Source organism: Coregonus lavaretus (genome assembly GCF_964263955.1).
Source record: "Coregonus lavaretus genome assembly, chromosome: 6".
NCBI classification, from domain to species: domain Eukaryota; kingdom Metazoa; phylum Chordata; class Actinopteri; order Salmoniformes; family Salmonidae; genus Coregonus; species Coregonus lavaretus.
Window position 1 is genome coordinate 7,754,384 of NC_139993.1, and position 116,116 is coordinate 7,870,499.

General features: G+C 43.3%; 7 protein-coding genes across 8 annotated transcripts; 4 read left to right on the plus strand and 3 right to left on the minus strand.

The window, feature by feature from the left end:
- Positions 1-27,310: 27,310 nt before the first annotated feature.
- Positions 27,311-36,715, minus strand: LOC311130597 (uncharacterized protein). Its single transcript, XM_084163379.1, has 5 exons — positions 36,636-36,715; positions 30,551-30,744; positions 29,251-30,042; positions 28,574-28,634; positions 27,311-28,038 (listed from the first exon to the last, which is right to left on the minus strand). The coding sequence occupies exons 2-5, from the start codon at positions 30,726-30,728 to the stop codon at positions 27,930-27,932; spliced, it is 1,140 nt and encodes a 379-aa protein (XP_084019505.1). The 5' UTR covers positions 30,729-30,744; positions 36,636-36,715; the 3' UTR covers positions 27,311-27,929.
- Positions 36,716-40,929: 4,214 nt separating this feature from the next.
- LOC311130754 (protein SPMIP3-like) lies at positions 40,930-47,284 on the minus strand. Its single transcript, XM_084163548.1, has 4 exons — positions 47,137-47,284; positions 46,472-46,555; positions 43,493-43,677; positions 40,930-41,017 (listed from the first exon to the last, which is right to left on the minus strand). Exons 1-4 carry the CDS (start codon positions 47,262-47,264, stop codon positions 40,947-40,949), a joined length of 468 nt encoding a protein of 155 aa, XP_084019674.1. The 5' UTR covers positions 47,265-47,284; the 3' UTR covers positions 40,930-40,946.
- Positions 47,285-49,386: 2,102 nt separating this feature from the next.
- On the plus strand, positions 49,387-72,603 carry akt3b (v-akt murine thymoma viral oncogene homolog 3b). 2 transcript variants are annotated; one of them, XM_084162959.1, is made up of 14 exons: positions 49,387-49,597; positions 51,960-52,390; positions 54,505-54,630; positions 55,221-55,332; positions 55,682-55,829; positions 55,978-56,109; positions 56,430-56,495; positions 57,185-57,253; positions 57,662-57,784; positions 58,004-58,132; positions 68,896-69,110; positions 69,751-69,838; positions 70,217-70,319; positions 70,676-72,603. In XM_084162959.1, exons 2-14 carry the CDS (start codon positions 52,345-52,347, stop codon positions 70,759-70,761), a joined length of 1,443 nt encoding a protein of 480 aa, XP_084019085.1. In that variant the 5' UTR covers positions 49,387-49,597; positions 51,960-52,344; the 3' UTR covers positions 70,762-72,603. The 2 variants fall into 2 exon arrangements, with proteins under 2 accessions (XP_084019085.1, XP_084019086.1); XM_084162960.1 differs by lacking the exon at positions 49,387-49,597 and adding an exon at positions 51,797-51,848.
- Positions 72,604-73,516: 913 nt separating this feature from the next.
- Positions 73,517-85,080, minus strand: pus10 (pseudouridine synthase 10). The gene is made up of 18 exons (XM_084162923.1): positions 84,943-85,080; positions 84,369-84,501; positions 83,658-83,924; positions 83,193-83,279; positions 82,692-82,726; positions 81,683-81,797; positions 81,197-81,273; positions 80,911-80,956; positions 80,640-80,704; positions 80,438-80,523; positions 79,996-80,121; positions 79,287-79,343; positions 79,115-79,191; positions 78,941-78,996; positions 75,104-75,221; positions 74,758-74,900; positions 74,479-74,578; positions 73,517-74,177 (listed from the first exon to the last, which is right to left on the minus strand). The coding sequence occupies exons 2-18, from the start codon at positions 84,492-84,494 to the stop codon at positions 74,139-74,141; spliced, it is 1,620 nt and encodes a 539-aa protein (XP_084019049.1). The 5' UTR covers positions 84,495-84,501; positions 84,943-85,080; the 3' UTR covers positions 73,517-74,138.
- Positions 85,081-85,334: 254 nt separating this feature from the next.
- Positions 85,335-92,014, plus strand: cct4 (chaperonin containing TCP1, subunit 4 (delta)). The gene is made up of 13 exons (XM_084163925.1): positions 85,335-85,673; positions 86,650-86,702; positions 86,809-86,898; positions 87,012-87,120; positions 87,311-87,575; positions 88,318-88,450; positions 88,657-88,796; positions 89,056-89,152; positions 89,254-89,364; positions 89,742-89,872; positions 90,843-91,077; positions 91,517-91,630; positions 91,825-92,014. Exons 1-13 carry the CDS (start codon positions 85,550-85,552, stop codon positions 91,837-91,839), a joined length of 1,617 nt encoding a protein of 538 aa, XP_084020051.1. The 5' UTR covers positions 85,335-85,549; the 3' UTR covers positions 91,840-92,014.
- A 1,600-nt stretch (positions 92,015-93,614) lies between these two features.
- Positions 93,615-100,066, plus strand: LOC311130357 (protein FAM161A-like; the record flags this gene model as incomplete). Its single annotated transcript, XM_084163082.1, has 7 exons — positions 93,615-93,773; positions 95,312-95,580; positions 95,746-96,984; positions 97,305-97,472; positions 97,964-98,063; positions 98,261-98,418; positions 99,613-100,066. The coding sequence occupies 7 exons, from the start codon at positions 93,615-93,617 to the stop codon at positions 100,064-100,066; spliced, it is 2,547 nt and encodes an 848-aa protein (XP_084019208.1).
- Positions 100,067-100,844: 778 nt separating this feature from the next.
- LOC311131624 (exportin-1-like) lies at positions 100,845-114,824 on the plus strand. The gene is made up of 25 exons (XM_084164700.1): positions 100,845-101,450; positions 102,364-102,495; positions 103,039-103,140; positions 103,416-103,488; positions 103,696-103,757; positions 103,861-103,905; positions 104,021-104,202; positions 104,498-104,546; positions 104,660-104,779; positions 106,498-106,626; positions 107,228-107,386; positions 107,741-107,938; positions 108,271-108,409; positions 108,675-108,856; positions 109,356-109,512; positions 109,839-110,002; positions 110,243-110,377; positions 110,733-110,916; positions 111,433-111,539; positions 112,262-112,456; positions 112,921-113,089; positions 113,421-113,555; positions 113,821-113,977; positions 114,313-114,409; positions 114,583-114,824. Exons 2-25 carry the CDS (start codon positions 102,370-102,372, stop codon positions 114,727-114,729), a joined length of 3,213 nt encoding a protein of 1,070 aa, XP_084020826.1. The 5' UTR covers positions 100,845-101,450; positions 102,364-102,369; the 3' UTR covers positions 114,730-114,824.
- Positions 114,825-116,116: the final 1,292 nt, after the last annotated feature.

A 116,116-nucleotide genomic window follows, 5' to 3' on the forward strand; every position in this document is an offset into this window, starting at 1 on the left:
TGAATTAACATGTTATGTGGAAATCCCCTCTGGGCAACTCACTTTGCGTGAGCGCAGCCTATCCAAGCGCTAGGCTTAATCCAGTCGGGTGGACAGTTTCGGGTATGCACCAAAAGGCCAACGATAAGGCAATTTGAGGCCAACTCAGTGAAAAAGAGCGGCTCTACTGACGATATCAAAGCATAACTCAGTTTATGTATGCTTGGTTAAAATGAAAAGTCACAGTCATGTTTGGTGGCCCAATTTATGTCACAATAAAGGCTTATTTTTTGCGTGCAAATTTGAGCATGGGAAGGGGGCTGCCTACGGTTTTATGACCTGACTTCCCTGTCTCTGTCTGGGACAAACTTTCCTAATGCTGTTTCTCATTGAAATTCTGTAATGTTGTGGTCTTGTTTGTCTCATGCACTTCTAAAAGCAGCCACTAGATAGAGTCATAAACCATTTTATGTCAAGAAAATGTCTGAGAGAAAAAGTGCCACTGACAATATAAAGTAAAGTAGACCGGTAGTTCTTGTATCTCCAAACACTTCTTGCTCTGCCAGGAGTAAACCCCTTATGTGCAAGTTCAACCAATGTGTGCAAATTCAACCAATCATTTGGCATATGTTCTTATGAGTCTTCTCTTCTGACAGATAGGACTTTTAAATGCCAGTAATCAATGTGTGTTATCCCATAAAATAGCAATCCTGTGTGCCATGTGCTGAGTGTTTGATGGGTACATGCATGTGTGTTTATCCAAAGATGATCTATTATATTGATAAGATAGTCAAGCGACTATTCTAACAATGGAAATGCATGTACTCAAAGATGGAAGGCAACTCTGATACTCTTTTTTAGTGCATTTGTAACAACCTAACCATTAAGAAACTTGTATTGTTCACCCCACACCTGGATTGTGCTATGTTAGCCATTATTCTTTTCAGAATTCTTCAAGCTCTGTCAAGGTGTTGGGAGTCATGGCTACACACCAATTTTCATGTCTTGCCATAGATTTTCAAGCAGATTTAAGTCAAAACTGTAACTCGGCCACTCAGGAACATTCACTGTCTTCTTGGTAAGCAACTCCAGTGTAGATTTGGCCTTGTGTTGTAGGTCATTGTTGAAGTAATTATTGAAGTTTTGTAGTAATTCCTATGTTGATGTAAATCATATTTGTTGGTCTGTGGTGTGTAATGAGGAGCAACCAGACACTGGTTGCTCCTCTGTAGGAGCAACCAGTCCTCTGTAGCTCAGCTGGTAGAGCACGGCGCTTGTAACGCCAAGGTAGTGGGTTCGATCCCCGGGACCACCCATACACAAAAAAAAAATGTATGCACGCATGACTGTAAGTCGCTTTGGATAAAAGCGTCTGCTAAATGGCATATTATTATTATTATTTATGAAACTGCTTATTCCAGTTACTAATAAGCATGCACCCATTTAAGAAAATTACTGTAAAAACTGTGGATTGGTGAGGAATTGAAAAATTGTATGGCTGAGAGGGATGAGGCAAAAGGAATGGCAAATAAGTCTGGCTGCACAACCGATTGGCAAACGTACCTCAAATTGAGAAATCATGTGACTAAACGGAATAAAAGAAGAAACCCCACTATGAAACAAATGACATAAAGAATGATAGTAAAAAGCTTTGGAGCACCTTAAATGACATTTTGGGCAAAAAGGCAATCTCAGCTCCATCATTCATTGAGTCAGATGGCTCATTCATCACAAAACCCACTGATATTGCCAATTACTTTAATTATTTTTTTCATTGACAAGATTAGCAAATTTAGGCATGACATGCCAGCAACAAACGCTGACACTACACATCCAAGTTTAACTGATCAAATTATGAAAGACAAGCATTGTAATTTTGAATTCCGTAAAGTGAGTGTGGAAGAAGTTACAAAATTATTGTTGTTTATCAACAATGACAAGCCACCAGGGTCTGACAACTTAGATGGAAAATTACTGAAGATAAAAGCGGACGACATTGCCACTCCTATTTGCAATATATATATTATATCAAAGCCTACTAGAAAGTGTGTGCCCTCAGGCCTGGAGGGAAGCAAAAGTAATTCCGCTACCCAAGAATAGTAAAGCCCCCTTTACTGGCTCAAATACCTGACATATCAGCCTGTTACCAACCCTTAGTAAACTTTTGGAAAAAATTGTGTTTGCGCAAATACAATGCTATTTTACTGTAAACAAATTGACAGCAGACCTTCAGCACGCTTATAGGAAAGGACATTCAATAAGCACAGCACTTAGACAAATTACTGATGATTGGCTGAGAAAAATTGATGATAAAAAGATTGTGGGAGCTGTTTTGTTAGATTTCAGTGTGGCTTTTGACATTATCGATCGTAGTCTGCTGATGGAAAAACGTATGTGTTATGGCTTTACACCCCCTGCTATATTGTGGATGAAGAGTTACATGTCTAACAGAACACAGAGGGTGTTCTTTAATGGAAGCCTCTCCAACATGATCCAGGTAGAATCAGGAATTCCATCTTTACTAAAGACATGCCACTGGCCTTGAGTAAAGCCAGTGTGGCTATGTATGCGGATGATTCAACACTATACACGTCAGCTACTACAGCGAGTGAAATCACTGCAACACTTAACAAAGAGCTGCAGTTTCGGAATGGGTAGCAAGGAATAAATTAGTCATAAATATTTCCGCAAATAAAAGCATTGTATTTGGGACAAATCATTCACTAAACCATAAACCTCAACTAATAAATCATGTGGAAATTGAGCATGTTGAGGTGACTAAACTGCTTGGAGTAACCCTGGATTGTAAATTGTCATGGTCAAAGCATGTTGATACAACAGTAGCTAAAATGGGGAGAAGTCCATCCATTATAAAGCGCTGCTCTGCCTTTTTAACAACACTATCAACAAGGCAGGTCCAACAGGCTCTAGTTTTGTCGCACCTGGACTACTGTTCAGTCGTGTGGTCAGGTGCCACAAAGAGGGACCTCGGAAAATTACAATTGGCTCCGAACAGGGCAGCACGGCTGGCCTTAAATGTACACGGAGAGCTAACATTATTAATATGCATGTAATTCTCTCATGGCTCGAAGTGGAGGAGAGATTGACTTCATCATTACTTGTTTTTGTAAGAAGTGTTGACATGCTGAATGCACCGAGGTGTCTGTTTTAAACTACTAGCACAGCTTGGACACCCATGTATACCCCACAAGACATGCCACCAAATGTCTTTCTTCACAATCCCAAAGTCAAGAACAGACTATGGGAGGCGCACAGTAATACATAAAGTGAGGGAAAAAAGTATTTGATCCCCTGCTGATTTTGTACGTTTGCCCATTGACAAAGAAATTATCAGTCTATAATTTTAATGGTAGGTTTATTTCAACAGTGAGAGACAGAATAACAACAAAAAAATCCAGAAAAACGCATGTCAAAAATGTTATAAATTGATTTGCATTTTAGTGAGGGAAATAAGTATTTGACCCCCTCTCAATCAGAAAGATTTCTGGCTCCCAGGTGTCTTTTACATAGGTAACGAGCTGAGATTAGGAGCACACTCTTAAAGGGAGTGCTCCTAATCTCAGCTTGTTACCTGTATAAAAGACACCTGTCCACAGAAGCAATCAATCAATCAGATTCCAAACTCTCCACCATGGCCAAGACCAAAGAGCTCTCCAAGGATGTCAGGGACAAGATTGTAGACCTACACAAGGCTGGAATGGGCTACAAATCACCAAGCAGCTTGGTGAGAAGTTGACAACAGTTGGTGCGATTATTCGCAAATGGAAGAAACACAAAATAACTGTCAATCTCCCTCGGCCTGGGGCTCCATGTAAGATCTCACCTCGTGGAGTTGCAATGATCATGAGAATGGTGAGGAATCAGCCCAGAACTACACGGGAGGATCTTGTCAATGATCTCAAGGCAGCTGGGACCATAGTCACCAAGAAAACAATTGGTAACACACTACGCCGTGAAGGACTGAAATCCTGCAGCGCCCGCAAGGTCCCCCTGCTCAAGAAAGCACATATACATGCCCGTCTGAAGTTTGCCAATTAACATCTGAATGATTCAGAGGAGAACTGGGTGAAAGTGTTGTGGTCAGATGAGACCAAAATGGAACTCTTTGGCATCAACTCAACTCGCCGTGTTTGGAGGAGGAGGAATGCTGCCTATGACCCCAAGAACACCATCCACACCGTCAAACATGGAGGTGGAAACATTATACTTTGGGGGTGTTTTTCTGCTAAGGGGACAGGACAACTTCACTGCATCAAAGGGACAATGGATGGAGCCATGTACTGTCAAATCTTGGGTGAGAACCTCCTTCCCTCAGCCAGGGCATTGAAAATGGGTCGTGGATGGGTATTCCAGCATGACAATGTCCCAAAACACACAGCCAAGGCAACAAAGGAGTGGCTCAAGAAGAAGCACATTAAGGTCCTGGAGTGGCCTAGCCAGTCTCCAGACCTTAATCCCATATAAAATCTGTGGAGGGAGCTGAAGGTTCGAGTTGCCAAACGGGGTCAAAATCCCTCCTGAGATGTGTGCAAACCTGGTGGCCAACTACAAGAAACGTCTGACCTCTGTGATTGCCAACAAGGGTTTTGCCACCAAGTACTAAGTAATGTTTTGCAGAGGGGTCAAATACTTATTTCCCTCATCAAAATGCGAATCAATTTATAATATTTTTGACCTGCGTTTTCTGGATTTTGTTGTTGTTATTCTGTCTCTCACTGTTCAAATAAACCTACCATTAAAATTATAGAGTGATAATTTCTTTGTCAGTGGGAAAACGTACAAAATCAGCAGGGGATCAAATACTTTTTTCCCTCACTGTAGAGCCATGGCTACACTCTATTCCACATCAGGTAACTGATGCAAGCAGTAGAATCAGTAGAAAATACACCTTATGGAACAGTAGGGACTGTGAAGAGACACACACAGGCACAGACACACATACACATGATACGACACACACATACACATGGATGTTGTATTGTAAATATGTGATAGTGGAGTAGTGGCCTGAGGGAGCACACTAAATGTATTGGGTAAAGTGTCATGAAATGTAATGTCATGTAATTTTTCTAACTGTATATAACTGTCTTAATGTTTCTGGACCCCAGGAAGAATGGGGATCCTTAATAAATACAAATACAAATATTGTCCTGCTGAAAGGTGAATTTGTCTTCCTGTGTCTAGTAGAAGATGACTGAAGCAGGTTTTCCTCTAGGATTTTGTGTGTGCTTAGCTCCATCCCACTTCTTTTTATCCTGAAAAGCTCCCCAGTCTTTGCCGATGTCGAGCATACCCATAACACGATGCAACCACCACCATGCTTGAAAATAAGGAGGCAGTTGCTCAATGATGTGTTGGATTTGCCTCAAACATAAGGCTTTTGCATTTAAGCCAAAAAGTTTCTTCCTTTGCCGTGTTTTCTTGCAGTTTAACTTTAGTGCCTTGTTGCATACAGGATGCATGTTTTGGAATATGTATTCTGTATATTTGTATACTTTTCACTCTGTCATTTAGATATGTATTGTGGAGTCACTACAATGTTGTTGATCCATCCTCAGTTTTCTCTCATCACAGCCATTGAACTCTGTAGCTGTTTTAAAATCACCAATGGCCTCATGGTAACATCCCTAGCAGTTTCCTTTCTGTCTTGCAGCTCAGTTCAGAAGGAAGACTGTATCTTTGTTGTGTCTGGGTGGTTTAATACATGATCCACAGCATAATTATTAACTTGACCATGCTTAAAGAGATATTCAATGTCTGATTTGTTATTGTTATCCATCTACCAATATTTATGAGGCTTTCGAAAATCTCCCTCGTCTTTGTAGTTTATTCTGTGCTTGAAATTCAATACTTGACGTAGGGACTTTACAGATGTTGAATGTATGGGGGACAGAGGAAGGGTTGGTCATTCAGAAATCATGTCAACCCCTATTATTTCCATGTAACTTATTATGTGATTTGTTAAGCCAAATTTTACTTCTGAACTAATTTTCCTAAACAAAGGGGGTGAATAGTTTTGCAACGACTATATTATAGTTATTACATTTTCATTAATTTGTAAACTGTAGAATTTTCTTTTCACTTTGACATTATGGAGTATTTTGTTTAGATCAATGACAAAACAAATCACAATTAAATCCATTTCAATCCCACTTTGTAATGCCACACAATTAGAAAAGAAATCAAAGTGGGATGAATACTTATGATATCCACTGTAAGACTCACGTAGCAAATTAGCAATTCAATTTTGTTGTTGATCAAATTTGACACTCATTGAGCTCCATACAAACTTCCTCACATCGTGGTCTTATTTTCGTCAACAGATTTTGGGTGGCGTAAACCCTCTTCCTGTTTAGTTTATCCCAGTGTTTAATCCAAGGTATGCCTTGCTTTAATCTGCTATATATTTATCCCAATTGCATTTAAAAGATTGTACTTTGTTATGTAGGTGCAGGTGTCAACAACAACATAATAATGTTAAACTTTATTCATTCTACATACATTCTTTTTTGGTGTACTTTGTGAAAATGAGGCTGATGAGAACTAATTGCTACACGCTATGGCTGCATTTACACAGGAAGCCCAATTATGATATTTTGCCATTGGTCTTTTTTTGCAATCAGTTAATTGGGCGAAATTCACCCTATGTAACTCAAAGTAATGTTTATAGAGTGAAAGATTAGTGTGCAAAGGACACTTTGGGGGGGTCGTCATCATACATGGCTTCTCATTCAACACTCGGTGAAGTAGCTAGAGGCAACCGTCATGACACATTCCTTCTCTAAGAGCAGCTTAAACCTATAAGGATCATTGAAACAATTTTAATAATTACATCAGAAAGCGTTTACATTTCCATGTTCAGTTACACCCCTAGAGGTGCTGGCAAAAATTCACTAAAGGACATCCTAAAGTGACATTCTATTAGAATTGTTCACACATTTAAACATTGAATGCCAACCAATTTCAATTCAATATGATGGAAATAAAATAGATTTATGTTTAAAATGTAAAACACACATTTTGCATTTGCGTACTTACATTCTCATTAGAGCCATTTTATGTTCATCAGGGCCACTTTCCCTGTTAAAATGAAAAAAGGACAATCTAAAAGTTAGTAAGAATTGCTGCACTTGCACACAGTATATTAACACAATAAGAAAATTGAGAAAAAACATCCACCTCAAAACCAAACACTTACACTGTCTGTTTGATCGTCTCCACACAGTCCAAGTCATCACTAATGTCATCGTCAATCAAAGCTTGAGAGAAAAAAAAGCACAACAGAGATACACCCCTGACACTGTCATACAAGCCATTTTAATAAAACCAAACTTGGTCAAGATCAACTCTAACATCCAACTACTCTATTAATGATCTTGTTGTGTATTTGTCATATGTCTTAAGCTTGCACCTTGAGCACGTTGAAGATACGTATTTAGTTTCGCTAGGTCTAATATATTGAACTCACCACTGCAGTTCATCTGGCAAAGGTTCAGAGACGGAGTGGAGCCGTTGGCACAGATCACATGATCGCTCAGCTGGAACAAGCCGTAGAGGGTCCACATGGTCTCTTCTTCGCTGGAGTCTTCTTCGCTGGAGTCTTCTTTGCTGGAGTCTTCTTTGCTGGAGTCTTCTTCGCTGGAGTCTGCTTTTGATGACCTGAACTGATGACTTTCAGCGCTGGATGAATCCCCGTGAGAATGCCCAGCGTGTCTCTTACCCCTCCTAGGAGGGTGCTTAGGGTGGGTAAGAAGGGTAGGACGAGTAGGGCGGTTAACATTCTTTGCAGGGCGGGTAGGGCTGTCATCAGGGCCGTCATCATCCCTCCAAGAAGTCACAAAACTGGTGTTGAAACCTGTGGCCTTCTCTACGTGGCAGACGACTGGAAGAGGCAATGACAATTGAGTGTTACTTTACAATCGGACTCCTGGGGGCCGATTTCCCATACACAGACTTAGCCTAGTCTTGGAATAAGAAGACATTTCAATTGAGAATCTCGAGTGAAAATGTTTCTTAGTCCAGGACTAGGCTTAATCTGTGTACCGTGAAACTAGCCCATAGTATTTAAGAAATTGTTCCGATTGTTGAATGAAAAAAATTGGTTAATGTAATTTACTTTTAGCCACAAAGTCCTCGTTTGTCAGGTTCCTCTCTCTGGCTTTCTCAGTCAGGTTGAATTTGAAGGCCGGCTCCTCCAATAAGCTCTTCAGCTCACATTTTGAGAGGATCCGTCCCTCAGACAGACTGGGAACCACCAAGACTGCTACAGCTAACACCACCAGCATCTGCATCTTCATGTTGTCTCTGTCTGGTCTTTACTCGATTGTGAGGGGAAGACGAGAGTTGCACAGTAGATATACTCTTGGCGTTCTAGCCCCTTGAGAGTGACCTGTGACTAAGACTCATTCTTGTCTTTTTTTTATTTTTAATCCAAGGTAAGGCAATAAAGCTGGCTCTCTGAAATGTGTCAAAGGACTACCTAAATGTACCACAGCTCCACCCAGTGTTGTGTTTCACCACTCGATTCAGGCCTCTATGAAAATTATTCAAAATGTTATATTCGATGGTATCACAAAGGGTTTTCCTTTGTTAAATATGTTACACTTTGATTCTCTGAGAAGGAAGTTAGTTGGGAATTAATTAGATCGACACACGATAACAATTCTCATGGGTATCTCATGACCACATGACTGGGAATTAAAGATTAGCGTCCACTCATTTTCATGTTCTGACGGATCACATGACACCAGCCCAAGAGTAATGCGAGACCCATGAATGCAATGCATTTTTTATGCATTGTTTTCACGTGTACTGTTCATGTAAGGGATACTGTGTTTGCAGACAGATAACTTGTCTGTAATAAACAATAAAAGCTTACAAAGACAATAACATAACTACTAACATTCAAATTGAACTATGCGGGTGTACAAAAGATAATGGAAAGAAGTAGGACATGTTACAAATACAGCTCCAGCGAACAACAAAGGCAGCAAAATGGTATCTGTTGGTTTCAGCTTCCTTACTCCTGGTAGTTGCAGGAAAGGATATTGTCTATTGGTCCGTGCTAACCCATTGAAGTTGAAACGTAAAGTGGGTAGGGTGAGGGTTAGGTAAGGGTTATGGTTAAGGTTAGGGTTTAGGGTAGGGACGTCCCAAGGATCCCAGATAGCACTGACCGTTGTCTATTGAAGGCCTTTTTGTCAACTTTGTTCTAGCATCAGGCATACAGGGCTAACATCCTCCATAGCACTCCATCTAGGCGATGGACAGAATATATTTGCTAAGTGGAACTGAATGTAGAAGGTGGAAAATGCCCTGTTGAATGTTGGTTGCTCATTCACACTCAAAGTTCTCTGAGGAACGCGCTTTGGCAAATTTCCCTGGAAGGTGCAGAGCCTTCCTGTAATACACACCTAAAAATGATTATTGTTTTGTATTGATATGATCAAGTAGCTAGGTAGGATAGAAAGATGGGAAACTTTCATAGAAAAACAACTTTAACTTGCTTGACATGTCACATTTGAGTTTGTATACTAATCTAACACGTAAAAATTACATTACAAGTTTTTAAACAAATGTATTACATCACATACAATTTTACCTGCCTTTAATTACAAGTAAATAGCGATATTTAATATAAAGTGTTACCTCAAAGGAGATGATATGAGGACCAAATCACCCCAGTCACAAGTCTTCATAAAACAGGCGATGTCATCACATGCTTCGTAAACAACAGGTGTATACTAGCAGTGAAATGCTTACTTATGGGTCCTTTTCCAACAATGCAGAGTTAAAGATAAAATAAAAAATTTTTAAAATGGTGACACGTGGAATAAATACACAGTGAATAACAATATTGAGTCAAAATAACATGGCTATACACAGGGAGTACCAGTACTGAGTCGATGTGCTGGGGTACGAGGTAATTGAGGTAGGTATGTACATATAGGTAGGGATAAAGTGACTAGGCAACAGGATAGATAATAGACAGTAGCAGCAGCGTATGTGGTGAATGTTTGTCTGTGTGTGAATGTGTGGCGTCAGTATGCATTTGTGCACATGTTATGTGTGTGTGTGGGCGTATGTAGTGTGTGTGTCTGTGTGTGTGTGTTGGGGTGTCAGTGTAAGTATGTGTGAGTGTGTGGGTGGAGTCCAGCGTGTGTGCAAGAGAGTTAGTGCAAAAAATTGTCATTGCAGGTCCGGGAAGCCATTTGATTAGCTATTTAGCAGTATAGTTTAGCAGTCTTATGGCTTCGGGGTAGAAGCTGTTCAGGGTCCTGTTGGTTCCAGACTTGGTGCACTGGTACCACTTTCCGTGCGGTAGCAGAGAGAAAAATCTATGGCTTGGGTAGCTGGAGTCTGACAATTATTTGGGCCTTCCTCTGACATCGCCTGGTATAGAGGTCCTGGAGGCAGGGAGCTCGGCCTCAGTGATGTACTGGGCCGTACTCAATACCTTCTGTAGCGTTTTGCGGTCGGGTGCCTTGCAGTTGCCGTTCCAAGCGGTGATGCAACCAGTCAAGATGTTCTCAATGGTGCATCTGTATAACTTTTTGAGGATCTGAGGGCCCATGCCAATTCTTTTCAGCCTCCTGAGGGGGGAGAGACGCTGTCGTGCCCTCTTCACAACTGTGTGGGTGTGTGTGGACCATGTTAATTTCTTAGTGATGTGGACATTGAAGAACTTGAAGATCTCGACCCGCTCCACTACAGCCCAATCGATGTGGATGGGGGCGTGCAGTATCTGGAGCATCAGCAATTGTGGGTTCGATTACAGGCTCAAAATGGCCAGAAACAAATAACTTTCTTCTGAAACTCGTCAGTCTATTCTTGTTCTGAGAAATGAAGGCTAATCCATGCGAGAAATTGCCAATAAACTGAAGATCTCGTACAATGCTGTGTACTACTCCCTTCACAGAATAGCGCAAACTGGCTCTAACCAGAATAGAAAGAGGAGTGGGAGGCCACGGTACACAACTGAGCAAGAGGACAAATACATTAGAGTGTCTAGTTTGAGAAACAGGCGCCTCACAGGTCCTCAACTGGCAGTTTAATTAAATAGTACCCGCAAAACACCAGTCTTAACGTCAACAGTGAAGAGGCGACTCTGGGATTCTGACCTTCTAGGCAGAGTTGCAAAGAAAAAGCCATATCTCAGACTGCCCATCTTAATCTTTTCTTTTTATTGGCCAGTCTGAGATATGGCTTTTTCTTTGCAACTCTCCCTAGAAGGTCAGCATCTCGCATGGAATAGCCTTAATTTCTCAGAACAAGAATAGACTGACGTGTTTCAGAAGAAAGTTATTTGTTTCTGGACATTTTGAGCCTGTAATCGAACCCACAATTGCTGATGCTCCAGATACTCAACTAGTCTAAAAAATGCCTGTTTTATTGCTTCTTTAATCAGCACAACAGTTTTCAGCTGTGCTAATATAATTGCAAAAGGGTTTTCTAATGATCAATTAGCCTTTTAAAATGATAAACTTGGATTAGCAAACACAACATGCCATTGGAACACAGGACTGATGGTTGCTGATAATGGGCCTCTGTACGCCTATGTAGATATTCCATTAAAGATCAGCTGTTTCCAGCTACAATAGCCATTTACAACATTAACAATGTCTACACTGTATTTCTGATCAATGTGATGTTATTTTAAATGGACAAAAAAATTGCATTTCTTTCGAAAACAAGGACATTTCTAAGTGAACCCAAACTTTTGAACGGTAGTGCAGGTATTTATTTTGTCCAGGTGGGTGAAGGCAGTATGGAGTGCAATAAAGATTGCGTCATCTTTGGATCTGTTGGGGCGGTATGCGAATTGGAGTGGATCCAGGGTGTCTGGGATGATGGTGTTGATGTGAACCATGACCAGCCATACAAAGCATTTCATGGCTCAGATGTGAGTGCTACGTCGCGATTGTCATTTAGGCAGGTTACCTTGGCGTTGGTATTGCAGACCGGGTCAGGGATAGGTTGAAAATGTCAGTGAAGACCAAGGTTATTATAGTTTTGTGATTTTATATTAGTTTAAATTTTTATTCGTTTTCGATTTTTATTTGAAATTCTGTTTAGTTTCAGTTCGTTTTCGATTTTGATTTGAAATTCAGTTTAGTTTCAGTTCGTTTTCAGATTTGATTTGCTATTTTGATTTAGTTTCACTTTTAGTTTTCATTTTAGGAACCAAAAGTAGCCTATGCTTGGGAGGCTAGGAGCCATTTATGTGTTTTAGGCCTATAGTTTGTGTTTTTGGGGGATTTCACTTCATGCCACTGGAGGACAGAAATAAGCTGATGGTCATAAGGTTTGGTTTGATTTAAATTATAAATACATTTTAGGCAGCGTTCCAGAGCTTAGACGTTGCTGACGCCTGAGAGATCTTACAATGCCTGGATAGGTATTTTAAGTGTCAGCTAACCACATCATATGTTATAGCAATTTGTCAGTTGATTACATTTAGCAGACGCTCTTATCCAGAGCGACTTACAGTTAGTGAGTGCATACATTTTTATTTATTTTTCATACTGGAATCGAACCCACAACCCTGGCGTTGCAAATGCCATGCTCTACCAACTGAGCTACATCCCTGCCGGCCATTCCCTCCCCTACCCTGGACGACGCTGGGCCAATTTTGCGCCGCCCCCCCATGGGTCTCCCGGTCGCGACAGAGCCTGGATTCGAACCAGGATCTCTAGTGGCACAGCTAGCACTGCGATGCAGTGCCTTAGACCACTGCGCCACACAGTCGATGACATGGCATGCAACCATTGGTTGTTGCGTCGCCTCACCTTAGTTGTGGGACATGCCCTATTTGTGACTTGGGGCGCATTCCTCTGCTCAGCCGTTGCTGACACCTGACAGATCTTACAAAGCCTGGACAGATATTTTTCGTATCAGCTAACCACATCATATGTTATAGCAATCTGTCAGTCAATGACACGGTCGATGACGTGGCACGCAACCATTGGTTGCAACATCTGAGCAGGGGAATGCAACCATTGTCTGCTTATTGCCCCCACCCTGCAGAGGGGTTGCCCCAGACTGAATTCATCTCACTGGCAAATTTTTCTGGTCTGCTTATTGCCCCCGCCCCAACCAGAAAAAAATTGCCAGTGAGATGTTTTGCTTTGGGGCGCCCCCTCCATGCAAAAATATCTGCTTATCTTGCAGGGACGGATTTTGGGTGGAGGTAATCCTCTCGCTTCGCCTCTTCCTCTCTGGTAATAGCTAGTGATGGTGATGTACAAGCTAGGGCTATTTTAAACATTACCATCTACTGGCAGCCTTTAGCCGCCAAAATCAGAAGCTCGAAAACCCCATTACAAAAAATGCTTGAAAACCCCATTTGATTTTGCCCCCTCAAAATAATAAAAAACACAACTGAACATAATAAAATGATGGTTTCTATTTTATTTTAGTTAGTTTTGCAGTCAAATATAATAGTTTCAGTATAGTTTTAGTTTTTCTAATGTTTTTCTGAATTATGTTATTCAGGTTTACGAAATAGTTATTCCAATTTTAGTTTTAGTTTACTATAACAACCTTGGTGAAGACACTTGCCTGCTGGTCAGCGCATGCTCTGAGTACATGTCCTGGGATTCCTTGCGATTGTTATCTGTCTTTTTCACATTGGCTATGGAGAGCGAGAACACAGTCATCTAGAACAGCTGGTGCTCTCATGCATGGTTCAGTGTTGCTTGCCTCGAAGCTAGCATAGAAGGCATTTAGCTCGTCTGGTAGGCTCACGTCGCTGGGCAGCTCACGGCTGGGATTCCGTTTGTAATCTGTGATTAGATTTTAGTCCTGTATTGATTCTTTGTCTGTTGGTTGGCTGGTCAGAGGTTGTAGCGGGATTTCTTATAAGTGTACGGATTAGTGTCCCGCTCCTTGAAAGTGGCAGCTCTAGCCTTTAGCTCAGTGCGGTTGTTGCCTGTAATCCATGGCTTCTGGTTGGGGTATGTACCTACGGTCATTGTGGGGACGACTTCATCGATGCACTTATTAATTAAGCCAGTGACTTCCAGTCTGTGCTAGCGAAACAGTCCTGTAGCTTAGCATCCACTTCATTGGACCTCTTCCGTATTGAGCACGTCACTGGTACTTTCTTTTTGCTTGTAAGCAGGAAGCAGGAATATAGAGTTATGGTCTGATTTTACAAAAGGAGAGCAATTGAGGGCCTTGTATGCATTTCTGTGTGTGTGGATTAAAGGTGATCCAGTGTTTTGTCGCCTCTAGTTGAACAGGTGACATGCTGGTAAAAATATGGAAAAACAGATTTCAGTTTCCCTACATTATAATCACTAGCCACGAGAAACGCCGTCTCTGAATGTGCATTTTCTTGTTTGCTTATGGCCCTATACAGCTCATTGAGTGCGGTCCTAGTGCCAGCATCGGTTTGTGGTGGTAGATACACAGTTACGAAAAATATAGATTACAACTATTTTGGTAAATAGTATGGTCTAAAGCTTATCATTAGGTATTCTAACTCAGGCGAGACTTAAGACATAAGATTTGAGACTTCCTTAACATTAGAGATTGCGCAACAGTTGTTGTTAACAAAGAGACGCAAACACTGTCATGATCCCAGGACAGTATGTGCATTGTGGGGGGGAAAAATCCTTAAACTCTGAACTGGCATTAGCCAATCGATTGAGATGAGTGTTCGTGGATTAGGCTAATAGAACAGAAGCAAACTATAATCAAGTACATTCATTATGTCAATGTACAATATATGAATACACAATCATACATTATATGTTAACATTCTGCTTAATAGGTTGATGGCAGAAGGATGTCTTTTGCACACTGCAGAGATTGAGAGATCGAGTAGTCGAAGCACAGGCAATCTGAACGCTCAACTGGAATAGATCATAATATGGTAATTTAGCAGATGCTCTTATCTGGAGGGATTTACACAAGCAATTAGGGTTAGTGCCTTGCGCAAGGGCACATAAACAGATTTTCACCTAGTCAGCTCAGGGATTCGAACCAGCAACCTTTTGGTTACTGACCCAAAGCTCCCAACCGCTAAACTACCTGCCGCCCAAACATAGAGACTCATGGATTTGGCCATTTGTAGTTAGTCCTGTTATCTCCCAGGGTTGTGGATAGCTCTCTTTTTCCGATCAACCCCTCCTTCTTCTGACTCATCGTTGCTTGCATCTTCCTCACAACATTCACTTTCTGGCTTATCGACATCTGACCCTTCCTTCCTTATCACTATTCCTTTCCTTTTCTTTGCTCTGACTTTTCGTTGCATTGCGACTTTTCTTTGCTATCTGAGTTTCTTTGTCACTATCGCTCGGCCTTTTCTTCATCGCTATTGCTCTCATCGTCACTTTCCTTCGACTTTGAGTCTCTCTTTGGCCTGTTAAACCAGTCTTTGAATGGCCTCCTGAACAATGGACGTCTGCCTTTCACTGAAGATTTCACTCTGAGCTCGTTGTTGCCATCTGCATCTCTCGCCGTTGGTATCTATCTCTCTGTCAGAGGTTGGCTTGACCTCTCTCAGATCCGTGGCCTCTCTCTGACTCATGGCTACCATCTAGGAAGGCCACCAAAAATTCAGACATTTCCATTCCAAACTACAACATTTTCCGTCTAGATTGAACTGCCAAAGGGGGCGGAGTTGCAATCTACTGTAGAGATAGCCTGCAGAGCTCTATCATACTATCCAGGTCTGTACCCAAACAGTTTGAGCTTCTACTTCTAAAAATCCACCTTTCCAGAAATTAGTCTATCACTGTTGCCGCTTGCTACAGACCCCCCTCAGCCCCCAGTTGTGCCCTGGACACCATATGTGAATTGCTTGCCCCCCATCTATCTTCAGAGTTCGTACTGCTTGGTGACCTAAACTGGGATATGCTTAACACCCCGGCCGTCCTACAATCTAAACTAGATGCCTTCAATCTCACACAAATTATCAAGGAACCTACCAGGTACAACCCTAAATCCGTAAACATGGGCACCCTCATAGATATCATCCTGACTAATTTACCCTCTAAATACACCTCTGCTGTCTCAGCGATCACTGCCTCATTGCCTGCGTCCGTAATGGGTCCGCGGTCAAACGACCACCCCTCATCACTGTCAAACGCTCCCTAAAACACTTCAGAAAGCAGGCCTTTCTAATTGACCTGGCCTGGGTATCCTGGATGGATATTGACCTCATTGCGTCAGTAGAGGATGCCTGGATGTTCTTCAAAAGTGCTTTCCTCTCCATCTTAAATAAGCATGCCCCATTCAAAATAGCTTCCAACACTCTACTCAGCAAATTGGATGTAGTCTATCACAGTGCCATCCGTTTTGTCACCAAAGCCCCATATACTACCCACCATTGTGACCTGTACGCTCTCGTTGGCTGGTCCTCACTACATATTCGTCGCCAAACCCACTGGCTCCAGGTCATCTATAAATCACTTCTAGGCAAATCCCCGCCTTATCTTAGATCATTGGTCACCATAGCAACACCCACCCGTAGTATGCGTTCCAGCAGGTACAGTGGGGAAAAAAAGTATTTAGTCAGCCACCAATTGTGCAAGTTCTCCCACTTAAAAAGATGAGAGAGGCCTGTAATTTTGTCATGTGAATTTCTATCTCTAATTCAACCTAAGCTTGAATCATTACCAGAGGTTGTAAAGCTCTGGTTTTAATCATCAATGATTCAAGGTCCACAATCCACAAGTAATTATCGGTAAATTTTATTCAAGGAGAGCTCTGCTCAAAAACACAAACATACTGTTTTTATACCCCTTGACAAACAAAGGCACTATGCTCCTCCCACCTTTAGGTGGCTTTCTTAAACAGTTCCCGCCTTCCCCCTTGAATGGTTAGTAACGCCCCCTCTGTTAGTGGGTTGACACTACATGATCATTCTAACATTTATACTGTGTTTGGGGTGAAATTCTTTAGTCATTATTCTTAAAATCCAAATTAATCTAACAAATTTTCATCATAGGTACACGTCAACTATGACAGACAAAATGAGAAAAAAAAATCCAGAAAATCACATTGTAGGATTTTTAATGAATTGATTTGCAAATTATGGTGGAAAATAAGTATTTGGTCAATAACAAAAGTTTCTCAATACTTTGTTATATACCCTTTGTTGGCAATGACACAGGTCAAACGTTTTCTGTAAGTCTTCACAAGGTTTTCACACACTGTTGCTGGTATTTTGGCCCATTCCTCCATGCAGATCTCCTCTAGAGCAGTGATGTTTTGGGGCTGTCACTGGGCAACACGGACTTTCAACTCCCTCCAAAGATTTTCTATGGGGTTGAGATCTGGAGACTGGCTAGGCCACTCCAGGACCTTGAAATGCTTCTTACGAAGCCACTCCTTCGTTGCCCGGGCGGTGTGTTTGGGATCATTGTCATGCTGAAAGACCCACCCACGTTTCATCGTCAATGCCCTTGCTGATGGAAGGAGGTTTTCACTCAAAATCTCACGATACATGGCCCCATTCATTCTTTCCTTTACACGGATCAGTCATCCTGGTCCCTTTGCAGAAAAACAGCCCCAAAGCATGACGTTTCCACCCCCATGCTTCACAGTAGGTATGGTGTTCTTTGGATGCAACTCAGCATTCTTTGTCCTCCAAACACGACGAGTTGAGTTTTTACCAAAAAGTTATATTTTGGTTTCATCTGACCATATGACATTCTCCCAATCCTCTTCTGGATCATCCAAATGCACTCTAGCAAACTTCAGACGGGCTTGGACATGTACTGGCTTAAGCAGGGGGACACGTCTGGCACTGCAGGATTTGAGTCCCTGGCGGCGTAGTGTGTTACTGATGGTAGGCTTTGTTACTTTGGTCCCAGCTCTCTGCAGGTCATTCACTAGGTCCCCCCGTGTGGTTCTGGGATTTTTGCTCACCGTTCTTGTGATCATTTTGACCCCACGGGGTGAGATCTTGCGTGGGGTATAATGTCTTCCATTTCCTAATAATTGCTCCCACAGTTGATTTCTTCAAACCAAGCTGCTTACCTATTGCAGATTCAGTCTTCCCAGCCTGGTGCAGGTCTACAATTTTGTTTCTGGTGTCCTTTGACAGCTCTTTGGTCTTGGCCATAGTGGAGTTTGGAGTGTGACTGTTTGAGGTTGTGGACAGGTGTCTTTTATACTGATAACAAGTTCAAACAGGTGCCATTAATACAGGTAACGAGTGGAGGACAGAGGAGCCTCTTAAAGAAGAAGTTACAGGTCTGTGAGAGCCAGAAATCTTGCTTGTTTGTAGGTGACCAAATCCTTATTTTCCACCATAATTTGCAAATAAATTCATTAAAAATCCTACAATGTGATTTTCTGGATTTTTTTTTTTTCAATTTGTCTGTCATAGTTGACGTTTACCTACAATGAAAATTACAGGCCTCTCTCATCTTTTTAAGTGGGAGAACTTGCACAATTGGTGGCTGACTAAATACTTTTTTCCCCCACTGTATATCTCACTGGTCATCCCCAAAGCCAACACCTCCTTTGGCCGCCATTCCTTCCAGTTCTCTGCTGCAAATGACTGGAACAAACTGCTAAAAATCTCTGAAGCTGGAGACACTTATCTCCCTCACTAACTTTAAGCATCAGTTGTCAGAGCAGCTTACCGATCACTGCACCTGTACACAGCCCATCTGTAATTAGCCCACCCAACTACCTCATCCCCATATTGTTATTTACATTGTCATTTATTTTGCTCATTTGCACCCCAGTATCTCTATTTGCACATCATCTTCTGCACATCTATCACTCCAGTGTTAATACTAAATTGTAATTATTTTGCACTATGGCCTATTTATTGCCTGACCTCCATAACATACTACATTTGCACACACTGTATATAGATTTTCTATTGTGTTATTGACTGTACGTTTTGTTTATTCTATATGTAACTCTGTGTTGTTGTTGTTTTTATCGCACTGCTTTGCTTTATCTTGGCCAGGTCGCAGTTGTAAATGAGAACTTGTTCTCAACTGGCTTACCTGGTTAAATAAAGGTGGGAAAAAGAAGAAAAAAACATATTCTTCCTTGTTTTCGGGTCCTTGTGGCCTCCAGCTAAACGGTGGGCGTCTGGCCCTCATGGCAGGTCTCGCTCTTTGGCCAGGATGCCTCTTCATCTCCGGGATCTCGTCTTTCACCTCAGGGTTATGTCGCAGAATAAGGTTGGTCACAAGGCTGGTATTCAAGATAACTGGAACAACCACGTCATGGTATGAGCAGAAAGGAAACATAGAAAGAAAGACAGAGACCATTAGAGCACCAACTGTTCCGGACGACTGTGTGATCACACTCACCGTAGCCGATGTGAGTAAGACTTTTAAACAGGTCAGCACCCCTGAGGGGCCCCCATGTTGAGGATCAGCATGGCAGATGTGTTGTTGCCTACCCTTACCACCTTGGTGTACTCCGAGCATGCGCTGACCAACTGGCAAGTGTCTTCACTGACATTTTCAACCTGTCCCTGGCCGAGTCTGTAATACCTTCATGTTTCAAGCAGACCACCATAGTCCCTGTGCCCAAGAACACCAAGGTAACCTGCCTAAATGACTACCGACCCGTAGCACTCACGTCTGTAGCCATGAAGTGCTTTGAAACGCTGGTCATGGCTCACATCAACACCATCATCCCAGACACCCTAGACCCACTCCAATTTGCATACCGCCCCAACAGATCCACAGATGACGCAATCTATATTGCACTCAACACTGCCCTTTCCCACCTGGACAAAAGGAACTTCTACGTGAGAATGCTGTTCATTGACTAAAGCTCAGCGTTCAACACCATAGTGAGAACTTCCAAACTTTGCAAAAATGCAATACATGTTTTATAACCCACCTTTGGTCAAGATGTTATCCATTGATGCCCTTTCCCTGGATTTTCTTCGTCTGACTTTGAGGGCCGCTTCCTCCAGTTTGGTCTTCAGCTCACATTGAGAAAGCAGCCGCCCCTCAGACAGCCTGGGAAATACCAAGGCTGCTACAGCAAACACCACCAGCAGCTACAGCTTCATGTTGTCTCTGGGTGATCTGTTCACAGAACAGTGTTAAACGCTGTGAACCAAGTATATAGTATCCTATAATGAAGCTATAATGCAGTCATCTGCACTTTGGGCACAGCGGAAATGTACACTGGAACAATAACATTCAACAGCAATTGGAAGTACATAAGTGAGTAATATTCTGTACAATCATCATATTACGGCTTTAAATACCTCCCAGGGTTCCAGTTCATGAAATAACTTTATCGTTGTAGACAAATACAATAATGAAACCTGAGCAAATCAGTAAATGGGTTGTCAACAAACACTCACATACCTCCTTGTTTATAGATGTATTGTCAAATGTGCTTGAAAATACCCCCCACAAACAATATATTAGAAGCCATAGTTGGGAGGGGAATTTTATTTCTAGTGACTCTGCAGTCTGGTGATCTTAAAGGGCCACTGCTTATTTCGAAAAATAACCAAACAGCAGCCCTACCAATTGGTTTTCTGTAGCGCTAAGGCATGCAAGGACTGACAGTCCATGAGGTCAATATGATAGTGTTATCCATATTTTGCACGGCCAACGTTTGTTATGGAGCGTTCAGAACAAACAGAAATGTCAATTGTGGACTAGCAACACGTTTAACTGGTTCCCAGCCAACCGGGAACATTTCCAGGATATTAGCTAACATTCCCATTAAGTTCTAGTTAGGGTTTTATCTAACATTAGGATGATATTTTTTTAATGAAATATCCTTGGAATGTTCTAACATTCACTCAAATGTTGTGCACAACATCTTTAACAACCACCACAGAACATTCCCCTAATGTTCTTATTAGGTTTCCAGGTAATGTAATAACCTTAAAAAATTCTGGGAATGTTCAAAGAACCAATTTAACTGTCATTTTTGTCATATTATTGCGGTTGCTCCAGTTCTCCAGCAGCCCAGCCCAACACTCAGTGGCTTTCTTCCGTGTGTTTCTAAGGAGGCTGTGCTGTAGTCAGTGGGATTTATAAGTAATCAGAGGCAGAATGGCCATAGCGAAATTCTGGCAAATGAGAGATGGGCTGTCCCATCTTTAGCCCAGTGGGACCTGTCTAAATTGGGGGTTTTGTGCAAAATGACCATTATTTGGCTAATATTGGGCCGATTTCTGCTCCCAGTTAGTTATCAATTAATGAATAATGAAGTTATGCAATGTGTACAGATTATTTTGTTAATCAAGTTTTCAAAATGACAATTGTTAGAGGAACCACAATATATTATTTTAATCAGTGCACAGAGTATTTTGGGGCTATATTTGTGTATACGAAGTTTGCTATATTTGGTATATTTGTCATTTTTGTTATCCCCATTTTTTCATTTAAAAGCTCCAAACATCCACTGACCCAAGGCCCATGACATGTTCTGTTAATACCCACCGAGCACACACACTGGTTGAATCAATGTTGTTTCCACATCATTTCAATTAAATTACGTTGAACCAACGTGGCATTGACGTTGAATCAGGGGTTGAAAGTACTTAAGTAAAAATACTTTAAAGTACTACTTAAGTAGCTTTTTCGTTGTATCTGTACTTTACTATTTATATTTTTTACAACTTTTTACGCCATACATTTTCTGACACCTAAAAGTACTCGTTACATGTTCAACGCTTAGCAAGATAGGAAAATGGTCCTATTCATACACTTATCAAGAGAACATCCCTGGTCATCCTGATTGCCTCTGATCTGGCGGACTCACTAAACACACGTCTGAATGTTGGTGTGCCCCTGGCTACCTGTAAATAAATTTAAAAAACTAGAAAATGGTGCCTTCTGGTTTGCTTAATATAAGGAATTTGAAATGATTTATACGCTTACTTTTAATAGTTAAGTATATTTTAGCAACTACATTTACTGTTGATAAAGTATATTTAAAACCAAATACTTTTAGACTTTTACTCAAGTAGTATTTTACTGGTGTCACGGTTTCGGCCGAGGCTGCTCCTCCTCCTTGCTCGGGCAGGCTTCGGCGGTCGTCGTCCCCGGAGTACTAGCTATCACCGTTTTATGTTTTCGATGTTTGATTGGTTTTGTCTTGTGTGCACACCTGTTTCCTTTTTTGGTTGATTATGTCTCCTATACGTTTCTCGTTTTGTTAGTCATGTGTTGTGTGTGATTGTTCGCCAGTCATCAGGTGCGGCTTGTCTTTTGTATTTTGTATTTCCTTTCGTTGCACTGTACTGTTTTCGTGCGCTTTGGATTACTTGTGTTTTGCGCATTGTTGCGCATAGTCGGCCTCCTATTTTGTTTTGAGGCCAGTGTCGAGATTCATTGTGTTCAGTAAAGTCGGTTGGACTTAGCTTCTGTGTCCTGCGTGTGACTCCTCCACCACATCCACATCAGCCACTGTGACAGAATCACACAACCATACCATGGAGTCAGCAGGAGCAGCAGCAGCTCCCGAAACGTTGGAGGAACGCGTCCGAGGGCAGGACGATCGGATCCTTCAACTCTGGAGCGCCCTGCAGGACGTGAGTAACACTCTGCACCGATGGGAGACCAGAGGGGTACCCACGCCTCCGCCTACCCTACCATCACCATCGGTCAGTCCTCCCATCGGTGTTCCGGAACCCAGTGGTATTCGGCTCTCGCTCCCAAGGGCTTATGATGGCACCGCTGCCGGGTGTCAGGGGTTCCTCCTGCAGGTGGAACTATACCTGGCCACCGTACACCCGGTACCCTCGGGACACGAGAGCGTCTCCGCCCTCATCTCCTGTCTCACCGGCAAGGCGTTGGAGTGGGCCAACGCCGAATGGAGGAGGATAGACGCTGCTACCATCACCTACGCAGAGTTCTCTCGCCGCTTCAGGGCCGTGTTCGACCATCCACCGGAGGGGAAAGCGGCGGGGGAGCGTCTATTCTACCTCCGACAGGGGAGGAGGAGCGCACAGGAGTTCGCCCTGGAGTTCCGGACTCTAGCGGCGGATGCAGGGTGGAATGAGCGGGCCCTCATCGACCACTACAGGTGTAGTCTACAGGAGGACGTCCGTCGAGAGCTGGCCTGCAGGGATGCCCAACTCACCTTCGACCAGCTGGTGGACATGTCCATCCGGCTGGACACCCTGCTGGCTACCCGCGGACGTTCCGAGTGGGGGTCATCCATTCTACCCTCCAGCACCTCCGAGCCGAGCCCTATGGAGCTCGGAGGTGCTGGCGCTAGAGAGAGTAGGAGGAGGAGCCCGAGGGGGGCTGTCCCCTGCACCAACTGTGGCCGTGGAGGGCACACTGCGGCTAGGTGCTGGGGAGGGTATCCTAGGGGAGAGGACAACAGGCCACGCACTGGGGAGTCATTCCAGGTGAGTAGGCGTCCCACTTACCCAGAGCTCTCTGTTGTGCACGTCTGTTTACCTGTACATTTTCCACAGGTTGCACCTCATTCTCAGCATAAGGCGCTAGTAGATTCAGGCGCAGCTGGGAATTTTGTTGATCGTAAGTTTTGTTTAAAACTAGGAATTCCCCTTCTTCCTGTCGACGCCCCATTTCCGGTCCATGCTCTAGACAGCCGTCCATTAGGATCGGGGTTGATTAGGGAGGTCACAGCGCCACTTAGGATGAGGACGCAGGGGGGTCATGAGGAGACTATTCAGCTATATCTGATTGACTCTCCTGCGTATCCGGTGGTGTTGGGGCTTCCCTGGTTGATTTCTCATAATCCTTCTATTTCGTGGCAACAGAGGGCTCTTAAGGAGTGGTCTGCCCAGTGTGTGGGGCGATGTCTAGGTGTTTCCGTGGGGGCGACCTCGGTGGAGAGTCCAAACCAGGTGCCCGCACTGCACATTCCCCCTGAGTATGAGGATTTGGCAATCGTGTTCAGTAAATCGAGGGCGACGCAGTTGCCACCTCATAGGCAGGGAGATTGTGCGATAGACCTCCAGGCAGGAGCAGCGCTTCTACGGAGCCATGTGTATCCTCTGTCTCAAGAGGAGAAGAGAGCTATGGAGACTTACATAGCCGAATCTCTGAGACAAGGATACATACGGCCATCCACTTCCCCTGCGTCCTCGAGCTTCTTTTTTGTGAAGAAGAAGGATGGAGGGTTGCGCCCGTGCATTGATTACCGTAGTCTCAATCAGATCACGGTGAAATACAGTTATCCACTCCCTCTGATTGCGACGATGACGGAATCATTGCACGGGGCGCGTTTCTTCACAAAACTAGATCTCAGGAGCGCATAGAACTTGGTGCGCATTAGAGAGGGCGATGAATGGAAGACAGCATTTAGTACCACCTCAGGTCATTACGTGTATCTCGTCATGCCATACGGGTTGATGAACGCTCCTTCAGTCTTCCAATCGTTCGTGGATGAGATCTTCAGGGACATGCAGGGGCAGGGTGTGGTCGTGTACATTGATGACATTCTTGAGTACTCTTCTACCCGAGCCGAGCATGTAGCCCTGGTGCGCCGAGTGTTGAGGAGGCTGTTGGAGCACGACCTGTATGTCAAGGCAGAGAAATGTCTGTTTTTCCAGGAGTCGATCTCCTTTTTGGGGTATCAGTTGTCTGCGTCAGGGGTGAAGATGGAGGTTGACCGGGTGTCAGCCGTGCGTAATTGGCAAACTCCAACCACTGTTAAGGAGGTGCAGCAGTTTTTGGGGTTTGCAAATTACTACCAGAGGTTTATCCGGGGTTTTGGACAGGTGGCAGCTCCCATAACGTCTCTGTTGAAGGGGGGTCCGGTGCGTTTGCAGTGGTCAGCCGAGGCGGACAGAGCTTTTGGGAAACTGAAGGACCTGTTTACTTCGGCTCCGGTGCTGGCGCATCCGGATCCCGCTTTACCATTTCAGGTAGAGGTTGACGCGTCGGAGGCCGGTATTGGGGCCGTACTTTCGCAACGGTCCGGCACGCCACCTAAACTCCGCCCCTGTGCTTTTTATTCTAAAAAGCTCAGCCCGGCGGAGCGAAATTATGACGTAGGGGACAGGGAGCTGTTAGCCGTGGTACAGGCCCTAAAGGTGTGGAGGCATTGGCTTGAGGGGGCTCAACACCCTTTTCTCATTTTGACTGACCACCGTAACCTGGAGTACATCCGGGCAGCCAGGAGATTGAACCCTCGCCAGGCGCGGTGGAACATGTTTTTGGCCCGGTTCGTATTTAAGATCACGTACATCCCTGGGTCCCAGAACGGTAAGTCAGACGCACTGTCTCGGCGGTATGACACGGAGGAGAGGTCCGTTGAGCCCACTCCCATACTGCCGGAGTCTTGTCTGGTGGCACCGGTAGTGTGGGAGGTCGATGCTGAAATCGAGCGGGCGTTGCGTACCGACCCCAGTCCTCCACAGTGCCCGGAGGGTCGGACGTACGTGCCGCTCGAGGTTCGGGATCGACTGATATATTGGGCTCACACATCACCCTCCTCTGGACATCCTGGTATTGGCCGGACTGTGCACTGCCTTAGCACTAAGTACTGGTGGCCCACGTTAGCCAGGGATGTGAGGGTTTATGTCTCCTCCTGCTCGGTGTGCGCCCAGTGTAAGGCGCCTAGACACCTGCCCAGGGGTAAGTTACAACCCCTGCCCGTTCCACAACGACCATGGTCTCACTTCTCGGTGGACTTCGTCACAGACCTTCCCCCCTCGCAGGGGAATACGACTATACTGGTCGTTGTGGATCGGTTCTCTAAGGCCTGTCGTCTGCTCCCAATGCCGGGTCTTCCTACTGCCCTACAGACCGCCGAAGCACTATTCACTCACGTTTTTTCGGCACTACGGGGTACCCGAGGATATAGTGTCTGATCGAGGTCCCCAGTTCACCTCCAGAGTCTGGAGGGCATTTATGGAGCGTTTGGGGGTCTCCGTGAGCCTGACCTCGGGTTACCACCCGGAGAGTAATGGGCAGGTGGAACGTGTGAACCAGGATGTGGGTAGGTTTCTGAGGTCATATTGCCAGGGCCGGCCGGAGGAGTGGGCGAGTTATGTTCCCTGGGCCGAGATGGCCCAGAACTCTCTCCGCCACTCCTCCACCAAACTAACTCCGTTCCAGTGTGTTTTAGGATACCAGCCGGCTCTGGCACCTTGGCATCAGAGCCAGATCGAGGTCCCTGCGGTGGATGAGTGGGTGCGGCGCTCGGAGGAGACGTGGAACGCTGCTCACGTCCATCTGCAGCGGGCCATCCGTCAACAGAAGACGAGCGCCGATCTCCACCGCAGTGAGGGACCGGTGTACGCACCGGGAGATCGGGTCTGGCTCTCGACCAGAAACCTGCCCCTCCGCCTGCCCTGCCAGAAGCTGGGTCGGCGGTTTGTGGGGCCTTTTAAAGTCCTGAGGAGGTTGAACGAGGTGTGTTACAGGTTACAATTGCCTATTGATTACAAGAATATTAACCCCTCGTTCCATGTGTCTCTCCTCAGGCCGGTGGTAGCTGGTCCACTCCAGGACGATGAGATAAGAGAGACTCCTCCGCCCCCACTGGACATCGAGGGGGCTCCGGCGTACACTGTTCGGTCCATCCTGCATTCGAGACGTCGGATGGGGGGTCTCCAATATCTCGTGGAGTGGGAGGGGTACGGTCCGGAGGAACGGTGCTGGGTGCCGAGGAGAGACATCCTAGACCCGTCTCTCCTGACGGAGTTCCACCGTGGACACCCTACGTGCCCTGCTCCGCGTCCTCCTGGTCGTCCCCGAGGCCGGGGTCGGCGCACGGCTGGAGCCGCGCGTCAAGGGGGGGGGTACTGTCACGGTTTCGGCCGAGGCTGCTCCTCCTCCTTGCTCGGGCAGGCTTTGGCGGTCGTCGTCCCCGGAGTACTAGCTATCACCGTTTGATGTTTTCGATGTTTGATTGGTTTTGTCTTGTGTGTACACCTGTTTCCTTTTTTGGTTGATTATGTCTCCTATAAGTTTCTCGTTTTGTTAGTCATGTGTTGTGTGTGATTGTTCGCCTGTCATCAGGTGCGGCTTGTCTTTTGTATTTTCTTTCGTCGCACTGTACTGTTTTCGTGCGCTTTGGATTACTTGTGTTTTGCGCATTGTTGCGCATAGTCGGCCTCCTATTTTGTTTTGAGGCCAGTGTCGAGATTCATTGTGTTCAGTAAAGTCGGTTGGACTTAGCTTCTGTGTCCTGCGTGTGACTCCTCCACCACATCCACATCAGCCACTGTGACAACTGGGTGACTGTCACTTGAGTCATTTTCTATTAAGGTATCTTTACTTTTACTCAAGTATGACAATTGGGTACTTTTCCACCACTGCGTTGAATTGATGTCTGTACCCAGTGGATAGCTTCTATTCTACATATCTCATTTCATACCATGATCCTCCCTCTAAATAATGACAACTTAATAATACATGTTGGGTTTCATTTCTTTGAGATTCAAATGTAATATTTAATTTAATAGAATTATATTTATTTAATACACACAAGCAGTTCATACCATGATCCTCCCTCTAAATAATGACAACTTAATAATACATGTTGGGTTTCATTTCTTTGAGATTCAAATGTAATATTTAATTTAATAGAATTATATTTATTTAATACACACAAGCAGATTCAAATGTAATATTTAATTTAATAGAATTATATTTATTTAATACACACAAGCATTCAGATAGTGGCATATAGGAAATAATACACTGGAAACCAAAAATCTTTATGGTCATTTTATGTATTTGTTTGTCAAAGTAGGAAATGTTGTTACCAAGCAACAAAGGAGACATTGTCAACAAAATAGCATCTGTTAGATTTAACTTCCTTACTCCTGGTAGTTGGACAGTTGGAGGAGAGAAGGAGAATAGGATGTTGTTGCCTAATATCTGTAGGAGGCACTTTTTCAATGTTGTCCCAACATAAGGGATAAGGGGCTCAAATCGTTCCTAGCACACCATCTAGAAGTGATGGAAAGTAGCATATTTGCTAAATGGAGCTTATAGCAGAAGATAAGAGTTGAGAGAAAGAAGGAAAAGGCCCTGTTAAGTTGTTGTTTGCAAAGTACTCATAGTACTGTTAAGTGGTTGGTCACACTCAAAGTACTCAGAGACTTGCAGCCTGGCACATTTCCATGGGAACCTCAGAGCCTTCCTGTAATACACAAATGAAGATGGTGATAAATATTTTGTTATTTTTTGCAGTCAATAATACCACTTGCTCGAAAGTTGTACAACGGCTAAAAATACTATTACTGTACAAAAGTAAGCATTTATATTAGTGCATTTTGAATGTCAAATTTCTATAGAATTAGATTTTTGGTCTCCCGAGTGGCGCAGCGGTCTAAGGCACTGCATCGCAGTGCTACAGGCGTCACTACAGACCCGGGTTCGATCCCGGGCTGTATCACAACCGATCGGGAGTCCCATAGGGCGGCACACAATTGGCCCAGGTTAGGGGAGGGTTTGGCCAGGGTAGGTCGTCATTGTAAATAAGAATTTGTTCTTAACTGGCTTGCCTAGTTGGATAAATAAAAAGATTGCAGTAACTAGGGTCCAAACAACACCTCATTTGTGATGTCAGAGGGCTGCTTCACTCAAATTCATATTTTATGGATTTAAGATCAGTAAGTGTGGCATCAATGTCATTGTCCTCACTATTCACTAGTGTTGGCAGTCGGTAAACTTACATCCAGGCACGAGACTTCACAAAGCAGTCGATGTCATCACTGATGTCATCATCAACGAAGGCTGGAAGGGCAGAGAGACAGTCATACAGTCAGTACAGTTCCTGTGAATTACATAAGGCCTTTGTGTGCACTTTGCAGGTACAGTATTTTAGCCCTGCACCTTGAAATGGTTCGCTAATGTAGGACTAAACCGAGTGAGTGTGATTACAGAGAAGTGAGAGGTTGATTATGAAACCCACTAGTTCTATTCTCTTGTCTTGTTCATGACACAAGAACAATCCATCCGGTTGTTTGTTCATTCATTCATTTGTGCAGGACAAGGTTGGTCACAAGGCTGGCGTTTAAGCCAGACTTTAGGTCCAAACTGCAAATAACTGGACTAACCAAGTTACAGTGAGAGCAGGAAAGGAATAGAGAGAGATTATATATTTGGAAGTTTTAAAACAACAGTACCTGGAGGTGTGTTGTTGAACACCAAAGTAAGGCATGATCAACAGCCTGACATTAATTCATTCACTCATTTAGGCCTATTCATTCTTTCATACATACATGTACTGTACATACATACATACATACATACATACATACATACATACATACATACATACATACATACATACAGGCATTTGTTGACATTCTGCTAAACAGGTTGAGGATGGAAAGATGTTTGTACTCACAGCTGCACTCTGTCTTACAGAGATTGAGAGAGCGAGTGTTGTTGGAGGAGACGCAGGCGAGGCGATTGCTCAGCTGGAAAAGACCGAAAAAGCTGAAGGACAGGGTCTTGATTGGCTTGAATGGCCTGAACGGCTTGCGCATCGGCTTACGTGGCGGTGGCTTGCGGCTGTGTCCGGGACCTCTGAACTGCTTTGGGATGTGTCTCTTCCGCCTGCTCCCCTCTCCCTCTTTCGGTTGCTCTCTTTCTTGGTCGTCCAGCTCCGCCTCTAACTCTTCCAGGTCCTCCTCGTCCAGCTCATCCTCGTCAACCTCGTCTTCATCACCCTCTTCCTCATAGCCGCCAAACTCTTCATCCTCAGCTGCTTTGCTCTCTTGCGCCTCAACTTTGTCATGTTTTTCCTCATCACCAGCGGACTCCTCTGCCTCACGCTTGTCCCTTCCTCTCACAGGCTTCCCTGGTCTCGGTCTCTTCCCCTCAGGCCTCTCTGATCTTGTGCTCACTCCCTCTGTCTTCCCGGTAGGTTTTGGTTTCAGTCCCCCGGGCTTTCCTGTAGGTCTTCGGCTCATTCCCCCAGGCTTCCCTGTAGGTCTAGGGTTGTCCTCTTCTCCCTCAGAACTGACTCCATCTTCCTTTGACTCAACATCTCTACCTGGACGTTTGCGCCCGAACAGTCTCACAGGTCTCCTGCTGATGGGGCGCCTTTTGGGTTTATGCAGGATAGGTTTGCGCAGGACAAGGTTGGTCACAAGGCTGGTGTTTAAGCCAGACTTTAGGTCCAAACTGCAGATAACTGGACCAACCAAGTCACAGTGAGAGCAGGAAGGGAATAGAGAGAGATAGAGATTATATATTTGGAAGTGTTAAAACAACAGTACCTGGAGGTGTGTTGTTAAATACCAAAGTAAGGGTTTGACATGATCAAAAGCCTGACATGATCCTCAGGGTGCTGTCATTAAAGGGGAAGTTCAGGATTTTACAACTTGATGATAGATGGTTCCTCACTCTGAGTAGTCTATAAGATAAACTGTAATCCAGGTTTTTCTCTTTAAACAGCCACTACAAACTTCAGCTTCAGTTCACTGAAGTTTGTAGTGTCTCTTTAAAGAAAATATCTCCAGGCCCATAGACTACTAGGGTGAGGAACCATTTAACATTAGGTTGGAAAATATTGAACTTCCCCTTTAACTAAATTTGAGATGTTTTTCAGTGACATTGATGTTCTATGCTATCTCACACCACCTTCAAATCTCTCGAAACTTGCAAAAATGCAATAGGCCTACATAGAATTCACAACCCACTTTTGGCGAAGACTTCGTCCAGTTCGACACCCTTTGCTGCAATTTTCACAGTCAGATTGAATTGGTCGGCAGCCTCTGCCAGTTTGGTCTTCAGCTCACATTTGGAGAGCAGCCGCCCCTCAGACAGGCTGGGAACCAGGGCTGCTACAGCCAACACCACCAGCAGCTCCAGCTTCATGTTGTCTCTGGGTGATCTGTTTAGAATGGTATGGAAAGATGTAGGATAACAAAATACATGATTATCCTACAAAGAGAAGCTGTAAGGCTGCTCTGCACAAAAGGGCACAATTGAAGAGTTTCATTCCAAAACGCTATACACCAATTTTTCACATCTGTGTTTTTTCATCAGAAATGATTGCTTATACAGTGCATTTGGAAAGTATTCAGACCCCTTCACTTTTTCCACATTTTGTTATGTTACAGCCTTATTCTAAAATGGATTAAATTATTTTTTCCCATCAATCTACACACAATTTCTCATAATGACAAAGCGAAAACAGGTTTTTAGAAATTATATATAAAAAAAAAGAACAAACATCTTTACATAAGTATTCAGACCCTTTACTATGAGACTCGAAATTGAGCTCAGGTGCATCCTGTTTCTATTGATCATCCTTGAGATGTTTCTACAACTTGGAGTCCACCTGTGGTAAATTCAATTGATTGGACATGATTAGGAAAGGCACACACCTGTCTATATAAAAAAGGTCCCACAGATGACAGTGCATGTCAGAGCAAAAACCAAGCCATGAGGTCGAAGGAATTGTCCAGAGCTCCGAGACAGGATTGTGTCGAGGCACAGATCTGGGGAAGGGTACCAAAACATTTCTGCAGCATTGAAGGACCCGAAGAACACAGTGGCCTCCATCATTCTTAAATAGAAGAAGTCTGGAACCACCAAGACTCTTCCTAGAGCTGGCTGCCCGGCCAAACTGAGCAATCAGGGTAGATGGGCAATGGTTAGGGAGGTGACCAAGAACCCAATGGTCGCTCTGACAGAGCTCCAAAGTTCCTCTGTTCCAGAAGGACAACCATCGCTGCAGCACTCCACCAATCAGGCCTTTATGGTACAGTGGCCAAACTGAAGATATTCCTCAGTAAAAGGCACATGACAGCCCGCTTGGAGTTTGCCAAAAGGCACCTAAAGGACTCTCAGACAATGAGAAACAAGATTCTCTGGTCTGATGAAACCAAGATTGAACTCATTGGCCTGAATGCCAAGCGTCACGTCTGGAGGAAACCAGGCACCGCTCATCACCTGGCCAATACCATCCCTACGGTGAAGCATGGTGGTGGCAGCATCATGCTGTGGGGATGTTTTTCAGCGGCAGGGACTGGGAGACTAGGATCGAGGGAAAGATGAACGGAGCAAAGTACAGAGAGATCCTTGATGAAAACCTCAGAGTGGGGCGAAGGTTTACCTTCCAACAGGACAACGACCCTAAGCACACAGCCAAGATAACGCAGGAGTGGCTTCGGGACAAGTCTCTGAATGTCCTTGAGTGGCCCAGCCAGAGCCTGTACTTGAACCCGATCAAACATCTCTGGGGAGAGCTGAAAACAGCTGTGCAGCGTTTGGGAGAAGAATCACATATTTACCTGATTTGTTTAATATTAATAGTTAACAATTAAATATGCTTAACAATAGTAGAGACATTTCTCCTCATTATTGATTAAAATATCCACCACAAGCGACGCTCCCCATCCAACCTGACAGAGCTTGAGAGGATCTGCAGAGGAGAACGTTAGAAACTCCCCAAATACAGGTGTGCCAAGCTTGTATCGTCATACCCAAGAAGACTCAAGGCTGTAATCACTGCCAAAGGTGCTTCAACAAAGTACTGAGTAAAGGGTCTGAATAATTATGTAAATGTAATATTTCAGTTTTTGATTTGTCATTATGGGGTAGTGTGTGTAGATTGATGGGAGGGAAAAAATTTAATCCATTTTAGAATAAGGCTGTAACGTCACAAAATGTGGAAAAAGTAAAGGGGTCTGAATAATTTCAGAATGCACTGTAGGTACCTTTATATCCATTGTTTAGATGGAATGGAATGTTCATATCCTGTATATTTGACTGATATGTGGTTGTCTCACTTAATTATCTTAAGATGAACGTACTAACTAAGTCGCTCTGGATAAGAACATCTGCTAAATGACTAAAATGGCAAATGTAAATATTTTACATAAAGATCTCATATTACTGTATTGATAATTTTTGTATATATTGAAGTCACAAATTTATAATTTGTACAGTTCTTTATTAAAAATGTAGTTATTTATCACATTTGACTGTGTACAACCCAGCAATACTACTTATTCCTCTGAGTGTCACGGCCTGGCTCTGGGACTCTGTTATGTTGAGCCAGGGTGTGTAGTTTCTATGTATTTGTGTTCTAGGTTCGTTATCTAGCTCATGTGTTTCTGTGTTGGCCGGGGTGGTTCTCAATCAGAGGCAACGAGTGTCAGCTGTTGCTTGTTGTCTCTGATTGGGAACCATACTTAGGCAGCCTGTTTTCCACAGTGTTTTGTGGGATCTTGTTCCGTGTATGGTTTGTGTCTGTTACCTAGGACTTCACGTATCGTTTTGTTGTTTCGTGTGGTGAATCAAATAAAAGTATGTTCACTCATCACGCTGCGCCTTGGTCTACTCCGTTTGACTCCTACACCACATCCACATCAGCCGTTCTGACAGAATTACACACCATCAAACGGAGTAGACCAAGGCGCAGCGTGATGAGTGAACATACTTTTATTTGATTCACCACACGAAACAAAACAACAAAACGATACGTGAAGCCACTGCTCCAAAACCGCCATAAAAAAGCCAGACTACGGTTTGCAACTGCACATGGGGACGAAGATCGTACTTTTTTGAGAAATGTCCTCTGGTCTGATGAAACAAAAATAGAACCGTTTGGCCATAATGACCATTGTTATGTTTGGAGGAAAAAGGGGGTTCCTTGCAAGCCGAAGAACACCATCCCAACCGTGAAGCACGGGGGTGGCAGCATCATGCTGTGGGGGTGCTTTGCTGCAGGAGGGACTGGTGCACTTCACAATGAGGAAGGAAAATTATGTGGATATATTGAAGAAACATCTCAAGACATCAGTCAGGAAGTTAAAGCTTGGTCGCAAAAGGGTCTTCCAAATGGACAATGACACCAAGCATACTTCCAAAGTTGTGGCAAAATGGCTTAAGGACAACAAAGTTAAGGTATTGGAGTGGCCATCAAAAAGCCCTGACCTCAATCCTACAGAAAGTTTGTGGGCAGAACTGAAAAAGCATGTGTGAGCAAGGAGGCCTACAAACCTGACTCAGTTACACCAGCTCTGTAGGAGGAATGGGCCAAAATTCACCGAACTTATTGTGGGAAGCTTGTGGAAGGCTACCCGAAACATTTGACCCGAGTTAAACCATTTTAAAGGCAATGCTACCAAATACTAATTGAGTGTATGTAAACTTCTGACCCACTGGGAATGTGATGGAATAAATAAAAGCTGAAATAAATCACTCTCTACTATTATTCTGACATTTCACATTCTTAAAATAAAGTGGTGATCCTAACTGACCTAAGACAGGGAATTTTTACTAGGATTAAATGTCAGGAATTGTGAAACTGAGTTTAAATGTATTTGGCTAAGGCGTATGTAAACTTCCGACTTCAACTGTAAATTGTGTTTTGCAACAAAACATGATTGTCTCTCTGAAATGAAACCATCAACTGATAGATTTCAAACAAATACAATGTCTGTCATTGAACACCATGCCATGATTAGATGGTTAAAAAAAACACATCTCTTTCATAAGTTCTTCAAATAATAAAAGCTAATTTACCAACGTTTCAGAAAATGGATATATATATAATTTTGGAATGAAACACTTCAATTCAAGTACATGAGAGGCTTTACATTATTATTGTAGGCAAATACGATGAAACCTGAGCAGGTAATTCTAAGGATTTTTCAACCAAGACGCATGTACAGTGGGGAAAAAAAGTATTTAGTCAGCCACCAATTGTGCAAGTTCTCCCACTTAAAAAGATGAGAGGCCTGTAATTTTCATCATAGGTACACGTCAACTATGACAGACAAATTGAGAAAACAAAATCCAGAAAATCACATTGTAGGATTTTTAATGAATTTATTTGCAAATTATGGTGGAAAATAAGTATTTGGTCACCTACAAACAAGCAAGATTTCTGGCTCTCACAGACCTGTAACTTCTTCTTTAAGAGGCTCCTCTGTCCTCCACTCGTTACCTGTATTAATGGTGGTCCTCTGTAGCTCAGCTGGTAGAGCACGGCGCTTGTAACGCCAAGGTAGTGGGTTCGATCCCCGGGACCACCCATACACAAAAATGTATGCACGCATGACTGTAAGTCGCTTTGGATAAAAGCGTCTGCTAAATGGCATATTATTATTTATTATTAATGGCACCTGTTTGAACTTGTTATCAGTATAAAAGACACCTGTCCACAACCTCAAACTGTCACACTCCAAACTCCACTATGGCCAAGACCAAAGAGCTGTCAAAGAACACCAGAAACAAAATTGTAGACCTGCACCAGGCTGGGAAGACTGAATCTGCAATAGGTAAGCAGCTTGGTTTGAAGAAATCAACTGTGGGAGCAATTATAAGGAAATGGAAGACATACATGACCACTGATAATCTCCCTCGATCTGGGGCTCCACGCAAGATCTCACCCCGTGGGGTCAAAATGATCACAAGAACAGTGAGCAAAAATCCCAGAACCACACGGGGGGACCTAGTGAATGACCTGCAGAGAGCTGGGACCAAAGTAACAAAGCCTACCATCAGTAACACACTACGCCGCCAGGGACTCAAATCCTGCAGTGCCAGACGTGTCCCCCTGCTTAAGCCAGTACATGTCCAGGCCCGTCTGAAGTTTGCTAGAGTGCATTTGGATGATCCAGAAGAGGATTGGGAGAATGTAATATGGTCAGATGAAACCAAAATATAACTTTTTGGTAAAAACTCAACTCGTCGTGTTTGGAGGACAAAGAATGCTGAGTTGCATCCAAAGAACACCATACCTACTGTGAAGCATGGGGGTGGAAACATCATGCTTTGGGGCTGTTTTTCCTGAAAAGGGACCAGGACGACTGATCCGTGTAAAGGAAAGAATGAATGGGGCCATGTATCGTGAGATTTTGAGTGAAAACCTCCTTCCATCAGCAAGGGCATTGAAGATGAAACGAGATGAAAGGAGTGGCTTCGTAAGAAGCATTTCAAGGTCCTGGAGTGGCCTAGCCAGTCTCCAGATCTCAACCCCATAGAAAATCTTTGGAGGGAGTTGAAAGTCCGTGTTGCCCAGTGACAGCCCCAAAACATCACTGCTCTAGAGGAGATCTGCATGGAGGAATGGGCCAAAATACCAGCAACAGTGTGTGAAAACCTTGAACCCAGAAAACGTTTGACCTGTGTCATTGCCAACAAAGGGTATATAACAAAGTATTGAGAAACTTTTGTTATTGACCAAATACTTATTTTCCACCATAATTTGTAAATCAATTCATAAAAAATCCTACAATGTGATTTTCTGGAAAATAAATTCTCATTTTGTCTGTCATAGTTGACATGTACCTATGATGAAAATTACAGGCCTCTCTCGTCTTTTTAAGTGGGAGAACTTGCACAATTGGTGGCTGACTAAATACCTTTTTTTCCCCACTGTATGTCTTAAAATGTATTGTCAAGTGTACCCTATAGACTTATATAGTTAATGTGTATTCCCCATAACCAATGTATTTCAAAGCTATCACCGTGAGGGATGAAAAAACATTTACTTTTTTATTTACTCTTGTATTTAAATATAAAAAATATATACAATTCTAAAATGTATATTTATTTATGTATTTATATTTGTATATTTCTGAGCTAGCAAATCTGGTGATGTTGTGAGACCTCCATGTTCAATTATCAAAACACACATTTTCTCAGTACCTCAAATTTCTCAAAGTACCTCTATGACCATAACATTTACTTTTTCACTGAACATTCAACATACAATAATTCAACACAATTCAAAACAATGAGTCAGTTAAATAAAAATGTCCTTACCAGTCGTTCAGTTCAGGTAAGAGATGAATAGTGTTCAATGGAAAATAACACAGACGATCGAGCTGTACCTACTCCTCTGTGTCTGACAGACAACACATCAGGGTTTTTATACGGGAAGGATGGGTAGCCGGACGGGTTGTCAGGTGAGCCAATTCTTCACATTTTGTTCTCAGGCCATTGGGTAATAACCCATCACGTCAGCAAAGTAATGGAAAGTACAGTATGTATACAGACACTGTAGATCTTAATTGCAAAGGTGGGAGTGAAGCTTATGGGTTAAAGGGCAAGTATGAGTTAGTATAATGTAGCATGAGAACAATGACATGAAGATAATGCAAACTCTTACCATCACTTTAAACCAGGATTGGGCAATCTGGTCCCCTGCCAGAGCTGGTGTCAGTGCAGGTTTTTGTTACAGCCAAGCAGTAATAGGCTACACCTGACAGGATTCTTGTCTAAAGGACCTCAGTGGCAGTCATAATTGACTCCTCATTTTATCATCACTTCCATCTGTGTTTGTGGTTTAGGCTACTAACACTTTGGTCCATCCAAGACCAACTGTGACCTGTTGAAATGGACTTCACTTTATCCCAAAATCAAACATTCCACACCAACATAATCCCATGATAATGTACCACACTAAGGTTAACCGGTTAGCTGGCATTTATTTTTCATTTTAGGCTAGTCATTGTGATCACCTGAGTATGTAAATTACTGTGGGGGTCAAGATGAGAACTCAAGATGAAAGATATAACAATGTGAAATATCAGCCCCATCCTGCCTACCATTTAACTCAACAATACCTTGAATGGAAACCATAACGAATCAAGCAAGTACTTCAGATGCTGTCATGTTTTCTTTGTCTTTGTGTTTTCTCAACAAAGCGTTGAGAGATTTGGTTCCGTATTCAATAACCAAACACTCAGGTTGTACAAATTATGTGTAACTCACTTGAGACAACAGTTGTGATACAGCTGATATTTTTGTGATACAATGGAGAGTTTGAGATTTCTCAACAACGGTTGCAGACAAACTCTCCGTTGTATCACAAACGCTGTCTCAGATGTGTTGTACAAACTGTGTACAGGGCCTATTTTTCAGACAATCCAGGCTCATATCTTCCTATCAGGTTCACCGGGTTTGCGTAATGTCCTGAGCTGTTCAGAGAATTTGGGGATTGTTGTTTGGTAAAAGCACATATGTCATGTTTGCTTGTTGAACAGGTTGGGTGTCATTTTAAGTTTAATCTTTGTTGTTACCCCTTTTTGTTTAGTTTTAAAGTGCCAAAACATTCAATGGCCCAAGGGCCATGACATTGCACTTCCTTGCAGTTTAGATCTCTTGTTTCACACCAGAATCATCCCTCCAAATAATGATTGGTGCCCTAAACGAGTACCTGAAGAAACTTTGCAACGACAGGAATGTTTCCTTTCGTGACAACTTTGATTTGCTGTGGGAGCAACCAGCACTTTTCAAAAGAGACAGGATTCACCCTAACCACAGGGGTTCCATGATTATTTCCAGCAACATCGCAAACTGTTTTAGAGACTGACGGACAGGGTCTGGTAGTCCTCCCTGTCAGAATAAGCAACAGAGGACTTGGAAAGCATATGAACTCCTGTAAAAATGGTTATTGTGAGTAACCTAATTTATGTTCCTCTAAATGTGCCTTCTAGTGAGTTTATACAAACTGTCATCTCCCATTCTGATAGATTGGAGACTGTCAGAAAACGTGGTTGTAACGTTATTCATTTGGTTGTTATTCCATTGGTTACCTCGAGACTGATGCTCCAGGGGCAGAGTGGCCACACATTGAATATGGCACTTTTAAATGTTACAGCAATCACTAGAAAACCATTCTCGTGAATGACCTCATTACTGAGTGCAATGTTGATTGCATGTTTCTCACTGAAACATGTCTGTCTTCAGATTGTAGTGCCGCCCTTATTGAAGCCTCCCTCCGGACTACAGCTTTTCATACTTTCATAGAAAAGGGAAAAAGGGTGGTGACAGCCTCTATTTTTTACTAATGCTCTCAGCTGTAAGGACATTTCGTTTGGCGACTGAGTCTTTTGAGCATCGTGCTTTACTGTTTAAAAACTGTAATCTACGTAATCCCCAAAAGTAATTATGCATCATGAGAGGGCCATAAGCAATAACTATTAATGCTGCATCTTCAAAGAAAGGTTAAAATCTCACCTTTCTGGTAAAAATAGTTATAAATTGCTGAGGTGTTGTGACTTTGAGGATACAAGCTCAAGTACACAGTACAAATATGATACAAATATGAATGAAATATTTTATGTATTTCCTATTCAACAAAACTGAATAAGGCTTGAAATGACTTAAATGCTTTCTAAATACAGTATAATCAAATATAAAACAATTAACTATAAGATTCCACCTTCCTTATAAGTGTAAAATACATATTTGTATGTTTATTGTTAAAGAAAATGTTCATATTTTCTAAAGCTCTCTTGATCAAAACATCTGCCCCGATCACTGTGAACGTCTCTCAGAGCTCTAGCTTGGCTTCATTAACTTATTAGGAACTCGCCTTTAATCTCATATTAATCTTGTCCATCTACGACAAACAGAAAGCGTTATTTGGTTTAAAATCTGAATTATTTTAGATTAATGGCTATAAATTCATCTCTGAATGTGCTACAGTGATTAAACCACTCTCTGTGTGGCTGTGAAGTACGGTTCAGCCAGGAGTTGGTGGACAGTCAGAAGAGTGAATTAAATGGTAGGAGAGACATCCCAGCTTCAGGTGGTTTCAGAATTTACATCCTACGTCACACAGGCTCAGAAGAAGCATGGAGAGGCAAGCCATTTCAATATACGGCGTCCACAGATAGGTCTAGAAGCAAAAATGACAGTCAGAACCGGTACCAGAACCACGCAGGTCCCCTAACCAGGGGACTTTACATCTAAGAGGTTTTCATGTCAGCCATCAGTGCTGGCTATAACCCTGTATAGGCCACCAAAGCACTGCCCCACTTTCTTTACTGATTTCTCTGAACTATTGTCTATTGTCCTTGAGAACTATCATAAAATCATTGTGTTGGGCGATTTTTATTTTCATGTTGAGACTGACTCCAAGGCCATTGAATGTATTAATCTTTTGAGCTCTATGGACTTTATCCAACATGCTACTGGGCCCACCCATAACCGCAGCCATACTCAGGACCTGGTCAATACCAAGGGGCTTTCGATTGACATATCCTCTATTGTTGATGTTGTTCCACAAGGTTAGATTTTGGGTCATTACTGTTCAGTTTATTTATGTTACACATTTTAATTCACGGGCAATAAAGATAAAACACCAGGTAAAAAACCTAGGTGTCATTTTAGATTCTGAATGTGACCAAAATAGCTTTTTACCACCTGAGGAACATTGCCAAGATGCATCTGTTTCGCTCTCAGGCTGATACAGAGACTCATCCATGCTTTTATCACAAGTAGGCTTGGCTACTAATGCTCCCCTGTCTGGTCTACCCAAGAAAGCCATTGGTCAACTGCAAAACATACAGGATGCTGCAGCACGGGTACTGACCAAGACCAGACAGAGAGCACACATTACACCGGTTTAAGTCTCTGCACTGGCTGCCTGAGTTTTAGAATACATTAAGATTATTTTATTGGTTTTGAAATCAATCCACGATTGTGCACCCCAATACATGCCAGACATGCTTTTTAGTTATGTACCCAGTAGGTCCTTCAGGTCCTCTGGCACTGGCCTTTTAACTATCCCAAAGCCTAGGACCAAGAGCTATGGAGAGGCAGCCTTTAGTTACTATGCCCCCAGCCTCTGGAATAGCCTGGCAGAGAACCTGAGGGGGCCGAAACTGTGGACATATTTAAAAGGGATCTAAAAACAAATTTTTAGCTCTGCTTTTCCTTGGGGTGCTTTTTAGTCTTACTGTTATTCTTTTTTTTTTTTTTTATCCTCTGATGTTTGTTGTGCAGTAAATATTCCCGTTTAAATTTGTATTTATGTTGTTTTTTTCCTGTGAAGCACATTGCAATGCATCCATGTCTGAAATTTGATATATAAAGATTTATTTGATTAATGTTTGCCGAGATTTTTTACATTTAATTACACTTTGTGCCAATGGACTATTAATAGAAATATAAACATATTTTAGCTTTACTTGAGATTAAATGCTTCTACAGCCGTATCTGATTGAAATGCAAGATTTTACAACCAATCATTCAAACAAAAACGCATACAATGGACCATTTTCATTGGTTACTTTTAATGGAGGAGTTCAGTTTGATTGTCATGGTGTTGTGAAATGTGCCTTTTCACTCTGTCTTCAACCGCAGCTGCATAGGCCCAGGGTGAGAGTACAGGGTAAACTTGGTGTTATCCGGAGCTGAAATAAAACATATTAAACCCATTATTACACTTGTAACAACATACTTCTAATGCTGTGTTGGGCCTTTATAAATTATTTGAGTTTAAATTTAGTAGATTTACTCCGTTTTTTTACACATACTAAGTTAGTAAAGTCTATAACGAGAGGCCAAATCTACCAGGGAATCTAGTGATTCCTCACGAAACTAGGACTCTTAAGAAGAGACCTTGATTTGGGGGATTTCCACAAGATTTGATCCATAAAATGGTATTTTGTAGGAAGGATTGTTGACATACTGTAAGGGTTGGTGTGAGGTGTGACCCAGGTGCGGTGCAGGTTAGACAGTAGGCAGATGGTGAAACAAGGAACTTCACTAATGGTCCCGAAGCCAGGATACAAAATAGCGGACTTTACACGAAAAAGAAAGGCGGAGCAAATAAGACTCCAAAAAACAGGCAGACAGCCAAAAATACGAAATACTAACTATGACTGAAATAATAAATAAACAGGGAGAACACTTCTCACGTACCCGTCCATACGTCCTGCGATCAGACACTGATTAGTACTGCTTGGCATAGTGAAACTAGCAGAGAAAATTAAGCAAGGGAACACAGGGAAGTGAGGGCATAAATACACGGGTGAATCAGATAGCTACAGGTGACACCAATAGGAAGATGATTAGTCCCGACTGTGAGTGAGGAGGTGCCTAAGGTTGTCGGAGGATGACACCTAGTGGGTCGCTACTGAACTGCGAATCCCTCCTGTAACAACATACACTGAGTATACCAAACATTAGGAGCACCTTCCTAATATTGAGTGGCACCCCCCTCCCCCATTTTGCCATCAGAACAGCCTCAATTCGTCGGGGCATGGACTCTACAAGGTGTCAAAAGTGTTCTACAGGGATGCTGGCCTATGTTGACTCCAAGGCTTCCCACAGTGTCAAGTTGGCTGGATGTCCTTTGGGTGGTGGACCATTCTTGATACACATGGGAAACTTTTGACACAAACCGGTGCGCCTGGCACCAACTACCATACCCCGTTCAAAGGCACTTAAATAGTTTGTCTTGCCCATCACCCTCTGAATGGCACACATACACAATCCATGTCTCAATTGTCTCAAGGCTTAGACATCCTTATTTAACATGTCTCCTGCGCTTCATCTACACTGATTGAAGTGGATTTAACAAGTGACAATAATATTTTGTACACTCAGTGCATATTTGACATTTGTATCTAAAAGCATAATTGAGAAATAATGAATAAAAGTTGGCATCTTTATGACATTTTGGCCTTACTCAGGCCTCCTTTAAGACTCCATAATGTTTGTATGTGCTACAAAGCAAACATTGGTGACATATGAAGCTTTATCGCTTGCTCTGTAATATGAGTAGTATTTTGACTTCAATAACATATTTTTTACATTCATTTATGAATATTGAAAAATATTTGGCAAATTTGAACATAACATGAACATAATATACTCTACGGGCGTATCAAAGTTCCAGAGTGGCATCTCTGCTAGTTTTAAATTATGGCCCATTTTATACAGAGAATTTGGCATAGTAGGCAATGTAACCAATCACAGCCCTCCTTTTACTTGTATCATTGCACATCTTGCAAATCACCAGCAGAGGGCGACCATTTTGAATCCATTTTCACATTCACTCTGTTGGTAATGCATACAAATTGGATCATAACTCCAAAAGTAGCAGAGATCCCACTCTGGAACTTTGATATGCCCGTAGAGTATATTTTGTTCAACAATATATCGAAAAATTTGTCATATCAAAAATGTTATTCTTTCAATATTCATATTTATATTTCTAAATATTCATAAATTAATGTAAAACATGTTTTATTGAAATCCAAATACTACTCATAATACAGAGCAAGCGGTAAAGTGTCATATGACACCAATATTTGCTTTGTAGCTCACAGATGAAACATTATGGAGTCTTAAGGAGGCCTGGGTAAGGCCAAAATGTCATAAATATGCCAACTTTGATTAATTATTTCTCAATTATGCTTTTAGATACAAATGTCAAATATATGTCAACAATCCTTCCTCCAAACATTTTGTGAAAATTCCCCAAATCCTGGTCTTTTTCTGTCCTGGTTTCTCTATACCAGGGGTAGGCAACCCTGGTCCTGGAGCGCCGCAGGCGCTTCATGTTTTTGATTTAACCAACCTGGAAGACCAGGTGTGTTGAATTTAGGCAATGACTGAACTGATCAATTAGCTCCGTTGGTCCGGTGTGGTGCCTAGTTGGAACAAAATCATGCAGTACCTGCGGAACTCCAGGGACAGGGATGCCCACCCCTGCTTTACACTCTATTAAAGGAGCAAATCAATAGATGAAAAGCGAGAAGGTAGTGAAGTAGCTCTAGTCCAGGGCGTTACGTGTGGCTTGCTGATTCTGAGCTATCCTCAAGCATCAGCAAACCGCAAGTAACACTCTGGACCAGAGCTAGTAGTGAAGCAGCACTGACGGTAGAGGTGGGACTGCAGGCCAAATTCCTCTTGGTAAGCCGTCTCAGGGGAACATTGAGAGGCGCTGGTGCTCTGGCGGAGAACGTCCAGGGCATGGAAGGTCTGGAGGTCGAAACTCCTCGGGTAGTCTTCATAGTGGTCACGGTAAGGCCCCAGAGAGTTATCCAAGGATGCGCACCTCACTCTGCTGGGTAAAAACAGATGTTACAGAATGTTACAGAATGGAATAGAGTAACAGAGTTCAACAGTGTTATGAATAAGACACTTCTCAAGTTTCTTTACACAGAACCATATACAGTGCCTTCAGAAAGTATTCACACCCCTTGACTTTTTCACACTAAAAAATGTGTTACAGCCTGAATTTAAAATTGATTAAATTGATATTTTGTGTCACTGGTCTACACACAATACCCCATAATGTCAAAGTGGAATTATGTTTTTCAATTTTTTTACAAATTAAATTAAAACAAAATGAAAAGCTGAAAAGTCATGAGTCAATAAGTATTCAACCCCTTTGTTATGGCAAGACTAAATAAGTTCAGGAGTAAAACATGGTCTCACTCTGTGTGCAATAATAGTTTTTATTATTTTGTATTTTCTACCCCTTTTTCGTGATATTCAATTGGTAGTTACAGTCTTGTCCCGTACGGACTCGGGAGAGGCAAAGGTCAAGAGCCATGCGTCCTCCGAAACACGACCCAGCCAAGCCACACTGCTGCTTGACACACTGCTCGCTTAACCCGGAAGCCAGCTGCACCAATGTGACAGAGGAAACACCGTCCAACTGGGGACCGAAGTCAGCGTGCATGCGCCCGGCCCACCACAAAGAGTTGCTAGGGCCCGGCCGGCAAAACCGTCCCCTAAACTGGACGACACTGGGCCAATGCCAATTGTGCACTTCCTCATGGGTCTTCCGGTCATGGCTGACTGCAACACAGCCTGGGATTGAACCCGGGTCTGTAGTGACACCTCTAGCACTGCGATGCAGTGCCGTAGACTGCTGCACCACTCGGGAGGCCCCTACAATAATGATGTTTAACATGATTTTTTAATGACTACCTCATCTCTGTACCCCACACATACAATTATCTGTAAGGTCCCTCAGTCGAGCAGTGAATTTCAAACACAGATTCAACCAGAAAGACCAGGGAGGTTTTCCAATGCCTCGCAAAAAATGGCACTTATTGGTAGATGGGTCAAAAGAAAAGCAGACATTATATATACTTTTGAGCATGGTGAAGTTATTTATTACACTTTGGATGCTGTATCAATACACTCAGTCACTACAACTACTCAGTTGCCTGAGAGGAAGGAAAACGCTCAGTGATTTCACCATGAGGCCAATGGTGACTTTAAAACAGTTACAGAGTTTAATGGCTGTGATAGGAGAAAACTGAGGATGGATCAACAACATTGTAGTTACTCCACAATACTAACCTAAATGACAGAGTGAAAAGAATGAAGTCTGTACATAATACAAATATTCAAAAAGATGCATCCTGTTTGCAATAAGGCACTATAAAAAAGAAAAAATGTTGGCAAAGAAATAAACTTTTTGTCCTGAATACAAAGCGTTATGTTTGGGGCAAATCCAACATAACACATCACTGAGAACCACTCTTTATGTTTTCAAGCATGGTGGTGGCTGCACCATGTTATGGGTATGCTTGTCATCGGCAAGGACTAGGGAGTTTTTTTTGGGGATAAAAATAAATGCAATAGAGCTAAGCACAGTGAAAATCCTAGAGGAAAACCTGGTTCAGTCTGCTTTCCACCAGACACTGGGAGATGAATTCACCTTTCAGCAGGACAATAACTTAAAACACAAGGCCAAATATACACTGGAGTTGCTTACCAAGACGACATTGAATGTTCCTGAGTGGCCTAGTTACAGTTTTGACTTAAATCGTCTTGAAAATCTATGGTAAGACTTGAAAATGGCTGTCTAGCAATGATCAACAACCAACTTGACAGAGCTTAAAAATAATAATGTGCAAATATTGTACAATCCAGGTGTGCAAAACTCTTAGAGACATACCCAGAAAGACTCACAGCTGTAATCACTGCCAAAGGTGATTCTACTTACTGTATGTAAATGAGATATTTCTGTATTTCATTTTCAATACATTTTCAATAAAATAAAATAACCATGGTTTCACTTTGTATACGTAAAAATGTATGCACGCATGACTGTAAGTCGCTTTGGATAAAAGCGTCTGCTAAATGGCATATTATTATTATATATTATTTGTCATTTTGTGTAGATGGGTGAGAAAGAAAATCTCTTTAAAACATTTTGAATTCAGGCTGTAACACAACAAAATGTGGAATAAGTCAAGGGGTATTAATACTGAAGGCACTGTAGATCCTATACATTCTATGGCTAGAAAGTTGCTAGCCACAGTATATACTGTATTTGGTAAGCTACATTACTTAGTGCTACATTACGTCAATGTAATGAAAATACTCATTATAAAAATAAAAGCAGAAAGGGTTTAAGAAGCCCTGGGTTTGGGCTTCATTAGTTTATTATGTAGCTACACAGCCAAAAACAAATCACGACATATGAACACACAAATGAACACAATAGAACCATTCAGTCCCAAATGATACAGTCTCTTGATTTCAATCAAATATTTAATGGAAATCTTTACACAGTGTCTTTGTTTATAAACCTAACCCCGCGCCCACACACTTGTTATTCTGAAAAGTGATGAACGCATACCTGCGAGGGTAGTCTACCTGGTAGTAGGCTAGTGGTAGATTTTCATAGAGTACCACTACCCAATAACAGTCTGCGTTAATAGGTTGTGTCCCAAATGGCACCCCTTTCCCTTATTGGGCCCTGGTCAAAAGTAGTGCACTATGTAGGGAATAGGGTGCCATTTGGGACGCAACGTATGTGACCATGGGTAAAAGAGCTACTGCGTAAATACTGCTGTGTGATTTTGATTGAATTGGGTCCAGTGTCTTGGTACCTGTGATCCTGAGAGTGAACGACGTGGATTCTACCCAGCTGACCAGGGTACAGACCTCGCACATCCTTCCCCCGACGTGGTACTCTGCAATCACAATGAGAAGAGTTCATTTCAGAGTAAGAGTAAGTAAGCGTAAGAGTAAAAGTAAGAATAACTAAGAGCAGAGTTAAGGTCAATGACCATTTGCATAGGCCTACATATTGCATGTAAGGTACTGTAGCAAGTTAAGGTCAATGTCAACATGTGTATATGCACACAATACCAGATATTCAGCTCATGACTGAACAGGTAAGAATCATCTCAACTCAATACAGTGCAGCAGCTAGCAGCATCAGCACACAGTAGGTGTTTTCAAGCTAACATAACTTCTGTCGTTTTTTTTTAAGTCGACACAACTTCCTCATAACTACAGTATCATAGTGAGAGTTAGTTACTACTTCCTTCACACACTTCCATGCATGTACCCTTATGAACAGCTTTTTTTAAAAGCCTACTTGTTAGAAGTTGTATTAAATATTTAATGTAAATGAAAATGAATAGAAATAGTTTTCTATACAATTTGTGGTTGTATTGTTTCTACAACTCAAAGCAATTCGTCTTGTTGCTGCCAGTTGTACAATGTCCTTTGAAAAACAGTAAAACCATTCTTTCTCTCTTTCTCTCACCTCAGTGTTGCTCCAGGTTGTCTTTTAAACGAGCCAGAGTCCTGTCTTTCCTGGTACTCCTTGAACTCATGCAGTCTCAGAGCCGCCCCTGATCCGGCCATCCTGGAGGCTTCAGCTGCAGAAAACATGCTACATTGTGTTGCCTGTCTACCACTCTCAACCCTGCTATCCAAGAGATATTGTTTCAGCATAAGTGGTTGATTGTATTCACTCAAATCAGCTACTAGGCATTTTAGAATTTTGGTTGGAACTCTTGAATCAATACAATTCTAAAGACAGTCAATGGAATTTTGAAACCAACAATAAGAATTAGATGGTCAAAAAGGAAAGAAAACAAGGTATTCTATATTGACCTGAAAACAAATATCAATTTTTCACAACTATTTTAACATAATCTAAATTAATCTAAATTGATATGTTCAATACAGGTTAGGTCTCTATCAACTAGCCTATATACATTTGAATTCCCTCCTATTAAACAGTATCAGTCTTACCTGTGGCTTTAGGGGTCAGAGAGAGAGGAGATGTGCTGCTCACTCTGTTGTGTTCACATCAGAGCCCTCAGTCCTCTCCCTCCATATGGTTATTACTGCAACCCATACCTACTAATGACTCAGCAGGGGACCCACATCCTGCTTTAGTTACCAGGAGAGAGAAACCCAACCCTTCCATCTCTACAGCAAACCAGCGGCACTCAGCAAACTGACACTGGGAGAAAGGGTCAACTCATTCACCACTTTAATCAAGCAGTTTCAGGGAAACCAGTACAACTCGTTACCTACAAGTAATTGTAATTGGATGAAAACTAATCTAGGCTGGTCTGTGTCCAAACTTGCACCCAATTCCCTATATACTGTTGTGCTATATAAAACTATCTTTCTGTATTTTTTTCATTAGTCCAATGTTAATACAGACCCAATTTATTTTGCATGTCAGCAGTCAAGTCTTCAAGATATTGGACTTTCAAGAAGCAGTGTCACTTGCCACATCATCATGATGTTGCGTTTTGCATTTTATGATATCATATGAAAAGCACTATATAAAATAAAATAAATATATTATTATATGATTATATAGGGATTATGGGCTCTGGTCAAAATCTGTGTACCATATAGGGAATATGGTACCTTTTTGGACTGGACACCTGGCAGCTGTGTTGCATCAAGATGCTGTATGGTTGACAATCTGAATGGCCAAATTGCACAAATTAATCAAGTTGTTCAGGGTGACCATGACAGCCTGCAGTAATTTAAGCAGGATTGACCATGCCTTCAGAACTTCACACCTTAGGGTAGTGTAGTTCAGAGGAGGCTGGTGGGAGGGGCTATAGGAGGATGGGATGATTGTCCTCCTATAGCTCTTCCCATCAGCCTCCACTGGTGTAGTTAGTCCACTGGTGTAGTTAGTATAGGGTGCTCAGGGGGTGAGCGGGTTCTCAGGGGGTGAGCGGGTTCTCTCGTGTTGGATTCCTTCAGTTTGCCTTTAATACCACTAGAGGGTGGTGTTTCTCTAGAAACATCACCTCTGTCTGCTCGGTACAAGTAGCTGACTCTAAAGTCAGTAAATACTGTATCCTTTTTATTTGAGTGGAGGACCACACCCTAAGTGCTGTCAGTCAGGCCACAAAAAAAGTTTAGCTTATCTTAAAATGTTAGTAGAATGCAAACACAACCATAGTCCAACATCACTGCTGCCCTACACCAGACATGATCAGACAATGGCATATTATTTTCCAAACATGGGATGGAGATGGATATATATATTTTTTATGGTTCAAATTGTCACAAAATACAACAACCTATTTGAATGGATTTGATGCTGTACCGGGAGCTGCATGTGCGTTCCTTGTCATGTCCCATGAAGTAGGCTAGACTGGTATGAGAATCTTTAAACAAAGCCCCCATTCAGATAGTGAAAGATATGACCTGAATAATAGGATTCCAAATTAATTACTTTGAAATAACAAATCCCTAACGTTTTATGAACAATAATTACAAATTCATCTCACTGGGTTGAACACTGTCAAATGTCTAAATGCCCTCCCATTGTCATGACCAAGTGTAAACCTATACTGGATTGCATCTGTTCATACAAACATACATGACAAGGGGGAGAGGGACCAACAAAAGCCGGGGACCAACAAAAGCGAATGGATGCGGTGAGGAGAGGGAAGTCGTCCGAAATCTGGCTACATCTGACGTCACGAGATTTCCTTAGAACAAGCGGCAGCTGCTGAAGCTAGTGTGGCGGAGCCGGGGTGGACTGTCGCCGCAATTTCTGTCTACAAAGTATTATTTTCGAGTATTGTAATTGGCCGCAGCATCAGCAGCAATGGATACATCACGGTCCTTCTTCTATTTTTATCACTGTGACTGACTGTTCTTTCCAAATATTTTGCTGCGTTGGAAGCACGCAAGAGCTCGAAGGGGGGTGTCCCTAGCTATCATTATTCGACAGCCAGGTAAAATACGTAAATGTAATGTAAATACTCATTATAAAAAGAAAAGCAGAAAGGGTTTAAGAAGCCCTGGGTTTGGGGTTCATGCTTTTGGGGCCTGTGGAAGTGTATTTTCAACGTAAAATGGGTGGGAACAACCGTTAGTCAGTACTGTAGCGGGCTAGCTAGCATGAATGCACGTCATTTGCAAGTTTGGGATGTGATGCTGCTGGGATGCTGCAACCGGGTGGGCTTGGGCATTCTCAAGCGCGAGCTACAATGATGGGGTGGTGGAAACGTCTGGTTTCGGCCCAGTCTTTGCGCCCTAAACAAATTATGTCTTTATTAAAACATAAAGCGACATGTTTCTATGGGCAATATATTACCCCCCAAAAACCCGCAAACGACCTAGGAATGAATGTAGGAAGAAATAAAAAAGGCAACGTCAAGAGGAGACTGTCAGCTAGCTGCTAGCTACGCCGTTAGCCTCGTTCAGTGGCTAGCTAGCTCGGTTTACAAATTCTTCCCCCTATCACTTGACATTTTATCCGTTTGCTGGGCACGTGAACATTGTTTAAAAATCACCCTTACACAGTAATGATTTTGTGCCTCTTGTTTTATTCTATAATTAAGTGTGTATATGGCAGGCGGATGTTATTATGTAAGAGCAAATGACACCACACGCCCTTGAAACAAAAGCTGTTGTTTCAATATTTGCTTATTTGTATGTGGTGCAAGGCCTAGCCATGTCTTGTACATTGATGGCAGAGACTATTATTGCGGAAAAGATTTGCACATGTGACCTGCAATGGCTTCTAAAATGGAAAGCCTGGTCATGTCAGCCATTGTTTTTGTTGTCATTGGATTGATTCCATTTATTTTCCATCCCAGAGCCAGGTCTTTCACATCAGTCGGCCGCTGTTGACAGGCATCCATTCTCTGACAACAAAACACTGTACTGCATTTAAGACAGTTTTCTCCTAGTACAGTGGTAGTGCTTCACTTTGAACAAATTAAACTCATGGGTTGTCACACAGGCAATTTGGCTTCTATTTTGGCACCCTTGTATCACAGGTTTACTAGAGATAAGAAAAATTTTATCCCGCCACAAAGGACATTCATTTAACCACAGAAGCTGTTTCTAAACTTGAATATGACTGTGGACCCAGAATAACATCCTTTTGTAGACTAGGTCTACATAATGCTTTTGACATACTGGCTGCTTTTCCCATTGATCTCCCATTGGGATTTGGAGTGATTGACTGAGGTCCGTGCTAATGTTGTCATCATTGTAGCCAATAGCCATTATACTTAGTCACATCTAAATAGACGGAGTGAAAAGTAACTGAAGATCAATGCTTTTAGAGACATCAGACTGGCCAGGTTGGGATTCAAGTTATATATTTATTTTATTTTATTTATTTAACCAGGTAAGTTGACTGAGAACACATTCTCATTTACAGCAACAACCTGGGGAATAGTTACAGGGGAGAGGAATGACGCCAATTGGAAGATGGGGATGATTAGATGGCTAGATTGGGAATTTAGACACCAGCGTTAAGACCCCTACAATAAGTGCCATGAGATCTTTAGTGACCACAGAGAGTCAGGACACCCGTTTAACGTCCCATCTGAAAAATGGCACCTTACACAGGGCAATGTCCCCAATCACTGCCCTGGGGGTTTGGGATATTATTTATTTTTTGACCAGAGGAAAGTGTGCCTCCTACTGGCCCTCCCAACACCACATCCGGCAGCATCTGGTGTTCCATCCAGGGACCAACTAGAACCAACCCTGCTTAGCTTCAGAGGTACGCCAGCAATGGGATGCAGGGTGGTATGCTGCTGCTAGATCGAGGCTATTTGGTTCTTTCATTGCCATAAAAGCGAATATGTCACTCAAGCGAACAAAGTTTATGTAGAGTCCTGAAGGCACACATTATCTAACAGTGTAGTAGATCAAAACATCTAAATTCAAAAGCGGCAAAGTCTTGTCTGGTCCTTATCCGCGGCTCTGACCTTGCCTCAGTCTCTGACGTTGTTTGTGCATATCTTTAATAGATGACTTAGAATAATCCATCGGTACCAGAATAGACACAAAGTGGCTGTAAAGGATGTGTACCTTTAAGAAAATCTGGTCAATGGCGCTGCATAAGCAGTTTTAGGCCCGCCAAGGAGCAGAGAGAGAGAGGAAAGGGGACAAATCTGCCGGTGGGCAGGGAGGGGACTGGACGGGAAGCGCGTTCTGGGTCTTAACAATGACTCCGGTTGTCACGTAAGTGTTTGTAAAGGAACGAGAGGGGGGAGGGGGCTGGGGGTGTAGTGTGTGTGGAGAGCGATCCATGGACCATTTTTTGCCCTTTCTCTCTCCCCTGCTTCCTTCCAGGCTGAGTCACCGCTGGAGTGCCTTGAGAGAGAGTGAAGGAAGACGTGGAGAAAAAGAGTGAAAGAGAGGCAGAGTGAGAGAGAGAGAGACAGTTAGGGGAGTAAAGACAGAGAGTGAGAGGAAAACTTGAGTGGAAAGGAGGTAGACCAAGGAGAGTGAGGTAGCGAGAAGAAAGGAGAAGAGAAAGAAAGAGCCAAGGGAGTTGGGAGTAAGGGAAAAAGACGGAGAGAGAGAGAACACACACACACACACAGACAGACAGGCAGAGTGAGGAGAGGAGAGTGGGTGTGTGTCTGTGAGGAAGAGAAAGAGAGCAAGGTCAGGACTGCTGACCCCCCACACCCCTGGGTCTGAGTACTGGGCTGACGGTCAAGGCGGAGCCACTATGAGCGACCAAAACGTTGTCAAGGAAGGCTGGGTTCAGAAGAGAGGTGAGTCGATTGATTGATTGATGATCGTGATGTTTACTGTCTTTGAAGAGGATTTTATTTTTCACAGTTCACATCAAGAAACAAACACCCCTTTTCAAACACCCCCGGTCCCCACACACCTGTATATACATAAACATGGAAACCAACAGCGAAGATAATCAATTGAATATTGTATTTTTATAACCAGGGGTTGGAACCAAAATTATATTCCATTCGTTTCGTTCTGAACAGAACCATAATTTTCTTCGATCGGTTCCACTTTTCCAACCAGCAAAATAAAGTTCAGAACCAATTGGGGAGGAGAAAAAAAGTACCGGTTTATATTGTTCCTTTCTGTTCCTTTTTAAACCTCTGAAAACATTTAATTTTTTTACATTTCGCTCAACATTAAATTACTTCACATATAGAGCAGCTTGCTATGAAGCGGGTAAGCTATTTAATCTTTATAGGAAAGTCGTTAAGAACAAATGGTCTTATTCCATAAACAGCATGGTTTAATCATAATGAAAGACACACACACTGCACTGTGCTGCCAGTACATATTGTTGTTTTATTCCTTTTCCTTATTTTCTTAATAACTGTAAATATTGTGTTGTTCCTGGAGGCTGTTGCCATAGTGATAACCAAAAGACAGACAAGTGTGAGGGCGCGAGATGCGACTGAGATTTTGCTGCAAGAGAAGATGGAGGAGGCTTGGCTTGGCTTGAAGCGCTTGGCATCTTGTTATGACATGCATTATCTGAATTAGACCCACAGAATTATACCTACTGAGCAGCGGCTTCTATGGAGGAACTTTGAATGTCTTTGAACTTCTGAGAGTTGGCTTAACATTGGACCAGAGCTAACGTTAGATAGTTAACTAACAAACTTGTGTGTGCAGAGCTGCACTAGAATTAAAAACACGTCTTAATTTTGTTGTAGTTAGTCAATCCAATGTGAAACATGATAACTATAGTATCCTTAACTAGCATTGAAAAAGTTGATCTAATAAAAAATCTCTCTCCCAAATTTCTGAATCACACTTGTAACGTTGTCAGTAGGCTATAGTAACCTATGCTTCGGAGGGGGAGGGGCAGGTAGCCTACACTCGCACACACACTGGCAAAGATTTCCAGCAGGCAGGTAGACACTGGAATAAGTTTCAGAGTGACAGAGTAAGGGCTTTGCATAGGTGCTTTGTTGCCATTTTTGTGGGACTAGAAAAAAATGCCCGGAATGTAAAATAACGTTATTAACTGGTTCCGATGGTTTTAATATAATGGTTCTGTTCCAGAACAGTATAGATCACTTTCGTTTAATTTTGTTATTTTCCGGTTTTCTGTTCTGTTCCCTGAACCGGTTCCAGCCCCGGATTTATAGCTAGTATGCACAGCATGTGGTATGGAGGATTTTAAGGTGTGTTGACTGGTTGAACACATGCACTGTGTGCGTGCAGTGTGTGTGTGTCTGTATATATTGTTTAGCCTCAGGCTGTGACACAGACAAATTTGAGCTCTCCGAAGATGGCTTAACGCCCCAGTTCCTTCCTTTCAGAGCCCAGGAGCCACTGAATTGTTACAGGCACTTTTGTGCTTGTACAAAGTCCAGTTACAGTCTTCTAGACACTGAAGGGTAGCTAGTGGTTTAGAGTTAAACTAGTAGCAAACAATCAGTTTTATACTTGTATTAAACTGTTATTACTAAGTCATTACTACATTTTTGCACACTATGTCACTTGGGGTAAAAAAAAAGTTAAATGATACCATATAGCCTATAAGCAAAATGGAGCTCTTCTACAACATGGTCCACGTGGAGATCTGGCAAGCAAACACAAGCATGGACCCTCATCATGTATTAATTAATTATGTATTAACCTGCTTGAACCATAATGAATCCTGCCATACTGTTAAATGAAAATACACTTACTTAGGGGTACATCCCAAATGGCATTCTATTCCCTTTATAGTACACTACTTTTGTCCAGGGCCCATAGCCCTGGAACTATAAAGGGAAGAGTGCCATTTAGGATGCAGCGAAGGTCTGACCACTGCTACAGCCAGTCAGTCAATCAGTAACTATAAAAACTGATAGGCTAAGTTTCCAGTATGTACCAATCCCTGCTGGCCTTGTTGCAGGTGAGTACATAAAGAACTGGAGGCCGCGCTACTTCCTGCTGAAAACCGATGGATCCTTCATCGGCTACAAAGACAAACCCCAGGACGCAGACCTGGCCTATCCCCTCAATAACTTCTCTGTAGCAAGTAGGTCCTCCTCGTCTTCGTTAGTCCCCATTTTAAACCATTTGGGGGCGGTTTCTCGGACACAGATTAAGCCTAGTCCTAGACTAAAAAGCAAGCTCAATGGAGAATCTCCATTGAAAATGATTGAGTCCAGGACGAGGTTTAATCTGTCCAGGGAAACCACCCCTTGGTCTGTTGGGTGTATTTTATTAAAATATACTACGTTTGACATTTTTCATAATTTAAAATATCAATATAAGTTCCCATGTTAGGCAGTGTGCACTCCCAAGACCCAGTGTGTCCTTGTCAAAGTTCAGAGCTAAAGTAGTGCTACTTGAATATAGTACAACACTATGTTGCCACCGTTGCCTTCTGAAACAGTAGTGAGTGACAAATGTTTAGTCTGTGATGCTTTGTCCACCTCCATTGTATGAAGGATGCATTCAATCACTCGTTCATCACCCCACTCATTACATTTTTACTTTGTATCTCTCCCGCCTCTCTCTCTCTCTCCCTCTTTCTTCCCTCTCTCCTTCCCGACACACCCTCTCTTTCTTCCCTCCCTCTTTCGCTCTCTCTCTCCTTCCCTTCCTCTTTCTCCCTCTCCTCAGAATGTCAGCTGATGAAGACCGAGCGGCCCAAGCCCAACACATTCATCATCCGCTGTTTGCAGTGGACCACGGTTATTGAGAGGACATTCCACGTGGACACGCCCGATGAGAGGTGGGTCACCCTCTCTCTCACTCCCTCCTCCTCTACTCTCTACTACAGCCTTGCCTCCTCATCTCTCGCCTTTAGGGAAAACACCATTGAAAAATGAAGAGAAATACCTAAACACGGTTTAGATGCTGCTAAAACTTGTTAGTCTAAACATAAAACTTCCACAGCAGCAGTTTCATGTTTTGACGTAACTAGTTTTAGCAACCAGACAGAATGGAGGTATGTCTCTAGATTTCTCCATGGCATTTGTTTTGTACCCTGCACTTTTCGAAATGTGTGCTTTCCTCAGCACACACACACACACACACAGTATAGCAGTGTATTAAAGTGAGCTGCTGTTGGTTGGTTCCAGGGATGAGTGGGCCGAGGCCATCCAGATGGTGGCCGACTCCCTGGCCAAGCAGGAGGAGGAGGGGATCCTGTGCAGCCCCACGTCGCAGATCGAGAACGAGGTCAACGAGGAAGAGATGGACACCTCCACCAGCCAACACAAACGGAAGGTGAGCCGCCCTGGGGACTGAGCGCAGGTCATACATTGGTAGATAGGCACATAAACACCAACCAAGATCGTCTCTCTCATCTCAGTGAAGGCCTTTGCTCAACTTTAGCTTCTCGTCCTCTACTTTCCTCTTCTCTCCTCTCTGACAGACAATGAATGACTTTGACTATCTGAAACTACTGGGCAAAGGCACTTTTGGGAAAGTCATTCTGGTGAAGGAGAAGGCGAGCGGAACATATTACGCCATGAAGATCCTGAAGAAAGAAGTCATCATCGCCAAGGTACTGGCTGGTTCAAAGCAGTTTCTCTCAACCTTTTTTATACTAGGGATCAGCGAACTATAACTATGTTTTTTCCTGCTTGGAAGTATGTTTAAACTAGCACTATAGAACTGACTAAATGAGTGTCTGGGACTATCCCACAGACCGGAGGTTGAGAAACACTGGTTGAAAGAATTGAGCCTTGTTGGAATGGATGCAGATATCGCCATTTGGCGCCTTGTACCTTCTACATCCTAACATTCTCTCTTTCTCTCCCGCTCTCTTTCCCTCTTTCTCTACCCCCCTTTTTCTCGATTTTCCTCTCTTTGCTTGTAACGCAGGACGAAGTTGCTCACACTCTCACAGAAAGCAGAGTGTTAAAAAACACCCGGCATCCATTCCTAACCGTGAGTATTGTTTAGCAAAGACTTGAAGGCAAACTATACTGTATGCCTCCAAGTGAATAGTACAGGCTATGTCCCAAATGGCACCCATATGGCCCTGGTCAAAAGTAGTGTACTATATAAGAAATAGAGTGCCACTTGGGATGCATCCACAGACTCAGTCAAAAGTAAAGTGTTAGATTAATTTGGATTTTAAGAATAATGACTAAAGGATTTTACCCCAAATACAGTATAAATGTTAGAATTATCATGTAGTGTCAACCCACTAACAGAGGGGGTACTAAACATTCAAGGGTAAAGGAGGAGGCGGGAACTGTTTAAGAAAGCCACCTAAAGGTGGGAGGAGCATAGTGCCTTTGTTTGTCAAGAAGTATAAAAACAGTATGTATGTGTTTTTAGCGCCAGAGCTCTCTCCATGAATAAACATACAAAAAATCCTTCTCCGTGGTTATGGACCTTTAATCATTGATGATTAAAACCAGAGCCTTACAACCTCTGGTAATGATTCAAGCTTAGGTCGAATTAGAGATAGAAATTCACATGACATAAAGTCTGATTGAATAAACATTTAAGCTGTCTACTGTTGCACGTGTCATTAGATATGAATTGACGGGATAATTGAACGTCTGTCTGTGTGGATGTAAAGGATGAAACCAACAATGATGGTGCAACTCTTGTTATTTTACCTCCAGTCTCTGAAGTACTCCTTTCAGACCAAGGATCGTTTGTGCTTCGTCATGGAGTATGTGAACGGAGGAGAGGTAAGAGATACCTGTGCTACCTGAGATACCTGGGGAAAGATAAGCATTTTTTTTACCCCGTTTCACAGACACTGTTGGTGTGTTGACGGCGATTCCCTGAGACGGGTGCACCTTCCTCTTCCACCATACAGAATTCTTTCCAGGAGCCGAAGTAATTATTTCAGATTAGGAACGCTGATCTAGGATTTAAAAGGCAAAACTGATCTTAGATCAGCACTCCTACTCTGAGACGATTTGTGAATACGGGCCAGGACATCTGTTGTAGAGAGCTATTAATTAATGGAAAAATACCTTGATGTGTAAATATATCTGAATGTAACATAACTTTAAATAATTGGACATTTTGTTATATGTTTTCCGGTTTGATACCATTTATTCCTATCTTTACCTTTCCTGTTTTTCCCCCAGCTGTTTTTCCATTTGTCAAGAGAGCGAGTGTTCTCCGAGGACCGCACACGCTTCTACGGAGCTGAGATCGTCTCCGCTTTAGACTACCTTCACTCTGCCAAGATAGTGTACCGCGATCTGAAGGTACATTGATTCATATTAGCCTAGCTGTTGGACAGTCATATCTACATCTAGAGTGTAGACTTCTTAGAGGCGAATCCTTACTTCCAATCCTAACTAAGTCCAATGGGAGACTAAGTGAAGATTTGACTTAAAACATATAAAAAGACAATGCTGTTGAGGATGGATATATTATTGGGCCATATATGCAACATAGAACGTGGTATTTATTCTCATTGGCAGCTGGAGAACTTGATGCTGGATAAAGATGGGCACGTCAAGATCACGGACTTCGGCCTCTGCAAAGAGGGCATCACCGATGCGGCCACCATGAAGACCTTCTGTGGCACGCCAGAGTACCTGGCTCCAGAGGTCAGAGCTCACACACTACATCCTGATGTACACTACACTACTCAGAATGCCATGTTGTGGGATATATCCAGGTTTTCTTATGGGACTAAATATTCCAGGTGTCTAATATATACTAACTACATACTAATACTGAGTAAAGCGGGTATCTCCTGGCAAGAGACAAAAGCCCTTGCACGGAAAAGAGTGAGGTGGAGAGAAGAACGGTATGGACGCCATATGCTCCCAAGGGGGCCCCAATGGTGGACACCCTATGCTCCCAAGGGAGCCAAGAGGATAAAGTCAAGTCAGTCAAGTCACATACTAATAAAATCAAATGTTATTGGTCACGTACACATATTTTGCAGATGTTATCGCAGTTGCAGTGAAATGCTTATGTACCTAGCTCCAACAGTGCAGTAATACCTAACAATACACAGAAATACCCAAAATAAAAAGAGGAAATATCAGAACGAGCAATGTCAGTCCGAAATATATATGTACAGTGCATTCGGAAAGTATTCAGACCCCTTGACTTTTTCCACATTTCGTTACTTTACAGCCTTATTCTAAAATTGATTAAATTGTTTTTTTCCCCTCAATCTACACACCAAACCCCATAATGACAAAGCAAAAACAGGTGTTTAGACATTTTTGCTAAAAATTAAATAAAAAAACGGAAATTTACATAAGTATTCAGACCCTTTACTCAGTACTTAGTTAAAGCACTTTTGGCAGCAATTACAGCCTCGAGCCTTCTTGGGTATGACGCTACAAGCTTGGCACATCTGTATTTGGGGAGTTTCTCCCATTCTTCTCTGCAGATCCTCTCAAGCTCTGTCAAGTTGGATGCGGAGCGTCACTGCACAGCTATTTTCAGGTCTCTCCAGAGATGTTTGATTGGGTTCAAGTCCGGGCTCTGGCTAGGCCACTCAAGGACATTCAGACTTGTCCCGAAGCCACTCCTGCGTTGTCTTGGCTGTGTGCTTAGGGTCGTTGTCCTGTTGGAAGGTGAACTTTCGCCCCAGTCTGTGGTCCTGAGCACTCTGTAGCAGGTTTTCATCAAGGATCTCATTTTACATTTACAATGTTTTCATCAAGGATCTCGCTGTACTTTGCGCCGTTCATCTATCCCTCGATCCTGACTAGTCTCCCAGTCTCTGCCGCTGAAAAAAATCCCCACAGCATGATGCTGCCGCCACCACGTGCTTCACCGTAGGGATGGTGCCAGGTTTCCGCCAGACTTGACGCTTGGCATTCAGGCCAACGAGTTCAATCTTGGTTTTATCAGACTAGAGAATGTTGTTTCTCATGGTCTGAGAGTCTTTAGGTGCCTTTTGGCAAACTCCAAGCGGGCTGTCATGTGCCTTTTACTAAGGAGTGGCTTCCGTCTGGCCACTCTACCATAAAGGCCTGTTTGGTGGAGTGCTGTAGAGATCAGCCCCAATTAGTCCTGTCCGGGGAGCCCGTCGAGACCTGGCACGTCCAGCAGATGGAGCCACCGTCTCGTGATGTATACTCCATCTCGACGAGTCTCCCCCGGTGGCTGACCTACTGTTTTTTTTCTCTGTATCAGCTTTCGGTTGATGTACATGATGGGGTGCTCCTCCCCATCGTGTATCTGGGATAGAACGGCCCCTAGTCCCGTATCACATGCATCCGTCTGGACCACCATCGGCACCTGGAAATCGGGCGTTACGAGAATCGGATGGGATCACAGAGCTTCCTTCAGACGGCTGAACGTCGCTTCTGTCTCTTCCGTCCAGTTCACTGTTTTTGGGAGACGGGCCTTGGATAGATGGGTGAGGGGGGAAGCTATAGCCGCAAAGTTGGGGTTAAACCGACTATAGTATCCTGTCAGTCCCAGGAAGGACTTGACCTGTGTCTTGGTGGTTGGAACGGGCCAGTCACGTACCGTGTGAACCTTCCTCTCCTGGGGCTTGACGTTCCCCCCCGTCCGATCAAATACTCCTCGAACCCGAGCTTGCATTTCTTGGGGTTTGCGGTCAACCTGGCTTGTCTGAGCGCGTCCAGCACCGCCTGGAGGCGCATCTGGTGCTCCTCCCAACCTTGGCTGTGGATGATGATATCATCCAGATAGGCCGCTGCGTACTGCTGGTGGGGTCGAAGCACTCTGTTCATGTCGCTGGAATGTGGGCGGGGCTCCGTGGAGACCGAACGGGAGCACCCGGTACTGGTACAGACCGTCTGGTGTCGAGAACGCCGTCTTCTCCCGGGAGGAGGCTGCCAATGGTACCTGCCAATATCCTTTGGTCAGGTCAAGGGTCCTGATGTACCGGGCCTTTCCCAATCGGTCGATTAGCTTGTCCACCCTCAGCATGGGGTAGGCGTCGAATACGCTTATGTCGTTCACACCCCGGAAATCATTACAGAAGCGGAGGCTACCGTCCGGTTTGGGCACCAACACGATGGGGCTGCACCATGCACTGTGGGACTCTTCAACGACTCCCATCCTCAGCATAGCCTCCACTTCTTGTTTCACGGCCTTCCGATACAGATAATTCGATACAGCCTCTTTCTTACCGTTTCCCCAGGCCGGGTACGGATGTGGTGTTCAATGAGGGTCGTGCGGCCCGGCTTCTCGGAGAACACCGCCGTGTTCCGATCGACAAGCTCCCAGAGCTCTTGCTTCTGGGCCGGGTCGAGGTCCTCACTGCTCGGGACCACCAGTGGTACCGTTGGTGTCCTGGGTCCCGACCATAACACGGCCAAGGCTGTCCTCTCGTGCCACTTCTTCAACAGGTTCACGTGGGGGACACACACGTCCTCTCTCATGTGCTGCCCTTCTGGCAGCTTTATGGGCCTTGCACAGCTGGTGAGCAATCCGCCCTTAATTACTCACCAGCTCCCAATCAGCCCCAATTAGTCCTGTCCGGGGATCCCGTCGAGACCTGGCACGTCCAGCAGATGGAGCCACCGCCTCGTGATGTATACTCCATCTGTTACCAGGCCTCGACAAGTCTCCCCCCTGGTGGCTGACCTGCTGTACACCACAACATATATATATATATATATATATATACATATATATACAGTGGGGAAAAAAAGTATTTAGTCATCCACCAATTGTGCAAGTTCTCCCACTTAAAAAGATGAGAGAGGCCTGTAATTTTCATCATAGGTACACGTCAACTATGACAGACAAAATGAGAAAAGAAAATCCAGAAAATCACATTGTAGGATTTTTAATGAATTTATTTGCAAATTATGGTGGAAAATAAGTATTTGGTCAATAACAAAAGTTTGTCAATACTTTGCTATATACCCTTTGTTGGCAATGACACAGGTCAAACGTTTTCTGTAAGTCTTCACAAGGTTTTCACACACTGTTGCTGGTATTTTGGCCCATTCCTCCATGCAGATCTCCTCTAGAGCAGTGATGTTTTGGGGCTGTCACTGGGCAACACGGACTTTCAACTCCCTCCAAAGATTTTCTATGGGGTTGAGATCTGGAGACTGGCTAGGCCACTCCAGGACCTTGAAATGCTTCTTACGAAGCCACTCCTTCGTTGCCCGGGCGGTGTGTTTGGGATCATTGTCATGCTGAAAGACCCAGCCACGTTTCATCTGCAATGCCCTTGCTGATGGAAGGAGGTTTTCACTCAAAATCTCACGATACATGGCCCCATTCATTCTTTCCTTTACACGGATCAGTCGTCTTGGTCCCTTTGCAGAAAAACAGCCCCAAAGCATGATGTTTCCACCCCCATGCTTCACAGTAGGTATGGTGTTCTTTGGATGCAACTCAGCATTCTTTGTCCTCCAAACACGACGAGTTGAGTTTTTACCAAAAAGTTCTATTTTGGTTTCATCTGACCATATGACATTCTCCCAATCCTCTTCTGGATCATCCAAATGCACTCTAGCAAACTTCAGACGGGCCTGGACATGTACTGGCTTAAGCAGGGGGACACGTCTTGCAATGCAGGATTTGAGTCCCTGGCGGCGTAGTGTGTTACTGATGGTAGGCTTTGTTACTTTGGTCCCAGCTCTCTGCAGGTCATTCACTAGGTCCCCCCGTGTGGTTCTGGGATTTTTGCTCACCGTTCTTGTGATCATTTTGACCCCACGGGGTGAGATCCTGCGTGGAGCCCCAGATCGAGGGAGATTATCAGTGGTCTTGTATGTCTTCCATTTCCTAATAATTGCTCCCACAGTTGATTTCTTCAAACCAAGCTGCTTATCTATTGCAGATTCAGTCTTCCCAGCCTGGTGCAGGTCTACAATTTTGTTTCTGGTGTCCTTTGACAGCTCTTTGGTCTTGGCCATAGTGGAGTTTGGAGTGTGACTGTTGAGGTTGTGGACAGGTGTCTTTTATACTGATAACAAGTTCAAACAGGTGCCATTAATACAGGTAACGAGTGGAGGACAGAGAAGCCTCTTAAAGAAGAAGTTACAGGTCTGTGAGAGCCAGAAATTTTGCTTGTTTGTAGGTGACCAAATACTTATTTTCCACCATAATTTGCAAATAAATTCATTAAAAATCCTACAATGTGAGTTTCTGGATTTATTTTTCTCATTTTGTCTGTCATAGTTGACGTGTACCTATGATGAAAATTACAGGCCTCTCTCATCTTTTTAAGTGGGAGAACTTGCACAATTGGTGGCTGACAATACTTTTTTTCCCCACTGTATATGTATATATATATATATTACACTGCTCAAAAAAATCAAGGGAACACTAAAATAACACATCCTAGATCTGAATGAATGAAATAATCTTATTAAAAACTTTTTTCTTTACATAGTTGAATGTGCTGACAACAAAATCACACAAAAATGATCAATGGAAATCTAATTTATCAACCCATGGAGGTCTGGATTTGGAGTCACCCTCAAAATTAAAGTGGAAAACCACACTACAGGCTGATCCAACTTTGATGTAATGTCCTTAAAACAAGTCAAAATGAGGCTCAGTAGTGTGTGTGGCCTCCACGTGCCTGTATGACCTCCCTACAACGCCTGGGCATGCTCCTGATGAGGTGGTGGATGGTCTCCTGAGGGATCTCCTCCCAGACCTGGACTAAAGCATCCGCCAACTCCTGGACAGTCTGTGGTGCAACGTGGCATTGGTGGATGGAGCGAGACATGATGTCCCAGATGTGCTCAATTGGATTCAGGTCTGGGGAACGGGCGGGCCAGTCCATAGCATCAATGCCTTCCTCTTGCAGGAACTGCTGACACACTCCAGCCACATGAGGTCTAGCATTGTCTTGCATTAGGAGGAACCCAGGGCCAACCGCACCAGCATATGGTCTCACAAGGGGTCTGAGGATCTCATCTCGGTACCTAATGGCAGTCAGGCTACCTCTGGCGAGCACATGGAGGGTTGTGCGCCCCCCAAAGAAATGCCACCCCACACCATGACTGACCCACCGCCAAACCGGTCATGCCGGAGGATGTTGCAGGCAGCAGAACGTTCTCCACGACGTCTCCAGACTCTGTCACGTCTGTCACATGTGCTCAGTGTGAACCTGCTTTCATCTGTGAAGAGCACAGGGCGCCAGTGGCGAATTTGCCAATCTTGGTGTTCTCTGGCAAATGCCAAACGTCCTGCACGGTGTTGGGCTGTAAGCACAACCCACACCTGTGGACGTCGGGCCCTCATACCACCCTCATGGAGTCTGTTTCTGACCGTTTGAGCAGACACATGCACATTTGTGGCCTGCTGGAGGTCATTTTGCAGGGCTCTGGCAGTGCTCCTCCTGCTCCTCCTTGCACAAAGTTGGAGGTAGCAGTCCTGCTGCTGGGTTGTTGCCCTCCTACGGCCTCCTCCACGTCTCCTGATGTACTGGCCTGTCTCCTGGTAGCGCCTCCATGCTCTGGACACTACGCTGACAGACACAGCAAACCTTCTTGCCACAGCTCGCATTGATGGGCCATCCTGGATGAGCTGCACTACCTGAGCCACTTGTGTGGGTTGTAGACTCCGTCTCATGCTACCACTAGAGTGAAAGCACCGCCAGCATTCAAAAGTGACCAAAACATCAGCCATGAAGCATAGGAACTGAGAAGTGGTCTGTGGTCACCAACTGCAAAACCACTCATTTATTGGGGGTGTCTTGCTAATTGCCTATAATTTCCACCTGTTGTCTATTCCATTTGCACAACAGCATGTGACATTTATTGTCAATCAGTGTTGCTTCCTAAGTGGACAGTTTGATTTCACAGAAGTGTGATTGACTTGGAGTTACATTGTGTTGTTTAAGTGTTCCCTTTATTTTTTTGAGCAGTGTATATATATATATATATATATATATATATATATATATATATTATGTATGTATATACAGTGCTATGAAAAAGTATTTGCCCCCTTTCTAATTTTCTCTACTTTTGCATATTTGTGATACTGAATGTTATCAGATCTTCAACCCAAACTTAATATTAGATAAAGGGAACATAAGTGAACAAATAACACAACAATTACATATTTATTTCATTTTAAACAAAGTTATGCAACACCCAATTCCCCTGTGAAAAATAATTGCCCCCTTACACTCAATAACGGGTTGTGTCACCTTTAGCTGCAATGACTCCAACCAAATGCTTCCTGTAGTTGTTGATCAGTCTCTCACGTCGCTTTGGAGGAATTTTGGCCCACTCTTCCATGCAGAACTGCTTTAACTCAGTGACGTGTGGGTTTTCAAGCATGAACTGCTCGCTTCAAGTCCTGCCACAACATCTCAATTGGGATTAGGTCTGGACTTTGACTAGGCCATTCCAAAACTTCCAATTTGTTGCTTTTTAGCAATTTTCATGTAGACTTGATTGTGTGTTTTGGATAATTGTCTTGCTGCATGACCCAGCTGCGCTTCAGCAGCTCACAGACAGATGGTCTGACATTCTCCTGTAGAATTCTCTGATAAAGAGCAGAATTTATGGTTCCTTCTATTAAGGCAAGTCGTCCAGGTCCTGAGGCAGCAAAGCATCCCCAAACCATCACATCACACCGCCACCACCATGCTTGACCTTTGGTATGATGTTCTTACTGTGGAATGTAGAGTTTGGTTTTCGCCAGGCATTACTGGAACCATGTCGTCCAAAAAGTTTTACTTTTGAATCATCTGTCCATAGAACGTTCTTCCAAGAGTGTTGATGATCATCCAGGTGCTTTTTGGCAAACTTGAGTCAACTTTTTGGATGAGATGGGTCCCATTATGCCTGGTGAACACCAAACACTGCATTCCACAGTAAGAACATCATACCAAAGGTCAAGCATGGTGGTGGTGGTGTGATGGTTTGGGGATGCGTGTATATATTTGTGTATATATATATATATATGTGTGTATGTGTGTGTATATATATGTGTGTGTGTGTGTGTATGTGTGTGTGTATGTATGTATGTATGTGTATGTATATATATATATATATATATACACACAGTGGGGAGAACAAGTATTTGATACACTGACGATTTTGCAGGTTTTCCTACTTACAACGCATGTAGAGGTCTGTAATCTTTATCATAGGTACACTTCAACTGTGAGAGATGGAATCTAAAACAAAAATCCAGAAAATCACATTGTATGATTTTTAAGTAATTAATTTGCATTTTATTGCATGACATAAGTATTTGATACATCAGAAAAGCAGAACTTAATATTTGGTACAGAAACCTTTGTTTGCAATTACAGAGATCATACGTTTCCTGTAGGTCTTGACCAGGTTTGCACACACTGCAGCAGGGATTTTGGCCCACTCCTCCATACAGACCTTCTCCAGATCCTTCAGGTTTCGGGGCTGTTGCTGGGCAATACAGACTTTCAGCTCCCTCCAAAGATGTTCTATTGGGTTCAGGTCTGGAGACTGGCTAGGCCACTCCAGGACCTTGATGCTTCTTACGGAGCCACTCCTTAGTTGCCCTGGCTGTGTGTTTCGGGTCGTTGTCATGCTGGAAGACCCAGCCACGACCCATCTTCAATGCTCTTACTGAGGGAAGGAGGTTGTTGGCCAAGATCTCGCGATACATGGCCCCATCCATCCTCCCCTCAATACGGTGCAGTCGTCCTGTCCCCTTTGCAGAAAAGCATCCCCAAAGAATGATGTTTCCACCTCCATGCTTCACGGTTGGGATGGTGTTCTTGGGGTTGTACTCATCCTTCTTCTTCCTCCAAACATGGCGAGTGGAGTTTAGACCAAAAAGCTCTATTTTTGTCTCATCAGACCACATGACCTTCTCCCATTCCTCCTCTGGATCATCCAGATGGTCATTGGCAAACTTCAGACGGGCCTGGACATGCGCTGGCTTGTGCAGGGGGACCTTGCGTGCGCTGCAGGATTTTATTCCATGACGGCGTAGTGTGTTACTAATGGTTTTCTTTGAGACTGTGGTCCCAGCTCTCTTCAGGTCATTGACCAGGTCCTGCCGTGTAGTTCTGGGCTGATCCCTCACCTTCCTCATGATCATTGATGCCCCACGAGGTGAGATCTTGCATGGAGCCCCAGACCGAGGGTGATTGACCGTCATCTTGAACTTCTTCCATTTTCTAATAATTGCGCCAACAGTTGTTGCCTTCTCACCAAGCTGCTTGCCTATTGTCCTGTAGCCCATCCCAGCCTTGTGCAGGTCTACAATTTTATCCCTGATGTCCTTACACAGCTCTCTGGTCTTGGCCTTTGTGGAGAGGTTGGAGTCTGTTTGATTGAGTGTGTGGACAGGTGTCTTTTATACAGGTAACGAGTTCAAACAGGTGCAGTTAATACAGGTAATGAGTGGAGAACAGGAGGGCTTCTTATAGAAAAACTAACAGGTCTGTGAGAGCCGGAATTCTTACTGGTTGGTAGGTGATCAAATACTTATGTCATGCAATAAAATGCAAATTAATTACTTAAAAATCATACAATCATACAACTCTCACAGTTGAAGTGTACCTATGATAAAAATTACAGACCTCTACATGCTTTGTAAGTAGGAAAACCTGCAAAATCGGCAGTGTATCAAATACTTGTTCTCCCTACTATGTGTGTGTGTGTATATATATATATATATATATATATATATATATATATATATATATATATATATATATATATATATATATATATATATATATATATATATATACAGTGGGGGAAAAAAAGTATTTAGTCAGCCACCAACTGTGCAAGTTCTCCCACTTAAAAAGATGAGAGAGGCCTGTAATTTTCATCATAGGTACACGTCAACTATGACAGACAAAATGAGAAAAAAATTTCCAGAAAATCACATTGTAGGATTTTTAATGAATTTATTTGCAAATTATGGTGGAAAATAAGTATTTGGTCACCTACAAACAAGCAAGATTTCTGGCTCTCACAGACCTGTAACTTCTTCTTTAAGAGGCTCCTCTGTCCTCCACTCGTTACCTGTATTAATGGCACCTGTTTGAACTTGTTATCAGTATAAAAGACACCTGTCCACAACCTCAAACAGTCATACTCCAAACTCCACTATGGCCAAGACCAAAGAGCTGTCAAAGGACACCAGAAACAAAATTGTAGACCTGCACCAGGCTGGGAAGACTGAATCTGCAATAGGTAAGCAGCTTGGTTTGAAGAAATCAACTGTGGGAGCAATTATTAGGAAATGGAAGACATACAAGGCCACTGATAATCTCCCTCGATCTGGGGCTCCACGCAAGATCTCACCCCGTGGGGTCAAAATGATCACAAGAATGATCATTTTGATCAAATGATCGCAAAAATCCCAGAACCACACAGGGGGACCTAGTGAATGACCTGCAGAGAGCTGGGACCAAAGTAACAAAGCCTACCATCAGTAACACACTACGCCGCCAGGGACTCAAATCCTGCAGTGCGAGACGTGTCCCCCTGCTTAAGCCAGGCCCGTCTGAAGTTTTCTAGAGTGCATTTGGATGATCCAGAAGAGGATTGGGAGAATGTCATATGGTCAGATGAAACCAAAATAGAACTTTTTGGTAAAAACTCAACTCGTCGTGTTTGGAGGACAAAGAATGCTGAGTTGCATCCAAAGAACACCATACCTACAGTGAAGCATGGGGGTGGAAACATCATGCTTTGGGGCTGTTTTTCTGCAAAGGGACCAGGTCGACTGATCCGTGTAAAGGAAAGAATGAATGGGGCCATGTATCGTGAGATTTTGAGTGAAAACCTCCTTCCATCAGCAAGGGCATTGAAGATGAAACGTGGCTGGGTCTTTCAGCATGACAATGATCCCAAACACACCGCCGGGCAACGAAGGAATGGCTTCGTAAGAAGCATTTCAAGGTCCTGGAGTGGCCTAGCCAGTCTCCAGATCTCAACCCCATAGAAAATCTTTGGAGGGAGCTGAAAGTCCGTGTTGCCCAGCGACAGCCCCAAAACATCACTGCTCTAGAGGAGATCTGCATGGAGGAATGGGCCAAAATACCAGCAACAGTGTGTGAAAACCTTGTGAAGACTTACAGAAAACGTTTGACCTGTGTCATTGCCAACAAAGGGTATATAACAAAGTATTGAGAAACTTTTGTTATTGACCAAATACTTATTTTCCACCATAATTTGCAAATAAATTCATTAAAAATCCTACAATGTGATTTTCTGGAATTTCTTTTCTCAATTTGTCTGTTATAGTTGACGTGTACCTATGATGAAAAGTACAGGCCTCTCTCATCTTTTTAAGTGGGAGAACATGCACAATTGGTGGCTGACTAAATACTTTTTTTCCCCACTGTATATATATATATATATATATATATAAATGTGTCTGTGTGTGTGTGTGTGGGTAAAACATACGGTATTATGTCATGATGTCCCTATGCTAGGTGCTGGAGGACAATGACTACGGCCGGGCGGTGGACTGGTGGGGTCTGGGCGTGGTCATGTACGAGATGATGTGCGGCCGGCTGCCCTTCTACAACCAGGACCACGAGAAGCTGTTTGAGCTGATCCTCATGGAGGAGATCAAGTTCCCACGCACGCTCTCCTCTGACTCCAAGTCCCTGCTCTCTGGCCTGCTCATCAAGGACCCCAACAAACGGTACAGAGAGACAGAGAGAGAGACAGATAGAAACAGACGCACGGGCACACACACACACAAACACACACACAGACAGACAGTGCGTCACATGCATGCACTGAAGCAAGAGAGAGGCACACACAGACAGACTGACAGATGCATACACAGAGGCAAAGGTACACAGATAGACGAACACACACACCAAGGCTCCAGTGGGGGATTATACGAAGCTGAGTCAGTGAATCAGCCAACAAACTCCACCAAATACTTTTGACACAACACATTTTCTAACAGATCAACTTGAAATGGATTATTGACTCATGACATGCTAATCAGCTAACCAGCCCTCAACTGGAACTTCCCATAATTTAGTCTTTTTTGTACATGATTTACTGTCTCACTCGATAATCCTGATTTATGAAATATTACCTCATACTACCTCATTGCAATTTGTTTTCATTTGTTTATCGCTCTGCTACAAAGCCGTTTGTCACTAAAAGCTTGAGAGGCAGTTAGGTTAGTGGTAAACCCAAGGGAGAACATTCGCTCATTCACTCCTTGATGTTATTCCAGGATTTGCACCTAGCTCATGTTCTTGTCTTGTTTCACGATAGGCTTTCTAGAAAGTGTTCACATTTGTACGTTTCTTTATTTCTGACAGACTCGGCGGCGGTCCAGACGACGCGAAGGAGATCATGCGCCACAGTTTCTTTGTGGCGGTAGACTGGCAAGACGTCTATGACAAAAAGGTGAGTCTGCTGTTCTTCTCTTCTACACTTGATCACATACATGTACGATTTCACTAAACCAGTTCTATGCCCTCCCACCGACTTTTGAACAAATTCGGAATATTCCGTGCAGGTCAAAATGACTAGCGTTTTTCCAGTCAAATATTCAAATATTGACATGTCACACACAAGCCACGGACATCAGTGTGTCACATGTCACTGTGGTCCTGTGTGGCTCAGTTGTTAAAGCATGATGTCAAGATCTTGGTTTGATTCCTGGTAAGGCCACCGATATGAAAATGTATGCACGCACTACTGTAAGTGGCTTTGGATAAAAGCGTCTGCTAAATGGCATATAAATTACATGTGACAACTGTGTCCCCTCCCTCTCCCCTACAGTTGGTCCCGCCCTTCATGCCCCAGGTCTCCTCAGAGACGGATACCCGGTATTTCGATGAAGAGTTCACGGCACAGACGATCACCATCACTCCCCCGGAAAAATGTAAGTGTCCATCGGATCCCTCAGCACGGGTCGGCCCACTCTTTTGGAATAGGGGTTTCCTGCCATAGACTCCACCGTAAACGGACAGGTCCATTCGTAGCATATTACCCTATGATACACAACAATTACTATTTCAAAGGATGATTAGTCTGTTGAATTGTTGGGGGTGTTGTGCTGTGGTACTGGCCTTTATTTAGTGATTATTCTAAGGTAACACTGTTACGCAAGTTCCCCTAAGTAACGACACGTAACTCATTCAGTTTATAACACCCTCATAACTTCAGTATGTTTGTTATTGAGCCCAGACTTACCTGTCATTTTCTCCCTCCCCTCTTTCTCTCTGTCTCTCTCTGCAGACGATGAAGACGGGATGGGCGAGGGTGACAGTGAACGGAGGCCTCATTTCCCACAATTCTCGTATTCGGCCAGCGGACGGGAGTGAAGGTCATTGCCAGCCAGCCAGTATCGCCCCCCCGCCGCGCGGCCGTTTCGAGGAAAACACGTAGCCATTTTAGGAAGTCTCCCCTCTTTTCTCCTTCTCTGTATTCGAGTGCAGACTGGGAGAAGTCGTCTTTTTAGGGACTATAAAAGGGGTTTTGCACAGTGGGATAGACTCAAGCTGGTCTCCCCACACAAAAAAAGTATCTTACATTTTCAACGCTATATACTGCAGAAGGCAATGTTTTTGTTATTTATTTTTATCCGTCAGTATTAGGTTGTCAACCTGTTATCTTCTTTGTCAGTTTTTTTTTTTTTTTTGGAACCTTTTTGCACTTGGTTTGGAAGAGCCGTTCTAGGGAACAAAACCAAAAATGTTGCCTTACGTGTGCAGATGTTTCGTATCATACAGACAGGGTTTGGGTCGGGGGGCTCGTGGTTCATTCAAACAATTATTATTTTTCGCATGTACAATGCATATACAATGCCATGGCGGCGCACATTCCCCAATCCCATGGCAACGAGAATCACTGTCTACTAAAAACAACAAAAAAGACAGAACTGACGGCGTTTCTTTCATTCCAATTTCATTTCTTTATCCTTTTTTACCTTTTCATTTTCAGCCAGAGATTTCTACTATTGTTTGACAGAAACACTAAACTGCCAGATACTGCACGGTTCACTCAGGCAACACAGAGCACAACCGCATTCAACTCAGCTACCAGTTTAGCTTTACACACCCATCAGGGAAAAGCTACTATGAATATACAAGCCTTTTTTGCATCTTTTTCCACAGTCATTTGATTATTAACTTCTTTTCATAGCTATAGAAAAAATAGTGGTATGGATGTTTACACAAGGAATGTGGCTTATACAGGTCCACCTTATGCTGTCATAACACACACACGCTCTCACACACACACACACACTCTAACATCAGAGCCAGCTCTGAGGTCTGCTGATATGGCTTGTGACAGAGTATGAAATCTGTATCTGTAAAAAAAAAAGATAAAAAATCTCCCCATCAATCACAAAGCGACAAGGTGGGCGGAAGGCATCAATAATCACTAACCATGTTGGGTCACAGATCACGTGAAACTGAGCCATGAATATACTTGTGTATGATGATAGGATGAGGACTGTGAGAGAATGGAGAGAGAAAAGAAGGAAAGCAGTTCCCCCACCTTTTGTGATGTAAATATGCAATGCCTTTTTTTGTTATTAGTGGCATCTTGGCCAGACATGAACTTTTGTGTGTGACTGTACTTCAAGGTTGCTGAAGAGAACCAAGACCAGAGGAAAAGAAAGACTGAGAACTACGTTTTGGGTTAAAACAACGTAAACTACAATGTTAAAGACTGACTGGACGCTCCCATTTTGTGGCTGATGTCATCGTCATCTCGACCTGTCTGTCCAGAAAAGGTTTCCATGGAGACAAGACCCTTTTTCGCTGTTGGTCGAATGGATTGACACCCACTGTAATGTTTTCTTTTTCCCTTTCAAGTGGGACCATGGTCAATTCTGCAGTGATATATGGTTACATCAGGTTGTTACCGTTCCCCTCCTTTATTTTGTACCATAGTACTAGTTTTATTTATATGTTTGTGTCTTTCTAGGCAGTGTTACCCAGTCTTGTTCAGAGTCAAAAAGGCACCTCTCTCTAAGTCGCTGAAGGATGATATTGTTGGATGCATTACTGAAGTCAGTTTTTTATCCAATCGTTTTTTTGATTGTTTGCTTGTTTGTTTTCTTACCAAAACATTAGGGCAAGAACCCAATAGTGGACTTGCGTTGCCGTGGTAGTATTTATTTTGAATTAAATTAAAGAATACATTTCAGAGTTTTTCATGGCGTAAATCTTTTGTAATTTTTTTTATCCCCCTTCTGATATTTCAATGAGTGTGTACCCTTTGGAAAGCAATGCCCTAAACAATGTTCAGCAAGGGTCTCATCCAGGGTCATGTTCATTAGGAACCAAACAAAATAAAACTGAAACGGAGGAAGAAACTACTGGCGCATTTCCACTGACAGATTTACCCCAGTGTTTTACCCAAATGGGTCAGACTTTTCTTTTTCCATCTACATACGCTGGCCGGCACCAGTGTCTCATTGGGCCATGGCTCCGACGGACCTGCTCTGACTTGGAGGCCCTGGGTACTTTTTTAGCTTGCTTTTACATAACGATTAACTTTAACACCTCAAAAAACAACAGTCTTGAATGATGCAGAGGTTTGTGATTTTGCTCGCTACAAGTCTTTAGTGTCACACTCCTGGTGGAAACAACACTAGAGCTTACATTAAAGGGATACTTGGGGATTTTGGCAATGAGGCCCTTTATCTACTTTCTCAGAGTCACATGAACTAGTGGATACCATTTTCTCTGTGTCCAGTATGAAGGAAGCTAGAGGTAGTTTCACGAGCCAATGCTAACTAGCGTTAGCGCAATGACTGGAATTCTAGGAGTATCTGCTACCCATAGACTTCCAGTCATTGCACTAACGCTAGTTAGCAATTGCGGAAGCGATAGTTAGCAACTTCCTTCAAACTGCACGCAGAGACATAAAAATGGTATCCGCAAGTTCCTGTGACTCCGGGGAAGTAGATTGTCAAAATCCTGAAGTTTTTCTTTAACATAAAACACTGGTGACACACTGGTGTGGGGGTAAGTCTAGATGGAAAAGCACAATACCTGGACTTGTCCAATATGAAACAACATTTTTGGTTTTCTGTTCCAAAGAGTTGTCTGTTGTGTGCACAACTGAACATTACCCAGGCCTTTATTTGGGAACATTATGCTGATAAGAGACACCACATTCAAATATTTTCATTCATACAAAAAAACAGTATAGCATTGCTCTCCTTTTGCTTATGGGACAATCCATGGGTAAACAATTGATTTTAAGGCTGAACAAAAATCTCTGTAAATCAACTGAGGAAAATACACACAAAATACTGACCATATACTACCGCTATGCTCTATAACAGGGCTGTTCAATGTCTGTCCTGGAGGGCCGAAACACTTCTGGTTTTCATCCTCTCCTAATATGGGACTAATTCAGACTTGGGACACCAGGTGAGCGCAATTAACTTGGATTGTTGTTATTTCCATCAGCTGTGCCATTCACACCCAGTCCCTGCTACGGCTCTCAAAGCCATGTATATCTTAGATCAGTTCAAGGCCTCACCTCAGTCATTTCAACATAATCTGTATTGACCTCAAGTAAAACACAAATATATTGACACCATCCATATCATATAGAGATCAGTGGAACTGAGCTAAACAGACTGAGTTGGTGGTGGTGGGGGCCCAATAGGTGAAGGTATGGCCCATCAGAACTAGGGGTCATTTTGGCATCTCCAACAGCATCAGTGAGAAGAGGCTCACTCCGGGATGGAGGGTGGCCAGTCCACATCTACAGACTGAGGAACGTACACAGAGAGAAAGACAAAACTCATCAGAATCCTTTTGAAACACCTGCATGTTCTATCACGTTTAATCATAGTTCAGCAATTTTCGATATTGGTTTTCTTAGCTTGAATGGACAGACTGCTTTCAAGGTAAGGAAACAAATATTGAAATATGTAAAAACGCTTATCTACCCCTTTAAATTATGAATGAACTTTTCAACAGTGTCTCGCTATTTTTAATACAATAATCAGTCTTATTTTAATATCCCACAAAAATGTAGATACATTATTGTCCACTTTTTTAAATACCCACCTCAACGTCCAGCTCTAGGATATCCGTCTCAGTCTTCAGCAGATCACACAGATTGGGCTTGGTGCGACCAAAGTCTCCGTGGATAAACTCCTTGATGTAACTGGGAACAGCTATTAAGGTACTAACATTTGGTGAGTCGTTCATTATCATTTTTTAATGTGTTATTGTGTGTGTATATCAATGTGAATGTATCTCAATCTTAATACCTCCCTTGTGTGGGTTTGTGTGTATGAGTATTCATGTATCACACTGTTTTGCTTCTCTCGCTGTAAAGGATACGTCCCTGCCTGCGTGCGCAGCTTCAGGTGGAAGTGATGCGCGTCCAGGAAGCGTGTACTCATGGTGTGGATGACCCGCTCTCTGACGGCCAGCGGCCTGCGATGCAACACTCTTAGTGGCGTTTTCTGAGCTAGCTTCAACTCCTGTATGACCAAGCCAAAGATTATCAACACATACCGTAGGTAGGCAGCACTTTATTTTAAGGTACTGTTTACACTGAATGAGCAAACCAAAGATTATAAATCACATACCATAAAATAAACTACAACCAAGATGTTTAACCACATTTGCTGTGTGACTTTAAATGCAAATATAATGTCATTTAAAGATAGCATTTAACACTCACTTTGGTTTCCTCTAAGAACGTGATGTCGTCTTTGTCGATGGCTTTCTGGGTCCATATGAGGGCGGTGTACGACTTGGTCTTGTCCTCCTCACCCTCCTTCATGTGGCCCATAGCATCTCTGCACACGTACACACACCCACACACCGTATGACCCGTCAGGTTTTTTTTTTTTTTTTAGGGGGTAGATCAGCTTTAATATTGCAGCTAGATTGTAACTTCCATCAATGTAATTATGTGCATCACTTCCAATCCCCCATATGTTTTTTTCTCTCGCAAATATACACATACACATACAGTGGGGGAAAAAAGTATTTAGTCAGCCACCAATTGTGCAAGTTCTCCCACTTAAAAAGATGAGAGAGGCCTGTAATTTTCATCATAGGTACACGTCAACTATGACAGACAAAATGAGGAAAAGAAATCCAGAAAATCACATTGTAGGATTTTTTATGAATTTATTTGCAAATTATGGTGGAAAATAAGTATTTGGTCACCTACAAACAAGCAAGATTTCTGGCTCTCACAGACCTGTAACTTCTTCTTTAAGAGGCTCCTCTGTCCTCCACTCGTTACCTGTATTAATTAATGGCACCTGTTTGAACTTGTTATCAGTATAAAAGACACCTGTCCACAACCTCAAACAGTCACACTCCAAACTCCACTATGGCCAAGACCAAAGAGCTGTCAAAGGACACCAGAAACAAAATTGTAGACCTTTTTTTCTCAATTTGTCTGTCATAGTTGACGTGTACCTATGATGAAAATTACAGGCCTCTCTCATCTTTTTAAGTGGGAGAACTTGCACAATTGGTGGCTGACTAAATACTTTTTTCCCCACTGTACATACATATAAATACATACACATATACATATCCTTTTAAAAAATATATTTCCCTTTATTACTTTCCAACCCCACCACCCCTTCCCTAATTGAAGTACACTAGTGAACAACAATGCTTAGGCCTCTACTTCCAGCTTATACATACTATATACATTTCATGGACACAGTCAATTTTACAATAATTCTATTTTGTTTGTATTTACTCCTGAACTTCCTCTACCCTCAACCTCTCTGATCATTTTCATAATGTCCATCCGGTTTGCTTCTATATGCCATATCTTTCTAACTGTGCTCTTTCACAAAAGCTCTCAACCTATAACCTATATACTTATTATGGACACAGTATGCTTTACATTAGTTATCTTGTTGTTATTAGTTGTTGTTAGTTGTTATTAGTCCCATCCTTCAACACCACCCATTAATCTCTTAACATCATCCATATTGGATTTCTATTTGCCATATATTTTTCAACTGTACTGTGATGTTTTACAAAAGTTCTGAACCTTTCTATTCTCATTGTTTCTACAGATTGTAAATTGAAAAGAAACATTTTTGCTAAAATAATTTTTATATTATTGATCGATTGACTATGACTTTTCAGATCACCCAGTAGTGCTATCTGCAGGGTTAGCTCCAGGTAAATATTGCAATCCTTTAGCCATTCCTAGACCTGTGTCCAAAAACAAGCTACAAATAGACAGTACCAAAACAAATGATCTAATGATTCTGTGTCTTTGCAGCAAAATCTGCAGAGCTGCGAAGATTGTATCCCCCATATAAATAACATTGTATTGGTAGCAAGAATTTTATATAATAATTTAAATTTAAATATTCTAAGTTTTGAATCCGGTGTCGTTTTGCGTATCAGTTCATAAAAACTATGCCATGGAATCGGTACGTCAAAAATCTCTTCCCAACTATTTTGCAATCTATATGGGACGGCTGTCAATCCTTTGGTCCTTAAATGAAACTGGTATACTTTTTTATTTATCACAATTTTCTTTAACCAATTATGTTCTTTAATGCAGGGCCGACAGACAAGTTCCTTACTTTTCCCCCTTCCACTTTCCTCTTCAATTTTTGCGGTAATGCTGCAATTATTTGGTTGTAATTTTGGGTAGAGCAGACATTTCCATATGTTTTTGTTAGCTGCATGTGCGACATAACTCCACCAGTCCTACCTATGATATAATTTACAAAGATTATAACTTTTTTAAACATTTTGTCAAAAGATAATGTTTTATTATCAATTAGTATATTTGAGTTTAACCACAATATTTGTTGCATTATTTGTTCTGTCATTTCTGGAGGATTAAATTGAAATCGCAACCAACTTTCTATGGCTTGTTTTAGAAATAGTGATATTTGGGAGATGATTTCCTTTTCAAATAACAGAAAGTGAGAGGTTGTAATCTGAATAAAGGGAAAAAGGCCATTCTTGAACATTGGGTGAGACAATCTTACTCATTTGCTAGAGAACCAGTTCCGATTTAAGTATAACTTTTGTATGACTGAAGCTTTTAGTGATAGGTCTAATGCTTTAATATTTAATAATTTCTGTCCTCCGAATTCATATTCATTATATAAATAGGCCCATTTAATTTTGTCTGGCTTGCCGTTCCAAATAAAATGGAAAAAAAATGCTCATATAATTTAAAAAACTGTTCGCTAGGCGTAGGCAAGACCATAAGCAAATAGGTAAACTGGGATAATATTAAAGAGTTAATCAGGGTGATTTTTCCACAAATTGACAGGTATCTACTTTTCTATGGTAGCAAGATCTTATCTATTTTTGCTAACTTTCTATTAAAATGTATTGGAGTGAGATCATTTATTTCATTTGGGATGTATATTCCGAGTATAACCACATCACCATCAGACCATTTTATTGGTAAACTACATGGTAATGTCAAAATTGTATTTTTTAGTGATCCAATACGTAATATAGTACATTTGTCATAATTTGGTTGTAATCCAGATAGGTTAGAACATGTATCTAGATCCTCTATGAGGCTGTGGAGGGATTCAAGTTGTGGATTTAAAAGAAAACATGAATCATCAGCGTACAATGACACCTTTGTTTTTAAGCCCTGGATTTCTAATCCCTTGATATTATTGTTGGATCTGATTTTAATAGCTAACATCTCGATGGTCATAATAAATAGATATGCCGATAGTGGACAACCTTGTTTCACTCCTCTTGACAGTTTAAAACTTTTGGAGAAATAGCCATTATTTACTATTTTACACCTAGGGTTACTATACATGATTTTAACCCAATTTATAAGAGATTCTCCAAAATTGAAATGCTCCAGGCATTTATATTTAAACCCCAGTCGTACTTTATCAAATGCCTTTTCGAAGTCTGCTATGAATAGCAGGCCTGGTTTCCCAGATATTTCATAGTGTTCTATTGTTTCCAGTACTTGCCTTATATTATCTCCAATGTATCGTCCATGTAAAAAACCTGTCTGATTAGAATTAATAATGTCCGACAATACCTTTTTTATTCTATGCGCTATACATTTTGCATCAGAACACTGAAGTGTAAGGAGCCTCCAATTTTTTAAATGGACTGGATCTTTATATTTTCCACTTGTATCCTGTTTCAGTAATAATGAAATCAGACCTTCTTGAGTGTCTGATAATCTACCATTTACATAGGAGTGGTTAAAACATGCTAATAACGGTCCTCTGAGTATATCAAAAAAGGTTTGGTATACCTCGACTGGTATGCCATCTAACCCTGGAGTTTTCCCGGACTTAAAGTCTTTAATTGCATCCAGAAGTTCCTCCTCTGTAATTTCACCTTCACATGAGTCTTTCTGTATGGCTGTTAATTTTACATTATCAATAGAAAAGCAATCTCTACAATTAGCTTCAGTTGTAGAGATTCTTTTTCTATTGATAATGTAAAATGAACAGCCATACAGCAGCAGCATCATTCTTAGGTCTCTGGACAGAAGTGAGACCCATTTTTCTACTGCGTTGCTCACCTGCTAACGATCTGTAGATCTCGTACTCTGATTTTGTCTGAGGACTGGTTGATGGTCTGTGAGAAGAAAAGATAGGGCTGTGGTCAATTCCTGTGTGTGTGTGTGTGTGACCCTGCAGAGACGCTGTGTGTGTGTGTGTGTGACCCTGCAGAGACTCTGTGTGTGTGTGTGTACCTCCTGCAGCTGTCGGACTTCTGCCTTATTGAACCTGGCTCTGTGAGGATTTAGCAGCTCCAGTGCAAACGGACGACCTGCAAAGGCAGATACAGACACCTCCGTTACACCTCACATTGACGGAAACAAGGCCTGGGGATGTGTAAACATACATGTATGTTGTGTGTCTGACCATTTCCAAGCGTCCGCACATCCACGTCCTCCCTTCCTGAGGAGGAGAAATTAAACCCTGCAAAGACCAGAGGGAAAAGAGGAGAAAGATATTACTTGAGATCCAGATTAAATTAACCAGTGTATCCATTTGGATCTGTCTTTCTCATTGACTTAGATAGACATTGCATCTGTCCCATTTGTAGAGTATGGGTAGTGCCATTGAGGCCATCTCCATTTTGAAGTAGTCCATTTTCTTCTTCTACTACTTTTATGAATTGGTAAAATAACTGAAAGGGTGCATACTGCTACCTGTAGTGTGTTGTTTGAACAGGTATAAAGCAAAGGTTGGCGATTTACTGCCACCTGCAGTTATGGAATGTTTGCTCACAAGTATAATCCATTGGCTGATTGGTCCTGATGACCTGGATGGAATCATGTGATTCTTCCTTAACCCATAGGAAGTTCCTCCCAGTTGACTACTTTCAAAATGGTGAAAGTCCTCAATGGCGCTGCCTATGCTAAAACAGCCCTCTATCTCTATGGTCTATCTATCCCTAGGTAATAATTTGTAGAGCCTATCAGGTTCAGTAGGGAAAAAACTTTTAGAAACAGAGCGAAACGAGGAGGTTCTACATGAACTCATCCAATAAGAACACAGATTTTTGTTTCCCGTTGCAAAACGTTTTGCTACAGTGCGCCCTTCTGAACACCACCCAGTATACGCTCACCCTCGGCCCGGAAAGAGGAGAGGAGGGGTGCAGCGATTAGCTCCTCCACTGAAGACTCCATCCTCCTCTCTCCGTCAATCACCCAGGGGGTCTGGGGCAGGGTGCGGGAGAACTTGTTGTACCTCCCTAAAAAAACAGGGACAAACATAAAAGAGTCAAGTCAAACCCTTAAAAACAACTATTCATTATTGGATTGTAAATAACCGACAAATCCCAAGGCATGAAGGGTGAATCCTAACGTTTCCTTAAGTCCAACTTTTACTTAGCCATGCATTGATGTCAATGGGGGACTAAGTGAAAATTCAACTTACCTAAGTGGATGTTAGGATTCGCCCCCAACTGAATACATTCCCTAAATTGAAAGGGAACTGACCCCACTCTTGATAATCTCAAAGCACTCCTTTGGTTCAAATCATCCAAAAGGGATGTCAAACAACTTTACCCGCCACAAATACAGAAACGTGAAGACAATGGACGTCTTGAGCGATGCATTTGCTCGCTGGCCGTGTAGGGGGACAGGGGAACTTTCTAGAGAGAAAAAGTAAATATCATTAAGAAATACATGCAGTTAGATTGTGAGTTTTCTCGAAAGAGTTAAGATAGAGAAACAGTCCAAAGAAAGCATGAATAACGTGAACACTTACTTTAGAAACTTCTCATCAGAAACCTTCTCGAGGGCTTTGACCACGGCCATTCTAGTGAAGACATTCTGTTGTGAGACAATAAACTAGAGATCAGAGAAAAGACAAGTAACACAGAGAGATATAGAAAGAAAAAGAATGAGCAGCATGTCACCATTGTTAACAAAAAAGAAATTGGACAAAAACATTTACGGAAATGATCAAAACCATTATACCAACAACACATTTTGCTCAAATGTTAAGTGACATGGCTCCAATTGACTTTTTCACTCACCTGTTTGTTCTTAGTTGGTCTGAAGCAGTCTGAACAGATGCCAGCCCTGAATGCAAGAATAAAGCAGGGAAGTAGTATGTAGTTTCATAAAAATGCTACATTACATTCAATATTACATGTATTTTGCGGGTACTCCATGCCTTAGCACCTATCAAATCTATCTATCAATCTGTAAGTCAATCAGTCCTTCCTACCGTCCGTCCATCCATCCCTCCATCCATCTGGCTGTCTATCAATCTATTCATCTTATCTATTCCCTGAGGAGGAGTGTGATTGGAGGACTTACAGGAAGTGGCAGTCTGAGTCTGTCTCTGGGTGTGTGAACCCCACGCCCACCTCAAACTGTTCAGTTTGTCGACTGATCTGTGGGATAAAGAGGAAAATAAAATAGGAATGAACTTCAGCAAAAAAAATGAAGAATAAAATACTTTTCAGGAATTAATATAATTTTGTCACTTACATTTTATATATTTGCCTTTATTTTACCAGGGTAAGTTTACTAAGAGAACACTTATTACATTACTAGCCTGAGTGCAAGTCTGTTTGTGCCGCCATGTCCACTCCCGGTCATGTTTTTCTTGTCAATGATAGCAATTGACTTGACAAGGCCACAAACAGATCTGGGACCAGGCTAGCTTATTACAGGTTATTGCTATAGATACAAGTAGTGCATTATACAGTAACTGTATGACAAGTATTTTTAAACAGCGGTGTCCGACCCATCAGCAAATGAGGCTACTGTATGGCTACTTCCGGGTCATGGGTCACTGACCTTGGTCACCACAGGTACTCCCCCCAGCTCTTTGGACACCAGACCCTGCATTGTCCACTTGAAGGCCTCCTTCACCTGGATGACATCATCCTTATCGAGGCACATAGACTTCTCCCTGTTTGGTAACAAATTCAACGTAATTAATTAAAGTATTAAAAAACCCTAAGGTCAATGTCCGCGCCCAGCGGAAATCAAATTAGCATAATACAAACATCCCCATAAAATCTGTCAGTTCATGCTAGAGATTCTGTTTTTTTTTGCATTGGATGCACAAGCGTCTTGGGACTCGTCTGAAGTCGGTACAGCAGATCTGCCAACTTCTGTCTGTAGTTTGGGCTACACTAATATGGGCGAGACTCTCACGAACACATATATGTCGAATGTTTTGCTCTTGGACGTCCACAGGCCTCACAAGACTTGTCTGAAAGTCCCTGTACAAGTTGAGAAAATTAGTGGCAGTATATATGGAGACTAATTAGTGCCAAAAATAACAAAACAAATACGGTACATGTTTTCTGATCTTTCTTATATCTCTCAGATATTGGACAGACACTTCAGAACAAACTTCCTTTCGATTTTTTTTGGGGGGGACTATCTGTTGTTCCATGTAGTGAATCTGTTATTCAATGCGTTTGTATGGGCTAACAGCAGTAAGGCCAAATAAAAATGTTGATAAAATAATGTGTTTATATATTTTTGGGATACTTCAAGGGGTCTTAAAATTCCAAATCAAATAGCTAAATGATCCTTGGTATGACCTTCTTAAAACAATTCCATATAGCTTAGTAGAACCCCACCCTCCCCTCCCCCGGCTTAGACTCTTATGGGTTAAGACATGACATGACGTTATAAAAGGTCATGTGAAAGATGTGTGGGCATAATATAGTATTGAACACTAATATTTCAATGTGTTGTAGTGATGTCATGATACTATGGGATTAGAATGATTTCTTTAATGGAAAGAAATTAGGCTAGATAGATGGATGCCACTCTGGTGTAGTGAACTTACCTCACTTCCTTCTTTACATGCAGCCAACAAGAGTGCTGTAGGAGTGTGGGAGAGAGAGAGAGGAGGGCACATGTTCAGAAACATCCTGAGTAACTGCTTGTCTGTTTACAAGCATCCATTATGCACACCCTAATGGGAGTGCCACATCTGTAGAAACAACGGCTCTTGCAATTGCTCTTTAGTCTACTCTAGAGTCTAGACTGAAGCAGTACCAATAACTATGAGGTACTACGCCCTCTAATGGCCAACCCAGGGACAAGATACTGCATTATTGACTGTATAGTAGTCTCGCACTGCCACACACCACACTGTGTAGAACGACTAGGGTCCAGGCTATACTGACTGTGTGGCTATGACAGAATCTACTGAGGTTGAAATAATCATACTTTTCTATTAAATGGAAGTTGTTTTGAGACAAACTATTTGAATATACTGTAAGCTGATAGGTAGAAAATTGCATGACATCAGTTATCAGCCAAGGCCTACAATGTAACCACTGACCTCTCTGACAGACAGCTGGGCCGGTAGGGAGACGGACAGTACCATCGTGTCAAACTGGTAGTTTTCGGCCTTCACCACCTCCGATATCTGCACACACACACACAAAAACAGCGTCATGAATCCCCCCAAAATTCCAGTGTTGGTTCTGTCCTCCTAGGCCTCAAACTGTGGTATTTGAGGCAGATTCTGGTAGTCTGGAGCATTGATTAATGATGAGGTATTTGATCACTAGGCAGGTACTAAGGTCTTTCATTTCATTTTAATCTTCAAGGTTGTGTCCTAAATGGTATCATATTCTCTATATAGTGCACTACTTTTGACCAGGTCCCGCTCTGGTCAAAAGTACAGCACTATATAGAGAATAGGGTGTCATTTGGGACACACCTAAAGACATACTTAGTCATAGGTATCATGTAAAACAAAAGTGGCTCCTAATGCAATAGGATTAATAGTGACCAAACACACCTTTATGGCATAGGCTTTATCACATAACTCCTGTAGAACTCCCAGGCACGCCACACACACGTCCGAGTCCGCTGGCTTGGCATCACCTTCCTCCATCACCGTGGGAACCACGGCAGAGTCGCCTTCTGACTGGACGTCCGTCTCCGCGGCATCCATCTTCATTTTTTTACTAGGGGGGTCTTCTGTGTGCTGCTCCAGCACGGCTGCATCTTGGGATTGGTTATTCTCTGAATCAGTGATGAAAGCACAAAGCTCCTTTGCTGTATCCTGAGCATGACAAACAGAAACACATTATTCAGCAACAAAAAATATATTAAAATGTCTGCCAGCAGTTTAGTTCACCCAATATATGACAGCAAGTTAGATCATGGTCACAATTATTCTAAAGGAGAATACATAGGTTGCCTACAAAGTAGCATCTTTCACGCGAAGCCTGAAGCCGAGGCTACCTATAAAGAAGAATGTTGGAGCTACTTTATGATATGATATGCCATTTAGCAGACGCTTTTATCCAAAGTGACTTACAGTCATGCGTGCATACATTTTTGTGTATGGGTGGTCCCGGGGATCGAACCCACTACCTTGGCGTTACAAGCGCCGTGCTCTACCAGCTGAGCTACTTAATTGTCTTTGCACTTGTATCTCTGAAATGTCTGTATGTCTGTCCCTGCTTTAAGTGCAAAGACAATCTAATGTAGCAAGAGCGCTGACCTCATAAGACTGGCGGTAGGCCGACTGCACCCCCAAGCAGCAGAACCTCAGGACACAGCGGGCGCAGCATCCAGCTTCCAGCAGCTTCTTCACTATTGGTCTATCTTTCTCCTTCAGGGGCAACATAATACAGCTGTAAAATGGACAGAGATCATAGATGAATGAGATCAGTAAGAAAGTTGAAAGAAAATGTATGTCTGGCAAACCCAGTTAGCTGACAGAGTTCAGTAGAATCAGTACTACTGTAAGTTATCTAAGAGTAATATAATATGCACATCACCATGCTCATAACATATCACATACTGTAGGGTGAGGTTACAATCATTGGTAGCTGAAGCTAAGCTTGCAAGCACACTTTGCACTACAAAGCTGCTTGCTCTGAGACCTGTGTCCCCATTGCTAGCACTAGGTCACACTCGCAGTCCTGTGTGGATGTTGCTGCATTTGATGTTATGATGTGCAGCTAGCCTATGCAGCTAGCTCGCTACTGTAGTTCCTAAAATAGCTATAGCTTTATCTGAGAATACAAATAAGCACAAGCTTGCGAGCCAAAAACAACAAGTCATAACCCTACCTTGAATGGCAAATGAATTACAGTATTTGTAAGACAATCAAATGTTTATGTAGAGCGAGAACACAGTTCAGTCAAAGATAGTTTAGAAACTCTGTGGTTCAGTCATTTGGTTTCTAAGCATGCAGCTAACGCTACAGGAACAAGACGTCATCAGAAGTAGACACAACTAGTCGAATTAGATAGATTACTCTGTTGATGAGGGTGGATTTGATCAATTTGATCAACACCACAGGTCCCTTTAATTGTATACAATATCACTACAAGTACCTTTACATGACTGTATATACATATTCATTCGTTAAAATGTACAAGTAAAAGCTAGTTTGATGCGCACAGTGCTCTACTAGCCTTGTCTCATCCCACATATAAACCCGCATGGCAAATCGTCAGACAGCTAAAGACGTCATTTCGAAGCGACGTCGAAGTTGACAGGCGGGTCCTTTTTCTACAAGAGTCGTAACCGGTGGCTCTGGAAGGTTCTGGACAGAGCAGGAGAGAAATCCGAATCTGAACCCATCTGAGGCCAATCAGCCCTTTCCGTGTTTTGGGGTACATCTGTCCCCATCAAAAGTATTTTAGTAACATATTCTGACGAAAATAATTAAGGATGCCTGAAGCAATGGCTGCGCCGAAGATGCTGAGTGGTGGGATGAAAAACAAAGGACGAGGGGCATATGTGGACCGTGACAAGCCAGCACAGATTCGGTTCAGTAACATCTCCGCAGGAAAGGGTAAACTACAAATACAGTATTCGTATATCATTGTTGGACGAATAAATAACTACCTCTGACGCTTGTGTTTGCCCCAGACTATTGTCATACCATCAGCTGCTGCGACACTCCCATTTTACATTTTAGTCATTTAGCAGATGCTCTTATCCAGAGCGACTTAGTTAGTGAGTGCATACATTTTGTTTTTATTCCCCCGTGGGAATCGAACCCACTGAGCTACATCCCTGCCGGCCATTCCCTCCCCTACCCTGGGCCAATTGTGCGCCGCCATTGGTCTCCCGGTCGCGGCCGGCTACGACAGAGCCTGGATTCGAACCAGGATCTCTAGTGGCACAGCTAGCACTGCGATGCAGGGCCTTAGACCACTGCGCCACTCGGGAGATAATGAATGGATGCTACTGCTGGTTCAGTCTGGGCAGGGCAACAGTTAGCCACAAGTTGGTACCTAGTTAGTTAGAATCTGTTATAGAGCAAATCAATGTTCTTTACACCCTTCATGCAGCCCCAAACACTGTGACTGGCATTAGTGCGCTATCTAGTAATCAGTGGCCAGATTTACATTACATTTTTTACATTTTAGTCATTTAGCAGACGCTCTTATCCAGAGCGACTTACAGGAGCAATTAGGGTTAAGTGCCTTGCTCAAGGGCACATCGACAGATTTTTCACCTAGTTGGCTCGGGGATTAGAACCAACAACCTTTCGGTTACTGGCACAACGCTCTTAACCACTAAGCTACCTGCCGCCCCATTGATGATCATCATTATTGTACCCTAGCTTTGTGAGGACCAACAATTGACAAAATGAACTGTACTGATGTCATGAGCATCCATTTATGTACTCTTTAACCAATATAATATTTTGGGGTCTTGTCCCCCTCAGTAGTCAAGCAGTAAACATTGTCCATAAAAGGTATCCTAATGTTAGAGGGGCGGGTCCTCTTTGTTGAAGTAACAGATTTTTTTTTGTTTGACAGCTGTTGCTGAATGCATCAGAACCAGCCTTGGCCCTAAGGGCATGGACAAAATGGTAATTAAGTGTAACCATTTACATCAACATCTGTCTTGACTTCTCTTCACCATCTCTCAAGGTTTGGTCATTTGTCTGTAACTAAAAGAGGAATTGATTCTTACAGATTCAGGATGGGAAGGGTGATGTGACCATCACCAATGACGGGGCCACCATCCTGAAACAGATGCAGGTGCTGCACCCTGCAGCCAAGATGGTAAGGTTCAAGAGAAAGGAGCTGTGGATATGTTCCCAAGTGTCTGCACTGTCATCTACAATTTTTGTTGTTGAAAGGAGTTTGACGCTATGTTTTGCCAATTTGTCTTTCAGATGGTGGAGCTGTCCAAAGCCCAGGATATTGAGGCTGGCGACGGCACAACCTCGGTGGTGGTGATTGCTGGTGCCCTACTTGATGCATGCGGCAAGTTGCTTCAGAAGGGTAAGTGACGTGGAACCAATGGCATAGTTATCAAAAGGGCAAACCCGGCACCGTTGACACTCTCCAGGACCAGGCTTGCTGACCACTGGATTACACTATAAACTCCTAGACCAGAATCTGTTCTAATCTAACAGAGTCCCTGCATCCTAAAGCTTTAATACTAACTGCCTGTCCTCTGCTTCTCCACCAGGTATCCACCCCACCACTATCTCGGAGTCGTTCCAGAAGGCGGTGGACAAGGGCGTGGAGGTGCTGACGGCCATGAGCCAGCCGGTGCTCCTAAGTGACCGTGAGACACTGCTGAACAGCGCCACCACCTCGCTGTGCTCCAAGGTAGTGTCGCAGTACTCCAGCCTGCTAGCACCGATGAGCGTGGACGCCGTGATGCGTGTCATCGACCCGGCCACCGCCACCGGCGTGGACCTGCACGATATCCACATTGTCAAGAAGCTGGGGTGAGGAGGGAGGGGAAGGGTGGTGGGTCCAGATTGTGTTCACTACTGTAAATTGTTCTGGATAAGTGTGTCTGCTAAATGACTAAAATGTAAGTGTTTAGTTAGGATTACAAACAGGGTTGTTTGCAGGATTGACTTCTGGGTCATGTTCATTAGGGCATGCAACAGGAAATGTTAAAATGTTTTACAACGGAACATTTTCTTATTGGAAAAGTCCAGGTAATCCCTCCCTTTAGCAGTTCCTTTTCTGCCAGTTGGTGCCTAATGAACATGATCCAGCAGTATACCATAGGCTACTAATGTAGGATCAGTGTGATACCATACCTTTCCTAAAGCTTCTGACAGCTTCCAACAGTTGAAGGTCAGTTTGGATAGGCACATTTTCACTCCCCAGTTCTCTCTCTGTGGGGACGTGGACATGTCTGATGTGCCAGATCAATCTCAGGCGGTCAATTAGCAGAATGGCTCCACTTTGCTTTCCCTGCCAGTCACCTTCTGACAATGTATCACAACAAAAACAAAATTGTGTAACCAGCAACAAATCAATACTAATGTCCTACTTGAGTGTTTATCAATGGCTAGACAAATGAAACTGATCTCAATCGACAACGCAAATGATTGCACTTTTTCGTTAATGATTTTGCCTTGGTCCAAGAGCCTTTGTTTGGAATCAGCCAGGTAGCTACTGCTGCCCTTAGACAGATTTCCCGCCCATAATAATGTTCTGTGTGTTTCTCTGCAGTGGGACCATTGATGACTGTGAGCTGGTGGACGGCCTGGTGCTGACCCAAAAGGTGGTCAACTCCAGCGTGTCCCGTGTGGAGAAGGCCAAGATCGCCCTCATCCAGTTCTGCTTGTCCCCGCCCAAAACCGACGTAAGACCATCAGAATCGCTAACTGTTTATGTCTCGGTGAAATTGACTTCCATGTACGTCAGTCAGTGTCCTTGATGTTATGGTGGACTACTGTAGCATTTTATCTGTTACCCTCAATCATTTAATTTTCTTACAATTGTTTTGTTATTTTGTCTCTCCATATCGCAATGTGTTTTTTTGTGGTCCCTCTCGCGTGTTGTCTCCAGATGGACAACCAGATAGTGGTGTCGGACTATGCCCAGATGGACCGTGTGCTGCGCGAGGAGCGCGCCTACATCCTAAACCTGGTCAAACAGATCAAGAAGGCGGGCTGCAATGTCCTGCTCATCCAGAAGTCCATCCTCCGGTAACACCCAATGCATTACCGTCACTTCACTGTAACGTAATCAATTCACTTTGGCCAATCGCCCACACAATATCTAGAAATGCATTTGTGCGTGTAATCAATAGAAGGGCAAGTATTGGCACTGTTACCATGTGTTCATCTGTATATTAGACTCTTCCCATAGGTGGTCCTCTGTCTGCATCTCTATTTATGCTATCTTGATCACTGGATGACGTGAAGAGGTAGACATGGTTAAATAATAGTCCCACACTTCTTTCAGAGATGCTCTGAGCGATCTGGCCCTCCACTTCCTGAACAAGATGAAGATCATGGTGGTCAAGGAGATTGAGAGGGAGGACATTGAATTCATCTGCAAGGTAAAACAAAATAACATTGTATTGGTCTTGACTTTGTAGATCATGTTCTGCAACCGCCAAATGCTGACTGTTGAAGCTGAACTAACCTTGCCCCCCTACAGACCATTGGCACCAAGCCCATCGCCCACATTGATCAGTTCCTTCCAGAGATGATGGGCACCGCCGAGCTGGCAGAGGAGGTCAGCCTGGATGGCTCTGGCAAGCTGGTCAAGGTATGCTAATTCACTCAATCTGGCTCAATTAATCTCTCCAAGGCTTGGCTACGGGACTGCTTTCTTGCTTCCATCACAACTATGCGTGTGGCGAAAAGACTCGTCAAAATACCCATGTTTTATCCTAATGATAATACCCTTGTTATTTGTTAAATGGTCATTGAAAACAGTGACGATTTTAGGGATTGCATGTAGCCTATGTGTATTCCAACCTCCATAAATGAAAATGTGAAAGTTCTTTGCTGTAAATGTTTGTTGTAATATCAATTTGAATGTTTTCTAAAAGCTTATTCTAAGAACTTTGGCATGTGTCTGATCTCCATTTCCCATTGAAAGTGAATTCCTGCTGTTTCTTTCTGGCCTGTTCCTCTCCATAGATCACAGGCTGCACCAGCCCCGGTAAGACTGTGAGCATCGTGGTGCGCGGCTCCAACAAGCTGGTGATCGAGGAGGCGGAGCGCTCCATCCACGACGCTCTGTGTGTCATCCGCTGCCTGGTGAAGAAGAGGTACGGTACTGCAGCCATTCTGGTCAGCTGTCTGACCAACACTAGCCTCTGTAGACTCATGCAGTGATAGATGTGTAATAATTACATAGAAAAGTAAGCACCAATCCCTCTAAGCTTTGCCCACTCGTGGCTGTCCGTGTCACAAGTGGCCATTTCTGAGGGGCAGAGCAACCCTCTCTTCAAACCTGGGTCAGGGGCTTGACCCCTGGCTCTGGACCTGTTGAGAGGAACACACTCCTCTGAAGGACTGCAACTACACCTAAAATGGCTGTGAAGGATGTGCACTTTGTCCTTTTAACGCGCTTAACAGATCTTGTGATCGATCCCAATTGACCTTGAAACCAACCATTTGATATTATCCAGTTTTGTCAGATCTAAAACGCCCTCTTTTATAACAGAAGAAAGAGGGAAAAGAAGTGGGTACCAAAGTATCTAAGTAAATACCATCTAACCAGTCATTTGCTATAAACCATTTTCTATGCATTCAATAAATTCCTTGTTTGGTTAACTTATCTATATCAGTGGGGTGCATTTCAATCCCTGTATCCTTCACTCAATCTGCACTAATCTGAAAATAAACTGAAAAGTATCTATACCGACCACTTATTGTGGGCATTTTGTGGATATCGTTCATTATGATAAGTAGCCTATACTAGAGATGTGAAGTTTGACATAAAAAAAAGTTTGCTAATATGGGTGACTGTAAATAGGACAATTGATAGCTACAACATTTAAACTATTTGTTTTTAAAGGGGTAATACAAACTGTGGTTCACATCAATGTTGTAAAAGTATCGTTAGCATATTAATAAAATCAATTCATTGCAATATGGATTTTTGTCCCTATTGATCAGCTCTACCACATCCTATTTGATATTTGCTTTCATCAGTTTGTTTAACATCAGAATGCAGCAAAAGCCCATTTTGTTTCATCTCTTCACCTTGACTGATGCCTTTTCTCTTCCTCCCAGGGCTCTGATCGCCGGTGGCGGTGCCCCCGAGATCGAGCTGGCCCTGCGTCTGGCTGAGTACTCCCGCACGCTGCCAGGCATGGAGGCGTACTGCGTGAGGGCCTACGCAGACGCCCTGGAGGTGGTGCCATCCACACTGGCCGAGAATGCCGGCCTCAACCCCATCTCCACTGTCACAGAGCTCCGCAATAGGCACGCCCAAGGCGAGAAGACTGCCGGGATCAACGTCCGCAAGGTACAGCCCTGCCACGCTCTCCTGGATTCTGTTTGATTTTATGCTTATTTTCACTCTGCCGTAGTTGGTTCTCAGGATGCAACGTTGAACATTCAGATTTAGAACAAATGTGATTGTCTCGTGAGGCTAGAGTCACGCCTTGACAACACCTCATTGTCCTGGTGTACTAGAGTGCTTGCAGTAAACTTATTTGCCTAGTCATTGACTGTAGTCCCTTGTGGCCCAGCCAATCACCAGCTTGGATACAGAACCTCCATTTTGACAGTTTTTGTCATGAAGATTTACATGACTACAGTTGCGTACCAGATATGTGATTGTCTATCATGTAGAATAGGGAATTGACTCGTTTCCACTCAATACATCTCTATCTGCAACATTCTAAATGTTTCACCCCTGGTTAAACACCCCTGGGGTAACGATCTCCCCATTCCTCTCTCAGGGCGGTATCTCCAACATTCTGGAGGAGCTGGTGGTGCAGCCTCTGCTGGTGTCTGTCAGCGCTCTGACCCTCGCCACCGAGACGGTCCGCAGCATCCTCAAGATTGACGATGTGGTAAGAGACCAGACCACCCTATGGTGTCACTAGTGGAGATCTGCCATCTCATTCAACCTGCATTATGTCTTGTATGGAACACAGCAGCAGAAAGGCACAACACTATATACATTGAAAGTCCGTCCGTCCCCCCCCCCCCTTTTCACTTCTACTGTGTCCTTGTAAGGTAATACGATGTTCCCCTTGTCTTGCAGGTGAACACCCGATAAGGAGTTGCAAGGAGATTTGTCAATGTAGCAAGAACCCAACCTGTGTTACTGCACCTGCTTGTGCCACAAGGAATCATAGGACCGGCTGCTTGCTAAGACCCGTATGTCCAGAAGTCCTCTGTAGTTGATGCGTTCTGTAATTTAATAAATGTTACTACTTTTTTTTTTGACACTCCATGTCTTGTCTTTGTGCCTTTTTGTTTACTACTTCCTTGGGCTCCCTCAGTGACTGACTCCACTGACAAGCAGTTAATCTTTAAATCTCAGGCTAGTGTCATGACACCAACGGCATGGTGTTAACGACAGGTGGTATTGGCAGTCAACTGTCAACCCTGGTTTGGGTAGATAAGATATCACCATGATCATTTACATTTTCATACATAAATCAATCTGTGGGTCATGCGCTCAACCTTAGTTTATTTTATGCCTATAAAAACCTTAGCCTGAAAGTTATCAATTTAGAAATTGAATAAAGTGTTAGGATTAAGAAATGCCATGTTTTTGGCATGAATAATCTGGTGGGGAAATTACGGGAGCATTTTAAAGATACTGCTAGAATTTGAGAGCTGTCATATTTCATGGTCTGACAATGTTTAGTTGCAACTTTCCCCATATACTTTGCATGTATACTGAACAAAAGTATAAATGCAACAACTTCAAAAGATTTGAGTGAGTTAGTTCATATAAGGAAATCAGTCAATTGAAATAAATTAACTAGCTAATTATGGAATGTTGTCCCATGCCTCTTCAATGGCTGTGCGATGTTGCTGGATATTGGCGGGAACTGGAATACGCTGTTGATCCAGAGCATCCCAAACATGCTCAATGGGTGACATGTCTGAGTATGCAGGCCATGGAAGAACTGGAACATTTTCCGCTTCCAAAAATTGTGTACAGATACTTGTGACATGGGGCTGTGCATTAACATGCTCAAACATGAGGTGATGGTGGCAGATGAATGGCACGACAATGGGCCTCTAGGATCTCGTCACGGTATCTGTGCATTCAAATTGCCATCGGTAAAATGCAATTGTGTTCATTGTCCATAGCTTATGCCTGCCCATACCATAACCCCACCGGCACTCTGTTCACAACGTTGACATCAGCAAACTGCTCGCCCACACGACGCCATACTCGTAGTCTGCGGTTGGACATACTGCTAAATTCACTGTTGTAGGTGGTTTATGGTAGAGAAATTAACATTCAATTCTCTGGCAAAAGCTCTGGTGGACATGCAGTCAGCATGCCAATTGCACACTCCCTCAAAACCTGAGACATCTATGTCATTGTGTTGTGATAAAACGGCACATTTTAGAGTGGTCTTTTATTGTCCCCAACACAAGGTGCACCTTTGTAATGATCATGCTGTTTAATCCGTTTTTTGATATGCCACACCAGTGAGGTGGATCCATTTCTTGGCAAAGCAGAAATGGTCACTAACGGGGATGTAAACAAATTTGTGCACAACATTTGAGCGAAATAAGCTTTTTGTGCATATGGAAATTTTCTGGGAACATTTATTTCAGCTCATGAAATATGGGACCAACACTTTATATGTTACGTTGATATTTTTCTTCAGTGTAGTTTGAGGCAACTGGCTGGCCATGTTGGTCCGTTAACTCTTCACTTCCTGAAACAGCTAGTCACTTCCTTCACAACCACGCGACGCTGTTGCTCGGGAGAGCGCCTTCTGTGCTTTTGATAGCGTTTGCCAAGTAGTTGTAGCGTCTCTACTAAATTAAACTTTGACAAAGAAAGCAGGAACAGGGGAAACAATGTCGAATGCCCATCGCGCTAACGTCCTGGTTACCTCCTGTTTGAAAACGCCGGTAGACCCACACACCAAGGCTCGGTTGGCGTTGTACGAAAGGCAGCGAGCTCTTCCATATTCGTCAGCAGCTGGTCATGTTCACAATAGAGACTACGAAAAAGAGGTAAGATATCGGCAGATGAGTTTTGTATTTGAAAGCTGAGCTAAACAATCAAGAAATATTCTGAAATTATTGGATGAAATACATCATACTGGTGGACAGAGGACTGAAGCACCATCCAACACTTGCCAAGATGCCATTCATCCCACTAATCAATCGATCAATGTTACCCTCATTCATTATGTTGATCTGGAGAGGAATGGAACACCAGTTGCACATAGAAACCCTACATGTTTTTTTCCTTTTACATTCATGGTTCTAAATTCCATAATAGGCTAATTCTTTGGTCCTCCCTCATTGATCTGCTAGATGGCCTATTCATAAAACATATTGATCAGACATTTACAACATTTAGCAGACACTCTTATCCAGAGCGACTTACAAATTAGTGCATTCAACTTATGATACATTGCTACCGAACATCTAAGTTGATGTAAGTAGGCCTAACGTATAGCCTATACAATCCTATGACACTGGATAGTGAAGTAAATTAAGTGGAGATTCCATGAATTAATATTATCTTTAATGTCAGACTCATGTTAAAGATTGGGAAAATTCAGGTCAAGCATTTACTTATGTCGGTGGATTCTCATAAAATGTATGTTGTTCTCAAATGTTACTACTGAGATCTGACTGTTTTCAGGTCAACCTGCCTCTGTGGGAGGGGATTTGACCTGCATAATTTGTTACTGGCCTATTTTTGGCTTCCCTCCTTTACTAGATTACACTGATGTCACAGTGCCAGTAATCCTAAATGCTTAATTTCCTTTGGACAACATTATTTCAAATCCCATTTTGTTTTCCTCACTGGACAAGGATCTGCCCTACATCTGGGCATCTCCTAATAGTTTTTTATTTATAAAGTACATTCATTTTGATCTGGCTTGTACTGTAATCAGTAGGATGCTCGTTAGAATTGCTTGTCCAAGCTTTAGACTTATTTTCTTAATATTTGTAAATGTATGATTTGATCTCATCCATTCATCACCTGAACAAAAAAGATGGAGATGGTTGGAGGCAGAGCAGCTAGTGTAACAGTCGAACACCCACTCCGTCCATTATCACCCACCTTCTGAGCGTGACCATATGGATAGGTCATCCAAACCCACAGAGCTGGGGATAATGAGCTTAGGCCTCAAGTAGCCATCTCATATTATGCTCTACTCTACACACTTCATATTAGACCTATGCCTTAACCATCTACAATATGTCCAGTCATCAGTACTACTCTTAGATTTGTTGATGTTCTAATCTGATGTATGATGATACACGTCCATACATTTGGCATATTAACACATATTGGGCCACCCCTTCAAGAAATATCTGAAAGTCATAGAAATACAGGTGAAAGGCTCTTTCTTCCTTGCAGCCACAATCCTATACCCTTCGCTTCCAATAGCTTACTGACCAATAGTGTCCTTTGTAGGCTACATTTATTATTTGTATGGAATGGATTCCACAGACACATGCTCCACAATCCGTGCACAACATAAATGTTTTTTGTTGCTTCATTTTCCTCATGACTTTCTTTGACTTTTCAGCTGCAGTATGACGACTCGGGGTCTGAGTACGGTGATGGGGATGCCCCCGGGAAGGGTAGCCCCCTGATGATCAAAGACTACCGAGTGACGGGGGACCACATCAACCTGCGTGAGTTCTACTTCTCCAACGAGGAGTACTACCGCAAGCTGGAGGAGCTGAAGAGGGCCCACCTCCGCACCATGGCCGAGCTAGAGGGCATGTACCGCAAGAAGCTGGAGCTAAAAGACGCACCACCCTCGGAAAACGTGAAGGGGGCACAGGCACACAGGTGTGTTGTTGCTCTTGCTTGGAATTTGTTGTTTTTCTTAATTAACCACCAAGATAGATAGGGTAGATTATTTCTGCTCCTGGAGGGTGTACTGTACTCAGCGTCTACCATTTTTAACATGTCAATGAATATTCTAATGGTGCAAAGTCTTTGTTCGTTCACCAGATCGTACTTGAAGATCAGCCCCATGCCCGTGAGGCGTCTGAGGAAGGCCCACTCAGCTCTGGAACTGAGGAGGGGCTCTGGGCTGTCAGACACATCTGACGAGGAAGGTGCTGTCGACAACAATGTGGAGAAGGGTCTGCAGTCTTCCCCCAAAGAGCACATCAAGAACATGTGGCAGGACTTCAAGCTGTCGCCTCGCCAGCGCCACCCGTCCACATCCTCCCTCCAGAGCCTCATTGGGGGCCACAAGAAAGGCATCAAGGGTAAGGACCAGAAGCAAGGGCGCAAAGATGTCAAACACGAGCCTTGGAAACCCAGAGTGACCGTCCCCAAGCCATTCCACATGACGCTGCGGGAGAACCAGAAGCGCCAAAAAGGTGTCAAGACACGGTCAGAGATCGAGCTGGAGAACGCAGCCCTGCGGAAGCAGCTGGAGGAGCTTACCGAGTGCCAGCACAAATTCCGTGCCAGCTCTGTGCCCGCCCACGTGCGCCTGCCCCTCTACGAGGAGCTCCACGAACGCGACGAGGCGCGGCGGGCCATGCGCGAGCGGGAGCAGCAGCGTCTGTGCGCCACCCAGCGGCCCTTCAGTTTCCTGGAGCGCGAACGTCTCAAGAGGGAGCAGAGAGAGAAGCAGCTCCGCAACCTCCAGCCAATCAGCCAGGAGAGAGTCCGATCATTCAGGGCCAAGCCCGTGCCCAAGGCGGTGTACGAGGCGGCGTCGGGCGAGCAACTGAAGGAGGAGCAGCTGTACCGTGCCATCAAGATGCAGATGAGGGCCCAGGAGCTGCTCCACAGCGCCTCAATGCCCCCCAGCATGCTGGCACGCCACCTCAGCGAAAGGAAGCGGGCCAAGAATGAAGCCAGGGGGGACACCGCTGGATCTGAGGATGACAACAGCGCCCCTTACAGGCCTAAGATAAACCCGGAGGTGCCCGACTTCGACGCCAGCTACAGGAGGTTCAAGAAGCAGCTGGAGAGCCGGCGCGACGTGAAGCCTTTGACGACGTGCGAGCCGTTTCAGCTCCGGACGTCACAGATCCCCTCGCACCGCGAACGGATCCTGGCCGACATCGAAAAGGAGCAGATGAGTCCCCGGGCCAAGCGCTGGCCTTATGTCAGCACAGCTGGGCCCGTCCGCTCACACAACTCTAGCCTCTGCTCCTCTCTCTCAGGCAGTCTGGAACAGCTGCCTGCCAAAGTCACCGATGCCAGCAAAAAACGCCAAGAGGCCGTGAGGTACTACCCACATAGAATAGCAATTGGTGTCTCCTTTTTAGACGAGCTAGTCAGAGCTTCAGAAGACCTTTAGTTGCTCTTTTTAGGAATAGTTATGCCCTAAAAGTTGAAACCCTTGTCTGTTGAATCCTGTGGACTTCCTATACCCTATGGACTTCCTAAACACTTCCAGCTCCAAAACAAGCAAATGCCCAACCTCTGACATTATTACCCCCCTAGTCCTACTTCTAGTGCCCTTGGCATTAATTTTCCCTTTTGACAAAGTCCTTCCTCCACCCATGCCTCCCTGTCATCGATGACTGCCTTGCCTCCTTGAGTAGAAAGGTGCTTGAGCAGAGAAAGAAGGCAGAGGAAGAGGAGGAGAGATGGAGTGAGAGACAGAAGCAGAGAGTGAAGAAGCTCGCAAAGGTGGTCTCGAAGTGCGCCCAAGCCAACGACGCTCACGTGCCCCTCTCCCAGACCAACCAGTCCAAGCTCAAGCAGTTCAGGTACCCATATGGAAACCCATAACATTACAATTATACTTGTAGCAACCAAGAAACTCACCCCACCTGAGACCAGTACGAATACCCACTCCACAGCCCCCCCCCCTAACAATTAACAATTGATCTATCTGATGTCTGGGTCTTTTCATATGAAAATATTGAGTGGAATTGCAAACCTAAAGACTGAATGGAACATTGCCTCAATAGTCTCAATTGTGACTCTTTTTCTAGGATATTATTTTGAAGAATATAGATGGATCTCTTCTTCATTGTTTTATAAAATACAAAAAAAACATACTAATGTGTGGATACCCTTTTGTTCCTTATCCCAATTTTAGTTTCAAGTAATTGTTTAGGAATGATTTGCATATCAGTAACAGTAAGCTGCCGTTGTAAAAGTGATGTTTTGTTGAATAGGTTAGGGTTGAGGGTTATTGTAGGGCTGAGGGTTGTGGGATCACAGGGGTGAAAGGTTGCCTGTATGTTTCAAACAGGAAGCAGGACTTTCAGCGGAGGAAGGAGTACAAGGAAGAGATGAGGGAGATCCAGGAGAGAGTGAAGGGGAGGCCTCTGCTGTTGGAGCAGGTCGCACAGGTGAGCCTGAAACGGCCCACACACACACACACACACGTGTGAGTTGTGGAGTGACATGACATGGGTTGCATTTCAGTAGTTATAAGTGGCTTCGTTTCCTCATCTCCTCAAACCACTCATTCACACAATAAATATATAAACAATTTTCCCATAACTGGTCATGGTGTATGCTATTTTTCACTTCTGTCTGTTGACAGATGAATGCCAAACACGCTGCAGAGAAGCGCTACACAGACACCCTGCAAGGCTGTGGACTGAGTGAGGACTTTGTCAGTGGCAAGGTGCCCAAGTCCCAGTGGCCAGGTGGCCAAGAATCTGCATGCAGGACCTCTTTCTCCAGTGACTCCAAACAAAGGTAGACTTTTGGCGCAATGACGGTGAATGATACATTTATACTTCATTAGTCAAAATCTCTACAAAGACAATACAGTATCACATTGCAAACATGTTCTAGGCCTACTTCATCACATGTGCTGTGGTCTTAGATCTTGTTTTCAGTATTACAGTCTTAGATGGTGATAAATAGTGAATAGACATATAATACATAACATATTTAACACAGTCGTAAAGTTCCTCATAATCAATAGAAATATTATTTCAAAGGAGTTGAGCCATGTGTAAGGGATAATCAATGAGGGGCTATGCGTTCAGTGGAAAATAATGAACGACGTGGAAGGTGTGCATTATTTTCCAGAGAACGCATAGAGCCCCGAGTTTATTATCCCTTTTTATACCATGGCTATAATTTAACACATTTGCCGCAAGAAATGTGTTCAAAATCCACTGAAATAGCTAGGAAGTTTACTAGCTAGCTACAGTAGTTGCCTTGGTAACCAATCAAACATACTTGCTTGTTTAGCTAGCCAAACCATCAGTTTAAGCGCAGAATAACTGATTAATTTACAAACGCTCAACACAGGTGGAATATGGCCGGTGTCAGTAAACGTCGGCAAAAAAAACGTTATGAAATTGTTGCCAGCAGCACAGTTACAGTCACCAACGATCTGGGTAACATGAAAACAGCCTAACCAGCTCTGCTAGGGCGAGTAAAATGGTCAGAGTGAGGTGATCTCTCATTTGTGTCTGGAAGTAGCTAGCAAGCTAGCTAACTTTAGCCAGTTAGGTTGGGTGCTTGACTGCGGTTGTGAGGTGAGAACGCTCGGATTAACCCTACTCCTCCGCCAGAGCGTCCAGGTGTGCGCTCTGAACGCTCCGAGAGCGAAACGCTCTGAATTTACGAACGCACAATCTGACAACGCTCTGAATTTACGAACGTCCAGAGCGCACTCTGGCACTCCAGATTGAATTTACGAACACACCCTTAGTTTGCTATTATAAAAAAATAATTCAACAATGCCAATAATGTTTTCAATTCGACTTTTGCGTTCAAAAGCAGCTCAAACATAGAACATGTAAGAATGAACTAAAGCTATTGAATTCTACCGTGCTGAAATAATGCACACTCTAAAATGCCAATCAGAAACGAGTATTCAACAATACCATGGTTTATCTTTTTTGTGTTAAGTGTTTATTCATTTTGTTTTCTCAGTGAAAAGGATGAGACAGATACACCGGCTATTTACAACATGGTTTTCCTGGATGACTACCCAGACGATTATGAAGACAGCTTTGCTGACCAAGAACAGGAAGGAGAGCAGGAGGCTGAGAAAGATGGATTAAAGTCCAAAAAAGAGGAAGATGAGGATGGAGGCCATGATGAAGCAGGGCGGGAGAGGGAGGACATTGGGCGTTATTCAGATGATGGAGATAACTCAGATGACCATTACTCAGATGACGATGACCATTACTCAGATGCCAGTGAGCATTACTTGCCCCTGGAAGATGAAAAGAATGAAGGGAGTGACATCATCAAAAGGCCCAAGAGTTCCCAGAGCAGCCCAAGCTATAGAAGCGGCCAGCACAGCCGAAACAGTCAGAAGTCAGAGAGTGATAGGGAAAAAAACACAGCAATAGCAGACAAGAAAAGTGATGAGGATGACTGAGAAGTCAAAGGAGTGCATTTTCTCACAGTTAGGCAGTACTACAGTGTGCACAAACGTCTACAACACTGACACACAGTGGTAGAGATGCTTCTATTATAAAAAAGGCTAAATGTATTGTAGGATAACTATATACATACATAATGTGAAATTTGTAAATAAAATTGGTTAATTTCATGTTTATTACATTATTTTTTTGCAAAAACAATTTAGTGTGAGACACAGACCAGAGTCAGTTGTAGTAGTAGGCTATGATTATAAAAATTGTCACATTGAACAGTTTAGGGTATTCTTTGTCTTGTGATATGCTACTATGCAGGAAATACAATACTGTAACCACTTACTTTTGATACACTTTCTTTAGTCACTTATTTGTCAATGTTTTGTGACTAAATATATGTAGCCTAACATTTGCAATATATTTCAGGATCATATTTTTTTAAATCATTGCAAATATACATAACATTGCGGAACATAAAGGTGTTATGTATTTCATGTACATTATGGGATATTTAGATTTCTGTTCTAGTTTTGTGGCAAAAATGTGGCAATAAATCATAATGTACCAACCAAAATTGATGATATATGTTTTGGGGTGTGTGGACCCCCCAGACCAAGGAAAAACACAGCCGCATGGGTCCTGAAGGAAGGATGTTCATTTTGATTGACAGCATCGTCAGCCCGTAAAATAACAGGACAACCCTTGAACAGTTTTATGACAAACCAATCGGATCCCTCAAGGGCGTGCACATAGTCCAAATTTTACGCGGCGCCATGGGCCGAAAAACCTAGATGGAATATCCCAGTCTTAACCGGTTTCAACTGGTCTTGGGTTTGAAGCATGAGATGAGAGGAAGAGCTGGCTTACACGCTCTTACAAAGCCCTGCTATCAAACATTATATACGAATAGAACCAATAAAAAACTCAAGATTCTTTTATTTTGTGATTATGAACCGGAATAACGCAATACTTGTGACTCCGTAAATTGTTAGCTAGCTAGCCAAGGGAAGCTAAGTGATTGACTTGTGCATTAGCAGGCTAACTTGATAATAGTTATCGCCGTCAGCAACGACTTCATCATTACTAAGATGCTTCTAGACTAGTCCGTGGACATTTATTTGGTATATGGTAAATTGCTAAATGTACATGATCATACTGAAACTTCGCTTCAGTGGTGGGACATACAGCTAACGGCGTGCTATCAGTGCTAGCAAGACAGCAATCATTTGGCTAGTTAGCTAATTAGCCAGGAAGCTAGCTAGCGAATGTCAAACACACTGGAACGTGTGCCATGAGATAGCCTGACATCCAGCCAGACGAGAGTTTTAAAATAAGAGCAAAAATCGTTTTTTTATTTCATTACAACGGAAAGACTAAAGAAATAAGGTAAGTTTGGTAGCTAGGTGGTTAGCTAGCTAAATGGGTGGAATCTCTTGAGTCTGGGTGGTGATGTAACTAACGTTAGCTAATGCTAATAGCTAGCTGGCTAACTAGCGTTAGCTGGCTAGCTGGCTGTTGTTATAGCCAAACTAGCTTGATAGCTAGCTAGAATTGTGAACATTACTTAATATTTTGTTAATACGAGTGAGTCAAGTCTCTTAATTTAATTGATTATCTTACAAACTTAACATGGCTACATTAGCCAGACGTTAGTTTATGCGATAAGCTAGCTAGTTAATAAAGATCAATATACCTGTGTCAACTTTGTGATCAGTTAATCTAGACATGTAATTAATTTGGATACACAATAGAGGGAACGTTAGCTAACAATAGTAAACGCTAAGTTAAACAGTAACGTTAGCAAGCACGGTAACGTGATCAACTAGCCATAGCAACACTGTTGTATTGCTGGATGGAGGGAGGGGTTGCTATATTGCCATGTTCATGTGTTTGTCGGAACTAGAAATCTCGGACATTTCCGACTTGGAAGTGGTTGAAGTGGTTGAACCAGTTAGCATGTCGGACATTTTCCAGTTTCCTAATTCCGACTAGCACTTGAACGCGCCTGAAGTACCAATTGTGGTCCATGGTGTCGCTGTTTTCCAGTCTATTCAAGTTTACAGGCTTGCGAGTGATTTCGCAATTTTAGTCAAACTCAATATTTCGCCATTGTTGTTACATGTGGGTGGGTGTAGCCAGAGGTAGCAATGTAGGTGGCGAAAATAATATATTTGGACAGTGCCATATATTTAATCAGCCATTTGTTTTGATCTTTTGGTTAGGTTTTATTTATATTTGTCTGTCTGTAGTTAAGTTCTGTCATTTGTTCTCATGTTTCCCTTCACCCCTCCATTCCTAGAGCTCTATGCCAGCAAACATGACAATGTTGGCAGATCATGCAGCAAGACAGCTGCTAGACTTCAGTCAAAAGCTGGACATCAATCTGCTGGACAATGTAGTCAACTCCATGTACTATGATGTCGGATCACAGGTGAGAGCTGCACTTTGCCCTCCTGCTGCTCTATCGTTGCCACATACTTCAGTCTGAGACTGCCATAATTGAGGCCGTTTGTGGTGACTTCAAAATCAGGGGTGTTGTACAAAAACAAAGTCATCAGTGATTGGATAATCTCGAATTGGCTTTGAGTATCAAAGCCAATGACGCATTTTCAAACGCTCTGGCCCAACCCTTTGGTTTCTGGGACCAAACCTACGGTCTAGAATAGATTTCCATTCTCAGATGGGGCGTGGCGTAGCATAATCTAAACTTATTTTACTCCCATGTTTGTAAACAATGTAAATGTAAACAAACTCTGTATAGCCTGAACATGGTTAAAGCTATACTTTTCATATCATGGAAGGTCAGTGCTTGCATCCATAGCTCTGTCTATGAATTTGAAATGTTTACATTTCTCCATCCCTTGGCTTTTAACAAAAACAGAGGCGGGGTTCCTACTTTATTGTTTCAACTGCGGATTACACCTTTAAAGCCCCACAGATCTCAGAACAGTTTCTCTCTCCTTGTCTTCCACAGCAACGCATGGCACAGGAGGTGCTGACCAACCTGAAGGATCACCCAGACGCATGGACACGAGTCGACACCATCCTGGAGTTTTCTCAGAACATGAAGACTAAAGTATGCGTGCCAGTGATGCATTCCCAGTGATCGGTTTTCATCCTCTAACCAGGAGGAAGTTATAAGCCAACATTGAAAAGCATATCATTACAGCCAGGCATTGGCAGTCCAGTTGGATCCATAGAGATGCATAGATCTTGTTTATTACATTTGTTAGCTTTTTATGTATTTTATCCAATGTAAAGATACAAGATCTGTCTTATTAGTGGAAATGAGATGCAGTTGTGAGTCATATGCCTTTCCTGGTAGTCTAAGCCTCTCCCTCTCCATTCCAGTACTATGCACTGCAAATTCTGGAGACTGTGATCAAAACACGCTGGAAGATTCTCCCCAGAAATCAATGTGAAGGTAACACCTGCTGGATAGGCTGTTAGGAATAACACAACAATATTAGGGCCATGCGTGAGACACAAACCTTGCAAATGAACAGTAACATTAAGATAATGGAATGGCAACATGGCTAGACTACATCTCTTGCTAATGTGTTGTGTTATGCAGACAAAAACATTTGATCTTTGACAATGTTGAGTCATAAACATTTCCTCACGTTTTCAGGAATAAAGAAGTATGTCGTTGGTCTGATTATCAAGACCTCATCTGATGCCGCAAATGTCGAGGTAAAGAGTCTTTCCTGTGTTTGTTTGACTCTGTTCTCACTGCAATGGTTGAAATTCTGTGCTCGTTCCCAAATTTCATCTGCATTTTTCATTTGTGTTTCAGAAAGATGGAGTGTACATTGCAAAACTCAACATGATCCTCGTACAGGTAAAAAGAGAAGAGAAAAAAAACTTAAGAAACACATACACACACGTCTGTCCTGTCATTACAAATGGTATAAACCGAAACAATCAAACTTAACGTGTCTCATCTGCTTGTGTAGATCCTGAAGCAGGAGTGGCCCAAACACTGGCCCACCTTCATCAGTGACATCGTGGGAGCCAGCCGCACCAGCGAGAGCCTGTGTCAGAACAACATGATCATCCTCAAGCTGCTCAGCGAGGAGGTCTTTGACTTCTCCAGCGGACAGATGACCCAGGTCAAGGCCAAGCACCTGAAGGACAGGTACATAACATCTCCTATCCAGCTACCAAATAACTTTAAAGTTTGTCAAATGCACAGGATACAATGTAGTGTACACAGTACATTTAAATGCTTATTTATACAATAAATGCTTTGGCTGCTTGGAGATGTACTGTGTATTGCAAAGAGTCTGTTTCCCTTAGTATTAGTGGTTGGTATCATTACCAGTCTCTTCATGTGCCATTTATATCAACACATTATTTGAAAGCATGGGTAGATAAGATGGAATTGTACACTGAAATGCTATTTAGTAATGATTTTTATTTATATTTTTCAGCATGTGCAATGAATTCTCGCAAATATTCCAGCTCTGCCAGTTTGTCATGGTAAGCAAATGGCTCAGGGACTCTAAACTGTCTTGATATGAAATTGACTTTGGAAAAACACATTCACACATGTTGAATACCCAACACATGTTAAATGCCAAATGTTTCTGCAGGAAAACTCCCAGAATGCCCCCCTGGTCCAAGCCACACTCGAAACTCTCCTGCGTTTCCTGAACTGGATCCCCCTGGGGTACATATTTGAGACCAAATTGATCAGCACTCTGGTGTACAAGGTAACTGAACTCCTGATGACTCACTTGCACCTGTCCCCATACTGAAAATTAGATGACTAAGGATCAGCTTATTACTTCTTCTCGGTTCCATTGAAACATCTTCCTCGGCAATTTAGTGGTGTTTTTTTATGTGATTTTGCAATACCGGCTTATGGAAACTCGGAACAGCAGTTTAACTATAGGCATCCTCTCACAAAGGCGCACTTGCATTGGTTTTGCTTGCAAGTGCGTAAGAACCGGAGGAACAATATAGTGAACGGTTGAGACATTTGCACCTTGTTGCTTCGGTGACCTGGTCTGCTGCAAACATTCATACACTTGTACCCGTATACGGGCTGAAAATGGCAGATTTGGCCACTAATAAGTGCCTAAATTGGAACGGCAGTGGCTGTACAGTAACATGCTATACATGACGTCAGAGCTCTGGCTCTACACTTCACAGCACTGTATGGGTTTTGACTGACAGCTGTTCTGAACTTGAGCACCGTGCGCGACAATAAGTTGCCCCCTTCCCTCCAGGTAATTGAGGAACTTTAGATTTTTTTGGTGTCTGAGTGAGGGAAATGCTGTAAATTAAGATGACTATGTATTTTGAATGATGAGACATGAGGATTATAATAAATACCGCTTTGATGTCATACAAGCAAGCCAAACACGCGATAATCCAAATGTGCACTTCACATTCCAAAATCATAAAACTCATATCATATACAGTGTCAACCTTTATGATCACTATGTTAGATGACATGGCGTCATACCCTGGGTTGTTTTGAACAGAATGAGCCTATGTTTGTTTATTGTGAAGAAAATTTGCAGTGGCACACACACCTGAATGCACTCATGACTCCTTTCTATGCGCTCCAAAATGATGATCTGTTTCTCTGAATTGCCTTGTGAAAGCCGAACACTGTAAGATTGGATTTTATAACTTAGCTAGTAATGTTGGCAATAGAACAAGCTTTCAAATCATGCCCACTTGACCCAGATTGAGATTTATAATGGGGTGTTATTGGATTGCGTAAACCACAATACTAATTGTGCGATGGCGGGGATGCAGGATTGTGTTCAAGACTGAACTAGGGGCGGCAGGTAGCTTAGTGGTTAAGAGCGTTGTGCCAGTAACCGAAAGGTCGCCGGTTCTAATCCCGAGCCGACAAGGTGAAAAATCTGTCTGTGTCCTTGAGCAAGGCACTTAACCCTAATTGCTCCTGTAAGTCGCTCTGGATAAGAGCGTCTGCTAAATGAAAAAAAAATGTTTAAAAAAAGAACTACAAGTGTGCTTGCTCTAGTTCCTCATCAGCACGGATAGGAGAGCGAAAAAAGTGGCTTATAGTTGAAGACTCTTCTATGAGAGGTGTGTGGCCCCTTAGATACACCAGTTAGTCCTCTCACTCAAACCCTTGGAATTGTTTTGTCTTATGTTGCACCTACCCCACATTTTCCAGGAATAGTCTTATGTTCCTGAATGTATCCAGAATATTTTCAGATTTCGTTATCAGCAAATGTGGCGAAAAGTACAGTAAATGTAAAAAGCACATAAATCAACAGTGTAATATTTGGATTCATTCTTGTGTCAGGTGAACTGTTGTGTCCTCAACTTCGGTCTAACACTTTTTCTTATTGGACAAGCTTAAGTAGTCCCTCCCTGTTTCAGTCAGTTTTCTTCTGATTGGTGCCTAATGAAAACGACCCTGTTGACTAACCTCGTCTGTTCCCAGTTCTTGAACGTGCCCATGTTCCGCAACGTGACGCTGAAGTGTCTGACGGAGATCGCCGGTGTGAGCGTCAACCAGTACGAGGAGCAGTTTGTCAACCTCTTCACGCTCACCATGTGTCAGCTCAAACAGGTACGCACCATGTCAGCTCAAACAGGTACACACCATGTGTCAGCTCAAACAGGTACACACCATGTGTCAGCTCAAACGGGTACGCACCATGTCAGCTAAAACTGGTACGCACCATGTCGGCTAAAACTGGTACACACCATGTCAGCTAAAACTGGTACGCACCATGTCAGCTAAAACTGGTACGCACCATGTCGGCTAAAACAGGTACGCACCATGTCGGCTAAAACTGGTACGCACCATGTCGGCTAAAACAGGTACGCACCATGTCGGCTAAAACTGGTACGCACCATGTCGGCTAAAACAGGTACGCACCATGTCGGCTAAAACTGGTACGCACCATGTCGGCTAAAACTGGTACGCATAGCTCCATCTGCTGGCCAGTTAAGCCTACTGTCAAAACTGTATTGGAGCAGTGGTACCCAAATGATGGACCAGGACAAACCGATTGGTTACATATATATTTTTAAACAGGATACTGGATACCATATGTAACGACTCTGTGTTTCAACAGGCATCATAAGAACTATTAAGAAGTTAGCAAACATTTTTACATTAAAAAAAATATTTTGTGAATTAACACTAATCGCTCTCTTCATGTTAGATGCTCCCCCTGAATACCAACATCCGCCTGGCGTATTCCAACGGCAAGGATGACGAACAGAACTTCATCCAGAACCTCAGCCTGTTCCTCTGCACCTTCCTCAAAGAGCATGGACAGCTCATCGAGAAGAAGCCCAACCTTAGGGAGACACTCATGGAGGTAACGTTAATGCTGTGAATACTGGACAATAACAGCAGAGATACTGTTCCTTTAATGTGTTTTTGGGGAAAAACACATGAATCAATCACATTCATTAATAAAAGTCACGGATTAACGTTTCACATACCCCCTCGTTCTCCGCCAACCTAACCTGTACTGCAGCCAGAACAATATTACCTTTGACCTCAAATACTATTATCTGCATTTCATTATTATAACAATTGTTTTCTGTACCAATTTTCCCTTTTTGTTTACATCCTCAAGTCACACCATTGAAATGGACCGAACCCCCCCAATCCTCAACATTCTCCTTACCTTCTGTTCTAATCACACACACACCCCTCTCCCCTCCAGGCTCTGCACTACATGCTGCTGGTGTCTGAGGTGGAGGAGACGGAGATCTTTAAGATTTGTCTAGAGTACTGGAACCACCTGGCGGCCGAGCTCTACAGGGAGAGCCCCTTCTCCACCTCTACCTCCCCCCTGCTCTCTGGGAGCCAGCACTTTGACGTGCCCCCCCGCCGGCACCTCTACCTGCCCGTGCTCTCAAAGGTGAGGAGTAACACTCAGAGACAGACTGATGGGTACACACACACACACACTCTTGACCTTCCCCCAAACCAATGTCCTCCAGGGTCATGTCATAGGGCACACCGTAGCAAAGCAATCTACAAAAGACAACAAAAACGTGTTACAATTGGACAAGTTCATGTAGTTCCCACCACTTCAAACCATTTTCTACCAACTGAACACAACCTTTGATGTTCTACTGTGTTTCTTATTGACAGTCCCTGCCTCACCATGGTGTCTGTCTGTGATACGATAGGGTAACTTTTAGATTGTCCATTAATAGTCTCTGGCATGTTGTCTGCCCGGTAACACAGGTGCGTACGCTGATGGTGAGCCGGATGGCCAAGCCAGAGGAGGTGCTGGTGGTGGAGAACGACCAGGGAGAGGTGGTCCGAGAGTTTATGAAGGACACAGACTCAATCAACCTCTATAAGAACATGAGAGAGACACTGGGTGAGTGCATGGCCCAGGAGAGTCTGAACATCTCTCTCACACACACGTCCATTCTCTAGTCTGCAATGTCAAGCACAATTGCTCAATCTTTTCCTTTGTCAAATGTACTTTCCACAATTGATCGCTCTATCAGTGACACTCAAACACACATCTCAGTACACATCTCTCTCACACACTTCTTCGCTGTCTATAACATAGGGCACTTTCCACACATTCCCTCGCTCTATGACTAGCATAACTCCCTCTCCCCCCCCCCCACCCCCAGTCTACCTGACCCATTTAGACTATGCGGACACGGAGCGCATCATGACGGAGAAGCTGCACAACCAGGTGAACGGGACAGAGTGGTCGTGGAGGAACCTGAACACGCTATGCTGGGCCATCGGCTCCATCAGCGGGGCCATGCACGAGGAGGACGAGAAGAGGTTCCTGGTCACCGTCATCAAGGTCTGTGTAATGGACACACAGTGCACGCGCAAACCCACGCAGACACACATACACACATTGCACCTTCACAGGTAGCTACGGTCTTTCAAGTGTAAAATACACACATAGTTGCTGGTCTTAGTTGTCAAGGTCTGTGTTCTGTTAGACCATAAATGTTCCCCTTACTGTTCAGAAATTGAATGGCCTGCCCCTTGAGGCGTTGCAGTCCGACTGTGCGTGTCGAGCCTGTGTCATGAGGGGCGGAGAGTGACAGGGCTATGTCTACGCCGAGGACTCAGAACAGTGGGTACTTGGAGTGATTGATAGAACTGACATTTGGCAACTTAAAAAAAAGAATTGAATGACATTCTTATGGAGAAATTCCACGTCCAAGTCACCTGACAAGACTTACAATGGAATTGGCCCCAACTCTGCTGTTGTAGAGGGTGACTGTCAGGATGTACTGAGCTGTGTTTCTGTGTTGTTGACCAACTGTGTCGTTTTCCCATCACGTCTCCAGGACCTGCTGGGCCTCTGTGAGCAGAAGAGGGGGAAGGACAACAAGGCCATCATCGCCTCAAACATCATGTACATCGTGGGCCAGTACCCACGCTTCCTCCGAGCCCACTGGAAGTTCCTCAAGACTGTCGTCAACAAGCTCTTTGAGTTCATGCACGGTAAGCAACTTTGTTCAGGCCACCACTTGCATATCTTAAAAAGATACAGGATACTGTTTTCATTGTCGTGTTTGTGTGAGTTGATTTCCTTGGTGTGATTTTGCATCCATGCAAAATACCAGGGCTGTGTTCATTTGGCACTAGACAGAAGAAAACCAACTGGAACAGGGAGGGACTACCTGGACTGGTCCAATAAGAAACACTCCTTTTGCGGTTTACGATTCAAAGATTTAAAAAAAAGTTTTGCTTCTGTGTGCCCAAGTGAACACGTCCCAACAGTGTATATTTTATTGAACATTTTATTTGAATGTAATTGTTCCCGGCAGAGACCCACGACGGCGTGCAGGACATGGCGTGCGACACCTTCATCAAGATCGCCCAGAAGTGCCGGCGCCACTTTGTCCAGGTGCAGGTGGGTGAGGTGATGCCCTTCATCGACGAGATCCTCAACAACATCAACACCATCATCTGTGACCTCCAGCCCCAACAGGTACCACAGTTGAGCTACAGGTCCCTGAAAACAACCAAAACTAAGAGTAAAATACAGTAGTAGTTGAAAAACATTTTCAAATGGAAACTCAAAACCAGTGTTGCTATTAGCGAAGTTCAGGTAGCACCCTGTTTCCAGTTGTCACAGACGTGAAATTGCTGGAGTTGGCTATGAAGCAGCAAATGTTATCATATTACCATGATCAACCTCATATCTCCTCCCTCCCCTCCCCCCATTCAGGTGCACACGTTCTACGAAGCGGTGGGTTACATGATTGGGGCCCAGACGGACCAGGCTGTGCAGGAGCACCTTATAGAGAAGTACATGCTGCTACCCAACCAGGTGTGGGACAGCATCATCCAACAGGCAACCAAGGTGAGTCACACTCTACTATGGGATTGTATTTGTAAATCTTTGTTTCAAAGCATTTTACATTGTATGTATGCAACACAACCCAAACAACACAGTGTCACCCACCTTGTACCACTGTGCCATAGAGAAATACCCACACAGTCTTAGATGCCCTTGTAGTTTTATCAGCAACATTTGTCATCATTACTTAGAATTTCCAGTGCTTTTTTTCCCATTTTTGTATTTTTATAAATAGCAACTGGCAAAGCCTTATCTTTTTACACTTTAGTAAAACGCTATGCAGAGCGACTTACCGCATCTTCGGACAATAAATTGTAAAAGCATTTTAACTGACTTGTTGACGCTCTCTCTCCCCCAGAATGTGGACATCCTGAAGGATGCAGAGACGGTGCGTCAGCTGGGCAGCATCCTGAAGACCAACGTGCGGGCCTGCAAGGCCGTGGGACACCCCTTCGTGGTGCAGCTGGGACGCATCTACCTGGACATGCTCAACGTCTACAAGTGTCTGAGTGAGAACATCTCCTCTGCCATCCAGACCAACGGTGAGACGTGTGTGCGTGCCAAGTCTGTCAGTGGTGTGTCTACTCTGTCTGTCTTTGGTCTATCTGATCTGTGTGCCGGAGGTGCTTGTTTGTCTTGGTGTGTGTGTGGGCCTAACTCGGTCTGCAGCTGCGGCATCAGTCACAGAACTATAGGCCCAGTCTAATGGTGCCTTCAAGACAACTGGGAACTCTGAAAATACGAGGTCAAATCATGACGTCAGTGATCTTCAGGTCGGAAAGTCGGAGCTCTAGAAAGAGGCCTGAATTCTGAGTTGGATGATCGTTCACAACGGAGCTCGTTTTTTTCTCCAGAGTTCCCAGTTGTCTTGAATGCACTGAAGTTGGAGATTTCATGCTACCACCATGCTGCTACTACCCCCATGGTTACTCCATGCTACCCCCATGGTTACTCCATGCTTACTCCATGCTACCCCCATGGTTGCTCCATGCTACCCCCATGGTTGCTCCATGCTAAACCCTATGCTAGCTAACTAACACTCTCTATTGTCCTGCTAGGAGAGATGGTGACCAAGCAGCCCCTGATCCGGAGCATGAGGACGGTGAAGAGAGAAACGCTCAAGCTGATCTCCGGTTGGGTCAGCCGCTCTAACGACCCACAAATGGTGAGTCTGTCCTGTCTTAATCAAATCTAGTCACAGCCTATAGGGAATGCTGTTGACCAGTGGTTCTCCTATAGATCCTCTTAGAAAATCTAAATGTAATGGTGGGATCAGAGCGGGCATCTCTCAGACCATAGATAGCCTGTCTAAACCACACCATAGAGTAACGGGAGGCAGAAAGACAACCAGAAAGATACAACTGACTATCTGGACTAGCTTACACTCCACACAGCCCCCCCAAAATGTCCTTGGCCACCAACCTTATCCAGAGGAATCATGCCCATTGAAACTATTTAATCCACTTACAGGTTGAAAAGGCAGAGAATATAGGGCGGAGAATATAGGGCGGCAGGTAGCTTAGTGGTTAAGAGCGTTGTGCCAGTAACCGAAAGGTCGCTGGTTCTAATCCCCGAGCCGACTAGGTGAAAAATCTGTCGATGTGCCCTTGAGCAAGGCACTTAACCCTAATTGCTCCTGTAAGTCGCTCTGGATAAGAGCGTCTGCTAAATGACTAATTATTTATTATTTATTATAATAGCTCACATCACAGACCAAGATATAGCATTTGCCTGTCAGTTCCTCCTCTAAACTATGGTGCCAATGAATTGAACCACTACTACCCCCAGTGGAGCCCCAAGCCCTTAGTTATCTGACAGTTTGCTTTAATGTTAGATTGGATGTCTGTATTAACTGGTCACGTTCTACCATGTTCCGTGGTTCTACAGGTGGGGGAGAACTTTGTCCCGCCCCTGCTGGAGGCCGTACTCATCGACTACCAGCGCAACGTCCCCGCAGCCAGAGAGCCAGAGGTGCTCAGCACCATGGCGACCATCGTCAATAAGCTGGGCGGACACATCACCGGGGAGATTCCCAAGATTTTCGACGCAGTCTTCGAGTGCACTTTGAACATGATCAATAAAGTATGTTTCATAGATGTTTCCTTCACTATACTATTATAGCACTATACTGTAATCTATTAATTAGTTAATATTCATAGCTGGCCTGAGTGGCTCTTATAGACTGCAAATGATGTCAAAGGAACATTAACAGAAAGACACAGATGTGTTAGTTTGCAGCCTTGTCAAATTCAGTGCTTCCTCCACAATGGACCGCACTGGCCAAAATGGCTGCCACAGTGAACCTGTAGTTCATGGGCCTCGCATCCCTTTTGCATGGGTGTTGGGGATAAATTTGTACTACAGACAATTAGTCAAGTCTATCCAATGCAAAGTTGTAAACTGAAGGATTGTTGAACACAGGATACTTTTTGTAATTGAATGCGTGAAAAAAGTTAAAATAAAGTCTGTGTATATATAGTCCTAGCAGTCTTTATTCCTTATAGAAAGTAATTCCACTGACATTGTCCAACATTTCTCCTCTCTAGGACTTTGAGGAGTACCCAGAGCATAGGACCCATTTCTTCTACCTCCTCCAAGCGGTGAACTCTCAGTGCTTCCCGGCCTTCCTCTCTATACCCCCGGCCCAGTTCAAACTGGTGCTGGACTCCATTATCTGGGCCTTCAAACACACCATGAGGAACGTTGCAGACACTGGTAAGACCCTCCATATGCTTTGGCCTCACCTACCTATTCATACATGCTATGACTGTCACGAGATTGGAATTTAGCATTGGTGAATGAGGTTGTCAAACTCCTCTGAGGTGAAATGCAGTTCACTTACCTCTACATTTAAAATATTATGGGCGTTTCGGACACAGATTAACTCTAATCCTGGACTAAAGCTTTTGTTTTTCAATGGATAATTGCTTTTTAGTCCAGGACTAGACTTAATCTGAGTCTGGGAAAATAGTCCTTACGGTATTATTGTTATCAAGCCACTCATCCCTGCATCCTCTCTCTCCCTCTGTCTCGTTATGTCCTCCAGGTCTGCAGATTCTTTACACCCTGCTGCAGAACGTGGCTCAGGAGGAGGCTGCCGCACAGAGCTTCTACCAGACCTATTTCTGTGACATCCTCCAGCACATATTTTCCGTCGTCACAGATACCTCGCACACAGCAGGTGAGGGGTTGGTGGGCATTGTTGGTTGACGGTTAAATATCACCGGAAACATCTATGGTACTGTAATAAGTGTTTGGTACAGGCGAGGAATCAGTCCTTGTTATACACTAGATGGTTTGATTCCTGAAGGGGTTATTTCACTTTGGTGTCACCGCAGTAGAGTCAAACACAGACATGGCAGATGGACACGGCAATGTGCTGAAGTGCCATTGGTGAGTGCAAGACAAGTGTGGGTATAATTGATGATATGCTTGATTTTCTCCAGGGCTAACCATGCACGCGTCCATCCTGGCATACATGTTCAACCTGGTGGAGGAGGGTAAAATCAGCGCCGCCCTCAACCCAGCCAGCCAGAACAACCAGGGATACGTTCAGGAGTACGTGGCCAACCTGCTCAAGACTGCCTTCCCCCATCTACAAGAGTAAGTTTGTCTTGTCAGCCTGCCTATCTGCATTATTTTTTAGCTGCCCTGAGGGCCTCTGTGAAGTAAATTCAAATGAAACATTTGATGTGCTCCACTCTGAACACTAAGATAGGGATGTGTTCGTTTGCAGCCTTGTCAAATTCGGTGCTTCCTCTACAATGGACCGCACTGGCCCAAATGGCTGCCACAGTGAACCTGTAGTTCATGGGCCTCATCTCTTTTACATGGGTGTTGGGGATACACTTGTACTACAGACAATAACTAGTTGATCTAAAGTGATATACTTACTGTAGGTGAATGTGTTGTGATCCTGACTTTCCTCTCCATTCCAGTGCCCAGGTGAAGGTGTTTGTAACAGGTCTGTTCAGCTTGAACCAGGACATCCCTGCCTTCAAGGAGCACCTGAGGGACTTCCTGGTGCAGATCAAGGTGAGTCACTCCGGTTTTTTAGCCACACACACGGGTGCAAACGCTTAGTAACTCTCTGGCCCTTGTGTGTCTGTCTGAGGTGTCAAACCTCTGGAGCGCGGTAGATACTGTTTTAACGTGATATTTGTCCCTCACACTCAACTCTCAACTTCCTCTCTTTCCTCCCTGTCCAGGAGTTTGCTGGCGAGGACACCACAGACCTGTTCCTGGAGGAACGGGAGACGTCGCTGCGGCAGGCCCAGGAGGAGAAACACAAACTGCAGATGTCCGTCCCCGGCATCCTCAACCCCCATGAAATCCCAGAGGAGATGTGCGACTGAGCGCCGCCACATAGGAACGAACACAACAGCAAACATGTACAGTTTTTGAAAAAAATAAAGGCAAGAGAAGCTGGAAGCTCCTCTTGTCAATTGTGTGTGTGTGTGTGTGTGTGTGTGTGAGATTGAGAGGGAGGGGGCGGAAGGAGGTGCCCTCAGCACTCGGTTGTTTGTCAACCAAATCAATGCCAATATGTAAATGAGAATTGCGCCTCCGATTCGGGCACTCCCCTTTTTTGCATACGGACGCATTTTATACAGTCATTTGTGTAATAATACGGCTCCTTTTCCCTCGCTAATTCAAGCTTTATGTTTTTGGTCATCCTCTTTGTTTAGACGTGCATGAAGTTGAAAGAATTAAATACTTTTTTTTTTAACCATCTTCTTTCCCTACACCCCCCACCAACACCCCTTGTATTTGTTTATATGTAAGATATGTTAAAAACACACGCAAAATGGTTACTTTAAAAAGCGCAGTAGCGTCAGGAAGTGCTCCAATAGAAAGAGCTCTGTGTTTTTCGGAGGAGCCGCATGGCCTGCAGATGAATGTGACGGTCAAGGGTGGTAAATTACGTTCTTCCTTTGTTTTTGATTTGTGAGCAGTTTTTGCGGGGTGAGTCGGGGCTTCTGTTTGCACCCAAAACTGACTGCTCTGAAATTTTGACGAGAATGTTAGATCAAAGGAAGGTTATGTGCATATCATCCTGTTTGTAAAGCTGTCTTAGTACTATGGGAACATAAAGTTGGTTATTTTTACAAAACTGTGTATGTCCTGTACCAACTTGCATATACGTAAATACATTACATGGTGAGCCAATATCTCATTACACAGTCACTGGTGATAAACACTTCAATAAATAATACATTATTAATAACTATGGTGTTGGGGGAAAGTATACCTGACACAATTTGATTTTAAAAAGGTGTGTGTTTCCTTCAGTCATTGAAGGTTATTAAATCCAATATCTGAATTAGGATTTGAAACCACAGATAAGTCTGCAGTTTGAGAGGAATAATGTAAAAACTTTAAGGTCAAAATACATCAGGAAATACTTTGGAGTACCAAATAAAAAACGATGTCCTGGCATAATACTTATCTGACAAATTCCACAAATGAATAAAATGTCTGGAAGGTGGACTGTCTCTTGGTGCCAATGAGGGCGATCTATTAACCTGAGCCGCAGTGCACCGGTCTATGGCCCGTGACAGGAAAGGGCACAAGTGGTGAGGGAGGAGCACCTATCTCAAATCGAACCATAATCTGCGCCACTCGGTAATGTTGTCCAAAAACAGACATGTATTTTCCATAAAATATATGTTCGAAATTTCAAAACAGTTTTATCAAAAGCAATCACTTTTGCATGTGAAAACATAATCCTACTCCATTACT

Excerpts from the sequence above, each read along its gene's own strand:
- LOC311130597 (XM_084163379.1), bottom strand. The coding sequence starts at position 30,728 with ATGAAGCTGGAGCTGCTGGTGGTGTTGGCTGTAGCAGCCCTGGTTCCC. Across the intron at positions 30,043-30,550 it reads GGACGAAGTCTTCGCCAAAA|TTATCTGCAGTTTGGACCTA; the intron begins GTGGGTTGTGAA and ends TGGTTGGTCCAG. Across the intron at positions 28,635-29,250 it reads CTGTAAGACAGAGTGCAGCT|CCTTCGTTGATGATGACATC; the intron begins GTGAGTACAAAC and ends CTGCCCTTCCAG.
- LOC311130754 (XM_084163548.1), bottom strand. The coding sequence starts at position 47,264 with ATGTTTTCTGCAGCTGAAGCCTCCAGGATGGCCGGATCAGGGGCGGCT. Across the intron at positions 43,678-46,471 it reads GTTCACTCTCAGGATCACAG|AGTGAGGTGCGCATCCTTGG; the intron begins GTACCAAGACAC and ends TTTACCCAGCAG. Across the intron at positions 41,018-43,492 it reads CCTGCAGTCCCACCTCTACC|CTCCGGATAACACCAAGTTT; the intron begins GTCAGTGCTGCT and ends GTTTTATTTCAG.
- akt3b (XM_084162959.1), top strand. The coding sequence starts at position 52,345 with ATGAGCGACCAAAACGTTGTCAAGGAAGGCTGGGTTCAGAAGAGAG. Across the intron at positions 55,333-55,681 it reads GTGGACACGCCCGATGAGAG|GGATGAGTGGGCCGAGGCCA; the intron begins GTGGGTCACCCT and ends GGTTGGTTCCAG. Across the intron at positions 56,110-56,429 it reads AAGAAGTCATCATCGCCAAG|GACGAAGTTGCTCACACTCT; the intron begins GTACTGGCTGGT and ends CTTGTAACGCAG.
- pus10 (XM_084162923.1), bottom strand. The coding sequence starts at position 84,494 with ATGTTGCCCCTGAAGGAGAAAGATAGACCAATAGTGAAGAAGCTGCTG. Across the intron at positions 75,222-78,940 it reads GATCTACAGATCGTTAGCAG|AGATGCTATGGGCCACATGA; the intron begins GTGAGCAACGCA and ends GTACGTGTGCAG. Across the intron at positions 74,901-75,103 it reads CGTTCTTAGAGGAAACCAAA|GAGTTGAAGCTAGCTCAGAA; the intron begins GTGAGTGTTAAA and ends TTGGTCATACAG.
- cct4 (XM_084163925.1), top strand. The coding sequence starts at position 85,550 with ATGCCTGAAGCAATGGCTGCGCCGAAGATGCTGAGTGGTGGGATGAAA. Across the intron at positions 88,451-88,656 it reads TGTCCCCGCCCAAAACCGAC|ATGGACAACCAGATAGTGGT; the intron begins GTAAGACCATCA and ends TGTTGTCTCCAG. Across the intron at positions 88,797-89,055 it reads ATCCAGAAGTCCATCCTCCG|AGATGCTCTGAGCGATCTGG; the intron begins GTAACACCCAAT and ends CACTTCTTTCAG.
- LOC311131624 (XM_084164700.1), top strand. The coding sequence starts at position 102,370 with ATGCCAGCAAACATGACAATGTTGGCAGATCATGCAGCAAGACAGCTG. Across the intron at positions 103,906-104,020 it reads TCAACATGATCCTCGTACAG|ATCCTGAAGCAGGAGTGGCC; the intron begins GTAAAAAGAGAA and ends CTGCTTGTGTAG. Across the intron at positions 107,939-108,270 it reads ACCTGCCCGTGCTCTCAAAG|GTGCGTACGCTGATGGTGAG; the intron begins GTGAGGAGTAAC and ends CCGGTAACACAG.